The following is a 144,179-nucleotide window of genomic DNA, read 5'->3' as shown; positions in this document are numbered from 1 at the left end:
CTGTGGTCCTCAGCAGGGTCAGTGTGGGGCTTAGGAGCTGTTCAAAGGCCCCCGCCACAGTGACCCTTACCTCAATTGTGACTCTTCTCTCAACACGCCCATCCCTAATGTATCTACTCCACACACCCACCAAGTGTCTGTCTTACTCCTTTCTCGTTGGTCCTTCTACCTACCACATGACTTATAGAAGAGAGCTTCAAGCAAGACAGGATAGGCAGGCAGGGAGCAAAGCCTAACCTTGCAGCCTGCCTGGAGCTTCCACCCTATGCAACCTTCTCCCTGCAGACTCTGTTTATTCAACTGCTGGGAAGGACTAGTTAAGAGAACTCTTTTTTTCTCTCCATCTGGGTGAGATGGTGCCTGTAATCCCAGCACCCTGGAGGATTGTGAGTTCAAGGCCAGCCAAGCTACACAGTCAGAACCCATCTGCAAATAAACAACTAAACACCTTCCTCTAAGATGGTGTTTTAAAGATCGAGTGAAGTGTTGCGTGTGTAAGTTTACACAGAATACAGTATGTTTGCACTGAGTCTTGCTTATTTCTCTTTTTTGCTGCTGCCATGTGACATTTAGTCCCCAGCAGGGCTGTGACTCCTCAACCAGGTCTTCTTACCACTGACAAGTTCACCTCCTTGGAAGGCTCTGGCTATGTGGCAAAGTAAATACAGGTCCCTAGGCTGTGTGGTGATACATGCCAGGGGTGGGGGAGCAGAGTTCAAGACCAGCATAGTCTACCTGAGTTCCAGGCCAACCAGGGCTGTAGAGTGAGACCCTGTCAAATAAATAAACTAAATATAGACTTATAGAGCTCATCTTTCCTGCATAGTCAAGCTCCAGGAGGGGGACCTGAGCATCTACATTTGATTCTCAGGTGCCTCATGCAGCAGGGAGTGCTTCCTTGGGGAAGCACCGTCTCCCGGAAGCTCCTTGCTGACATGCCGTGGCTACTTTGTTTCATTACCCAGAATATCCACTGGCCATGAGGAGATGAGCTAGTCGTTTCCTTCGTCCAACAACATGGAATAAGGACTCAGTAAAGCAGGTAAGAACATGCTTTGTAAAAGCAGCAGGACCTGAGTTCAAATCCCCAAGACCCACATAGAAACTGGGCTGTGCCTGGAACCCTAGTGTTGGTGTGTGGAGACAGGCAGATCCTCAGAGCTGAATGAGGAATCCTGTACCAAACAGAAGGTAGAGATTTTTCTTCACACCCGCTGGACCAGCGAGCAGTCACCGCCTCAACAGGCAGAGCGATGCCAGCAAGCTTGTGGACCTGTGCGCACCTCAGAAGCGTTCCTCGAGCAACTGCATCATTGGTGCCAAGGACCACGAGTCCGTCCAGATGAATGTGGCCAAGGTCGACAGGGTCAGAGGCTGGCTTAATGGACAGTTTAAAACCTATGCCACCTGGGGGAGGGGACATTCACAGAATAGGTGAGTCAGATGATTCTTTCTTCTGTTTGGCTAAAGCTGATGGAATTGTCGCAGAGAACTTTTGATCAGAAGAAATCAGGAATATTTGTCACAAATAAAAGTGAGAAAGTAAAATACGGAAAACGAGGCAGAGAGAGACCGAGGGAGACACTTGACATCATCCCCTGGATCCATCCCAATGGCTGTTACCATGTTGAGCCAGACATAATGTAGACCTGTGCTGCCTGATGTGGAAGGAGCACTTAAGTGTAGACTCTGATCAGAGACAGGCTGAGAGTCTAATACGGCGCCATGTTTCAAAGACGTGGCGAGCAAACAAAGAAGTGACTTTTAATAATAGTGATACAGGAATGATACCCTGGCTTAAACGAACTACAGCGACATCATTTGTTGATCTTCGTCATTTTAAAATGTGGCTCCTAGAAAATTTACGACAACACAGTACACAACCGAAGTCACAGATAATGGTGGAAGTATATGTAAAGCTTGTCCCTAAGCTCACAAACAAGTGCCTGCCGTGGGCTAATGCCACTAAGGGAAAGGAAGAAAGAGTGGGAGTATGTCTATGTCTGTGTGTCTGTCTGCACAGACAAGTGATCTTTTACACTAAAGGATTCTAAGAAGCCTCCATCACCCAACCCCACCTCCCCAAAAAGGAGCTGGAAGATAGGGACACTTACGTACGGCTTTTTTGTCATAACCTATGAGTTCAACACAAAATCTCCACCTGACTTCATTGCAGGCATCCATAAACTGATCCCGAAATGAATGTGGAAATCTGAGGAACCCAGATCAGCCAAAGAAAAAAACAGACAGACAGACAACCAGACACCAAAAACATAGTAAAGAAACACAAGGGCCACTCGTTTCCCAAACGCAAAACTTACTAGAAGCGCTGGTCCTCGGCACCGTGGGAACTGGCCTAGGGATGGACATACCATCCACAGAGTTGGACTGGGCAGCCGGAAATCAGCCTCACAGCTGGGGTAACTGACTCTCAACAGGATGTCAGAGCTGTTCCATAGGGAGAGAAGAAGACCTTTTCAGCAAACGATCTGGGGCAAACAGAGCCACATGCTGAAGACCGAAACTCGATCTACCTCTGTACCGTATGAAAAATTAACACAGGTGATCAAAGCTTCAGAGCTGCCTCAAGAAAACCCCAGAAGAAAACACAGGCTAAGCCTGTGCTGCCGGGTGTGCGAGCCCGCACTTGGGAGGTAGGGAGGGGATGGTGGTCATTTGCAGCTACTCTGGACTACACAGCAGACGCTGCTTCAAACAAACAATGGTTTGAGATTATAAGCATGGACAACGTATTGGGCATTGTAATTAACACATATATGATTAGAGTACACAGGGGTAGGGATGTGTGTAGGTTATATGCAGATTCAACCCATTTTACACGAGAGCCTTCATTATCTGAGGCTCTGTAGGGTCCTGAAATGGTCCTCCCCAACCCTGCATCACATGCAATGTCCGAACTGGGCAGATCTAGAACTAGAGGAAGATGTGTGGCTACCAGAGCAACGAGAGTGCAGGGGTAGAGAGACTGCTGACATGTGGGTGACAGGAATGGTTTAGGACCAGGTGGTGGCTGTGCAGCCTTCTGAATGTACTAAAACCCACCAAAAGGTACACTTTTAAGAAGTAAGTTACATACAATTTGAGTTGTATCTCAGACTTTGCTGTTGAAAAGTTACATATGTGTCTCACATTTATTAAAGCCCCTATTAAATTTTTTAATTAAAAACATTTTTAATTACTTCTGTTTTTTTTTTCTTTTTTTTTTTGAAACAAGATACAGTCGTGTACCCCGGTTGACCTGGAGCTCACCATGTAGACCAGGTTGGCCTTGAATTTGCTATGATCCTGCTACTGGGATCACTGATGTGCACCACCACACCCAGCCCAAGGTCCATGGAACTGAGCAGAAGGCGCCAAGGTTCCCCACATGGCTTCTGCATGGCTTGCCACTGTCAATGTCTCAATCAGAGTGGCCATTCCTTACACCTGATGGGACTACAAGGACACACCATCACCCTCCAAAGTCTGAGGTGTAGGGAGCCGTTTGGGGCTCATGGCAGGTATTATAAAGTCTTTGTGCTTTGGTGGCGGTCAGGCGTCCACCATTGGAACATCAGGCACAGCAGTTTCCCGGCCAGAAGAACGCCCTGGGCTTCATGTATCCCTCTGCCCCCCAATCCCTGGTAACCACACTGATTCGTCTAGTGGCTCCATAACCCTGCGTTGCCCAGGAGGTGGCAGGGCTGGCCCCACTGTATGGAACCTTTTCAGCACTACGAATGTCTCCTACATGTTTTCATGGCCAAATAGCTTGTTTCTTTCAGAGCTGAGGACCATTCCATTCTCTGAACACACAGGGCTTGGTCTTCAGCTTAGTTTTCTTCCAGGTTTGTACAAAGAGGACAAAAGCTGCTATAAACACGGATGTGCACACCCAGGTGTGGATGTAAACTTTCAGTCCATTTGAGAACATACCAAGAGGTGTGATTGCTGGTCTTTCGATAAAAGAATACAACCATTATTTTTGCAAGAAAGTGCCAAGCTGGGTGTGGTGGCCGAGTTGGTGTGGTGGTGGATACCTCTCATTCCTGTCATCTCAGCATGGGGGAAACTGAGGCAGGAGGACCATGAGTTCAAATCAGCTTGGACTACACAGAGAGACTTTGTCTTTAAAGAATATAGTGATAACACTCACTGACTCTCCTCTGAGAAAACCAATGACAACATATCTGAACTGTGGGGCTCAGAAGCTCCAGTTTATAAAAAGGAGGGGAAGGACTTGGCTTGGGCACATGAATTTGCTGAGTCCAACAGTTGCTGGGGGTAAAGATTTACTTGCTTTTAACAGGTTTTTCCTGAGAGCTTCATAGATAAACACTGCATGAACATCAATCCTAAGCCCTCCCTCTTCTCCCTGAAACTCCTCCCATGTCCAGTCTAAGTTTATAACCTTTTCCTTTTTGACTGTACACACACACACACACACACACACACACACAGAGAGAGAGAGAGAGAGAGAGAGAGAGAGAGAGAACCTGCTGAGCCCATTTGTACATTGCTCACAAGCAAATGTGTCCAGGGCTGACCACTTGGGATTGGACAATTGTGGGGGAGCTGGTCGCTGAAGGAAACCATGTCAGCAGTCCCTGATGACCTCAGGCAGCGGTTTGAAGACAGACCAGCAATGTGTTCCATGCTTCTGGAGTTCTGGACCAATGTGTATAGTTGGTTGGGATTAAACATCAAACAAGAAAGATCTCTTCTTGAGATCCCAGCTGAACCTCAGACGTTCACCAGACAGTGCCCTTCAAGCCCTAAGGAAGTGTTGAGCTTTGAGCGAACAGCTCCACTTGTAAGGATTTATGTTGCGTGCACACTCACATGTTCCGTCGCTTAGATGCATGATTACTCACTTCGCCTCATCTCTAGCAGAACCCCTGGAAACAGCCCATGTCATCACTAGATGGCTACCGACGAGTAATGACACATCCATGACACACACAGAGACCGCAGGAGTAAGGAAGCGCTTTGGATACAAACAGGAAGTGACGACTAATATCCCTCCTCTAGTGAGAAAGTAAGATGCGGCCAGGCCTGCTGACACGGTTACCTGGGAGGCTGAGGCACGAGAACTGTACATGTAAGATCTGACAGCACTGTGAACCAAACTGAAAACCAGTCCAGGCAATTTGGTGAGACCCTGACTCAAGCGAAAAGGGGTGAGGTAGAACTGGGCGTAACTGCGTGGTGAACCTGCCTGGCGTGCAAGAGGCCGTGGGTTCAGTTACTGGTCCCAAAGACTCCAGGACTCTCACTGGGCCTTGATATGGGAAGTAGGAAAACAGGGTCACTCTGTGTTCCCTCTGCCCTCCCTCCCGATTTCACGTGGGCCTTCCAGGAGCAGGGGTGGGCGGGACGGTGGAGGAAGTAACACTGCGGGGCCTGACCGATGGTTGTTCCCATACGCCAGGGTTCCTCCGAGGAACGCAGCAGGGGCTCGCCCAAATGAAAAGTGGCTCCGTGGTTAAAACGTGTAAAGAAAGTCAACTCCATCAAGGCTGACCTTGAGCGCTGGCAAAGCTGAGTACACTGTGACATGTCACATAGCATGTGTCGGATCATTCATTGCCCAAATGTGATTGATTGCCCACAGAACCGCTGTGGAGAGCAATCTGTGTGGAAGAGTGATGGTGGTACACGGAGTGTACTTTGAGAAAAGCTGTGTGTCAATGTGAACATAAGGAAATCCAAAAGTGGGCTGTACCGTGAGTCTGCCACTCAACAAAAGTGGGCGGTACCGTGAGTCTGCCACTCAACAAAAGTGGGCGGTACCGTGAGTCTGCCACTCAACAAAAGTGGGCGGTACTATGAATCTGCAGCTCAGTTTTTGTTGTAAATTTGGTTTTGTGTGTGTGTGTGTGTGTGTGTGTGTGTTTATGTGTGTGTGTGTTGGTTTTTGTTTGTTTGTTTTATCATGAATCAAAACCTATTATTGAGCAGTAAAATCAATTTAATGGATGACAACTAGTTCTAAAAAATGGTTTGGACAGAATAGAAAGTAACAGGATATGCTATTTTTATGACGCACAAGCACACACATGCATGCCAGGCTGTGATAGTAACCGTGTTTCCTATGAGTACAGCATTCCAGGCCTGTAATGTCAGCATTCACAGGACCGCCTCTGACTTCAAGGCCAAGCTACAAGACCTGATTTTGTTCTTTTGAATGTTGTTGTTGTTTAAAGTAGGAGTCGCTCAATCAGTCAAGTGCCTTGAAGTTGTGCAGACTTGACTTGATGCCCCAAACTGATATAAACGGAAACCCGTGTAGTGTGCACTTACAATCCAAGTGCTAGGGAGATGGACACTGCACAGTCACAAGTCGTGGCACCCACAAGTGATCATCCCCAAGCCCACACTGGTCCCCCATTCCCTGTATAGAGTCCAGGGGTCCCTTGGAGGTATAGCCAGCCTGTGGCCAACAAACTCAATCTGCCTGTTCTTTCTCCATCCTAGACAATAGACCCATCTATCTGGAAGAACCAAGTTCTTTATTCTCACACTTCCCAGGTTCCCCTGCAGTGACCTTTATATCACGCACACACACACAAACACGTGCGCATGTGTGTACACACACACATATATATATACACACGTGCACATACATACATATACAATATTCACATATACACATACACATAAATATACATGTGCACACACATACACATGTACACACATAAATATACATGTGCACACACATACACATGTACACACATAAATATACATGTGCACACACACAGGCACACACATACACCACATGCATGTACACACATATATGCACACATACATATACATACACACATGCATGCACATATACACACATATACATATACACACATGCACACACATATATACATAAATACACACACACATATACACACACACACAGGGGCATGCCGGCAGCTTCCATCCCTAACACTGCTTAGTCGAACTCATTCCCTGGTTTCAAATACCTCAGGCTCAGTGGCTTTTCTCCTACCTGTCCATCTTCTCAGCTAGACTCCAGGTCCCTTGCAGCAGGGACTGTGTCTTGTGTCATATCTGATCTTGTCTCCCTGCAGAGCACACAGGTCAAAGCTCAGCAAAGGCCAGTGAGCAGACACAGAACAGGGAGGAAGTTTCAGCTGACTGAACACTGGGAACTTCTCAGGATCAGGGGGGGCCGAGGCCGGAAAGCTGCTCCAAGGACTGTCTCATGACTACTCACCGACTAGGTCCACACCCCTGAAATTCTACCCTCACACACTGTCCCAAACACGAGGGACTGACCAAGCAGCTTTTACTGTAACCACGAGCAGGGAGGTCTGTCGCCTTTGTCAGTGGGTCATGCTATCAAGACCCTTGTGACCTTTTCAAAAACAGTACCGGGCTGCTGCTCTACTGTGCTCTGTGTGGTCCAGGAATCTGCTTTTGAACAGGTGACTGGCATAAAGTACAAGTTCCGAACTTAAGGAGCTGGTGATAAAACCTTTACCAGCCCCACCTGCATGTTCCTGCCCTAAACTCAAACTCAGGCTCACCGGCTCACGGTTTAGCAAAAGGGGCAAATATTGGACCGAAGATCACAAGACACTGTGCGTTAGCAGCAAGGTGGGTTAGAAAAGATGGACAGGCACACCCGACCCTTACCTCAGCCTGTGCAGCTGAAACCTGGAACTTGGAAGTAGCGAGCCAAGTCTTTGGTGTTGGAACATTCAAAAACAACAAACTAAGCCTTAAGTGTTGTCCACCAGGAACTGGACCTCAAAAGAGGGCCTGAACAAAGCCCACATCTATTGAAATAGAGCACACACATACCTCCATGCTCTGTTTTGAGTCAAGATGACCACTATGAACAGCCAGACTGCGGCTTAAAACCACGGCAGCCGCCGTCACTTAGCTAGGCTCCCCGAGGCTGCTGCCTCAGTTATAGACCTACCTAATAATCATACCGACCCTATCTGGTTGTCCATAGGATTAACCTAACCAGTACATGCAAAGGACCTAGTACAGTCCTTGTATTTTGGCCAGGACAAATATTCTTAATCAATAGTAACAGCGTTAAGCATTAAAAAAAACAAACAAAAGCAGATAATTTGGAACCTGGTACCCACCTGGGCACCCACATTCACGAGGCCGATGGAGAAAGATCCTGAGTTCAAGTCAACTTGGTCTTCATGTTGAAACAAAACAACCCCCCCAACATCCCACCCCCACCACACCCAAAACTCTTAGTGATCCAAATGGAGGTTATGAAATGACATTTTCTGCCGGCCCGAGGGACTGCATGGTGGCTTGTTACGTCTAGCCTCCTTATCAGGGTCTGATGCCTCGGTCAGTTACGTCAGCGCGCTGCTGAGGACGGGGACTCTCGCCTCGCCTCTCTGGGTCTGGTAGCACAACGAGCGAAATCGAGCCCTTGTTTCAGGAAGCTTACATGAGGACTAATGGAGAGCCTGGAGAGAGGGTATAGTTGTTGGCAGTTAAGCCTCAGCGAGGGTTCAGAAACTGTCATTGTCCACGGGGTACTTGAGAGGAGTCCCGACCACTGCAGGCATTTCAGAGAGGACAGGATCTCTTTCCCCAGCACCATCTCCTAAGCAAAACCATCACCAAAGTAGCTGGAGAAACGGCCCTTTTTTTCACCCACATGGGCAAAGGAGGCGACAGGCAAGCATGGGCTCCCTCCAGACTGTGGGCCTCGGGGTGTCAGAATCTCCGAAACTCCTCCGAAGTAGAACGAGAAACTAAAAGCACACGTGTCTGTCCTCCCCCACCGGTCTGTGGCTCCTCCCAGCCCGGCTCCAGGTATCTCTGGGGCATCTGGGGCGGCTCCTAAGACAGCCCAGGTGCCTTGGAGCTTGTCAGAAGGTGCCAGAAAGTCTGACACAGTGTCTCAGGAAGGACGTGCCTAAAAATAGAATCTCAAAATCTCAGGCCACCCAGGAGTTAGGAACCCTGATAGGGCATCGGGCACACAGCCTCTCGGGCTTCTCAGACTTGCGGTACTAGGTAACCGCAGAGGCCCTCCCTGGAGGCTCGGCTCCTGCTCGAGGAGCAAGTTACAGCGTCTCTTGACTGCCCCGGGAGAATGGGGCATCGCCATTGTTTCGTAAGGGAAGAGGGAGTTAACCGTTAAGAAGGCAAACTTTGGAGCCAGATGTGGGCAGGGGCCTCGGCGCTGGTTCCCAGCTGCTTGCTCAGCCACATTCATCCAGTAACTTAATGGTCCCTCCTCTGTGATGTGGGGACAGTAATTAATTGCAGGCATCTACTTCCCAGATGGTCAGTAGGTTTAGTGATGGCAGGGTAGATAACAGTGCAGTGTGGGGCTTGACATTGTCCTCAATAAGGGCCTGCTGCCGGAATAGCTGCAAGAAGGGGACAGTTGTTCCGAGTTCTTTCGCGTTCTTTCTCGGGTTGACTGACATGTGCAGCCCTGGGATGCGTATATCCCACGGGCGGTGTTGCCTCATAGCCTTACTTCCAGCTCTCTCCCTCTCTCTCTCTCTCTCTCTCTCTCTCTCTCTCTCTCTCTCTCTCTCTCTCCCTCCCTCCCTCTATCCCTCCCCCTTCCTCTCTTTCGCCTCCCTCTCCCCCTCTCTCACATTGTGTGTGTGTGTGTGTGTGTGTGTGTGTGTGTGTGTGTGTGATGGTTTTACAGGCATCCGGAGGCAGACGTGGCACCTCCCTTTCCACCACCGTCCAACACATGCAAACACACGCATCCCATGAAGCTCCAACGACACTGGGTGGAAACTCAAGTGCGGTTCAAAAAGATAGGATACTCCCCGACCCCGAGACCACCACAGTCCCAAATTCACATCATCTCACATCTGTATCGCCACAAGGACCCCGGGAACAGAGTATCTGACCAAAGGACGAGGAGCAGGTGAGCTGGTGGCTCGCAGTAGCTCACTAGCATGAACTAGCTGTGAGAACGAGAGAGGGAAGAACAAGATGCTGAGTCACGCCACCCCGGACCTCCGTGCAGCCCGAATCAGCAGTTAGGAGGCCTTCTGCTACTGGCCCCCATCCAAGCCAGGGTCTTCTGGTGACCAGCCCAGCCTCTCTCTTTCCATCCCTGGAACACGTGCTCCACAATCGCTGGAATGGACCTTCTGTTTGCTCTGAGGAAAAGGACCCCCGGAAGTGTCCTGTTAGCCTCCTTAGGTCAAACGGGAGGGTGATGTTCTGAGTTCCCTCTCTGTGGCTACTGAGGGCTCAAAGCCTTGGAGGAGGCTGTCTTGGTGTTCTTCCGGCCTCTCTGGAGTCTCTCCAAGCCTCTGTTATCTGTGAAAAGAGAAGAAACTTTGTATCCATTTCACAGGGTTTCTGTGGTACAGCTATTGTGACAGCCCAAGGCTAAGTTTATCTATATGAGCCTAGTGGAATGGGCTGCCTTTTTTTTTTTTTTTTTGTCTTTTACTTTGTTCCCAGTGGGGACACTAGCCACAAGGCAGGAGCCTGTTTCCACAGCTGTGAAATATTTAGTCTAAGTTCTGGGAGTCAGAGCATTCCAGAAGGGCCCCATAAAGCTCACAGGCCGGCTGGGAAGACAGGAACAGACACAGAGAGGGGAAATCGTTCTGTTCCAAGGGTTGGGGAGCTGACACCAGTGTCCCTTGGCCCTGAGCAGTTGATTCTACAGCAGCACTGAAGTGGTGACCCTAACACTCTTCTTAGAGCTGCTCTTGTCACCTTTGTGATCCTGGACTCTAACTGTGCCCAAGGGAGGGGAAGGGCAGTGCCCACCGTCTACTTTCTGTACTTGACGTAGACACTCTGAAGGCCCAGGAGGCTGTCCTGGGGACAAAGGTGGGTGTGTCTTTGCAATATAAGAAGTTTTCTTGTGTCCCAGAGCCTGAAAGGGAGTCCTTTCTCTTCCTGATAGACATGTGTCAAGGATCAGAGATAGACCAGAGTCCGTTTTCCGGTATGTGGTCCTCCCAGGCTTTCCCGAGATTCCCCCGCCCCCTGCCTCCTTTCTGGATTATTCATTGTATAGCAACAGCCATCAGTGACCAAAATCATTTTTATTACACTTCATTTGTGTGCGTGTGTGCGCGAGCGTGCGTGCACGCACACCACACGGAGGTCAGAGGACACCTTGCAGTAGTTGGTTCTTTCTGTCCATCCCCTGGGTACTGGGTATTAAACTTGGGTCACCAGCCTTGGTGACAGGTACCCTTATTCGCTAAGCATCTCCTCAGCCCCCTACGACACTGTTTTAAGCAGCTAATAAAGAACACTTTTTTTTTTTTAATTCCACGGTGCACTTAGCAACTGTAAGCTTTCTAACAGACACGAGAGATAAGGAGCCCAACAACAAAACCAGGAAAACAAATCTCAGGCTGTTTTAAGCATTGGGTCTGCTCCAACTTGCACAAAGGCTTAGATCTTGTCTACAAATGGCTATTCTTTGGAAGGCTCCGGTTCTTCTTAGAGAGTAAGACACAATGACTCACCAGTGATTTCTGGGTATTTAAGAATCTTTAAGCTCCGCAGAGCCTCAGGGTGTCAAGTCAGGAGCCCAGCCTTGCTTCCACAGACAAGGAACCTGAAGGGAAGTGAGTCACCCAGAGGGCACCTGGGAGAGTCTTACCCTCTCGAGTGAGGGAGGGGAAACCCTGCCTCACGGTTCCAAGTTAGCCAGACCCACATGAAGTCATCATTACGTGATGCTGCACCCCACAGCTGAAGCTCCTGGCGGTACATTCATCTGTAGAAAATAATACCTCTCACAGGGCTTCGTGAGGATGTAATTACTGCCTGCACACTGCCTGGTAGGTCATCATTTACTTATTCCCGAGCTCGGCCCTCCTCCTCCTGCTCCCCCTCCTCCTCCTGCTCCCCCTCCTCCTCCTCCTGCTCCTCCTCCTCCTCCTCCTGCTCCTCCTCCTCCTCCTCCTGCTCCTCCTCCTCCTGCTCCTCCTCCTCCTCCTGCTGCTCCTCCTCCTCCTGCTCCCCCTCCTCCTCCTGCTGCTCCTCCTCCTCCTGCTCCCCCTCCTCCTGCTGCTCCTCCTCCTCCTGCTGCTCCTCCTCCTGCTGCTCCTCCTCCTCCTGCTGCTCCTCCTCCTCCTGCTGCTCCTCCTCCTGCTCCTCCTCCTGCTGCTCCTCCTCCTCCTGCTCCCCCTCCTCCTCCTGCTGCTCCTCCTCCTCCTGCTCCCCCTCCTCCTCCTCCTGCTGCTCCTCCTCCTGCTGCTCCTCCTGCTCCTCCTCCTCCTGCTCCTCCTCCTCCTCCTGCTTCTCCTCCTCCTCCTGCTCCTCCTCCTCCTCCTGCTTCTCCTCCTCCTGCTCCTCTAATAGTCCTTAGACACTCTTCTTCTGCCTTAATTCCCACAAAATTGACATGGCCGCCTTGGAGTTTTTCTCGTTTTATTATATCATTGAGTAAAGCCTGTGCACTCACTCACTGTGAGCACTTTGAGAGAGATGGAGCATCAGATAGGCCTCACACTTGCGTCCCTGTCCTTCCTGTCCTATCCTCTGTTCTTGTGTCTGTTGGTCTGAGTCAGTCCACACAGAACAAGGGGTCATCTATCCCGAGGCCAAAGTCCTATCTTGGCCGAGATGGCATCATAAAGTCAGTGCAAAGTCCTAGGGGAAGAACTCTGTGGATGTTTCCCCAGTGGCCCGGGGCCTAATGCACTCCCTCTTGCCTTCAATCACCCTTTTAAAACACAGGAATGACCCACATAGCTTCAAGAGGCACATAGGCAGAGAAGAGCCAGGCAGTCTTGTTGACAAACAGTCCATCAGGAAACAGGAGCAAGGGTGAGGCCCAGGAATCTGCATACTGTAGATTTCAGGCTAAAGGGAAATTTGAGGAAAGATGGTTACATTTCTGAATGTGTAATTTAAGGTATTGGATAGAGAAAGGAGCTTAAGAGGGAGAGATATACCAGTCTCCCTTACACACATACACACACACTCACTCACACACACACACTCACACACACACTCACTCACACACACACACTCACTCACACACACACTCACACACACACACTCATACACATACTCACACACACACACTCACATACTCACACTCACACAGAAACTCATATTATTTATATTTTTTAAACAGGTCCTGGAGAGATAGCTCACTTGCAAGTGTGACGACCTGAGTTTTAATCCCCAGAAACCTTAACAAAAGCTGGATGTGGGGTTCATATTTGTATTCCTAGTGATATCCAGATAGGGGAACCTCAAGGTTGTCCTCTGACACCCACATACACACATCTATATGTGTACTGACATGTGCATGTATCTCCCCCATACACACAGTCAGACGCCCTGTCTTTCTGGTGATTAATAAGCAGCTGACTTGCTGATGTAATGGAAGAGTGTGAGAAGCCCTCCTTCCTTTCAAACCTCTTTCAGCGTGCTGGCTTCCAAGTTCTGTCATAGATGCTGCTGAATGGTCTTTGGATGGGTTTAGATGGGGTCCTTAGATCGCCCCCCAGATTGCCAATTCACAAACACACACACACACACTCACACACACTCATACACACACACTCACTCACACACACTCATACACACACTCACACACACTCTCTTACACACACTCACTCACACACACACTCTCTCTCACACACACTCATACACACACTCACTCACACACACTCCTACACACACACACTCACACACATACTCTCACACACACACTCACTCACACACACACACTTACACACACTCATACACACACACTCACTCACACACACTCCTACACACACACACTCACTCACACACATACTCTCACACACACTCACTCACACTCATACACACACACACACACACACACACACCACTGGGCTGTATTCCCAGGCCTCGGTGTTCAGCATTGAAATAAACACAGCTCACTTCCACACTGGTGAGCGCTCCTGTTCTTTTCAGTTGGGAGGTTCTGGGTGCTGGGCAGCCTGAGTCTCTCTCACTGTCTTTCAGATTTTCCATCGAATGTGATCTAAAACAGTAACAATGCTTGTTACCTTCTAAAGGCTGCTTCTTTCATTTGATAAGGCGTTCCCAAGGCCAATGGTCCTGGCACGTAAGATTTACACAGGCGTAACCAAGACTCAGAAACTGCCTTGCATACCCATTTACCTGGGACTTCCATGGAGCCACTTAAACCTCATCATGAACCTTGGTATCAGGTGACATAGCAGTACATCAGCTCGGAAATGCACAGCACACTCAACCAACCCTTGTGCTGAGTGCTGGAACACTTCCCACGTCTAACGTACAGCATCACACTGTCAAACCTCTAAACAGCTTTCAAACTCTTGACCAGTTTCTCAGTGATGGCTTTCTGAGAAAACCATTTCCAGGGATCTGTTCCCTTTGGATTTCAATGTCCTAGAATGAGAGGGTCACAGTTACTGTTCCATTCACATTTCATACCCCCTGGGTCTCCTCTCAACCCCTGCTCCCACCCAGCCCACTTTGAGATGCCAGGAAGTAGTCTTGACTCTCTTGTGGTCTTCCAAGAAAAGGGCTGATGATCTTCACCAGGAAATTCCACGGTCCTGGAAAGACTTGGCTGCCAAAACCCACCATGCAAGGGATATGGGGCAGAAACAACTTAGCGTGTATAGAGGAATAACCCCTAGTGTTCAGGCTTGCTTCTGTCATTCTGGAGCACAGGGGACATGGATGATGCTCCTTGAGACTGGGTGATAAAGGCAAGGAGAGGTTCTCCCCACAAGTCCCCAAACCCCCAGGAAAAAGGTACCCAAGATCTCTGTGACATGTGCAGGTCAGAGCTGGTGTGTGTGCAGGGGACTGAGAGCATTGCGTTTTAAGCCATATCCGTTCAAGTAGCCAAACAGTAGAAGATACTGTCACAGAAACAACTGATATACTGGGAGCAGCATGGGCTTGGGGGCTCCAGAGAGCAAGCCTTTCATCCTCAGCAGGTTCCTTTGGGGTTGAACAAGGGGGATAATGCTGATACTTAGAGACCCTTTAAAGCTATAGTAAATTTAGTGATGTGATATATATGCAATCATGTGGCAAATTCAAACAAGAACACGAGATTTCTAAACTTGCCATTCAGCTTTCATCAGCTGACAGAAGAATGCCTCCTTTGTGCTTCTGAATGGAGGCCATGATGAGTGTCTCCTTGTCAGTGTCAGGTGACCCAGCTTAGCAGCGTGTGCATACATACACACACACACACATACACACATACACACACATATACACACACAACCACACACACAACACATACACACATATACACACACAACCACACACACAACACATACACACACATACACACATGCCTACACATAATACATACATGTACATACACACACAACACATACACACACATATACATACACATACACACATCCATATACACACAAACATACACACATATACACACACAACCACACACAACACATACATACATATACACACACAACCACACACACAACAAATACACACACATACACACATCCATATACACACAAACATACACACATATACATACACAACCACACACAACACATACATACATATACACACACAACCACACACACAACACATACACACATATACACACACATACACACATCCATATACACACAACACATACACACATACATACATACACATACACACATGCATACACACAACACATGCACACATATACATACACACATATACATACACATACACACATCCATATACACACAACACATACACACATACACACACACACATACATACACACGTACAGAGAGAGCGAGGGAAAGAGAGGAGGGAGAGATAGAGAGGGAGAGAGAATCCCAGTCATCATGCAAAGGGAAGAGATACGTTTGTGAGAGTCAAACTTTTTCCCATTTCCTATTTTATTCACCATTTTATGAGAGATGTTGTTGTTGTTGTTGTTGTTATTATTATTATCCTCATGGAAGAGAAATAACTTGTTAAGAATTAAATAATGTGAGGTGTGCTAGAGCTGAGATTCAAACTCTGTCTGTCTGTCTTCTGACTCTCGGGCCTGTGTTCTTGCTCTGATAACTTACTGTGTCCGCCTTTATTTGACACGGTCAGTGGGTCAGGAGTACTGGCAGCAGGTAGAAGGGAAACCACATCACTAGCCTCCTATACAGCCGCTGCTGCACAACAAGCCAGTTCAAAATGTCACACCTTAACACACCGCTCCTGCACTCAGCTCTGCATCTGCCTTTTGCTCTGGGGCTTCCTCTGGTCTGGAATAGCGCTGCGCCTGCTCCCGTGGGCATCTGCGATTAACTGTGGGTTGATTTGTTGATCTTGGCCAGTCTTTCTTACCTGTCTGGGGCCTCAGCTGAGACAAGGATTCCAAATGACTCACCTGCTCGCTTATCATCCTGCAGACTAGCCTGGGCTTGTCCTCATCGTCCAGTACAAAAGGTAAGACCTTTTGGTGCCTAAGCTCAGAATCAGCCCATTATCACCCTTGCTACCCCAAAAAAGAAGCAAGATGTCTGTTACAAGTGCTTACCCTGAACTACACGCTTTTAATCCCTCTAACACTTCTATGGAGAGAAACAACTAGAATTTCTAGCCCCATTTTACAGACAGAGAAGCTGAGTTACAGATGTCTTGGGTAAATTAATCCAAAGGGACAGAACTGCTCAGTGGCAAGGGTGTGGTTAGAACCGGAGCCCACTCCCTGAACTACGGCTCCTTTATAGTCAGGTAGTTGTGAGACAGGGCTCCCCTGGGGAAGGGCAGACAAGGGAGCTGGGCTAGGTTACACAGCGCTGAGTAACCGCCTGCCAGCCTGCATAACAGTGGCAGGTAGCCAAGTCAACCAAATTCTGTGACCTCCTTTTTGAAGAAGATCCCAAGAGAAGAGATGGGAAGGGTCCTGAAGGTTGCACGGTACAGCCTGGGACACTGGCCCCTCCTCCCTGGAAATGTTTGCTTGTTGTTTACATCTAAAGTTTCTCAGAAAGGTCTCAAGCTGGGACCTCACATGTCTGGCTCAGTGACAGAGCTGTTTGGGGAGATCTGGGAAGCCCTTAGACCTCAGAAGACCAAACTGCTTTGTCAGCTCAGCATTGCACAAAAATAGCCCTGGTCAAGGAAGGCAGGTACTCCCTCCCCGGCATTTCCCTTCCAGCCCCGCCTGGCCTCTAAAGAAAATGACACAGAGCTTACTGCACACAGGACAGGGATGTATGAGGCTGGGAAGAGGCCTTCATGGGGACTCACCAGCGACAAAGGAAGGAAATGAATATGCAGTATTAGTAATTATACAGTACACGTCCCAATTTGTATTTCAATATGTCATTTCCATAATAAAACTGCCGGAGCGAGTAGCTAATGACACGGACTCATGTCAGAGCGTTGGAGGAGGAGAGGGTGGACCCCCATCCCAATAGCAAAATTGCCTTCAGTGAGGAACTCCTTCATGGCACACTGGCTGTTTACAAGGCAGGCATATCCCAGGGGGTGAAGACACAGCCTAAAGCTTCTATGAAAAAGGAGTCAGAGATGACTGGCCAAGTGCTGCAGTGCCTGGGGTCCACAGCTGTGTGGAGTTATGTTCCAGGATGGAGGTGCAGCCTGCAGGACCCCCAGTCCAGATTAGAGCTCATCTTACATGACAAGCTGTAAATTACAGTCTTATGCATGTGGCTGTCCCCTATAAAGCTCACAAACCCATTACTTTTGCACAAACTCTTCCTGCCCTTTCACCTTTGTTAATTTGCGTGTTTAAACTTCAAATAACATCACGTTCCAGGAAGTAACCCTGAGCATACTTGTCAGCAACACGTGCTCTACTTTGGGGGAATCTGCTCTCTACAGGCCCTGGTTTGGCACCTACAATACACAATCACACCATAGGTGATTGGTAGCTCCCTTATCCCCCACGCTTTACAGGCACTGGCTAAGAATCACCTTAAAATAAACAGAGGTCCTTTAGGACCCTTTAGAGGGAGATAAGGAGAGCCACTAAGAAAATGTTCCTCACTCTCTCGGCCCCAGGACATGGTGAGACTCATCCAGCTTTATCCCACGTCCAGGCCCCAGCTTCCAACTGGAAGAGAATAGGATCCTCTGAAAAATAACAGAATCAGAGTCGGGGCATGAAAAATAAGAATAATAGTGGCCCCATAATTGTGCGGTGCTTACGGCTCTTTGTGGACACTGTCAGCTGGTTCTCTCGTTAGAGCGCGATGAAGTGAGCACATAGGTATCATCAGGCGCCTCACTTCACAGAGAAAGTGTAAGTACCCTGTGCAAGCCCAGCTCTGTGCCCGAGTTTGGAGCTGAGACTTGAACCCTGCTCTCTAGTTCCAGCTCCGGAGCTCTTTGCTGAACCAGATCGGCAGTGGCCTAAGATGTCCCTGTCGCTGGGGCTGGAGGACTTGAGTTACTTTTGGCTCTTTTTTTTTTTTTTTTCTTTTGTGAAAAGCTAATAGAAAAATATTTAAAACATTACAGACAAAAAGGACTTGTCTTTTCTGAAACCGGTGCTACATGAATGGTCATTTTCAAAGAATATCTTCTAGTGACTTTTGATATGAAAACCATAAGTGTGGGTAGAATGAAAGAAAATTCTCTAGCAGGGAGACCTGGAACACAGATATTTTCAGTTGGAGAATTGTATAATATAGTTCAATATTTTAATTCCTCAAAATCTCCTTTTCTACTCACTATTTTATCCACCTAACCAAAAATCAATTTAAGCTTTAAAAGAGATTCACATCTAATCAGGGACCAAGAGACAATAATGGGGGTAAGGAACAAAATACCATGTTTTCTCTAATATGCAAAATCTTATCTTATATACACACACATATACTTATACACATACACACATACACTGACACACATACACATATATATCACACACATACACACATACATCACACATATACACACACATACACATATACATACACATACACTCACACACACATACACACATACACACAAATACTCACACACATATGCACATATACATCACACATATACACACACATTCACTCATACACACATATACATACAAACACATATACACACACTCATACACACATATACATACACACACATACATCACACTTACACATATATACACACATATATTTATACACATACACACATACACTGACACACATACACATATACATCACACACATACACCCATATACATACACATATACTCACACACACATACACATATACCCACACACATACACACATACACACAAATACTCACACACATATGCACATATACATCACACATACACACACATTCACTCATACACACATATACATACATACACATATACACACAAACACACTCATACACATATATACATACACACACGCATACATTACACACATACATTCATACACACATATACATACGTACACATACATGTGCCAGACACGGCAACATTAAAGCAGTAGGGAACTATTTGCCAGAAGGCAGAAGACAGACAGGTGTGACTGGTGGACAATGGTTTACGTGTATAAGAATGCAATAGTGAACTTACTATTTTGTTTGCTAACTAATGACCTAAGAAAGGGGGAAAGAGCTGATTCTGATACTGTGCCTATACCAGGCACTGATCTAAGCACTCAGTAGATATTCTGCTCACTTAATTATAAAAAGAAATAGTGAGGGTTAAGGGCTATTCCAGATACCATTTCTTCAATAGAAGATTGTTAGGTTAAAAAAAAACAACCTCAGTCAACAAGCAAATAGGAGACCATTACTCACCTCCCCCTTTTTTCCTACTCCATTCCAGTTTTAGAGTTTTCTCAGAATTGGTGCATCTTGCGGCGCACACACACGAATACCAGAGTTCCATCAGCAGCACCAATAAGAACTGGGCGTGGCACACGCTTGTAATCCAGGACGGGAAGGCAGAGACAGGAAGATCTCCAGGCTTGATGTCCAGCCCCGGGTCCAAGGACAGATCCTATTTCAAAATAGAATGCAGATAACTCCTGAGGAGACAAGTTGCAGATACACACAGGCCCTCCCTCCTGCCCCTTCCACCAGGTCAACCCTGTGCACCTGGTTTTACTGTTCCTGGGATAGCCAGTCCTCACGGGGATGTGATCTCCTCCTCCAAAGCTTGCCCTCCTGTTGACCTGTATCAGTATAAAAGAGAAGAATAAGGAAGGGAGAAAAGGAGGAGATGGGGGGAGTTATGTTCAAGCCACAAACTATATTGACAAATGCACATGAGTGCACATAAAATTCTTTTCAATACTCACAGGAAACCAGGGAGCTAGAAGGTGGGTGTGAGGAGTGAGAGAGAGAGTTCTGTGTCTCCGCACTAGGGACCCATCAATGGGTAAGATGAACACAGTGTATTCTTTGCACTGTCTGGATGTTTCCACAGGTTCTTCCTGTTTCAAATTCAAAATAGCCATGTTAAAAAATGAAAGGGAGAGAAGAAAGACACAATCGCACCATTGACTATCATGTGCTTGCTCAACAGGAGAGAATGAACACAGTTAAATCTTACAGAAGAGAACGTTCAAATCATATGTATACACATCTTCAAAAATCCATATGCCTGTGTCTGCATAAATAAATACAAATGTATGAAAACTCTGGAAAGGTGTGTGTGTGTGTGAGAGAGAGAGAGAGAGAGAAAGAGAGTGAGAGAGAGTATGTGTGTGTGTGACTGTGTGTGTGAGAGAGAGAATGTGTGTGTGTAAGTGTATGTGTGTGAGTGAGAGTGTGTGTGTGAGAGAGTATGTGTGTGTGAGAGAATGTCTGTGTGTGTATGAGAGAGTGAGAGAGTATGTGTGTGTGTGTGTTTGAGAGTGTGATAGGACACACAAGAATTGCACTTTCTATTTTATATGTTTATATCATTTCAAATGATTATGTACAAGAAGAATTAGCTTACTAGATTTGAAAGGGGCCTGAGACTATAACTGTTCTCAAAGAGATGAGGACCCTTGGGCCTTCAGCCTAGATTTGGAATAGACTTCCCAAATCTTAAAACCCCAAGAACTCTATACCTGAAGATAAGGCAGGAGGCTTCAGCAAGGCTGGTGTGGGTGGAGAGCAGCGGTAACAAACCACACTGTTGATGCTGTCGCCAGGGCCAGTGCTCCGGGAAGCAACAATGAAAAGATATTGGCAACTTTGACAGGGAGGAAATTGCTTTCTTCTGTATGAAGGAGGAGTTCCATGTAGAGGACAAAAAAACCACTTGCCCTGACAAAATGCTTAATTAGAAGACAGGCAGCAGGGGGTGGGAGTGGGCATCACTTGCCGGGGATCCTAGGAACTATGTGCACGCACATTCTGTCTTCTGAGTCCTGTGATCAGGGAGAGGTGGTGTGGGCTGGGCTGTCTTGGACCCAGAAAACCCACCAAAACTGCCAGGACCCTCATTTGCTCCTGTCTAACCCGGGATAGTAAGTGCCACCTCAGGAGGGATAGAGTGAACTAGGTGAGTTCTCAGCATGGCAACCAGTAGCTGGTCCCTGCTTAGTGACCTGTGGATGAAGTCACTGTGGTTATCACACAGGTGGTTTGCACCGTGCTGTAGACATGGGCTCCTGGGTCAAATCCCACGGTTGATTTCCCCAGGCCCTCTGCTTCTTACTGTGGCCTTGGGTAGTCTCCTGAGCCCTGTGTCATGGTTTACCGTAGCTCAGTGAAATGAAGATGCTACTGCTGCCTCATCACCTTATAGACCCCTTGCTAAGATTAATTGAGGGATTCCCACTCACATGTGCCTAGACTACAGTGATCAGCGTTTGACTCATAGTAGTCAATAATGGTAATAAACATTAGAAAGCATTAAAATCCTGGAAATTTGAGCTTTTAGTCTCATCACATATTCTTGAACTATCCAAACTATCTACCTGTTTCTTTAAAAATGACAGAGAACAGGACATCTCTTCCTTCTGTACCAGGCAAGAGAAGGCAAAGAGGGAAGAGGTTGTCTTTCACAACCTTGACTATCCCCACTGCAGAGCTGAGACTTAAGATTCTCATTTTCTCAGTTTCAAGACAAACACCTTCATCTCTAGAAGGTGTTCTTAGACACGTTGGCCAGCTAGAAATATAGGCCAAATGCTCGCTTCCAGTACAAGCTTAAGTTTGCCCCACCAAATGAGGGTGGCAGCCATGGGGCTTCTTGAGGAAAATTTTAAAACAGAGATATTCTGTAGGTGCTGCTGGCTACATCCTAGAAGTCCAAAGTCTGTGTCTGTCCCTGTGGGTTGGTATCACTCAACTCAGACTGAGATATATGTAGGAAACACTCTTTCTCCCCCGGCTCAGTGCTCCTAAAAACCAGTCTCCCAGTAGTTAGGGAGCACCTAGTCACCAAGTTTGAGCAGCAGCTGTTGTGGTTATGATTTATTAAAGGAGCCATCTTGGAACTGGGGAAATGGCTCAGTTTGTAGAATGCTTCCCTGTATACACTGTGTCCTGGGTTTTATCCTCAGCACTGCATAAAGCCAAGCACCATAGCACACACCTGTAATTTCAATACGGTCAGGGTGGAAGCAAGACTATCAAAAGTTCAGCCAACCTCAGCTACATAGTGAGTTTGAGGCCAGCCTGGGCTATGTGAGACCACGTCTCACAAAGGGGTGAGGAGCACATCACCTCCATCACCTTTCTCAGACATCACATCCAAAGTGCCAGTATCCATGACAAAAGCCATCTACCTCAGCCATCTCCTCGGGGGTCAGAAAATGCTGTCAGACCTTGAAGATTTGACCAATATCACAGAAACAATGTGTATACTAGGGGGTATGGTGGGCAATGGACAGGTTTCTCCACAGCTGGTGGAAACAAATAAACCACAGGACAATTGAAAATTACTCCAGCCGCTTTATTGTGACATTGTTTGCAACAGATTGTTTTACTGTGACATTGTTTACAGCAAAAAAAAAAAAAAAAAAAAAAAAAAAAAAAAAAAAAGCTATTTGGAAACAGTTTAGATATCTGTCCTTGGGAGGTGGGCTGACTGAATGCTGTTGCAATAATACAATGGGATATTGTGTAGCCATTAGTATGTTGTATGGACACAATTGTATGGAATACTCACTGGCTTGGAAGGATGTTCAGGATTGGTTAGTGGGGTGAGGGTGGGGGTGGATAAGTCTGTACATTTTCATGAAATAAAAAAAAGTCCTACAGCACATGCCTGTATACTGTGGGCCAGGGAAGGCATTCTTTTAGGCAGAGTGCTGGTGGTGGATCTGTAATGCAGGGTCTAATACACTGGCCGTGCGTTATGACAATAAGGGTGTTTTTTTTAAGACTTTATTTTTGCTCTCCTCTTCAGACAAGATGAGCTTCACCACCCGCTCCTCCACCTTCTCCACCAAATACCGGTCCCTGGGCTCTGTGCGGACAGACTCCCAGTCAGTGGGTCCGGCCTGCCAGAGCGCAGCCAGCGTCTATGCAGGTGTTGGGGACTCCGGGTCCCGGATATCGGTGTCCTGCTCCGTCTGGGTGGCTCTGTGCGGTCCGCAGGCCTGGTGGGAATGGGTGGAATCCAGACTGAGAAGGAGACCATGGAAGACCCGAACGGCCTCCTGGTCTAGACGGTGAAGACCCTGGACACTGAGAACGGGAGACTGGGGGCCAAATCCGGGAACATCTGGAGAAGGAGGGGCCCCAGGGCGTCAGAGGCTGGGGCCACGACTTCAAGACCATCGAAGACCCGAGGGCTCAGATCTTTGCGAGTTCTGTGGACAACGCCCACTTCGTCCTGCAGATCGACAATGCGTGTCTTGCTGCGGATGACTTTAGAGTCAAGTATGAGGGAGAACTGGCCACGTGACAGTCTGTGGAGAGCGACATCCGTGGACTCCGGAAGGTGGTAGATGACACCAATATCCCAAGGCTGCCCTGACACCCGATCTCTTTAGCTTCTGCTTACAGGTACCAGGATCCAGGTGGGCCACCACATCAGGCTTAGGCAACTTTTATTTTATTATTCCTTTTTTTTCTTTTTAATTCATGATGCCTTGACAGCTTTTAAAATGCTTTTTTCGTTGTGGTGGTGATGGTGGTGGAGGTGGTTTTCTGTTTGTTTCGTTTTTGAGGACTAGTAGCAGATCCGGTTGGAAGCCACCGAGCTCCGACACCTGTAGGGAAGAGGGGAAAGCCAAGCTCCACGTGTTTCAGAATCTGGACCCCCATCTCTTTAGTGGTCCAAGTCCTAGCAAAGCCCCTGCGCTTTCCTGCGGCTTCTTTGGGCATGTGCCAAATTGCCACAAATTGCCAAGTCCTCTTTTTCTGGAGTCATGTCTCCCTGGGGGATGGAGGGGACGTGTTCTACCTTGTGTTACTGGGCAGACCATGGCTCTGATGCTTAGATACCTCTTTTTTTTTTTTTTTTTTTTTTTTTTTTTTTTTTTGAAGAGGCTATTAAGAAAAGAAGGAGGAAGAGGAGGAGGGTGGGGTGGGAAAGTGGGGGGAGGAGGAGAGAAGAGAAAAACCAAACAGTATTGCTCCAATTGCTCCAGAGAGCTGTGCGTGGGAACCAGGGTTGGTGATGCAGGGCCAATATGCAATGTGTCCATGCATCTGGACAGTTTGTAGCTAGGACTCCTCTTAAATCCCTAAACTTTATCACTGTGCAAAAAAGATACAGACTCCGAGAGTCTGTCCTCCACACAACACACACACTACACACACATACACCACACACCTCACACACATACACACTATGCACCACACACACACATACACCACACACACACTACACACATACACCACACACAAACACACTACACATCACACACACACCCCACATGTACATGCTAAATAAAAAAAATAGGTAATAAAGGGAACAGGAATTTAGCTGCTCTAATTTATTTTTTGCCTTTTGTGATGGCTGATCTTGGACAACAGGAACCACAGTTACAGAGCTGCTTCCAGCTGACCAGCCTCCAGGCCTGTGTGGCTTTTTCTTGGATGCTAATTGGTAAAGGTGTCATCCCTAGGCAGGTGGTCCTAAGAAAGCTGACTGAAGGGAACCCAGACAAGAGAAAGCCAGTAAGTCAATTCCTCCACAGCTTCTGCTCAGGAACCTATAAACTAAAGTGAACCCTCTCCTCTCCGGGTTGCTTTCAGTCAGTGTAGATTCTTTTGCTTTGTTGTTTTGTTTCTGGTTTTCTGAGACAGTATTCTAGAATGGGGTTGATAGATGAGGCTGTCTTCGAACTCAGAGATCCACCTACCTCTGTCTCCTGAGTGCTGGGATTAAAGGCCTGTGCCACCATGCCCAGCCCTAGTCAGACTGTTTTTATCACAGCAACAGAAAACTAACTAGAACGTTTTTCCATATCCATCTTAGAAAAAAAAAATGATTGTAACGTTTAAAAATCTTGCTTAGGGCCATTGCTAGGAAATGCATATCACTGTGGGAGAAATGGTGCTTGCTCATCTTCCCAGTCCATGATATGGATTTATCACAACTTATTTCTTTTGTCATGGTTCTCTTGGATTCTCCCCCCCCAACCCCCACCAGCATCTCACTAACACTATACACACCGGCTGCAGTCCCACCTCCCTGTGCCTTTTATTGGGAGTATTTAAGTAGTTGTAAATGATCTCGAATTCTCCTTTTGGTATTCCTGTAGTCATCGCTGCTGTGTGAAGCTATAATCCGGGTCTCGAGCCTCCATTTGGAGTTCTGTATCAGTGCTGGGATTTCTTGTTCATTTGAGTTTTGTACTGTTGCCATCTTTTCACTTTCTGGAAGGTTCTTTGTGACTATCTACACAATCGACCATGTTGTGTAGAGATTGGCTTCACTTTATCTTGTCCTTTCTAGACACATCCCTATTGCCCCCCCCCCCCCCATCTTACCTCACTATCGAGACTGTCTCCACACAGCCTCAAGTTTAGGATAAAAGCATTAGTGTGATGTCGTTAGGTGTGGATTCTGGGAGATGCTGTTCATCAAGTTGAAGAAGTTCTGTTTCTCTGAAAGCCTTGTTTTGTTCTCATCATAAATGGGAGGTGCATCCGCCAAATGTTTTTCTGACTGCGTTGATAGGATCATGTGGTTTCTCGCTTAGCTTATTAGCGCTGCGTATCATGAGTTTTCAACTATTGAATCAACACTGCCGCTCTGGGCAAACCGCTTGGTTAAGCTGGATGACTCACTTCGCCGTGCCCAATTTTACACACCAACACTTCATAAATGGTTCTTGCATGCATGTACATGACGGGTGTTGGTGTAAAGATTTCTTTTTACATGCTGCCTTTAATTTGGGTGTCAGTATCACCATCAAAAATGAACTGAGAAGTGTTTCTTCTGTTTCTGAGATCGTTTAGCAGTGGTGTTAATTCTTCTTCATCTTAATATATATGTAAATATAAATACACACGCATATATGTATATATACACGTGTGTGTGTGTGTGTATATATATATATGTATGGGATTTTGCTTACATGTCTTTCTATGTACTACACTAATATTTGTTGTCAACAGAAGCCAGAAGTGGCTTTCAGATTCCCTGGAACTGGAGTTACAGACGTTTGCAAGCCTCTGCGTATGTGATGGTGTGAGGACTCAAATGCTGGTCCTCTGAAAGAGCAGCAGCCACCTCTCTTACCTGGGCAGCATCTGTCTAGTCCTGCTCTTCTTTGTAAGTTTTGTAAAATTCTATAGCAAGACTTTATTTCTTAGGCATGCTTTAATTAGTTCGGTTCACAATTCAATTTGCTTAATGGTTGGTGGGATATTTAAATTATTTCATATTGAGTGGGTTGTGGTACCTCCATAAATGTCACAGGGTCCCTTTATCTTGTGGATGTCTTCAGGGCCTGAGTAATAGTCTCTGTTTCATTCCTGATGTTGATAACATGTGGGTCTCCTGCCCCCTTCATTTGTCAACCTTGCTACAGATTTGTCAATTTTATTGACCATTCAGAGAAAACGGCTCACTGTTTCACTAACATTTTTTCCTCTACATTTTTTTTTTTGTTTTGTTTTATATCTTGTTGGTTTCTGGCTTCGTTTCTCCTTTCTTCTTGCTCTGAATTTACTTTTGCCCTGCTTTTCCTGGGTTCTTGAAGAGTAAGCTTGGATTGCCGACTTGAGATTTTCCTGATTTGTTCGTGTGGGGCATCCGCTCCATTCGCTGCTGCTTTCGCCTTTCTCTACACAGTCTCACACGTTACACTTTCATTTAATCCGGCTCAACACCTTCTTAGTTTTCTTTGTATCTTCCCTGGATTGCATAGATACATGCAATGATTATTTAGTTGGTGAGTATTAGACTTTCACTGTATTTCTGTCAATGGCTTCTAGCTAGAGTCCACAATAGCTGGAGAGCAGACTGTAGCGTTTCCATATTTTATATCCATTGACTCCCCGGATATAATCTGTATTGGTGCGTTCTGTGGCCTCTCGAAAGCAGGTAGATCATGTTGGTGGGTGGTGGTTTTTCAGTTCTTCTGGAGATCCACCAGCCTAGTTGTTCAATGAGTTGCTGAGACAGGCTCATCAGAAACCACACAGTCTCCCAACCACAACGACGGGCCCGTGTGTATCTCTTCCCAGTCGGCTCCACACAGTTCCCAGGTCTGCTGTAGAGAAACATTCATGTAGAAGTGCTGTGTCTTCATCTATCGGCCCTTTTATCATTGAGTTGTTTTACTCTTTCTGTGGTGGTGGCTTCTTGTTGTTTGGCTTTTGGATTTTTTTTTCTCTTCCACCTGATGATTAAAAGCCATATCCACTTTCATTCCTTTATTAATGTTCACATAATATGTCTTCTAAAATGGTATTATCAGCCATTTATGCAAAGTGCATCTCTTGTAGACAGGAGTATGGTTATTTTTTTTTCATAATTTATTGAGGGTGTTAGAAGGGGCAGCTCCCTGGATGGAGGCTGCAATACAGCCAAAAGGCCAGTCATGTTTTTAGTTCCCAATATCTGTTAAGATTAGACCAAATATTGGTACATACTGCTTAAGTCCAGTGTTTTAAATTTTGCTTCTGTCTTCCCCTTTTCTACCTCCCCAGAGCTTACTTTAGGCGGTCCTTCCTAATCTAGTCCGGACTCTCCATGCTATCCATACTGTAAATACTGTCACACTCATTTCGGAGCATATGCCACGGCATGATTGAAGGTCAGAAGGCGGCTCGCTGGACTCAGTTCTTCCACGATGGGGTGCCAGGACCTCTCTCTCAGCTAGGTCAGTCCTGGTGGCCGGCACTCCCGCTGTCTCAACAGCTGCTCTCCGGTGTTCTGAGGGTATGCCCGTGCAGATTCTTAAGACGCTTTCAGGATTATTATATAAACATCGTCTAGTGATATAATTTTATCAGTTTATAGATCAGTGCCTATACTGTCTGTCTGTCTGTCTGTCTCTCTCATTCATAATTATCTTAACCATTTCCTTCTCTATTTAAAGCCCTGCCAGGTTGCCCACTAATACTTACTTTCAACATGAAATATAATTTGGAAAGTTCTGGAGAATGAGACCCTTGTGTGTTGATCTCCACTGTTTTCTCTTGCTGTCCTTCCTCTGGAGCTTCAAGGCTCCTTTAAGCCCTTCCCCCCAACCCCCCTTTTCACGTTTAGAAAAGTTTAAAAGCCAGTCTTGGGTGTGGTTGCGGTGACAGAGTCTTTGAAGTTTTGGTTTTGTTTTGTTTTGTTTTGTTTTTTAATCTAGAACTGTTTAGATATTTTCCTTTTATCCAGACCGATGTTTTCACTGAGGATGTAAGTCTTGGGCAACCTTTCAGTACTTGAAGAAGATGGTGTCCTTTCTCTCTGAACTTCAGCAGGTTCAGATAACAAGTAGGCTATCCCTTGGTCTATTTTCCCCCACAGGAGAGGCACCAGTGTTCGCTAGCCGCTGTTTGTATGTTTTCCTTTGTGTTTACTTTTTAGAATTTTAATTGTGGAGATGTTGCAGAAAATCTCTTTGCATTAAGCCTGTGGGGATATGCATTTGTTATTATCGCCCTGGTCATTATCAGATTTAATTAATTAATTAATTAATTAATTAATTAATTAATTAAAAAAAAAGCTACTTACAAGAGGAAAGATCTGTTTGGGCAGACGGTTTGAATGACAGATCTCGCGATAGCAGCGAAGGAATGGCGGGGGCACCGTTGGAATGGTGGAAGACTGCGGTCCATGCCTGAATGCCTGCTCACACCTCAGCTGACCAGGAAGCAGAAGATGAGGTTAGTCCAGTCTATAAACCACAAACGTACATCAAAGGATGTACTTCCAACCAGGCCTCATCTCCCAAAAGTTGTACCACTTCCTCAGACAGTACACCAGTTGGGGACGAAGTATTTAAACACATGAACCTGTTGGGGACATTTTATATCCAAAGTAGAGTAGAGTTCATTCGGCGGACACCGCTGCCTCCTCGTTCGCCTCTTCTTCAAATTTATTTTATTCGGTTAATTAAGTGTGTCTGTGTGTAAGTATGTGCACATCCGTGCAGGGACCCACAGAGTCCAGAAAAAGATGTTAGGTTCCCCTGGAGCGGAGTTACGGGCACTTGTGAGCCCTGACGCGAGGACTGAACCGGGGACCTCTGGTCAAGCAGGAAGTATTCTTAACCACTGAGCCATCTTTCCTGCCCCTCCACCTTTCTTTTTGAGAAGCCTCTCAACGAACCTGGAACTCACTGGTTTAGTAAGACTTGCTGCCGGCAGCTGGGGTTTCATAGGGGTTCTTATGCTTGTCCAACAAGCACAAGCTCACCTGGGCCCGCCCTTGTCTCTTGTCATTGTTTTGAAGCCCCGCCCCCTCTCTATCCCTGCGTTTGTGAAGCGCTGATACTGGTTTTTCAGCCATTTTCTGCCATTGCTCAGTTTAGGTAATTTCTACTGTTTCTATCCTCGGCTCACTGGTCCTGTCTCTGACCCCCACCCCACTCCACCCCATTCTGCACGTCGGCCCATCTACTCCATCCCATCTCTGTATAGCTCCCCGACCCGGCATGTCAGCCCATTCACAGCACGTTCTCCATTGGTTATAGTAACTTTCATTGCAAAAACTTCCATTTGGCTCTTTTTGTATTCTCTAATTCTTTACTGAGATTAATTTTTTCATGTGTTTCCAACAACAAGACACCTTTTTGTGGCTATTTTTCTTTTGTCTGAGGATTGACATCTGTTTTAAAACTGACAGATAAACGTTGTGTGTACAAATATGTGAACATGTATGTTCCGCTAAACGGCGAAGTCAAACAATGCACATGTCACTGACAAACTTGTCTTCTGTGGCAAGGACACAGATTCCAAGCCATTTCCAAATATGCACCACATTGTTATTAACTATAATTACTGTGTTGTACCTCAGAGCTCTTGTACTCTTCCTTTCTAACTGAAATTTTGATTATTTGACCAACATCTTCTCTAAGTCTCCCTCCTCTGTATCTGTGGTCTCCCTCCCTTGGCTCAGGATCTTCCTGACTCTTGGATAAAATGATTTTTATACTGATATTTGGGTACATTCCTGCTATATTCTAAAGTCCTGGGTCTTATTTTAATAACTCCCATTGCATATGGCCTTTTCTGATATCATTATATATGACAGAGGAGAGGGAAGGAGATGCTTTGTTTCTGCAAAGCAAAGATCAGAGTTCAGGTTCTCTTGCTGGCCTCCATTGACATCTGGAAAAGACACTCAGACTGCAAAAGGTATGGGGCAGAAGCTCTGTGTGGGAGAGAACCCCTGTGTGGAGAGAAGGCCCTGTGTGGAGAGAACCCCTGTGTGGGAGAGGACACCCTGTGTGAGAGTGAACCCCCTGTGTGGAGAGAGCCCCTGTGTGGAGAGAAGCCCCTGTGTGGGAGAGAACCCCCTGTGTGGGAGAGGACCCCCTGTGTGGGAGAGGACACCCTGTGTGGAGAGAAGCCCCTGTGTGGAGAGAAGCCCCTGGGTGGGAGAGAAGCCCCTGTGTGGGAGAGAACCCCCTATGTGGAGAGAAGCCCCTGTGTGGGAGAGAACCCCCTGTGTGGGAGAGGACCCCCTGTGTGGGAGAGGACACCCTGTGTGGAGAGAAGCCCCTGTGTGGAGAGAAGCCCCTGTGTGGGAGAGAAGCCCCTGTGTGGGAGAGAACCCCCTGTGTGGAGAGAAGCCCCTGTGTGGGAGAGGACACCCTGTGTGGAGAGAAGCCCCTGTGTGGAGAGAAGCCCCTGTGTGGAGAGAAGCCCCTGTGTGAGAGAGAAGCCACTGTGCTGGAAAGGAGCTGAGTACCTGGGCTGAAATGGACCAGAGGTGGCCACACCTTTAAATCCCCATACTCAACAGGCAGAACCTAGTGGATCTCTCTTGGAGGCCAGCCTGGTCTACAGAGCAAGTTTTAGGACTGTCACAAATGGGGGGGGGGATAGGAAGGAAGAGAGGGAGGGGAGAAGAGAAGAGAGAGGGAAGGAAGGAACAAAGGAAGGAAGGAAGAAGAAAGAGTGAGATGTCATTTGTCACTAGTTTCCTCTGTGTATGTGTGTGTGTGTGTGTGTGTGTGTGTGTGTGTGTGTGCATGTGTGCTCATAAATAGTGCAGGAATGCATGTGAAGTTCACATGACTACTTAAGATACTGGTTCTTGCCCTTTACCTTACTTTTAGACAGATCTCTTTGTCTTGTTTTTCAGCTTAGCTGCCTCTACAGGTTCCTGGTATCCTCTGGCCCCCACCTCTCTGTCTAGCTTTAGGTGAGCTCTGGGGATTTGAACTTAGGTCCCTACACTGGACCAGTGTTTTACCCATTGAGCCATTTCCCTAGCCAAAGCTTGATGTATTCTGTCTTCTCTGACGTGTTTCTAGTGTGGGTGTTGCTAGATGTTAGCAGTTGATGTGGAGAATGGGCAGGAAAGTGGTTGTCACCTCAGCGCCTTCTGTCTGGACAGCCATTCCTTTGGTCTTCTTTGGTCTGTAACTCCTGGTGTGTCTGGCGTGCTGGCTTCTTTACAGCTATGGCTAGAAACCAGGAGGTGAAAACAAAATCCAGAGAATAGTATAGTGTTGTTCTTGTCTTGAACTCCCTGACCAGGCTGCATTTCTCCTCTCCTTTCTAAGATGTCTTATGCGTGTTTTAGAGGTGACATGCAAGGTTGGAAGAACAGATAAAAGGATGTTTCTTATATTCCTGCAGATAGTTTTTTCCTCTCTGTTTTTACCTTTTAATCAAAACACCGTCACACTGGCATGTCATTTATTCCCGTTTTTAGGTCAACTCACCGATGCCCCTAGGTTCTAGAAGTCTCTTGCTGAAAGAATGTCTCCAGGAGATATTTCGAGTCAGTTTATCCAGAGGCAAAACAAGGTCTAAAGAGTTTGAGGACTCTTTCTGGGTAAGTCTGTCGTCACAGGAAAATTAACCCCATAAAATGGTATGACATTTTGATAGCTCAGGGGGAAGATAGCTTTTCCCTCACAATGGCTGCCCAGAAAACTCCAGCATACCAGCTGCCGGGGCTTCTGTCACCCGTGCCAAACCTCTAATCAGTGGCTGATGATGTGCCCTAAATTAATTATCTGCAACCTCCACTTCATCTTCTAGGTTCATCCTTGCAGAGATACAAGCTAAATTCCTATTGGGTTTCTCTGATCAAAGTTGACTCAGAAACAAACACCTGAGGAAGGGTTTCCTTGGAGCCCGAGGTTCTCAGCCCTTTCCTGTGCAGCTTCAAAGAGAGCACAGAACCACCCAGGTGGCTTTGTCTCAAGTCCTGACGGAGACAGGTTTTTTCCTCAGAAGATCCTCAGGAGGAGTGGTAGTAATCCATGTCCCCTGTTAAACAGCAATGGCATAATCCCTTCAATGGAGAGCATCCTAATCAAGTTGTCCTCTTCATCAGAGGTGGGAGGCAGCTGTTTCTCCAGCTCTGAACTCTGTTCTGGCGTGGGGGTGGGGACAGGTGACCCGAAACCCAGTGAGGACTTTTCCATTGGGTCCTAGTTTGCCCTAAGGTTCATCCTCATGTTGAACAAACATGAACAAAATGCCGCCTGTTGCGATCAGGCAAAATATGGTCTTTTATTGCACTATTACTTCAGCCCTTTGGGGATTTGGAGGAGGGTTTGGGGGGCTGGGTCATGGAGACAGATGGCCACTGCAATTATCACTAGAAAAACAGGTTTGTCCTTCAAAAAATGACAACAGCAGTGGGCTCTCAATGGCAGGTGAAATTTGAAAAAGGATTAAGAAAGGATCACTAAACAGAAAGGAGCAGGTGCGTGCAGGGTGCGAGGGCAATGGGGGAGGGGCTTCAACTTTTGAGTGACACTCTCAAGTAGCCCTTTCATACCTCAGTTCCATTTGTATCGGGGAATTTGACAATGGTCAATATTGGTGGGCCTCGGGTCGTAGACAGTTAAATAAATTAGGGCAAATGGTGGGATGAGTATGGAAGTTTCTTCTTTATTCTCTGAAGAGAAAAAGTAACCTGAAGACGGCATCTGGTACACTCTTAGCGAAACAGATGTTCGTGTATATCTGAAGAGAAGGCAGGAAACCCACAACTCTCAAAGAGCTCCACCCTGTGTGAGCCCTGCTGTTCCATCTCAGAACCCTGGGAATAGGTAGAAAATGCAGCTTAATTCTCGAGGGACGGCTGTAGAGTCAAGGCCAGAATTTCCACAGGTAAGTTGATCGCTGGCTTGTGGAAGGAGTGGCTCTTCTGGCCTGACCCTGAGAGGCACAATGACCTAGTTAAGCCACCACCAGTTATCAACAAGCTCACACCTCGAGCAGTTGGGCCTTTGCTTTATTCTGTGAGAAGCCCTGTTTGTACAGATGTGGCCTGTTCTTCTCAAAGCCCTAAAGGTAGGTCCTAAACCCGCGTCTCGTGTTCAGCAAAGGGACTTTCTATGAGGTTCTAGGATGTGGCCACACCCATAGGGAACAACAGCCTCTACCCTCCTTTTGCTATCAGGGCTGTAAGGGGCTTCCAGGAAAATTGGGCAGAAACAATAACAACCCCTTACCAAATGCTTTGTCTGTGGAGAGCCCTGTGCTAAGCATCTTATAGCTACAATCACATTGGATGTATCAGGGTCAAGAAATGTCTTGGGGATGCAGAGATGCTTCAGTGGATAAAGAACTCACTATCCAAGCACAAGGACCTGAGTTCAGATACCCAGAACTCATGGAGAGCCAGGTGAAGGGCCTCTCACCTGTAATCCCAGAACTTCTAGTCAGAAGAAAAGTGGAGACAGGATTCCAAGAAGCTTCGGGGTCTGCTAACTTGCATCAACAAAAGTCCCTGTCTCAATCAGCACGAAAGGTTAAGACAGACACCCAAAGTTGTCCTCTGACCCCCAAGTGTATACCATATGCACGGTTACACACACACATACACACACACACACACACACACACACACACACACACACACACACAGTAAATATGCACAGCACAATTTTTTTTTTAAGAAAAAGAAATGTATCTTTCTTCATTGTCCATTTCTCCATCTCTAGGGAGGTGATGTTTATAATTCATGGAGTGATTTTAAAAGTGAAACAAATTGTGGATGGAGAATGGGCCTGGAATAGTTTAAGCATTACGCGAATATCAACTTTTACAAGCGTAGGCATCTCCTTCTCCAGCCCCAGGCTTCATGTATGCTGACAACCACACCACCAGCAACCTGGATTACAGCATCTTTAAAACAACGTGGATTCCCAATACAGTTCCAGTATTGGGAAGGCAGAAAGATTAATAATTTGATGCCAGTCTGGGCCACATAATGAAAACCTATTTCAAAAACAAAACCATATAAGACCGTACAGCATTTATTCTGCACTCAAAGGTGTTCATATACAAAGGATGCAAGGTTAAAACAGTCCAAGAAGACATTTTTTTTGTACACCAGTTCAATGTTATTCAGTGTAAGATGTATTAAGTATTTAATACATCTTAGTTCTTGCAGGATGATGAAGAGAGACCCTGGAAATGGAGAAGACGGTTAATCCTAGCTTCTACCTTTGGAACTTTCTACCCAGTTTGCCTGAGGTACTGACAAAAATGAACGTCACAGGTTGGGAGCAGATTCCTGCATCTATGTGCTGGAATGATGTATGTTATTGTCATGTGCCTGCCTGTCTGGGGTGGGTGTCTTAGAGTGTAGTTATATGGGAAGAGCCTCTGATTATGCTCCTGACTTTTGCAGGTTATAATTTCTGACAGTTGTTTTGACGCGACTCTTTGGCAAGGCACACATACCTGTGAGATGTTTTGGCCTGTGTGCATGACTTTTCTTAATTTAACTGTTTTGAGGCCGAGGGTGTGGGGCATTTTCTCAGTACCGGGGCCTTTGCTTTCTCAGCATGTGAGGCCCTGAGTTCAGTCACCAGCATAGGAAAAAAAAATGTTTAGTTTTTCTGACATATCGTGCATTAGGTCTTTGCAATGCTGAGGCAGATGTGAGACGGAATGGAATGTCCCTGGCTACCACAGAGGCAAACGGTCAGTTCAAGTAAGAAGAGCAGAAGGGAAACATGGAGAAACCCTTCCTCATTCTCTCCTGTGACGGTCCCACAATGTACGAGAGAACACAGCAGCCAGTCCTCCAGATCCAACTTGGAGTTCTCATTTCAGTTGTCGGAGGGGCACCTGTCTTTACATGCCTGTGTGTGAGTCGAGTCCCGTAGGAGTGAGAAGCCTTGTCCGTCTGCTTACTGTTCCGTCCCTTCTCCTAACATGGGTCTGGCACGATGAAGACTCTTGTGTCTCTGGTGGCGCGAATTAATGTGGATGCAGAATGCATGCCGATGAGTCTGTTATCCTAGGTAAACAGTCTGACTTCAGAGCTCATTAGCTTTGTTACCCATGAGCACTGTGCTCTGAGCCAGGAAACAGAGGCTGAGAACAATTTGCACAACTTCGGGGCCTTCGGAAAAAGAAACCGGGAGACAAGGAGAGAGAAGAAGAAAAGGAGGAGGGAGGGAAAAGAGAGGGGAAGAAAAGGAAGAGAGTGAGGAGTCAACAAACTATGGTGATGGCTTATGCCTGCAATCCCAGCACTCTTGGGAAGCTGAGGCAGAAGGATTATAACAAATTTAAGGCCAGACCAGGTCAGTATGGATTACAGAGTAAGACTCTATCTCATACATTATACACATACATATACACATACACATACACATACATATACACATACACATACATATACACATACACATACATATATATACATATACACATACACATACATATACACATACATATACATATATATATACATATACACATACACATACATATACACATACACATACATATATATACACATACACATACATATATATACACATATACACATACACATACACATACATATACACATACACATACATATATATACATATACACATACACATACATATACACATACATATACACATACACATACATATACACATACACATACATACATATACATATACACATACATATACACATACACATACATATACACATACACATACATATACATATACATCATACACACACACACACTCACACATACACACACATATATATATGATGTAAGTAGAGAGTGGTGACACCTTCAATCCCAGATTTGGGAGGAAGAGGCAGGATCTCTATGAATTCGAGGCTAACCTGGTCTATGTAGTGAGTTTCAGGGCAGCTAGAGCTACATAATAGTGAGATTCTTTTCTTGAGAAAACACACACACACACACACACACCATGTAAACAGTTTGTTGGGAACTATCCACAGCAGATTCCAGGGTGAGAGGCCAGTTTTCCATAGTCCCCAGCCCCGTGACTTGTGGCCCTGGGTCTTGGGCTTCAGTAAGTATCTTGAAGACTTCTCCTCCCAACACTGTCTTTCAAGAACAAGTGGGCAGGGCCTATAACTCAGCTCTTCCAGATGCCCCAACGGGAGGCTCACAGGTCCAAGACTGGGGTGCAGAATGACTCTGAGGCCAGCCTGGGTAGCCTCAGAGTCTCTGTCAAAATAACCGAGTGAAAGAGGGTTGAGAATGCATCCGTGGGAGAGAGTGTTTCCTTAGCATGCACGATTTCTAGATTCAGTTCTCTGAAGAGAACAAAACAGAAACAAAAGAGAAACAGGCTTTTCCAGAGATAAGGCAGGTAAGATGTCAGCCGCCCTGCTTCTGTCCGAACTTTGCCCCCCTGTTCTCATCATGCTGGTCTAAAGCCTGTTGGGCAGTGACATTCCAACGTAGAAATCCCAACCCTGTAATTAACAGACATTGGGAATGTGGGGAGTAGTTGGTGAAGCCCTGTACCCCGAGTGAGGACAGAGAGACCCCAGGGGTCAACACTGTCTACAACCACACAGGGTGCCCTGGAAGAGCCCGCTTGGACCCTGGGGTAGGCTCAGACCCTGGAAGAGCTGGCCCAGACTCTGGCCTCTAACTCTTGCTTCCCCCACTTTTGTTTATATTTTTCCTAAAAGCTGTCCAGGACTCTCAACCCAATACTACCTGCCTTGTGTGTTACGGTGTCAGTTTCCACACTTCCTTACTCTCCCTTTTTACAAGGCACTCGGTGGTTCTTCCCATTCGGTAGACGAAGACACAAAGACTCTGAAAGGTTAAATGACTTTTGCAAGGTCACATAGACGATGACTAGGAACAAGACTCCATTCTACTTGCCCGATTCTGCTTCCTGATGCCTAACTAATCATTCGATCTTTGTTATTATTGGTATTTGGTATTTTCGGCCTAAGCCCCGTTTAATTGCAAAGATCTCTAGAAAAATTCATGTCCAGGCTAATGACAATCAAGTTAATGTCAATCAAGTTAATGTCAATCACTGCAAAAAAACTTAGAGTCTTCTGCAGAAGTCATCTTTATGTGTATGTCTGTGCATGTCCATGCATGTGCAGGTGGGTATGTGCATATGAGTGTGTGTGTGTGTGTGTGTGTGTGTGTGTGTGTGTGTGTGTATGTAGAGGCCAGAAGACAACTTTGACTGTCACCAAGAGATTGCTCCTTGACTTAACGCTTACCAATTAGATTAGACAAGATGGCACGTAAGGGCTCACCTGTATCTCCACCACCCCACCACTGAGACTACAAGTGCATACCAGCACCGCTGATATCTCTGTGGACGCTGGGGCCTAAGGAAGAGCCTGCCAGTATGGCTAGTCTCTCTAGACAGTTTGCTTTTCAAGCTAGAATTGCAGGTGGGCCACCATACCCACCCTGCATGATATGTGGGTACCAGGAATGTGAACGCCACTTCTGAATACATCTTTAAAATATGAAATATTAGTAGACAAGTGTATTCCTTTAATATCTCCAGTGCTCAGGAGGTAGAGGGAGGAGGACCTCTTTGAGTTTTAAGCCGGCATGGTCTAAATAGCAAGTTCAAAGACAAGCAGGACAACAAGGACTCTGCCTCAAACACCTCCCTTCAATATGCAAGTATTAAATAATTTGGGAGACACCCTAGAATGTGGAGATGTGGGAAAGGCTCCATGTGATCCCCAGTTTGCCCTAGGCCATGTCTTGATTGCCTGGTAATTAGGGAAAAAAACCAACCTCCGCCATCAGAGCATCTCATTACAGAGGAATCCCATCTTGTCTGTTATACAACAGCAGAGGCAGAGGACAGCGGAGCCCCTGTGCCTTTTGGTAAGGGAACCTCATCCATCTGGCTTCAATGGGTTGCTGGCTTCTCCACAAAGACAGCATTTAAGTCTTTAAATTTTAATGTGAGTGGCACAGGCTGTCAAATGCCTCTTCTTGCCAAATCGGAGCTGCAAAGCCATTCTGGCCGCAGGAAAGCGCATCCATTGCTTTGTGTCCTGTACTCAAGGGCAGGGGCCAGAGGATGGCCGTACCCCTCCTGCCCTTTGATGAGCTCATAGGATTCTCATGAATCCTGTAAGTGCTGGACATTGGGTAGAAGGCACTCAGAGCCTGGCAGAGCCAAGTCAGGAGAAAGGAGAGCAGATATAAAACCCATCCCAGGAACAGGTGACACCAAGTGAGCTTTCATGTAGGGCAAAAGCTAATCATCCTCTGCCCAGGTCTCTGCCCATAGCTGAGTATTTGTGTGGTGTGCAGTGAGATTCGGGAGCACGTCCCGTGAGTAGCGAATGATCAGTCAGCCCTTCTAAACCAGTCAGGATGCAGAGACTCACAGCTGTCCTCTTTCCTGCCAGGCCCGTGTCTTCCAGTCTCTAACCCTCTGTCCCATGGAGTCCTCTTGAAGTCACAGGTGAGACCGCCAAAGAGGAGGCGCTGGCTCAGCCCACCAGGTGATTCATTTTCAAAGACGAGCATACGCTGAATATGAACAGTGTGTCCGGGAAAGCTCTACGGGCGGTGACTCAGGTGACAGAATGGGGCAGGCGCCCGTGGTTATGAAGTCTGAGTACAAAGACCACGGGGCAAAGAACAGGGAGGAGACTGGACTGAGACATTCTGTCGAGGTACAAGGAAAAGCCAGGGGTGGAGTGACACAGTCTGAGGGAGAAAAGGTCAGGGGGGGTGGGGGGAGGGAAGAACGAGGGAGGAAGAACAGGGTTAAAGAGTCCAGGAAAGCCCAAGTGGTCCACGACAGAGGCAGAGCATCCGTGGCAATGCAAGATGGAGATTGTCGGGGCAGCCCTTCCGCGGCCTTCTCAGTAATTAACCGGGCTCTGCGTACATAAAGGCATAATTACAGGCAAAACAGCTCCTTTGAAGTAAGAGTATATAGAATGTCTAGGGGAAGAGGGATACATAGAGAACAATCTCACTTTAATATGTAAAGGAGGTTGATAGAAAAGAAACACCACCAAACAAATAAATAAGGCCAAAAAACAGGCTGGGAAAAATCAGCCCATTCCCTGGGCCAACCAGAGGGTCCTAGTTGGCCTCCTTAGACGTTTCTGCTTTTCTTTCCCGGTTCACACACCTTCTTCTGAGGGTGGCTGCATCTATGTCCCCTACCTGCTCTCTGCAGATATTCTCAGCAAGTTTCCAAAGAGGCCTGTTTACTTCTGGAATCAAAGCCCGAGAGAGAGGAGGGGTTCCAAAGGGCTTGAATGGTTCCTCCTGGGAAGCAAAGCTAATCGGGAATGGAGCTGAGCTTGTAACCCTGCATCCTGGATGCCTGTCCCGTGATATAGCATGAAGTACCTCTCTTTCCGTGGGGGCCAAACTTTATTAGAGAATCTGTTAATTGGGGGGTTTGAGGGGGAGGAGAGAGATTGAGAGAGCAGGGCGATGCTAATATGATTTAACACTTGATAGGCTCTGAAAAAAAATAAGGAAGGGGCTTCAGGCTTTAGCCTGACACATTCATTGTTCACATACATGCTACCAAACTGAATATCTGCAACGAAACCACGCGAGACGCTGGGGTCACAACTGCAGAGCGTGTCTGTGAAACAAAAAGGCACTTCTCTTGCCTCCACTGTGTCTCTTGTGGTGCCATTGTCTGACGCTAAGAACTCACATAATAACAAAAAACAATGCCCAGCCCATGGGGGGAAAACTTGATTTGGCACCAGCAGTGGCGTTTTCCATGGGAGTGATGGTTGGGCCATGGCTGACTGTGGGAATAGTGCAAATCAGAACTTTATGGTAGATTTTGTTCAAGCCATTGTTTATTTTGGCTTTGGTCAGATCCGTGGCCCGGCTTGAAGATTCCCAGTGGGTTTTCTAAAGCTTGCAGACCTATGAGAGATGGAATGGGGAGAGATAAATAATTACAAAACACCCTTTCCCTACCCCAACACTCATGTGTGGGGTGTGTCTGTCTCAGCAAGTGTACACACACACACACACACACACACACACACACACACACGTGGTTTGCAGTACGGTATATATCCAACCCATTCCATCCTTAAAGAATTAAAGAGAAACTCTGGGTTAGCTGTTAGCTGGTTCATTGTCTCACAACTACCTTCCATTTGGGACACAGGAGACCAGAGCTGTTTCAAAAAGTATCAGTCTGCAAAACAGCATTGAAAAGAAAAAAAAAACCTTGTTGGAAATCGTGCCTACACAAGTTATTCCTTGGATGTTTGCAGATATTTAACCATGAACAGGTCGGAGTCAAAGGGTTCTTAGAGAAACAAAGGGGTAACAGAATAAGAGCATTGAGCTCACAGCTCTTCAGAAGGTCCTGGCTTTACTTTAGCCAAAGAGTGAGTTCAACCATGTAAAATCTGTCATAAGATGAAAAAAAAAAAAAAAAAAAAAAAAACAAGCAAGGATAATGTGGACAGTTGCTATATTCTGATCCAAAATGTGAATGCGTTCATTCCTCAACTCCAGGTATTGCTTGCTCCTGTCATAGAAGCAGGCTAGTACACATTGAAGTTCCCTCACGTGTATATGTGCAGTACACACGCATTTGTTACATAGACACATGCATGCTTATTTCGTGTGTATATGCATGTGTGTTATTATTGTTGTTGGTTTGTTTGTTTGTTCTTGGCTTTTAAAGACAGGGTTTGTCTGTGTAGACAAATTGCCTACAGAACTCTCTCTGTAGACCAGGCTGGCCATAAACTCAGAGATCTGTTGCCTCTGCTTCCCAAGTGCTGACAAAAGTTGTGTGCCACCACCACCTGGCAACACCTGCGTACTTGTGCCATGGCACACTTGTGGAGATGGGGCGGCTTGTGTGAGCGGTTTCTCTCTTCCATCATGTGGATTCCAAGGATTGAAGTTAGGTGTCATCAGGTCTGGTTGTAAGCCTTTCCCCACTGAGCTGTCTCACTGACCAGAAATCTTTGTAAAAGATTTATTTCATTTTACGTCTATGTGAACGCGCACTTGGATGTATATATGCACACCACATGCGCTCAGATGCCTACAGAGGCAGTGTTGGATCCCTTGGAACTGGAGCTACCTGCAAGTGTGAGCTATCTGATGTGGATGCTAACTAAGCTGAACTTGGACCCACTGCAAGAACAGCAAATGCTCTTAGCTGCCGGGCTATCTCTCCAGTCCCTGGCCTATATTTTTGATTCATTTATGAACTTTAAAAAAATATATTTGGGTGTTCTGCCTGTATTCATGTCTGTGCAACGCATGTGCCTAGGGTCTGCAGAGGTCAGAAGAGGGACTGATCTCCTTCTTCAGTTACAGATGGTTGTGAGCTGCTGTGTGGGCGCTGGGAACTGAAGCTAGGTTCTGTGGGAGAGCAGCCAGTGCTCTTACCCTCTGAGCTACCTCTTCCCTATTTATTTATTATTTTTAGACGTGTGTATGTCTTCCTGGGATGAGCTCAGGGCTTTGTGCATGCTGGGCAGGTGAGTTGCTCCACCACTGTGCTATATCCACGGCCTAGTTTATAACATTTTTCAAAGGACACAACGCCCTTCTTGCAGGCACTGTATGTGAGGTCTGTATACACATGAGATGTAAATGGTAAAGAGCATTTTGCAAAGGAAATATTATTTGTTAGAAAAAAGTTTTCATTTTCAGTCTTTGTGACAAATGTATGTGACAAAAGTGTCTCTGGGCTTGTGAGGACATGGCACAACTCCAGGGGGCAGCACTCCCTGTATAAGTGACTCCCTGTATAAGTTCAGGTAGCCTTACAAGGTGAAAGTCTGGATGAGTTCACTTTAAAACTGTTTTCCAGTGGGGTGCAGAAAAGTCTTGTTCACCTCGTCCGTTCTGACTTAGATTCCAGTCACATCAGCAAAGGGGACCTAGGTTCCAACTGGAAAAGATCTCACCAAGGGGCTGATGGAGCCCAGTGTGAGGACACGTGCCCAGCAGGCACAAAGCTTTCATCTTCAGGAACAAAACAGAACAAAAAGTCTTAATATGTCCCAAGATGTTCTAGGTATAGTTTTGACTTAGCTCACCCAGGCACCTTAGCAGAGGTTTCCAGGATGTAGACATTTTGGTCAGGAAGGGTTAGAGGATTTGATTTGTTCAGTCTACGTGTAGTAGGCTGAGGACACTAAGCCTTCTTTACCGGGCCGGCTTCAGAACACTTCTCAGCTATACAGCTATACGGGTGTCTCCCACACTCTGGTCAGGCAGGCCTGGTGGCTCCCAGGGCAGCAGTGAAACTGTGTTTGAGGGAGTAGGAACAAAGGTCTGAGGTGTGGGAGTGGGGAGTTGGGGAGTATCTGGCTGGAAGGAGGGAAGAAGTTCCTAGGATGCCACTTCTGTTTGGGGGCCACTCTGTCACCTAAAAGGGAGGCAGTTGGAGAGACACCCCGCTGTGAGCTTTGCACAGCTGTACTGAGTGTGGAGAGGTGCTCACATCTCCTCCCTCTTCCTGAAAAATACTTTTGCATTTGAAAGGTAGCAAAGGAGTGGGTAAATCTGTAACCCAGACAGGGTAGCCTGGAGACTTCCTTGGCTTGTGTGAAGGTACACACAGGTGTGTGTGTGTGTGTGTGTGTGTGGTGTTCCCTTGCGTTTGTGTTCCTGTGTAAAATGTTTGTGTTGGGAGGAGTTTCTAATTACATGTGATGTTTCGATTCCTCCCGTCACAATTGGACTTTTATTGTTTGATTTTGAAATAAGGTCTTCATATTTGGTTCAGGCTAGCTCTAGAGAATTTGGCTTTTTTTTTTTTTTTTTTTTAAGTCTAGGAGCTATCACTTATTAGGGACCTACTATGTGCCAGGGATTGTGCCGAATTATTTTTGTGTAAAAAAATTTGTTTTTATCCTGGTCCACCTAGAGACATCCGAGTAATTTTTCTCCCCATTCGTGTTACGGCAGTGCTGTGTACGCAGCTAGGATTTGCGGGGAGGCGGGGAAGGGTGCTGGGATAGGCAGAGGGCGGGCCCTGCCTCCCTAGCCGCCACCATTTATTTTGACCGGTCAGATGGCGACAGGCTCGCACTAGGACCCAGGCGCCACAGCGCCTCCGTCTGTCCTGTAGGTTCATTCAATCTCCCATACACACAGACCCACACAGCGAGAGCGACACACACTCACACTCACAACCGCACGCAGCGAGGCTCGGCAAGTCAGGCCGGCTCCTTGCCCCGGCGCCTCCTCAGCTCCAGCAGGCCGGGTCTCCCAGGGGGCCCGCAGCTCGGCCGGCCGCGCACCCCGGGACCAGGAGCAGCTCGGCGGACCCCCGTGCCTCCATGGGCAAACGCGGGCGGCCGCGCAAGGAGGCGCGCTGCGAGGGCACGGGGCTGGTCCCCGTCGCGCCCCCGGCCATGCCCCCGGCCGCGGCCGCGCCCCAGCCCCCGGCGCAGCCCGAGGAGCCGGCGGGGGCCAAGCCCCGGTGCCCCTTCTCGGACATTTTCAACACCAGCGAGAACTCGATGGAGAAGCACATCAACACTTTTCTGCAGAACGTGCAGATTCTGCTCGAGGCAGCCAGCTACCTGGAGCAGATCGAGAAAGAAAACAAAAGTAAGTTTGGGGGCCCCGGCTGCTCGCCTGCGCCCAGCTCTTTCTTTCTCGCCCCCTTGTGCGACCCCTGTCGCCTGCTCGGCTCGCCGCCCCCCCCCCGTAACACACACACACACACACACACACACACACACACACACACACGCACCCTCGGCAGTAAAGCCGATGACACCGGAGAAAGGACACGCACGCACGCACAAAGCTGCTAAAGATGTAACAAAGACAGCGAAGGGGAGAGGGAGCCCGTCGGTGCCTTGGTCTGTCGGTCTCCAGCAGGCCCGGAGGACGGCCTGGCCGAGGAGTGGGGAGTGTTGTTGTTTGCTGACAACTGGGCTGCGGAGGCTGCGAGCTCGGCTCTCCGAGGACGCCTTTCTTCCCCTTTCCCCCTTTTCCTTTCCGGAGCCTTCCCCGGCAGACAAGTGTTTTGGTTTGTTTTGGGGATTTTTTTGTTTGTTTTTGTTTTTTTGTTGTTTTTTTTTGTTGTTGTTTTGTTTGTTTGTCGCCCGTTCCAGGGTTGGGTGGGGATTAGAAGCCGAAAGTTGGAAACCGTAAGCAGAGCTCAGGGCTTCCAGAAAGAAAACACAGACACACATTACAACAATAACAACCACCGCCACGGAGCAGCTCTCTTCGCCGTGGACTCCGGCTCTTCCTGCCTACTTCGTTTTTCCTCCCTTCCCACAGCAGGACTGGGCTCGGGCCATCGTGTCCAGAGACACAGTTCCCCTGTGCCACGGCCTCTGGTCCCCTCAAAGAAACAGGCCAGAGGAGCCAGGCAGCGCCAGCAGCACTCCGGTCCTGCGGTCCTGCGCGCGCTGGGGCGGGGGAGGGGGGGCTTGGCGAGGGGGATGTGGCTAAAAGCAAACTTTAGGATTCCGCAGAAACAATAGTTGGGGAAGAAGGTGTGGGCTGTTGTGTGCGTTTTCTTTATTTTCTGAGACTCACAGGGCGAGCAAGGCAAACGCCTTACTGGGTTCCGTCCTCCCCCCTCCCGCACCCCCCCCCCAGGTGGAGACCGATGCTAGGAACCCCACCCGGGCCTGGGCTTCCTCTCTATTTGTTTCATTTCTGTCCCTGCCCGTTGGAACCCCCAGCTCTCGCCAGGCGTTCGACTCAGCTCCCTAACGGGGGCAAGCGTGTGCTGCGTCTCCAGCACCGGCGGGATAATAGCTGTGGGGAGGAAGACCGGGCCGAGGGGGAGAAAGACTCACAGACAAGAGGAAAACGAGATGTGTAATCTGTCAGAACAAGTAGGCGATCAATGAGAGAGACCTGATCGCAACGTGTCAGATCTTGCAAGACCCTCTCCCTATCCCCCCCCCCCCCACACACACAACAGCCTTCAAAACACAAAAACACCTTCATCAAATACACCCGGGCCTATAGGGTTAAAGTAACCGAGTATCGCCAGCGCAATTGTGGGCACAGACTAAGACCAAAACAAGGATTTCTGTCGGGAGGTCTGTGATGCGATCTTTTCTTTGCTCCGAGTGCCTGCCTGGCTCGCCAGAGGCACATCGCAGTCAGGCTGTGTAGCCGAGTCGCTAAGCGATTATTCAACCGGGTGTGTGTGTGTGTGTGTTGGGGGGGGGTGCATTCGTCTGGAGAATAGTTTCTGAAAAGCCCAGGCTAGTAGGGAGCTGGGTGAAGGGGTGGTTTTGTTTGGTGTGTTTGCTTTTGTTGCAGGGGGAGGGGCGCGATTTCTTTAGTTGTCCCCCTCCCGGATCCCCTGTCTCTGGAGTCTGTCCCGTGGCGCCGACTCCGACTCGGAGGCGGGGGTGGCACCCAAAGAGGGCACCTTGGCAATGTGCAGCGAGTCTCATCCCCCACCCCCCGCAACGAAGAATATTAAGGAGGCAGCCAGAGATTCCCCAGCCTCTCGTGTCCACCCCCCCACACTTCATACCCGCAGACAATCGGAGACCTACCCCCCCACCCCACCCCCCGCGCCCTGGCCGCCTCCACCTCCTTGTTTACCCCGTGTCGGGGCTCCGGCGTGGCCACTAGTCACGTAAGCAGAGAGCCGGGCGCGCCCGACTGGGCTGCCCCGCGCGGGGCGGGCCCGTGGTGGCCGAGCCAAGGCTCCAGAGGCCGGGGCAGATGAGGGGTTTCCACTCGGACCCTCTCCCTGGGTGTTCGCTCTGCAAGCCGGCCGGCCGTGGAGAGGGGCTCGAGAGCCTCTGCACCCCAGTCAAAGTCAACTTCATGTGCGTAATCAGCCCCTCGGCCCGCAGCCCCCCCCCCCTCCGACCGGCTCCCCGCGGGAGTATTTTTAGCACTCTCGCGTCTTTTCGCCGCTGCTGTTTGGCTCGAAATGACGTGATGCCAACAGCCCCCAGATTTCCCCGAGAGCGTGGGGCGCTGCGCCGTGCCTGGCTCGGCTGCAGCGACTCGGCTCCAGGCCCTCGCTCCCTCCGCGACAGCTCACGCAATCCAGGGTGACCCTCCCGCAAACTCGAGGAGACCACCCGTCCGACCCCCAGATTATCCACCTTTGCTAACAGAAACGGCTCACTCTGGCCACTTTATTCGCCCCACGCTCCTCCTCCCCCGCGCGGACTGGGTCCCCCCAGTACGGCAAACGCGGGGCCCTGCATCTGTCTCGCTTTATTGGGGGCGCTTCTCCGCGCAGCCGGCGCTCGCCGTTGTTTTCTGCTCGCTGCACACAATGCCCGCGCGTCACGACGGTCCGCGTGTGCACAGCAATAACGCGAGTCGGGGGGCGGGTCGTGCGTGCGCCGGGCTCGGGCACTGCGGGTCGCTCCGCGCGCGCGGGGCTTGTTTTGCTCCAGAGCTCTGCTTTCCGAAACGCTTACATCATTCAGTTGTTGGGGGGGGGGGGGGAGGTAGGTTTGGGCGTTCCAATAGGATTCCAGAATTTCCCTGCCTCTCGCTTTTTGGAGGAAATAAAAACCCTCCTCACTTAGGCTTTGTAGTTATTATGAGGGGGGTGGGTGTCTAGGGGTTTGTTTTGTTTTTTTTTTTTGTTGTTGTTGTTATTTTTATTGTGCGAGTCTTTTTATTTATTTATTTTAGGTCACTGCTGCAAAGGGTACGGCTGGCTGATTCAGGTGCACAACCTCCCCGCCTTCATTTCACCGAGTTCCCCTGTAATCGCTTGATCTCAGTTTCTCCGCCTCCTCCTCCCCCTCCCAGCACTAGACACATGGTTTCCACATGGAGACAAACTTCTTTCCACCGACTGGACTTGACCTAGCTGTACCGTCCAGCCAATCGGTAGCATCCGCCTCTCGTGACGTCACGCGTTGCTGAGGCCGGAGGCTGGGGGGCGGAGCCAGGACGTGGGCCAGGAAATCACTAGGCACTGTAGTGCAGCCAGCTGGTCCAGTCTTTTCTTAAAGGGGCTCTCTTCTCTCAGACAAGTGCCTGCCCTTTCGACTCCATTTCGGGTTCGCTGAGCTGTTCTTGAGATGCGCCAGTAGCGTCTGATCACGCGTTCAACGTTTGGTTTTCAGTGTTTGTAAAGTACTCAGCTTGGCTGGAGCTTGGCTTATTTTCCACTGTAGCCAGAGCTACTTTTTATTGCCTCTTTGAGGTTTCCGTATTGGGAGTGTTCACCGAGTTTTGGCCGCAGTGATGAATTATTTCCATTAGATGGGGTGATTTTTCTTGAGGGAGGAGTTCAAATAGTTACCCAGTGTTGACCCTGTACTGCACGCAAGGGAAGAAATTCCCTAGGTGATATAGGTACAGTCTCCTGAAATGTCACCTGGTATGAATCTATGAATCTCAAAAGCTTCCAGAAATATTTAACACGTAGGCAGTGGCCCTGTTATCACAGACTCGGAAATAGCCTGCGGCATCGTCACCTCTGCGCTTGTCTCCGCAGTTAGAGTGCTCACTGCTCTTGCAGAAGACCCGACTTTCGTCCTCAATACCCATGTTGGGCATCTCGCAGCCACCTGTAAGTCAAGCTCCAAGGAGGCTCAACACCTCTTGCCTCCTCCACGGGCCTTTCCACAGATGTACGAATAACATGCACATATAAATCCTAAAAACAAGCAAGCCCCCCCAGCTCCCCGTAAGTGGAAAAAGTTACAGTGGTAGCCGAGGCCTGGAGGGGAAAGATGGCTTCCAGTGTTTGGGGCAGGTCTTTGGGGGCGGCATCGGACGGGGAGAGTGGTTAGGTGGGAATAGAAGCCACAGTTTACTTTCTGGAGTGGACTGCCTGGGTTTGAGGTAGGGTGTGTTCCCAGGGGAACGGGTAGGCCCCGAAGCAGCTTCTTCCTGTTGGTGTAGGAAGCCGGTGCTGGAAGTTGCTTTGGTGTGGTGTCATTTGGCCCCACCCTGCCTTCCTGACTTAATCTCCTCTGCCTGGCCATGAAACCTCAACTCCAGTCCAGCAGGTCCACCAGCTATCAGGCTTCACAGTCATGACCCTGTGCCTGACTCAGTGGAGGACGCCCTGACTCTCCTCCCCAGGGTTTCTGTGTCCTACCCTTCCTTCACGAAGGAGGCTGATCCCTTCCTCCTCCGTGAAGCCCATGGGCTGTGGCAGCTCACTTGGCGGTACATTTTGAGTCAGATTAGTTGTGAGAGTGTGATGCTTGGCAGCCAGTAGGATCAGAGGTCCACATTCCTACGGTTGTTTGGACACAAGTCACTCGGCCTCTCTGTGGCTGCATTATGTGAACATGATGATACTACCTCCCTTACGTCATCACAGAGCGACGGAGTCGCCGGTTTTACGCCTTTCGAGCTCCTGAAACACTGAGCGTGCTCCACGTATGGTAACTTATGGGGCTGTAGCGACGGCTCAGCAGTTACGGGCTGTGTTGCTCTTAGAGAGGATCTGAGTTTTGTCTCTGGCATACACAATGGGCAGGTCACAACTGCCTTGTCTCTAGCCCCTGGAGATAAGACACCTTCTTTTGACCTCCTTGGGTACCTATATGCATTTGGTACATGCACACACTTACACACACACAAAGAAAGAGAAAGAGAGAGAGAGACAAACAGACAGACACTCACGTGTATACATAATGGTTTAAATAGAAATTCCCCTGAGCTCTCACAATCTTCTACTTGTTCCCACGTGTTATCTGTCTTTGCAGTGAGAACAACAACATCTTGTGTGTGTGTCTCGGTGTGGGATTTACAGATACTCAGTTGCGTGTCGGGTGTGTGTGCGCACGCGTGCGCATCTCTCACGTGTTCCACGTGAAGGCCAGAGGTAGTTTTTGAGCTGGTCTCTTAATAAACTTGGAACTCAGTGATTGGCTAGAATGGCTGGCCAGTGAACTCCTGGGATTTGCCTGTCTCTGCCCCGCCCCCCCGGCACTGGGGTCTCACCGAGGGGCTACACCACATCTGGCTTGTACATGGGGTGTTGGGGACCCAGACTGAGAATGAGTGGAACGTGCTCTCCTCATGAGCCTCCTTCTCAGCCCAATTGTTTGGACCATACAGGACCAGATCACCTATAGGGGTTTCATACGTATCATCTATATAGTAGGCACTTGGTATAGATTTCTTAATGGGTTGCCTTGGCCATTTCTTGGCTATAGATGTGATCAGGTTTGGAGATGGGAGACATGACCAAAGCTGGAAATACTGGGTTCCGAGTGTTTGGGGGCAGCAGGTCCAGGACCTTCGAAAGTAGATAATGAGTCAGGCTGCCTAGCCAGCTGGATCTACAGACTGTCCACAGCTGTGACCTGAAGAATGCATAAGTCCTTGCTTGGAAAGTCCGCCCTAGAGTGACTTGTGCTGAAACGGAGGACATTAATGTTCGAACAGCTTATAGCTCTGTACAAGAGGCATCTTTGGATAAACCCACTGATTCATAATAAACACCCGGTGTCTATTCTGTGATCGCCTTTCCCCCCTGCAAACTGTGGGGTGAATCACAGTGGGGTGAAGAGGTTCGCTTTCAGCAGAGATGTGTGAAGATCATTGCTAAACTGGGCCCCCATTTTGTCCATGTTTTAAACTGAGTTTTTGGATTTGGTTTGAAATGTGGTAGATGGCAGAAGCAGAGGAAAATATTATACCTTTCAGAACTCCAGAGTATTTCCAGGTACCGGGTACCCTGCGAGAGTCACCCAGGCGCTGAAGGCCGGACTTTAGGAAATTAAAGAAGTTGAATTGAGCTGTTGTTGCTATAGAGATTCAGAGAAGGAGGCTCCATCAACTGCAAAGTGGATGCAGGAGGTACTCATGTGTGATCTGTCTCTAACTCCAGCGCTCTCCAAATGCTCACCCGGGAACGGCTCTACATTTGGAGATGGCCAGGCAAACGTCTAGAGGTGAAACCGGAAACTAGAAGGTGCCAGCATACCACAGCTGTGGTTTCCAATCATATCGCTTAGTGGTACCAGTGCTGACTCCCATTTGTTGAATCCTGACAAGGGTTAGCGTGAGGAGCAGCCAGGAGTTATCTCTTCCAGTTCACCACCCTATAGCACGAGCATTTTATTACCTCTGTTCGGCAGTAGGGGTTGAGGAACTGAGGCGCAGGGATACTGGGTAACTTCGCCAAAGGTCATGTGGTGAGTAGGTGGCAGAGCTGTTTGCCACCTGGGCCTCCAGCTCCAGAGCCCACATACACCTTCACCAGATGCTTCACCACTGACACCTTCACCAGATACACGTGTACTCATTTTACAGCCAAGGAATGAAGTCCAGGCGGGTTCGAAGTGACTTGCTTAAGATCACCCAGCAACTTGAAGCAGAGCTGGTATTTGGAACACCCTGTTGATTTTTCCAAACTCTTCCTGTATACACCTTGTGTAGAAAAGTGGGACTTAGGTCACAGTAGCCAACCAGAGAGGGTTAGTTCTCCCTCCCCCACCCCCTCCCCATTCTTAGTTATTCAACTATCCTGGCCTTAACTCAAGTTCGGGGATCCTAGGAAACACTACCCGCCTCCTGTTGCCTTATCCCAAGTCTGTCCTGTGGGCATATTAGAGGACTTGGGGCTGTTGCTATGGTACTGAGACCAACGGTAGGTTCATCAAATGCTGAGTCTTTGGCCAAAAAAAAACAAAACAAAACAAAACAACCCAGAACCAGGTCCCGAGGAAGGGAATTGGCCACAGAGATTAAGATTGGCATCAGTCTTTGTAGCTTGTACAGTTTGAGATCCCCCTGACTCCCCGCCCCACCCCCTATTCCTACCACCACTTTCTATAAATACAGTTGGATAAATATTGATTTAAACTGGGTTTCTGGAGGAGAAACACATGCTTGCCCTGGCTTGGTCTTCACTTAGATACCACCAGCATGTCAGGCCTGACACACCTAAACCTCACACAGCCCTGGCTTCCAAGTGACCCGTTTTGGGGAGGTGAGTTGTGGTTTTGTGGCTTTTCAGTTTTTTTTTTTTTTTTTTTTTTTTTTTTTCCTTCAAGGAAGAGAAGGGGGAAAAAAGAAGCTAAAGGAAGACAACTGAGTAAGAAATGAGACATTCTGCAGAACGAAGGAAACGGTTTTCAGCACGTAGAAACCCCATTCTTTTTTGCCCCCATTTTTAGTTTGGGGCGCAGGAGGTACAGCAGTGTCCTGACCACAGGGGGCCTCAGCAGCCACAGAGAGAGCATCCTCAGGACAGAGCAATGAGGTAGAGAGGCCCAGAGAGGGACAGTGGCTTGTCCACAGTAGCACAGCGGAGGCAGAACAAGGCTTTTCTGTGCCGTGTTCTCATCTGTGTGATAGGAGACTGGGTCATAGATAGACCCAGGTTTTGCTTTTGTTTTTTCAGGTCAGGTGCTCATAAACGCTGCAGCTCTCAAGCCTGGTTTACTGAGCCCAGGGCGTGTCTGCTTATTGCAAAGGTCATTGCAACATTCTTGGTAGTCTTTCAAAATGAAGCTAATTTGACTTTGCTGTACTAAGAAAAATATTTTCCCTCACAGATGAGGGGTGGCAGGGGAGGAGACAGGAGCGGGTGACGCTGCTGGCCATTCTAAGCCTAAACTAGACTCAGTCTGGGGAAGGGAGAGAAGAGAGGAGAGGGAGGGAGACAGAGAGAAAAGGAGAGCCTAGGATGGCGGGGGGGGGGGGGGCAGAAGGGGGCTACTCTCTGGATCTTTTCCAAACGTATGGCATCAACTGCCTCTCACCCCATCGTCTCTGAGTGGCCTGCTCAGAGGTCTTAAAGCCTTCAAAGTCTGGCTTTATTTCTCTGCTTCAGACCAATGGGCACCAGCCACTGTGATCCTGGGCTGGAGGCTCTCAGTCTTTGCTTCCTCATCTGGACAGGATGCTGGGCTGGGCCCCTCACTTGTGAAACATTTTGAAAGCTCAGGTGACTCTTGCTTTAAGCAACAAGTCTCCAGGGGACACATAAACAAGATCTTTTGCAAAATATTCTAGACCAGAGAAATTCCTCCTGAAGGCTTTTGCGGCAACTACTTGAATAAGATGGAGTTACACTGTGGACCAGGAGTTTCTCCCTAAATCAGCTCTGCGCACTAGCCCGTTTATCTGTTAAACTGTTATTTTCGGAGTTTATATTTACCGTAAGGTCGGCACGGTGCTAGGTTCTAGCAGTTGCTGCCTTCGTGCAGTATGTACTTGGTTTCAATGTGAGGATTAAAAATTTTAGTTACCCTTAAAAAAAAGGGTCTCATGTAGCCCAGGCTAGCCATGAAACTCACTCTGTGGCGAAAGATGACATTGGATTTGTGATTCACATTGTGCTGGGATTATAGGCTTGCACCCATATCCAGTTACGGGGTGCTGGGGAATCAAACATAAGCATCAGGCATGGTAGGCAAGTGCCCCCCAACTGAGCCACATCTTTACTCAGGAATTCAGTTGTCTCAAAGTGAGTCCCAACCAACAATGGGGTGCAGGATCTGACTTGAGATTTTTGTCTTTGGCTCTGTTCCCCATAAAGGACAGAATAAAAACACTCCCTGAGGTTCCAAAGGAGTTCCGGTGGTGTACACCTTTAATTTTAGCACTCAGGAGGCAGAGGCAGGCTGGTCTCTGAATTCTAGGCTAGCCTGGTCTACAGAGTGAGTTCTGGGACAGCCAGGCCTACACAGAGAAACCTGTGTGTGTGTGTGTGTGTGTGTGTGTGTGTGTGTGTGTGTGTGAGAGAGAGAGAGAGAGAGAGAGAGAGAGAGAGAGAGAGAGAGAGGAGTTCTTCCTGTGTATTCTCCCCTACCTTAGTCCCCAACTGAACATTTAAAATGCTTTGTGCTTTTATGTTTGCTCCACTAACTTCAATAGATCTGGTGGGCCATCTACACTTGAGGGTCCTTTTTACAAGTCACCACTACCCGTCCACTGCCCAAACAGCACACCCTTGGCCACTCAGCGCCAATGTCTCCTGAGGAACCGAAGCACAGAAAACTACAAAGATAGCCACTGTCCTGAGGGAGGGTGTGATGAGAATTTGAGTTGGCCTCTCTAGTAGCCGAAATTTTTACTTTGTATATTTATTGTTGATACAAGGACACAAGAATGAAGATCCTTTGGAGTTCCAATAGGCAATCCATTGTAATAAAGTAGAGAGCAGGCCCAGGCTATGTAACTTCTAGCCACGGGTGGCACAGGGAGCTGGTGGCCTCCTTGTTTTTATCTTTGAGGAGCCAGAGGTACAGAATGGCCCCCCAGTAACCTCCTACAGCAACCTGACGTCCCTGCCATGCCTCTTAGCCTCTTAAACTCTGAGTGCCTTGCACATAACTTTCCCTCATACTTTTTTTTTTTTTTTTTTTTAACCAACCATGGAATTTAGCGTCATGCAACAAAAAATATCTAAAACAGCCGGGAGCCGAACTCTTGAGAGTGAAGTTCTCCAGTTCAGGTGCTTGTTCTGGCTCAAGTATTAGCCAAATAGAAACCAATGGGCAGTTCTAGGCTGTCTCCTGGGAGTCTGATACCCAGTCTCCCTCCCAAGAGACAAGTGCAGGCTCCTTCCTGTTCTCCAGAGGGATGATGTCAATGCCCTCCTTTTACTGAGCATTTACTATGTGCTGCACAATGCTAAGTGCTCTGCATTAAGTCCTCACAAACATCCCAGAGGTGGGTGCTGTAATTACCTTCATTTTTATAGCTGCCCAGAGCTTCAGCTCAGCAGGGCTGGCTCACTTTCCCAAGGCCACATGCTAACAGCAATAGGGCTGGGACTTAAACCCACTGTTCTTCCTTAGGGGCTTGGCAGAGAAGCCTTAGGGAGCTCCAAGTCAACAAGAAACGGGAGTCTGGAGCGTTCGGGTTACAGGCTGAGGGCTCCAGGAAGACATCTTCTCCCTAGAGGGACTTCCTTTTCTCCCCATTCATCCTAGGGTGGAGGGAAGCAGCCAGAAGCTTGCAGGGTTTTCCCAGCATCGACACAAAAGCCATTCCCTGGAGGCTGATGGTCTGGGGTAGTTTTGCTTGCTTGCTTGAGCCACCCTTGCCAGCACCCTCTGAGAAACTCACCCGACCAGTAGGGCACCTGTGGCACTTCAGGCTGGCTGTCGGGGCTGTCGGTCCACACCCTGTTAGGCTCCAGGACTTTCTGGGACGCCCCAGCTTGTAGGGCAACTGGGCTGGCCGGTGCTTGGCGCCAAGGGCTTCTGCAGAGAAGGCAAAGGACAAAGGCAGTGTGGCTTTCTGAGATGAGCTTGAGGTACCTCCCTGTTGTTGCCGTGACAGTGTGGCCCAGATGGTTCCTGTCACAGGGCACAGGACTAGCCTCCTCCTGTCCTGAGTAGAGCACTAGAAACAAGGGTGATGCTTAATATAACTGGGCTCATGCCAGTCACTTGTTTAAAGTCGTGTTTTCTGCCTCATTTAGGATAAAACCCACACTCCCTGCCATACCTTCCATCTATGTTTTTCAGAGTATAATGATGTTCTGGGGAGGGTGTCCTGGCCTTCCCTGTGTCTTAGCTGCCCACACTCCGTCCTGCATCTGCTAAGTCAGAATCCTCCCCTTTATCACTTAAGCGTCAGTGCGCTCGCTAACATCTTTGTAAATGACACACACATTTTACATCTGTGTGTCAGATGCACGCACCCTGGGTACACAGGGAGCATTCTCATTGGCACACAGTGCTTGGCAAAAGTTCTAGGGCATGTTTGCTGAATGATAACTTTTCTGAGCTAGCTTTTAACAAGGATACCGTTGTCCAGTGGTGGTGGTTCACAGCTGTAATCCCAGCACTGGGGATGCTGAGGCAGGAGAATTTTGGATTTAAGGATAGAGTCCGATACATAGTAACTTTTAGGATACCCTTGGCTGCAGAATGAGACCTGGTCTTGAGAAAAAGCCCCCAAATAAAATGAAACAAAAGCTGAGAGCCGTTGGTGTGGTGAACAGTCTGTATTACAGGATTTGGAGCATCCTTGCTTACTGCTCACTAGAGGCTAGGGGAATCCCGTTCTAACACATCCCAATGCCGCCTAGAGGAATAGGTGAGGATATTGACTTCACCAATTTTTCCTGGCCAAATATGCTGTGTGGGGGGTGGGGTGGGGTAGTGTCCAAAGACCTGACTTTGAATCTAGTTTTTGCTCCTGAGACCTCAAGCAGATATTTTTTTTTACTCTTTCTGGGCTTCGTCTGGAAAACAAAAATCTCAGAGACTGAGTGTTAAAGAGGTGAGGTCTTATTGGAGGAAGTGTGTCACTGGGGTGTGGCGCTTGAGGCTTCAAATGTTCAAGCCAGGCCAGGTGCCACTGTGTCTTCCGGCTGCCTGCAAATTCAGATGCAGGACTCTAGGATATCCCTCCAGCACCCTGTTGGCCTATATGCCACCATGCTTCCTGACATGGTGATAAGGACCAAACCTTTGAACTGTAAGCCAGCCCCAATCAAATGTTTCCTTTTACAGAAAGTTGCCATGGTCACGGTGTCTCTTCACTGGCTAAGACACAGTGACATGGCAGCCAGCTGGTAGGTAAATGGGCTAATTTTGTTCCAGGCTCTCTGGAGACTCTAGAATCAAGGTTGGAGCTGAAAGTGAGGATGAGGCGACATCCATATCTTTGGATGAACAGGAGCCTGCATTTTTGTTGTTAACTGCTGCACATGACGCAGAAGGGGCTAGCCGTGTGACTTAGTGCCCAGGGCCTGCTGGGGCCTACTATGAACCTTCCCCAGCCTGTGCCACCAGGAAAGAGCGGTGATGTCAACAGAGGACAAGGTGCAGGACCCCTCCAGGTCACTTCCTCAAAGGGGAAAGGAGGTTGATGGGACCTGAGGCCATCTTAGCAGTGGGGTTGGCCTCTGGCAGTTTAGTTCAGTTTAGTTTGTTTTTGTTTAAGACAGGACCTTACAGTGTAGCCCTTCTGGCCTGGAGCTGCTATGTAGACCAGGCTGCCTTCAGATCTGCCTGCCTCTGCCTTCTGGAATTAATTCTGGAATTAAAGATGTGTCCCAAGACACCCAGATCCCCCGCGCCCCTCCTCTCTCTAAATGTTATTATTTTTAACAGCTTTAAAATCAAGTCATCTCCAATTGGGGTGAGGGAGTAGTCAATAGGTAGTCAGTAGGTAACTGCCTGCTGCCGCCAGCACTCACAAGGATGTCTGTGTGACTGTAACTCCAGCACTGCATGAGTGGTTGCAGTGGAGACAGGAGGATTACTGTCTTTTGAGCCCACTGTAGCTGTCAGACACACCAGAAGTGAGAGGGCATCGAATTCCATTACAGATGGTTGTGAGCCACCATGTGGTTGCTGGGAATTGAACTCAGGACCTTTGGGAGAATAATCAGTGCTCTTAACCGCTGAGCCATCTCTCTGGCCCCTTGGATTACTGTATTTGTTGGTCATTTAGCTTGGCTGAAAACCAGCTCCAGGTTCAGTGGGAGACCTTGTCTGAGCAGATGCTGCAGACGGTGATAGGCAGGTCCTCCTCTGACCTCTGAATGGGTGTGCATTCAGATGCTTGTGTGCAGGGATACACACATACACACACATAAAAAGAAGTTAATTTTAAAAAAATGGTTTTTTGCACTAGCAAAATCTGATAAACTCAACCACCAAATAGCCAAACAAAAGCAAGAAGAATGAAAATTAGCTGGGATGTTGGTGCATGCCTGCTGTCCCAGGACTTGGGGAGTTGGAGGCTGGAGGAACAGGGCATTCAAGGTCATCCTTGGCTGCATAGGGAGTTTGAGGCCAGCCTGGGCTACATTAGACTCTGTCTTAAAACAAAATGAAAATAATAATTTATTTATTTACTTCTGTGGTGTGTGGGATTGAATCCGGGATCTTGAGGAAAGCAAGGCAAGCTTTTATCGCCAAGCCACACCTCAGTCTTTTCTCGTTGATTCCTGGCCTTGAATATAGGAGAAAAATTCTAAACAAAATATAAATGTGTAGGTTGGAGCAAGGCTTTGGAAAAATACTGACTGACGGTTGGCCAGGTCCTATGCACAGGTGTTGACATCCTGAGATCTTCCAGCATTAATAACTACAAAAACAAACTACAGGGGACGATCCTGTGACACCAGCCTCGAGGTTGAGAAGAGGCCTCAGGAGGCATTCTAGGAAAGGCAGCTGTGGGGTGCTCTGACACCTGGGGGTTGGAGCCATTTCATTAGAGAGGGACCCTGAGGTTGGGTCTGAGGCATGTGGTCATAGCTGCCAGAGAAGCAGCTGACAAAGTAACCTTTCTCTGGGGAAAATGAACCTTAAACAGAAGAAGCAGATTTGGGACCCTTTAAGAATGTAACTTAATTGTAACATTTAAAGCTTTGAGGCTGGAACCCCACAAGTCTGAAAGATCAGAAAACTTAACTCCACTTGAGAGAGAGAGAGGGAGAAGGAGAGGGAGAGAGAGAGGGAGAGGGAGAGAGAGAGGGAGGGGGAGGGGGGGGAATGAATGTGTGTCTGTGTGTGTCCATTTTCCTTTCTTTTAAACATGAGTCTTTCAGAAAAAGAAAATTCGAGAGATGAGGAGGTATCATACAGCTCTAGGCCTAGGTTTCAATTCTTTCCCCACAAGTGTGCCAGCTGTGTGTAGCTCTTGGTAGGTGGACGTACTTCTCTGAGCCTGGATATTCTGAACCGAAGAACATGGCCACTTGGACTGAGAAGTCAGCTTAAGCGTAGAAGCATCCACAACACAAACTATGAAACATTCTCGGGGAGCATTCACTAGCCACCACTTTCAGTAAACCCTCTAAAGGGCTTTACCGCCCCACCAACCCCATGGTGCTCCCCACAAGCTCTGGGAATGAGGTGCGTTCTCCAGGGTGAGCAAGTCACTTAGCAGTGCACATTAACTGAGTCCTGCAATGCAGACGTCTTGGGTCCAAGTACATGCAAAAACAAAACAACAAAACCAGAGGAAGGGGACATTTGAGAGTTTAGTTCACCATTATTATCACCGAAATAATAAGCGGTAATAAGGGCCATTTAATAAAATGTAAAGAGCCCTCGGAGGCAAGGAAGAGGAGGGATGGGAGGAGGAACTGGGGGGAGCGAGCAGGAGGGGAGATAGCGACTGGAGTGTAAATAAAATAAAATTTAAAAGCCTCTTTTCTAAGGCAAGAGATGGGTCAGAATGGAAGTCAGGTGCAGCTGTTTGAGCCAGTGGTCTGATCTCACTAGAAAAACCAGAGTTAAAAACAAACTTCCAGATTCAGCGATCTGGGATTACCCACCGCCTCCTGTGCCGCTACCCCCTCCCTGTCCTCTCCCTGTCTCCCCAGCCTGGGCACCTGGGTCGCTTGGTGCGTTTCCATGTGGTTGGGAAGTCAGCCGGCAGCCCTGGCGACTGGAGCCCTGGGAGACCGCAGCCACCTCTCGGGTTTAGCATTACGTCATCCCTTTAGACCCAAATTTATCTCGGCTGCACGCAGCCCCGCTGCTCTGCTCCCGAGCTGCCGCTGACTTGAGAGCTTACGCACAAAGTTAGACAAGGCTGACTCACTGGGCAGAGCCAAGGTTTTCTGTGGCTCTTCACGTTTCTGGGCCCTGGAGGAAGAGAAGAGGCTGCTGTCTTCACGTGGGAGCAGGGCGAGGGTGGAAAAATGGGTAACTGTTATATAGTTGATTTCTAAAACCTCGGAACTGATGCTCCCTCGTGCAATCCTTGATGATCTGAAAGCCTTAAAGATTATTGCAGAAAGCTGTGCCTACTCGGTAAGCACTTTGGAGATTTAGATCCGGAACAACCCCAGTGTCCCTAACAATGACGATGGACTTGTAACTGAACTCGGCTGTGCCTCCTTTCTCCGTGTCACCTGTCTGCATGCAGCACGATACGCTAATCAGCCTCCATGCGTGCGTTTGCAGTACTTCACTTGGAAATTTCCATCTACCAAGCTGAACTAGCAGTTGAAGGGGCAGGAAGGACCCTAGGCGTAGGGAGCATGGAGAGCTCGCCTGCCTCTTGAGAGACAGATTGTCCCCATTTTCCCTCGATTGTGGCAGAGCTGGGGGACGTTTGCAGTTTTCAAATGGAGAGGGAGAGGGGGAGGGATGGAGGGACGGGAACTGGAGACTGGGACTGTCCCAGCTCTTGAATCTATAGATGAAACTCTTGCTTTCCTGTTTTCCCAACCACCTTTGTAGTGCAAATTGGCTTCAGCTGAACTAAAGCAAAGCCATGGCTGCCTCTGGGCTCCTCCTGGCTAACACAGGGCTTGGTGTGTGTGTGTGTGTGTGTGTGTGTGTGTGTATTGCAGCCTGTTCATTTGCAAATAAAAAAGGCTGGAGATTTCTGTACGTGTCGTGTATCAGCCCACTGTCACCAGTGCCGCTTGGTGACTCTTGTGGGGTCAGCGGTGACACCTATCCAGCCTTTCTTCACTGACCTTCCATTTGGCTCTATACCATGATCAACAAATCTAAAGGCATTTTCGATTCATGGTTTTACACCATTTCTCGACTGCATGCCACACAGGTTTTCCCTGTCAGTGGGTACTTTAGACTATCAGGTGCTATGGAAGTGACACATTCCCAGAGCCCTTTGGAATTTGGAGTTGAATACTTTGAGGAATTCTACTGGTGGTGAAAGTGAACTTTTAGACTCATAATCTGTCTTTTCTTCCTTCTTCCCAACCCAGACAAAGTCTCACAAAACAGCCCTGGTTGACCTGGAACTGATTCAACATGTAGACCAGGCTGATCTTGAACTCACAGAGATCTGTCTTGTCTGTCTCCCGAGAGCTCTGGGATTAACGGTACCAACACACCTGGCCTTACAGATTTTATTTGCAACTAACAGGTGTTCTGCGTGAACGATGTTAGTTTGTTTTTGTTTGGGGGACAGGATCTTTCTGTGTAATTCTGGCTGTCCTGGAACTCATAGAAAACTGACTGTATGTGCCTCCTGAATGCTGGGATTAAGGGTGTGAGCCACCACACCTGGCAGAGTGAATGATTTTTTTTTTTTTTTTTAAAGTGAGGGACATAATTTCTTCCTACCTCTACCTAGTCATGTCCTTGGCTGAGATGGGGTGGTTGTTACCAGAACATAATGGGGAACCCCATATGGCCTAGCCAACAGCTGAAAAAGCACAGTATCTTCTTCAACGTCTAGAAAAGTCCCCCACCTCCACTGTGGCCTGTGAATACTTACTTCTCCTTTTAGGTCTCCCTGAATTTGACGAACATTTCTTAAATGTTGTGCCGAGTGGAATATTAAAGGGGCTGACAGAATTTTGCTATTTGTGACAGAGCAAGAGATCCATCCAGAGATGGATTTTCTTTTCTTTGCAGTAGCCAAAAACATGACCACAGGAAGGGAACATTGTCTCCTCACCAAGGGCTCTGTCATTTTGGATGTCCACCGGCAGCAGGTAAACACAGAGAGAGACAGGTCATGGCTAGTTCCTACAGCTCCCAGCTTGCTCCTAGAGCTGGCTGCACCCCCAGCCATCTTGTGTTTCCTTCCCCCAGATAGATAGTTCTCAGTCAGCAGTGGCTTTGTGTCCCAGGGAACCTGTGGCAATATCTGGAGGCATTTTGGTTGTCACGCCCAAGGGTGGTGGTGTGCTGCTGGCATCTAGTGGGTGGAGGACGGGGTTGCTGCCAAGCAATCAGCAGTGCACAGAACAGAACCCAGCTCCAAGAAGGAACCACCCGGCCCAACGTCTCCGTAATGCCAAGGGTCAGACATCCATTAGAAGTGGGACTTAGAAAGAGGGTGACTGTTGAGCAGCAAGTGGCGGCTTGTGAGTAAGCTCTTGTTATTGTCCCTGATGTCAGTTTCACTTCAAGAGAGGAGAGCCAGGGAGGAGCAGCCATCACTCCTAGAAAGCACTGAGTGATGGGAGTATTCGTTCCATTTAGACTTCACAATGACACTACATATGTGTTTCCGGGGAACAAGGAAGGTCCATGCCTGTTTCTCTCAGTATCACATACGTAAAGCCTGATCCAGTGCCTGGCACACTCTGGGCCTCAACATTATGAATACGTGGAAGAAATAAATCTGTCTTCTTTAGGAGGAGAAAGAAGCTTGGGGTCCACTATGAATACAAGACCAAATCTTAATGTCCTTTCCTTGAATCATCAGAACAGGTTTTCTGTCTAAAGACACTAATGAGACACCAAGAAAGAATACAGCGTGTCGAACTGGAAGGACGGAATGGAGTCCTCTTGGGCTCTCATTAAATGATCTCATGTTTCTGACCTGCGATTTTTGTTCCTCTGTATCTGTGGCCCTGTCCCAGTTGTGTTACTTTCCCCTTTTAGAGGGTGAGAGAACCAAAGCACTTAAGTTCCACAAAAAAGCAATAGATAGAGAATTCTAGGCCTGAAGCATCATCTGAGAAATGAGTCTCCTTGCGAGAAGACCCAAGTCTTTTCCTCAGAAGCAAAGTCATGTAAATATTTAGTCTTTCCAGCCTTGGAACCAGGAAAGGAAAGTCAAGGAAAGACTACATCTCCCAGAGGCCATCGCGGAGTCCACCATGCGCAGGTGCACTGAGGCGGCGTGCACTGGTGGGGGGGGTGCGTAGGAGGACTACATTTCCCAGAGGGCAGCGGAAGGGGCGGGCGGGGGCGGACCTTACCGCGGCTCCGGTCCCTCCCCCGTGCTCGCGCGGAGAAGTAAACAAACCGCGCGCGGGCTGCAGGCGGCGCGGCGGGCGCGGCGGGCACGGCTAGGGCGGCGGAGAGCGCGCCGAGCCGGGGCCGAGCTGGCCCGCCCGCCCGCCGCACATGTCCGGGGTCGTCGTGGGACTGTAGCCGTCTGTGGCGCCTCCTGTCGGCTGGGGGCGGGAGCGTGGAGCCCATGGAGCGGGTGCGGATGATCAACGTGCAGCGCCTGCTGGAGGCCGCGGAGTTTTTGGAGCGCAGGGAGCGAGGTAACGGCTGGACGCCGTCGCTTCGACCGCCGCCTCGGGCTCCGCGCGGGGAGTGCGGCGCGGCTGGCGAGGGGAGGTGCGCGCGTGTGTGTGGAAGTGCGTGCACCGGTGAGGGGGAGGCGCGCGCCCGCGCGTGGCAAGAGGAGCACGCGCGCGTGGGAAGAAGTGTGCGTGCGTGTGGGGGTGCACGCGCGTGGTTGGAGAGGTGGGTGCGCCGGGAGGGAGGTTTGCTCAGGAGTGAGTTCCGGAGTGGAGGCGTGCAAGAAGCTCGCGAGCGAGGGCAGGCGTGTGTGCACGTGTGCAGGAGGTGTGAGCCGGAGCTTGGGCAGAGGAGAGGGGGCTGTAGGGGAGGACCGGTGGCTCTGGGCTGCAAGAGAAGGACTCTCCAGGGGCAGCTGCGGAGCGGACCCGAGGAGAGGGCGGAGGACGCTGGACCGAGAGCTCCTGCAACTCGAGACAGCGTTGGAGACTGAAGGGGGTGGGAGCTGGGGAGGTGTGGGTGCAGGAGGCGGGGACTGTGCGAGCCGGGGTGGGGGGGAGAAGTGGAGTGGGGGTAATGTGGGCAGAAGAGCTACGGGAGGGGCACCCTGCTATTGTGAGCATCCAAAGTGCGGTGAGATGCGATTGCTTGGAGGTGGAGATGGGTGGAGGAATTGGGAAGAGTGTTCTGCTGTCCGGAGAGAGGAGGAGGTCCTTACGGAGGCGCTGTGAGCGGGGCGAGCTGGGCAGAGTCACTGAAGAGGGGACTGTAGTTAAACTAAGGGTTTTCTGTGTGTTTTGGTTGGTTGGTTTTGGTTTTCGGGACAAGGTTTCTCCGTGTAGCCTTGACTGTCCTGAAACTTTATCTGTAGACCAGGCTGGCTTCGAACTCAGAGATCACCTGCCTTTGCCTCTGGAGCGCTGGGATCAAAGGTATACACCATTATCACCTGGCTGGCTGGGGTGGGGGGTGGCGGTTAAGGCGAGTGAATGGGTGGGTAACTGGTATTAGAAATTAGGATTTTAAAAAAAGAATTCTTGGTGCTGGAGAGATGGCTCTTGCTGCTGTTTTGGAGACCCAGGATTAGTTCTCAGCACCCATATTGGGCTGTTCTTTACAGCCTGCAACTCGACTTCCAAGAGATCCATCGTTTTTTTCTGGCTTCCCAGAAAACATGCATACATATGGTGCACATACATACTTCTGAACACTTATGAACATGTAAAAAAATTAAACCTTAAAGAATTCTTGGAGGGAAGGGTTTTGGATACAAGAGAGAGATTTAGTTTAGAAGAGTTATCAATATGCTCTCTTGGCAGTGGGCTGGGAACGTCACCAGATTAATGTCCAGACATTGAGTGGATTTTTTTCCTTAGGGCAGGGTCTTGCCGTGTAACCAAGGCTGGCCTTGGACTCTGGAGCTTCTCGTCTTGGCCTCCTGGGTGCTGGGATTAAAGGGATGTACCAGCCTGGGCCAAACAGTGGGGTTTTTATCTTCTAACCAGAGAGAGGAACATTCTACCTTTCCTACTTTAAAAAAAAATAAGTGTTACTACAAGGACTTTGGGTCTGTGGATCCGTGCGTTTGGGTGTTTATCTCCCTCTTAACCCTTTTCCTTTTTTTACTGTTTTTAGAGTGTGAACATGGCTACGCCTCGTCGTTCCCCTCCATGCCGAGCCCCCGGCTGCAGCATTCAAAGCCCCCACGGAGGTTGAGCCGGGCACAGAAACATAGCAGTGGGAGCAGCAACACCAGCACTGCCAACAGGTAACAAGATGGCAGAGGGGACGTTAGGGGACAGGAATGAGGGGCTCAGACTCCAGGGCCAATGCCACACAGTCCGTTTCCCCTCTAATACCAACTCCAGAGCACACCACCCTGGCTTTGTATCCAAAAAAGAACACAATCCCACAGAGGCGACTGAAATAGTTCTTGCTGGTTATGACGATGCCCCCGTCACCAGAGGGCAGTAAGTTGAGACTTGGTGGCTAGCCTGTGCCTGCGCTCTCATTTTTCTTTCCAAGTTTGGTAGTCCAAGAAGAATTTTTTAAAAAATTAGAAATAGCCCCGGCAAGATATAAAAGCGAATCAAGCAAGGGCTTTGTGAGAGAAGTAAAAATATCCAGCTATGTTCATGGGACTGGTCCATTTGTTGAGGAGGGGAAGGAACATGTGTAACATTGGAATCTCACCTAATGGAAAGTGGTTGGTACAGAGGTTTTAGAGCAGAAATGAAGAAGGCTCCTGTCCTTCCGGGATGGATTTTTTTTCCAGAACATGCTTGTTGAGAGGAACTGAGACATGACTGACTTCCGCTTTTGGTAGAGTCTGGCTGACTCTTTAGTATTTTGGTTCTAGAAAGCCAGTAAATTCTGAGGATCTGTGTCAATGTGCAGGTCTCAAGAAGCCTTTCTTAAGAGCAGGATATTTTACCTTGATAAGAGGAAGTTACCCGAGACCTTTCTTTCTCATCCAGTGAACATTGTCTAGAGAATAAAAAGAATGACTCATCTGGCTGGGATTGAGCAGGCTGCGGAGAGCTCCAGCTGAGTGGCTCAGGTTTAGGCAGTTGAGGACGGTATCATCCAAGCTCTCCACATGCAGGCAACCTTAGGTTCCTGTCGATAACAATTGCAAGTCATGTGTTCAGATCTTTCCACGCTTCATTTTGATGTCCCTGAGACAAACTGAATTCATTTCCCTGCCTTTGTTAACACCTTTAGAACTTCATGCCTTCTCAAGATATCCTGGTAATTTTAAAACTTGAATTCTTAAGTTATAAAAATAGCCTTTAGTCTAATATACTGAATTTATTTGTGAGCCTAGGTGATCTCTTGTGGTATGGTATGGAGTGTGTGTGTTTAAATACACACACACACACACATATAAAATGATAGACATCTTAAAACATATTTGCTTATCTAATTTTTCTGGTTATTTTGTTAGGAATTAAGATGTGTTTAAGAACTTACCTTTCAATCTATGTGTAGATTTGTGGTGGTTACTTTTCTATTCCTTGACAAACACCAAGGCTATTACAGAAGAAAGAGTGTATGAGAGCTTCCTTACTGTCTCAGAGGGTGAGTCTATGACCATCAAGGTGAGAAGCATGTCACAGGAGCCATAGCTGAGAGCTTACGTCTACTCCACGAGCACAAGGCAGAGAAAGAGAGGTCCTAACTGAGACGGTGTGGGCTTTTGCAACCTTCAAACCCACCCCCAGTGACACACCTCCTCCAACAAGGCCACACCTCCCAATCCTTCCCAAATAGTTCTACCAGTCGGGACCAAGCATTCGAATATATGTGCACATGGGGACCATGACTCATTCAAGCCACAATAAAATTTAAAGAGAAAAATAAAAGTCTTTTTTGTTGGTTTTGTTTTGTTTGGCTTTTATATGCATGGAAAGACTGCCATTAGGAAGCTGTCACATTGTCACGTTACAAGTGTTTGAATCCCTGTCTCCTGGAAGTCAGGTACATGACCTCAGTACGTTTTGCTGTTTCCGTGTGTGAAATTAGAAGCTGTGTTAAATACTCCCAGGATTCCTTCTTGCCCTGAGTGCCGTGTTGATGGCGTTAGGACCCGGTGACTGTAGGTGACTGCACATATCGCCCACCAGTGCACACGCGGCATCTGACTAACAGCTCACGGTTAGCAGACATAGTAACTCCCTAGTCAGAAGGAGTTCATTGTCTTCTCTTTTCTTTTTTCTTTTTTTCTGGTTTGTTTTGTTGGGTGTTGTTGTTTTTCCAGACAGGATGTCTGTTACTTACATTGGTTACATAAAATAGAAGGTGTGTAGACATTACAGTTTCTTTATCATCTCAAATGAGAGAACAGAAGGCACGTGTGATATCATTTCCTCCTCAGTTCTGTGTAGAAGTCGTTCCTTTTCTATATGAGACGTTCGACCTTTGCTTCTGTCCCTCTTCTCTTCAGTTTTTGACACGGGCTAACTGAGTACCCTCCTTGAGCCGTACCCCCAGCCCAGCACTGACATCTTAGGTACCACCGCTGTGGTACCTACCACACGTCATGAACAACAGTTGTTTTCTGATAGTCTGGCATCTTAAAGATACAGTGGCTAACTTTTGCCATGATGGTCACAGGTGTACTGTGATATTCCTGATACAAATGTTATCCTGCAAACTTACGTTGGAAGTTACTTGACTCTAAATTTTCTATTCTTCCCCCCACCCCCAAGTCTCAAAATCATGTTTTTCAGAAGTACAAAGGGAAAAAAAGTGAAAGATTCAATGTGGTATCATAAATATGTACTTTGGGAATGCTGGTGATCTTGTCTGACACTTGGGAGGTGGGTCCTACAATATGCAGTTATTTTTCAAATACATGCCTGGTCTAACTGTAATCTTAGTCACAGCCTTTTGGCACACTTCTGAAAATTGAACTTGCTAAGATGTCACTGCTGTTAGAGGAACTTGTTGCAGTAGATGTCTGTTTCCTGGGGAGCCGGGGAGCCAGGGAGCTCAGCATTGCTGTTTGGTCTCAACTGAAAAACAAAACAAAACTAAAAACCCTCGAGGGCTGGAGAGATGGCTCAGCTGTTAAGAGCATTGGCTGTTCTTTCAGAGGTCCTGAGTTCAGTTCCCAGCACCCACGTGACAGCTCACAACTGAAATTCCAGTTCCAGAGAAGCCAACACCCTCACACAGGCATACATGCAGGCAAAACAGCAATGCACATAAAAGGAAATCAACCTCTGTCATCTTTAAACTACTAAATGAGCCACTGATAAGCGCCACACTAATTTATTCGAGTGTCCTAGGCTCAGCCTTCATCTGAATTGAACAAGTGTGGTACCTTCCTTCCTGCTGTACTTGCGGCTGGGATCCTCATGGATTACATGGGCTGGCTCTCTCTCAACGCCTTTCACATATCGTATTTCCTTCTACTCCAGGGCCTGTGTATGCTCAGTTCCCCGTTGGCAGTCATCTTCCTCCCTCCTTGCCAAACTGTCTTGGTCTTCTAGCACTCTCCCTTCAGTGCTAACGTCCTCGGGGAAGCAGTTCTTAATCTCTGATAGTACATCAGGTCTCTGAGACAGGGTTACACATTGTGTAAGCTGGCATCAGACGTGCTTTGAAGCCAGGCTGTCCTTGAACTTGTGACCCTCCTGCCATCTACTGAGTATAGAGAATACAGGCATAGGCCAATGTGATCTGCAGTAGATCTTTACATACTCCATGAATATATGTTCACTATGGTATAGCATGCATTATACTTGCAGCAATAGTGTCATCCAACTGTTTCTAATATATGTGGCATATTTGTTAGGCTAAAAATCCCATAAGGACAAGGTTCAGGTGTCTTTTGTTTCTTTTCCTTTCTTTGTAAAGCGGGGTTTCACATGGCCTAAAGTGGCCCAGCTCTCTGACCTTCCTGCCTGCACCTTCCACATGCCGCTGAGGTTTCAGGTGTTCACTGTTTGCCTGACTTTTGCTTTAACGTTATCTCTACTATCAACATCGTTCTGCCCATAGTAGGTGTTACTCTAGAATAGAGACTGGTCAAACTCCATGCTGACAGCCTTATAAGGAAACTATGTTTTTTGTGTCATGTACTGTATCAGACCGGAAGGAAAACCATGGCTGAACGTGCCCCTCCTGCTTTGGCAAGTTCGTGTATGACACGTCAGGGATGTTAAGGGCAGTTTGTTTAGAAAGGTGAGCAGTGTGTGAAGACACTACATTTGAAACACTGTGTTCTCCTAAACAAGAACATGGCAGCAGACTACAGTTATGTCACATTCATTTCACTCACTGTCAGCCTACATCATGGGAAAATGCTACCAAAAGAACCATCAGTTTTGGCAAAAACCTTGGTGTGAACCTGTGACAAACGGGCCGTTCCTTACGTTGTTAGGCTGAACTGGAAAGAAGTCACTGACCAGGCCCCGCGTGGACTTGAGTTGTTGTCGAGTAGATATTCAGGAATGCCAGAACACCAGCAGAATCCCAGTTCCAGCTGCTAACATAACAGAAATTAAACAACAACAGATTTTTTTTTTTGTGCTTTATAGGGAGGGTTTGGTTTAACATTCTTCAAACACGAAGATTTTTTTTTCATCTTAATATAGAAGGAATAAGTGTGTTTTCTATCTTCAGCTTTATCTCCCTTCTGAGTGTATTCAAAGTGTGTAGTTTTTGAGAGAGTAGGAGGATGGTTTGTTATTTCCCCTGGGAGATAGGGTCTCATTAAGTAGCCCTGGCTAACCCGAAACTGTGTAGATCACAGTGGTCTCCAAACCGCGATGATGACCTGCCTCTGCCTCCTGAGTCCTGGGATTGAAGGTGTGTGGCATGATGCCCAGTGTGTTTAAACTTTTTTTTTAATATATATTTTTTAATGCAGATATTTTGCCTGTATGCACATTCGTGTGCCGCATGTCTCAATGTCCACAGAGGCCAGATGAGGGTGTTGGATACCCTGGAACTAGAGCCACCAATGGGGGCCAGCACTTATTTCTAAAGGATAGTTACAGAGGACTTTTCTCAGCGATAGTAACTTGTGTGTTTTATTTTTAAGAATGTTCCTGATGTTTAAAGAGTTGTGTAGAGACTTGTTTTGTGAAATTCCCAGTTTTTAGATTTTAAAAATAGTTTCTGGGTCTCTGTGCTGTAGAAACTCAACAAGTTTTGGGGCACACATGTAGATTGTTCGCAGGTAAATTCTTAGTGCTATCATTCTCCTTCAGTGCTTTCAGTGACAAACAGATCCTCCGAGACGTGCTTTGTGTGTCTCACAGTAAACGAGCTGGGTTTCCAATCGGTGCTTCCTCATGTTTGCTCTGGAGTTTCGAAGACTTAAAAGATTATTTCTTGTAGGTCAGTAGACAACAACTTCTCCCTATTTAAAGAGATAACTTGGGCTGGAGAGATGGCTCAGTGGTTAAGAGCACTGACTGCTCTTTCAGAAGTCCTGAGTTTAATTCCCAGCAACCACATGGTGGCTCACAACCGTCTGTGATGGAATCTGATGCCCTCTTCTGGTGTGTCTGAAGACAGCTACAGTGCATTCATATACATAAAATAAGTAAATAAAATCTTTAAAAAAAGCAAGAGATAACTTTTTTTTTTGGCCCAAATAGTAAACATGTGACACAGAAGATTACATGCTAGAAAGGTAATTCTAGATCTCCAATACAGTTCTCTGCTTTAAACTGCATGTGGCCAAGAGAGCTGTAAGTGATTTGCTTAAGACTTAGCTGTACCACGGGTAGTGATTAGCTCTAATAATGGGGAACAGGGCCTCTCCTAGACATTGTATGCTGCTCAGTAAAAAGCTAGGCATAGGCTTCTTCTTTCTGAGCTGTTGGTCAGCGAGGTCCATAGATCTCCAGCATTACAAACTGTTGTCTTTGCTCTCAGTCACCCTCTAAAACTTGACCCTATTGCTGAAGATACCATAGACCTGAGACATAAGACATGAAATAATCAAGTTGATATTGACCTAAAAGCATCTTCTCTACTGGCTAGCTTTCTAGAGCCACAAGGCTAAACAAATTCTGCCAGGAGAGAAAAGTTACCAGCAGTCTTACTGAACTGAGAACCTTGTGAGCTACAGAAATGACTGGCCTAATACCACACACACACACACACACACACACACACACACACACACACACTGACACATGTGTCATGGAAATAACCAACCACTTATTCATTGGATTTACAGCCCAGTCCACAGATAGATGCTTCTTTTTACAGTCAATGGTGATTAACACAGAGACCCACACCTGGTTTGTATACAGAGAATAAGAGACTGGAGCACTCAGTAGGACATCTGTGTCATACCCCTGAGGTTTGGTAACTATCTCAGAAAGGATGGGCAGAAAAACTGTAAAAGCCAGAGGTAGTAGACATCCACAGCTAACATGTAAAACGTGTGTTGGCTGTAACTGCATGAATGAGACCTGCAGAGGATCGGGCTGACCAGAATCTCAACAGGTCGGATGGAGGAAGGGATCCGAAGCCCCACTCCTCTGAGGAGCTATCATCCCTGCTAGGGGAAGAAGTCCATTTAACGGGAGGCTGAGTTTGAGGTGGATGTCCGTCAGCAACCTGGAAAAGGGGACTGTGATTGGAAGAAAACTTTTTCGTCTTGATTTCAAGGAGATGAGGCAGCGTTGTCTCCCTCCTTCTTGATACACTTTTTCATTATTTTCTTCTGGTGAAGATAGTTTTCCAAATACTAATCTCATGAAAGAGATTCATTTGATTGTGTGGTTGACAAACTGTATTTCCAGATACTGTCTTTAGCTTGTTACAGACCCAGTGTAATTTAAGCATGCAGTATAGAACCTCTCTTCTGTCTCTGTGTTTTATGTTCTGATTTTCTGTTGTCCTGATTTGCTTTCTGTTGCTGTGACAAACACCATGACAGAAGCAACATGGAGAGCAAAGAGTTTAACAAGTTACAGTCAGGGGCCGTCGAGACAGGAGACTGAGGCAGGACCGAGTCTGAGACCCTGGAGGAGGGCTGCTTCCCGATTGCTCAGTTCACTTCCTGTATAACCCAGGATGACCTGTTCAACGTTCACACTACTTCCACATCAGTCACTGGTCAAGAAAACTCCCCAGTGACTTTACAGACCAGTCTGACAGGAGGCATCTCAATTGAGGTTCCTCTTCCCAGGTGAACCCAGTTTGTGTCAAGTTGGCAGAAACAAAGTAACCGGCCAGTCAGCCAGCTAGCTAGCACATCTCTATTTAAAAATGTTGGCACATTTACCCTCTTTGGAAAATTTGTGTTTTTACATAGATATGTTGTATTTCTAGTCTCATGAAACTAATGAGAGAAATAAGCATGAGAATTTGTTATTTCAAAACATGATGAGCTTCATAACAGGAAAACAGCATCCAGAGAGGTATATAACAGGGCCTGATGATTGATCCCTAAGGGACAGCGTCATGGTTCTGAACCTATTATAACCTTACTCTTAAAGTTTTCACACAAGGACGGGTTGAATGCTGAGTTCCCTCCCCATCCCTGCTTACCTTCCCTTTCTTTGCTTTCCCTCCCTCTCTGGTTAGTACCCTTTGTTTCCTAGACAGGGTCACTTCTAATGGTGCTATATACGAGAGAGAGAGAGAGAGAGAGAGAGAGAGAGAGAGAGAGAGAGAGAGAGAGAGAGAGAGAGAGAGAGAGAGAGAGAGAGAGAGAGAGAGAGAGAATATCTGGCTTAGTTCAATTAATGTGATATCTGCAGTTGTATCTGTTTTCCTATAAAAGTTCCATTTTTCTTTATGGCCCAAGACATTCTATTGCTTAAACATTTTTTGTCTGTCTGTGACACGTTATTGTAAGATGTTATGCTCTGCATATTCAGAAGTTTATGAAGCCCGTTGTCTTGATGACACTCACATAGTCTGCGGTGTCTTTTGTCATTCCTGTCAGAGCTCAATTCTGCTGTACCTTTGTTATTTCATGTTTCTCATAAACATGAAGACTTAAGATTGTGTCGGAGGGTGCATTCAAATGGGTACAGAGGTGTGTGTCTGCAGTACCAGCACTGGGAAGGCTGAGACAGGGGGATTGTGAATTTTAGGCCAGCTTTGGCTACATAGTTAGACCCATAGCTCAGAAAGAAAAGGAGGGGGAAGGAGGTAGACCCTGGCTTAGGAAAATAGCAGTATTTAACATTTGCATGTGATAGGATAGCTGTGCATTTATAAAGGCTGTAGAACACGCATCTTATTTTTATTTCAGCAAATTGTATGAAGTGGATTCTTTTTCTTTCTTTCTTTCTTCTTCTTTTTCTTTTTTTTTTTTTTTAAAGAAATTAGACTTATAGTTCAGCCATTCCTGGGTAAAAAGTAGAGGATGAATGAAAGACCTAAGATGTGTTTCTCTAGAATTAGCAAAGACTTTTTAGTAGTAATTTACCTGAAAATTAAGACCCAAAGCCCAAACTTGGATTTTGCAGTCGGTGTTCTGCCTTTCTGTCCTTTGATGCCTGAATCCTGTAGTCCAGGGCTGACGTCATGGCACCGCCCACCAATGCTGTTTTAACCCTTTATAGTTTTTCTTTTTCAAACTGCTGTCTTGCCTGTAGTGAGTCAAAGTTTGATAAAGCTATGGATTATCTTGCATTGTGAGCTTAATTAAAGATCCAATCTAGTAAATCTTTGAAGAGACTCTAATAAAAGAAATTTGAAGGTCATATGCAATATGTTTGCCTTGATTTTAAGAAGAAAAGTGGATTTTCAGGTGTTTGACTTCGACCCCCTGCCATTGTCCTGCCAACACATAGAATTTAGAGATCTTCGGACTTTCCAAAAGCTGACCAGTGTGTTCCCATCCTCTGCATGTGCTAAGATTAGTCTCTGTAATGTTTGGTCTTACTCTGGCCCAGACTGTTCTTGAACTTGAAGTGATCCCCCTGCCTCAGCGCCCACATGCTGGGATGACAGGTCTGTGTCACCTCACTGTCAGCAGTGTTTTCTCTTTAACATCTGCATGTCCCCATTAGTTGTCCTCTGAACGCTGTGTCTCCTCGGTTCTGTTTTGTTGCTGGGATGAAATACTCAGCAGAGTCAGCTTAGGAGAAGGACTAGTTAGCCTGACTCACCGTCCTGGGTGACAGTTGGTGTATAAGGCGGCATGGCAGAGGCCTGGGCAGCCGAGCCGGTAGTATCCAGTCAGGAAGTGAGGGATGATCACGTGGGTGTGCACGAATGCTCAGCTCAATTCCAGCAGTGCAGAATCACCTTTCCAGGCCATGATGCCTTTCCGCATTCAGGGTGGCTCCCCTGCCTCAGTTAGCACAATTAGTAAAAGCCTTCACAGGTGTGCCCATAGGCCAGCCTAATCTAGACAGCTCCTCATTGAGACGCCTCCCTTCCCAGATGACTGCTTTAAGTGAAGTTGACATTCAGAACCGGCTTCACAGGGAGACTATGTTCCTGAAGATAAAGAAAAATAGTCGAATCTCATTTTTCTGTAGAGTTGTTGTCATCGATTGGGGATACTAACCAAAAGCTTCAATCAGATATTTTTTGTCAAAGTCATCATCATAACAAATCTGGGATTCTTTACAGAAACCAAGATTTATCTATGTAAAATAGAAATATTTTATAATCTAACTCAACAATGTAAGTAAGTGTATAGGGTATGTGGTTAGTTTCCTTTTTGAAAGACTTGTGTATTACTGTGTTTTAACAGAAGGTCTTACTGTGTAGCTCTTGACTGACCTGGAACTCTCTATGAGGACCGAGCCGATGTAGAACTCAGAGATATGCTTGCCTCTGCTTCCGAGTGCTGGGATTAAAGGCGTTCACCACCACAGTTGGCTTAATGTATGAGCATTTCCCTGCGTGCATGTGTGTGTGTGTGTGTGTGCATGTGCGCGCGCGCGCGCGCGCGTATGTTTATACTGTATGTACCTGATGCCTTGGGATAACAGAGATATCTAATTCCCCCTGGAGAGCTCACAGAGGGTTGTGAACTTTCACGTGGGTGCTGAGAACTGAGCTCAGGCCCTCTGCAAGAACTCCAAGTGCTCCAATCACTGGATCATCTCTCCAGACCCCGCAGTTTCTTTTCCTTCCTTCCTTTTTCTTTTTCTCTGATTGGCCTGGTAATGAGTCCTGCCTTATTTCCTTCTATGCCTCCGTCAGTGAGAAATAAGCTCGGTCATGGAAGGACTTTGTCATTTTAGAGGATTTGTGTTCCTAGTGTGGATACTCAGTAAACACTGAGTATTGTTGTGTATACACCCGAGCTCACAGAAATCAGATTTTTAGTGAGACATTGACACTTCGTGGAGAAATTTGGGCTTAGGTGATCGCTTTCTGTGAAAGAAATTTAGAAATGTTTAAAAGTCTTGATTCTAATTCTTATTTCATTTTTAGCATGTGTACTCATTGGAGATAGTTTTCTTCCTTTTTTAAACATTTGAAATCTGAGGCAGAGACAGGAAGATTCTAGTCAGTGATAGACCTTGTCTCAAAGAATGGAAGTTGAAAAGTGATTGAAGAAGGAACCCTGTGTCAGCCTCGGGTCTTCATGTGCACATGAATACACACACAGACAGACAGCTTGTAGTCTGAGACTTATGTTCCCAGAATTAGTGGGGTGCATTACTTCCCTCATCTCTGTGACAAAATACCCAAGACAAAGCGACTTTGAAGGAGGAAGACATTATTTTGGTTCACGGTTTGAGGTGCAGTTCATCAAGGTGGGAAAATGTGGTAGAGGAGCTGAGCCGTGAGTTATGTGTCTGCAGGTACAAAAGAGAGAGAGTAGGGGTGCTTATCTTGTCCTCAGTGCTGGTGAAGACCCCACCCCATGTATTGGGACCACACATACTTAGGATGGTCTGACTCAATAATGTCTCTGGGTGATCCCTCATAGACATGCCTGGAAATTTATCTCCAAGGTGGTTCTAAAGTCTGTCATTTGACAGTTAATAGAGACCACCACATTGAGTGACATGTTCTCTTTACTCTTTCTACATAACATTTACCTACCAAATACCAGTGTGTGCCTCACTGTGACCACGTTCATAAACATAAGACCTAGGTGTTAGTGTGAGTGTAAGAAGACAGGTGCAGTCCTTGCTCACTCACTTACATATGAACGGTCATGGCCTGTTACTCAAAGTCACTAAAAAGCTGGAAGCAGTCAGCATGTCAACCAGCCAGTCAGTGGGTTAAGTCGGGGACAGTTATGCAGTGTGGCTGTCATTGCTGTCTGGGTTGTGGGTTTTGATATTATGGAAAAACATACGAGACCTTTCCCCTCCAAAAGTTTACAAATTTCAAAATTCATCATCTTTAATGTCTTTTACTCCCTTTTTCTTAAAATACTATATTAGATACATATTTGGTAAAAACATAGACAGAAAATACCTTTAAAAAAGTAAAAGCTAGGTATGGTACATTAAAAAAAAAACAATAAAGAGTAATAATATAATAAGTATACTTTGAAGTTCTGCTTCAGTGACTCCCATAGTTTTCCTTGTCATCCCTTTTTGAATATAGACTTCAGAGACCCTTCCCCTCACTCTACTATTATATATGTTTTATAATACATATAATATATAAAATATTGTATATCATATTTTTATATATTATATTTCATATATGATGGATTATATTGTTTCAAGTTAGATACTTCTCTGGCTTTGTAGATTACGCTCACTTCATTGCAGGAGAGCAACATCGTTTGGTCCTTGCAGGTTTGGAAAGCAAATGAAAGGAAAACGTAAGTAGATGAAGATTGACTTATTAGGTAACCAGGATCTCTTCCCCAGTTCGGGAACCAAGGCTTCTGCTCTCCTTTCTTGGCAGTGATCCTTCTGAGTCAAATGTAACCATTTTATGCAGGTTTGATTCTCCTGTCCGACCTTTAAGTGCACCCTAAACATACGTGTTAGAATTATGTTGTAGTCAGAAAACACAGGGGTCTAGAGCATCTGAACCTTGTGGAAAACTTGTAATTAACACTTTGTGACACGTTGGAAGGGCTTGGTTGTACACACAGGTCATCAAAGGGTTGTTGGGGATTGTGTTGGTGTGCAGTGGATTCATGACTCATTAAGTATTAGCATCATTTGAACCACGGTATCTCTGTGTACACATCCGGGAATCTCTCTATCTCATACTGTTGAACCTTGGACCGACTGCGTGGTTGGCTAAATGACCAAGAGGCTTTAGTCACTTGTCTTTTGGTTTCTTTTTTCCTTGTTAAAATTATTTATCTATTTCCAGGTGAATTTTACAGGTTACTGAATGCCTGCCAAATTGTCTTGTGTAGTATATTTAACAGTGTTTAGAGTAGTATATTTTTAGTTTTTTTTTTAAATGAAATTATTGGAGCTGTAGAGATGGTTCAGAGGTTGAGTGTTTGCTGTTCTTCTAGAACTCCAGGGTTCAAGTTCTAGCAGCCAGGTGGCAGAAGGTGGTGGCTCACGACTCTGTAATTTCAGTTCCTGGAGATCCAATGCCCCTTTCCAGCCTCCGAGGGCACTAGGCACACAGGTGTTATTCAGACATACATTCAGGCAAAGCACCCGTACACATAAAATTAAAAAAAAATAAACAAAAATCTAGACAGGGTAGTACAGCCTGTGATTCTAGCATTTGGGAGGCTGAGGAGCTGATCAGGAGTGTCAGGCCAGGCTGACATAGTGAGACCTCAGAACAATTAGGACCTAATATTTACTGACTACTATGTGCCGGGTGCTTTTGCATTTTTCCCCTCACGGTCTCACTATAACCTAGCAAGGCATGATGATGCTTTACAGATTAGGAAACTGAACCAGGTTAAGTAATCTGTCCTGAACCTAGACAGCTGGTGTGAGTGAGTCAGTACCGAGCACAGGCTTTTGCTCTCTGACACTGTGGGTCTGTGTGACTTCTGTGCATCACCGTCCCTTGGTGTTGCTTGGGACCTCACAGCTCGGCTTGCTCACCCATTCCTTCCAGTCAAAATAACCTTTTAGTCAGTGCCAGAGCTCACCGAAACCAAGCATGCCTATTATTTCAGCCCCGAATCAAAGCTGCCTCGCCCCCAGATATCCTCAGTAGCCCCAGTTGGAAGTAACCCCCGTGATCTCTGCACTCTGAGACAGTTTGATTTTTCTGTACAAAGTTATTTTACCTTTCGTTATAATGAGTCGTGTGCATGTGACTTTGCCAGTCACACACTCTTCCACTCCTTGTGGTCTAAGTCAGCGCTAACACCAAGCATTCCGTATTTGCGGACTTAATAGTATGCGTAAAGGCTAAACAAAATAGGAGTTAGTGTGTTTGTGATCGTTTCGTTTCTTGTTATTTGGAATCTTGTTAAAATCTGTGGTGGTGTAAGTGGATGCGTGTCACGCATTTTCTACGTCAGTGAAAGGTTCAGAGCCTCAGCTTTTTTTTTTTTTTTTTTTTTTTTTAATAAGACAAATAATAAGTGTGCTCAGGAGAAGCAGGAGGGACCTGCTGTTTTAATTTTGCTCACAGTGGTGGGTCCGATTATGCTCTTTTGGCCCCAGCCTCTCATAATAGGTTCGGTGTGACGTTGGAATTCCACTGCTGGTTATCGCTGAATGTATTGTCCTTTGCGTTTATGGCCATCGGCGGGATCACCAGCTAGTTTAGAACTGGTTTGTGGAGAACTAGCATCTACTTTTCTGTAAACGTATCACTGCCGTTGGTCGTGTACTGTGCATTCCACAGAGACCTTCCTCGTGTTTTACCTGCCGGCAGCCTTGTTTTCAGAGAAAGGTGCCTAAGCCCAAACCTGCTTGCCAGGAGGGCACAGGAAAGCTCACCCTTCATTTTGAAGGATTTTTTTTTTTAAGTTAAATTTCCAAAATGCTCCCTTTGGGAGCTTCTGAGATGGCCTCTGCTGTGTAGGCCTGGTGACGGGACTTCCGCCCCCAGGACTGCACTCAAGGAGAACGGAGAAACTTCCTCCGTCGAGTAGGTCTCTGACCTCCTTGTGCACCATGCCACGTGTGCTCACACATGGGCACACGTATAAATACTACTAGTGAGTAAGTAACCAAGTGTGCCATTGTCCTTTCTAACTTTTCTGCTTGAGCGTTTCACGTAAACAAAAACAATCCGAACTTCCAGTAAGCAGACAGTAGAAGGTTCGCTGTAATGTACTGCACTGTAAGCTCTGAGTCGCTGGGCTACCGCGTACACATTTTATAGTTTCTTCCGCCTGAATTGTGCGCACATTTGCTGCTCATTCGGTTGAATTCTTGAGACACCATGAGACTTTTTCCTTGTTTTCAAGGGAGAAGTGCTTTTATTAAGATAACTTTATGAAATTGCCAATAAAGCAAATGGCAGGCAGGCAGGCAGGCAGGCAGCCGGACAAGACAGACAGACAGACACTCAGCCCTCTGGCTGTTGAGCTCAAGACAGGAGGGAAATTCCCACAAATTGTGCAGCTCATAAAAATACTTCCTTGTTAAGGTTTGGGAATTTCACATTTACTACCTGTGGGTTGAGGGATGAAATTACAGCGCCCAGTAATATAATATTTGGAGAGCATTTGGCATTGACGATGATATGTAAAATGATACCTGGGGGTTGTATCTCCACTGGGGAGCGTTTGCCCAGCATGCATGAGATGGTGGGTTCAGTTCCAGCAGCACATAAATCCGCTTAGCGATCGTGTCTATAAGCCCAGCACTTGGGAGGTAGAGTCAGGAAAAGCAGTTTAAAGTTCTTCTCGGCTACATAGTGAGTTTGAGGGTTCCTGGACTCCATAAGTACATGGGTGTGCACATGCCGTAAATAATGAAAGTTGTAGTTCTAATAATAGAAACTCAAATTGTGCCTTCTTAGGCTGGAGAGATGGCTCAGTGGTTAAGAGCACTGACTACTCTTCCAGAGGTCCTGAGTTCAAATCCCAGCAACCACATGGTGGCTCACATCCATCTGTCATGGGATCTGTTGCCCTCTTTTGGTGTTTCTGAAGACAGCTGCAGTGTACTTATTTATAATCAATAAGTCTTTAAAAATTTTTTCCTTATCATATTCATGCTTTTTAAATTCTGGATTACAATAGTAGTGCATTTACTAAAAGGAACTGGTGTAACAGTTTTGGTACTCGACAAATAGCTGATTGTATTTTGCTGTTTAGTATAATTTTGTTAGCCACTGTAACAGTGATTTGCAGCAAGTATAACTTTACTCAGGTGAATGAGGTTGTAGGAGTCTGTATATTGAATTGTTGAATCCACTTGCTGTGACATACTCCTGATAAAGCTGATGTGCCTTTCTTATTTACAAGCCTGGCTAATGCTCTTTTCTCCTCCTCCTTCTAGATCTACACACAATGAGCTGGAAAAGAACCGGTGAGTCCATAATGGAGTGCAGCTTTCCTTTGTTTGAAAGCAAACTCCCCATTCTGCCTGAGAAATTAAAGTGATTGCTAGTGAATATGTAATTGTCATCTTATTTTTAAGATACATAGCTTATGATTGTGATACATTGTATTTTTCTGGGAAAAAAAGACATAAACATGTTACTGAGCTCATTTGAATTTGAGTTAAAGACGGCTTCCTTTCTGTCTTTAAGAACGGATTATCTTTGATAATGGCTTAAAAACATGGATTTACTGAAAGGTTAGGTTTCCAGATTAGGTAATAAACGTCACAAACTTGAGTGAATTGGATTTTTGCAGTTTGCTCATTCATTCGTTCATTCATTCATTCAGAAATGCTTATCAATTATGAACTATAATATCTCATTGCCAGATATACTGAGTAGTTTGCACAGAAAATACAAGACTGTTTAAGGTCATGTTTGTCCTTAAGGAACTTGAGTTTTCTGGGTGAGAAAGTGCTGGGTGTGGTGATGGAGAAGCAGGGGTGCTGATGAACGGGTTATTTCAGAAGACTGTAGAGGACAGCGAGTGAGCGCCGTATCCTTAGAAAACGGTGGGAGGTCCAATATGACATAGCATGCACGAGGCATAGGCTTCTGCCACTAGCAAAGCAATGGAATAAATAAAATAAAACCCTAGGGCACCGAGTGCCAGGTACTGAAGATCCCGCCTTGGGAATCTGAGATACAAGAGGGTTCACGGTTAACCTGGACTACATAAGTTCAAGACCAGCCCAGCCCATTGCAAAGACAAAACGAGATTAGAGAGACACAGCAGTCAACAGTGCTTGCGGCTCTCAGGGAACCTGAAATCTTCCTCTGGCCTCCCTGAGTCAGGCACATACATGGTGCATAACACAAAACCACTCAAACACTAAAATAAAACAAGACCAACAAAGCAACAAGAAAATTAGAATATATCTGGGGGGCACCTGGGTTAAATACTGATAAATGTGGATTTTATAATTACTTCATCTGTACAAATATGGCTCTTGGTAGACCCTCCATTAGAAACCTGGCCCAAAAAACAAAAACAAAAGAACAACTTTTAATACAATTAAAAAGGCTGGTTAGTACTGTGGGTAAGAACTTTTAAAGTCTCCAAGAAAATTGTATTTATGAATGTACCTTACCTCTGATTCAATCACAGCATAAAGATCTGAAGGTGGTGTTTATCCCTCCTGTATACTTTGCTACGCCCTGTGAGTTGTTTGATCTACTGTCCCACTGTGACGGAGGCATAGGACAGCAGAAGTCATTCCCAGGGCCCTCCTTAAGGCGTTGTCCACAGTCATCTGCAGACAGTAGTCAGGTCTTTTTCTCAGATTACTTTCCTTCCTCGTTGTTTGTCTGCTTGTTTTTCCCTTTTCCTCTGTGGCCTGAGCTGTCACTGAAAGGTGATACCATAACCTTTCCACCACATTCTTCAAAAGCATTTCTGTCATCAGCAATAAAATGCTCCTTTAGCGGCATGTGTAAGAGAGCCAGTGGGTAAAGGAGTCAGGTTCGGTGGCCTGTGCCCTCCCTTTGGAGAGCTTTCAGCCTGTGGTCTAGCAAGACCCGGGGAGATTTCTTCCAGAAGGGGACGTTAGCAGGAAGGCAGCACAAGGGTGTTTAACAGTTTATCCTCCATGGTTACTGTAGTGGCAGTTAACCGTTGTTACGCTCAAGGCAGGTTCTTACCTACACTGTGCTCAGCTGGATTTTGCATCTTACAGTAAGTAGAATCTGGCTTTGGTTCCCATCATCTTTAGAACCTTAAATGAGGGAATTTATTCTGTATCAAAGCAGCAGTTCAGTTTGTCTTTGTCCTGAAAAGGTGTTCTCGGAGTAATTTGTATTCTTGAAATGTTGCCATTATTCATATACTTGTGTGTGTGTGTGTGTGTGTGTGTGTGTGTGTGTGTGTGTGTGTGTGTGTGTTTCATGTCAGAAGGGACGTTTTCTCTTTAGTCTAAAATCTTTACATCAAGCTTTTTAAGTTAGTGGGGTTTTCACTGAGGCAAGTGCAGTAAGAGTCACAGTAGGTGGTGTACAATGTTAGTGAACGGTAGAGAAATTCTAGATGGTTCTCTTAAAGCCCTGAGATTGCTGAAGGACTGGGTTCTGGCCCTGAAGAGACAATGGCTAACAGATGTTAAGGTTTGTACTCTTAGATCTCAAAGCCTAACCGTGGAGATTTGTCTAAATCTCCATTATCCAGATGCCTGCAGCTCTCACTAAGGACCTTTCAGTAGTTTCCAACATGTGTTGGGGGGGGGGTCTCTGGAGCTGGGCTCCTCCGAGCTGTGTTGGGCATGTGAGTGAGTGACGAGCGTGTGTTACTTGTATGCTGTCATCCCCACACAGGCCCTGTCAGGGGAAGCAGAGCATGCTCTGAGGCTCTGCGTCCCTCAGGAACCTGTGCCAATTACCTCATGGTAAACTTAACGAGTCTTTGAACTGTAGGTATTAGGATTTACTTTGTCCTCGGCTTATGGGTCCAGTCCTTTGACAGAAAAGAAACTATTCAGTAGAGATTTGGGGCCACTTCATTGGTTTTCCATTTTCTTAATTTAAATTACTGGTGATGTTTTCAACAGTCAACAACTTTAAAGGCTTTAATGGTCAACAACTTGGTACTAACTTGCAGGAGAGACCATTCCGCTTTGGTAGCTACCATCAACGCCTGGCTGAGCCTTGGTACCGCTTTGCCATCACAGGGAGATGGCTGTGATAAAAAGAGAATCACATCCTGTGGGCAGTAGTTGGTGTCCCAGGCCTTACCCTGTATTCTTAAGGTTAAAGCCATCATGGTTTGGGCCTCTCTTAGTGATGTTATCTAACGTAGTGACCAGCTAATGTCTAGAAACGGGTAGGAATAGAGAAAGCAGAAAACTATTAGTCGTGTGTGATTTAGTGAGCCATTGCAAAAAGAAGATAGAACAGGAAACATCAGAGCACGTTTCATGAAATAAATGTTGTTATAAAAACTGCTTAACCCCAGTGTTGATGTTAAAATGCTGCTCGTTGTACAAGACACTGCTGTGTCACCGAGAAGATCGTGTACTGAACTGTGAGACGTTAGGAGATGGTCAGTGCAAATGAAAGCACGGAAGCAGGAAGTTGGTGTAATGAGCTACGTCTGGACCAGCAAGATGGCTCAGTGGTTAGAAATGCTTCCCCCATGCGAACTTGCATTCAAGCCCTGGACCCCACAGTAGAAGGACAGAACTTCTCTTCCGGAACAATCCTCTGACCTTCACCTGTGCCCACACTCTCTCACATCATACACACAAAATAATAATGCATTTTAAAAGAAAGTTAGGTCCAGAAAAGAACAGATGGGAGCCTAAGTGGTTAGAGCACTGACTGCTCTTCCAGAGGTCCTGAGTTCAATTCCCAGCAACCACATGGTGGCTCACAACCATCTGTAACGGGATCTGATGCCCTCTTCTGGTGTGTCTGGAGACAGCTACAGTGTATTTATATACATTAAATAAATAAATAAATCTTAAAGAAAGACAAGAACAGACCGTGTTGATGGTGGAATAGCAGAATCTGTCAAATTAGTACCGGGCAGTAAGACCAGAGACAGGCTCAGACTTAGATTGCAGAATGGTATTTTGGACTTTATTTTGTTGGCAGAGATCCTTGACGTTTCTGTGTGTTTTCATAGTATTGGGAGTTGAACCCGAGGGCCTCAGACTAGGTAAGCGTGCCACTGAAGTGATTACCCAGCCCAGAGGATTTGAGGTTTTGTAGGGAAGGAAATGTTGTATAGTCAGAGCATCGGTAGAGGAGGGGCCCGATTGGCTGGTGGTGTGTGCTTAAAACCCCCGTACTTAGAAGACAGAGGCAGAAGGTTGAGGACTTAGAGGTCAGCCTATGCTACATAGCCAGCCTTTGGTACATGAGACCAACTAGGAATGAATGACAAATGTAACTATAGAAGACGGAGCCAGTTAGGGTGCTCTTGAGGTGGTCCGTGAGACAGAGGAAGAGCGAGCCAGCGCTCAGGTGCCCTGGGGAGAGCTGTGGAGACGATTCTATTTGTCCACTGCTCCTCCTCAGCCTTTTCACAGTGCAGCGACTGTGAGCTTCCCAGTGGACCTCAGACCGCCCCTGACATGTCTCTGCACGCAGTCCTTCCACGGCTTCCCAGCTCAGTCACAGAACCCTGCGAGGCCCACCACTCCGTCCCCAGCTCACAGGACTCCCGCACTTGCTGTTGCTTCTGTGCCTTTCTTTAGTTGGTGACCTTTCTGTTCTTCTCAGGCCATCTCCTCGGTGTCAGTGCAAGGCCCTGATTCAGACGCACACTGTCTGTCTACCCGGCCAGTACAGCAGGTATATCTAACGGTGAGGACGGAGGAATGTGTAAAATACTCTGGAAATCTCAGCAGGAGTAGTAATTCCACAGAGGAAGGGGAAATCTAATGGATTGTCAAAATGTAAACAAATTACGTGAGAAAAGTTTATCCGTGGTGACTTTTTAAGGGTTGTTACCTGGCGGAGAACAAGCCCCTTCTCTGGACGTTAGTGCTCTTTTTAATACAGTACAAAATGAGACCCACCAAGGCAGAGGAGCCTATGGTACAGAACACACTCTGGGACCTTGCTCACTTTTATTCCATTGTTTGTGACTTTTTTATGAAGAAAATTTGCGCTAGAGTTAAAATCCCAGAAATAATTTTAACTTTTGTCTGAAATGTTTGTTTTTCGTTGTTAATGCTTTAGGACAGGGTCTCACCACACACCCCTAGTTGGCACAGAACTCCAGAGAGTCACTTGCCTCTGCCTCTTTCTTCCTGCCGAGATGAAAGGCACCTCAGAATTTTGGATGTTACATTTATCACATGCCTGGCCGTGAAAATAAGGTTCTGGGGTTTTTTGTTTGTTTGGTTGGTTCTTTATTTTTTCTGGCCTCTTCTCATGTCCCTGTGGACGCTGAGGTGAACTTGACTTTTCTCTTGGCACTGGCCCTCTTTACACATGCTGCTAAATTAGAATTTTGTTTCTAGAGGCCATGGACACCGCCATTTCAACGAAGTGAGTGGGTCTGCCTCCATCTTCTGACTGTTCAGAGGTCCTCGGTGGGAGAAGCATTTCCTGCTTGTTTTTAGCTGCAGGTTCTGTGTGCTTGTTATGTGCAGCAGACATTGGGGGGTGGGGGGACATTTGTGTCCTTAGGAGGCCATGGAGAACCATCAGTAAAGGTGTCTCAAGCACAGTGGATTTCTGTAACCATCTCGTTTGCCTCACAAAGCACAATTATTTTCATGTATGTAGATGTGTGAGGAAGGCAGTGCAGGAGAGCAGGCAGGCACTCCTGGTAGTAAGACAGTGAGAGGGAGGGGAGGGTACCATGGCCTCTGCTGTGTTCAGAGTCCTTGTAGCAAACCTAAAGTCCCTTTCTCTTGACTCTGTGCCCCGCCAAGCTGGTCAAGGCCTGAGCTCTGGCGGAAGCCTAGATCCCCTGATCCCCAGCTGAGCGTCCCAGACACATAGAACACACGTGCTTTTCACAGAGCCTTTCTCTAAACTCTCGGGAGCTCCCTCCGTGCCAGCTGTAGGACTTGTAGGCTGCCTACCTTGTATCTTTAGAGAGCAGATGTACTTCTAGAGGGACACACAGCACAAGAGCCCAGGCTGCTGTATCTGGCACACAGAGCCTTGCCTTCAGTTTTCAGATACCACGACTAACAGGTACCCAGGGAATTAATAACTTTCTGTGGCAGGTTATGTCTTTCGTTAGATTAAGAGAAAGCCAAATGCTGAGTCAGATTTAGCTGTACCTCCTCCTGCTCTTCTGTTCCTGCTCCTCCTCTTCGTGAATCCTGCCACTTCAAGATAGAAAATATTTTAGGAAGACACAAAGCGAGACATTTGCAACCCTGAAAACATCTTCCCCTTCCAAGGAAAATAGTTTTGTTCTCTATCCCTGCTTCAGAGAGAACACTCTGTCCCCATAGGATATTCTAGGTAATTTGACCCACTTAGGAAGTATGTGGTTGACTGTGTTTCATAATGGGACCTCTACTAAAGCGTGCGTATCATGGGACAGCGCCTCTAGAGTGGGGTGGTTTTACAGATGCTATGGTACATTTCTTTCAAGTTTCAATTGCTAGAGCTAACTGATTACCCAGTTATAATTTGACTTTTACTAATAAATGCCATAAAAACCAAGGCTCCTCTTTTTTTTTTATATGAAAAAAATTGCACATACACACCTACTCACATCATTGTGTTCCTTTATGTAGCCTAGGCTATCCTTGGGTCATTAGTCGGTCTGACAGCAATGAAGAGTTTGACTCATTTAAAAATTGATAGACCAGTTTGCTTCAGGTGAATCGATGGGCTGGGGAGATGGCTCGGTGGCTAAGATCCCGAACTGTTCTTCCAGGGAGAGGTCCTGAGTTCTGTTCCCCAAACAAAAATCAGGTGACTCACAATTGTCTGTCACTCCAGCTTTAGAGGGATCAACTGCTTCTGGTCACTCGGCACCAGCACGCCTGTGCATGTATTATCACACACACACACACACACACACACACACACACATAAAATATTTTCTTTTTTAAAAATGAATTGGCATTTACCTATCTTTAAAATGTTGTTAAAGTTGACCATTTTTTGTTTTTTTTTTTTTTATAATTTGTTGAATATTTTTTGTGTGCATTGGTGTGAGGGTGTCAGATCCCCTGGAACTGAAGTTACAGTTGTGAGCTGCCACATGGGTGCTAGAAATTGAACTTGGATCATGTGGAAGAGCAGCCAGTGCTCTTAACTGCTAAGCCATCTCTCCAGCCCCTGGTTTTTACATTTTTAGTTGGATGCTGGAGAGGTGGCTCTGCACGCACCAAGCCTGACAGCCTGGGTTTAGTCCCCAGGATCGGCATGGTGGAGAGAGAGAGCTAGCTTCCCCAAACATGACTGTGACATACATGATGTGGCACACGTGTACTCCACATACGTGTAATAAACATCCATCTTAACTTGGCCTTTGAATTTATCATACTAAAGTAACAAAATTCCTTTTGTTTAAAAATTGTCAGGGAAGTGGGTGGCAAGATGGCTCAGCAGCTGAAAGCACTTGCTGGATCTAAACTCAGGTCTTCATGGTGGCGCAGCAAGAGCTGCTACCCGAGCCATCTGTGTGTGTGCACACTCATGCCAATGAGCTTCAGGTATCCACTTGTCTGTCTCTGCCCACCTCTTCCTGCAAGGTGGGGGGTGCAGGCATCTGCCACCGTGGCCGGCTCTAACTTGGGTTTTGGGATCTGAATTCAGTGCCTTGTGTTTGAGCAATAGGTATTTAAGCCATCTCCCAGCCACCCTGATGTTTACAACGTGTGTGTGTGTGTGTGTGTGTGTGTGTGTGTGTGTGTGTATGTACATATGGAGACAACTTTCAGGAGTGGGTTTTCTACTTCCACGATGGATGCTGGAGATCAAATTAAGGTCATCAAAGGAATAACGCAGAAAAAGATAGAGGACACCTGATATCCTCCCCAGCCTTTACATGTGCACGTGGCACAATACACACGCACGCACACACACACGCACACATCGTACTTTATTTCATAATATTCAAGTGAAGTAGAAGTGTTTTTTAAACATTAGCTTTGAGAACAGAGCCACTTATCACTTCAGTTGTAAATGATGTTTGTCAAAGGATGGTGCTTTGCAGGAGAAACTTTTAGATATGGCATGAAGAGCCGCATTCTACTTCTGCCTAGGACTGTTTAGTTTGGATTGGGAAATCTGGATTGTAAACGTGCCTGAACTTCACTTTGTGAACGTGAAGCCATTCAGGGGTTTCTCGATGCTCTTAACAGAGCTCAGGGAGTTGGGTGTTCCTATGGGCCCTTGGTGAGTAGCAATAAAACAGCAACTTCACTACTCCCAGTAAAATAAGTAGGAAATAGTAAAAATGTGGGTCTTGGTTTCTTTTGAAGTACCTGTGAACACAGTCTGGGGTGTCAGTAATGGGCAGTGGTCAGGTGTCTGTGCTAGTGTGTCCTGTACACCATTAACCTCAAAATAATGTTCTCTGACCTGAGGTCTTTGGTAAGAACAGGAGTTTATTTGAAATGACTTAGTTCCTGGTGCTGGCAGACTGCTCAAGACAATTACAAACCGACCCCAACAAGCACTTACCAGGCACAGGCCTCTGCTGGTCACTAGAGAGACCAGAAGTCCTGGCTGCAGCTCCCGATTATACTAACTAGGTAGAAGACAAAGATGTTACCATGGAGCCCCCGAAAGAATATAATTATGTGCTGGGCCGTGCATGCAGAAGACGGAGTTATAGTAAATTGATTGTGGGGGGTGGGGTGTGGGGGTGAAAGCTGGTATAAACAGCCTAGTTGTACATTTTTATTTCTGTGATCTGCATGTACTCCGGGGTTTTTCCAAAACTAGCTTCCATTTCAGTACGTTTGTTTGAATTCAAGTCCAGTTTGCCACTTGCTCTGAGTTAAAGTCAAACCATCCAGCATGGATAAGACAGAAAAGTGCCTGAGTATTTTTAGAGAATGTGATACAACCTTTATTTTCCTTTAATTTACAGTTGCTTTCCAGCTGTGTCTGTAACAGCTAAAATACAGCCTTTGTTTTTTAGATAGGGTCTGACTGTGTAGCCAACGGTGGCTTTGAACTTGTCTTCCTCATGCCTCAGTTTCCCAGTTTCTGGGATGATAGTTTATTTATTTTTACTTTTATATATGCATTGGTATTTTGGCTGCATGTATGTCTGTGAGAGGGCCGCATACCCTGGAACTAGAGCCACAGACAGTTTTGTGAGCTGTCATGGGGGTGCTGGATTTGAACACAGAGTCCTCTGGAAGAGCAGCCAGTGCTCTTAAGCACTGAGTCATCTCTCCAGCCTCCCAAGTTCTGGAATTAAAGATGCTGTCATCACACCAAGTTTGTATTTTTTTTTAATTGAAAATGCTTGATTTTCATATAATATATTCTGGTCCTGGTTTGCCCTCCCTCATCTTATCCCAGGTCCTCCTCACCCTTCCAACTCTATACCTTCCTTCTCTCTCTCTCTCTCTCTCTCTCTCTCTCTCTCTCTCTCTCTCTCTCTCTCTCTCTCTCTCTCTCAAGAAAACAGGCAACCAAATAAAGACAGGGATAAAACAAAACAAAGAAAAAAAGAAATAGCACAGAAATGTATCAGTAGACTCACACACATACACAAACACATACACTCACACACATACTCACATACACACAGAGATAAACACTCACACACACACTCACACATAAGCACACACTTGATCCTGAAGTGATTAGACCAAGTCTGGCTTATTTAAAAGATACTAAAACTACATGAGGAAGATTCAGATTTCCTAATCTGGAAATGCAAAGGCTAAATTAAAATATGTGCATAATTTGTAAATTGTAAAAGAACACAGATTTTTCACCCCACCAAACCCATGACTAAAATTCAGGAAACTTTAGAACCTAAAGGAGAAATTTCAGTTTTTGTTTTTTAAAAGGACAGCCCTACCTAATTCAATGTATGTTAACTATAAAGGGCCTTATTACCACAAGTTAAAAACAGATTTAAATTCATTCTTAAAAAGATTATTTATATGAGTACACTGTCGCTGTCTTCAGACACACCAGAAGAGGGCATCAGACTCCATTACAGATGGTTGTGAACCACCATGTGGTTGCTGGGATTTGAACTCGGGACTTCTTGAAGAGCAGTCATTGGTCTCAACGACTGAGCCATCTCTCCCTGAGGAGTCCAACTAAGATCCAGACAGATGTAAACAGAAGCAAGTCAAACACAGTGTTATGACAGTGTGGTTTGTTACTTTATATACGGATATGTTATATACGATGGTGTGCTTTGAATACCATTTGGCTCAAATCTTTAGGTCACTGAATACCTTCCTCCTTTCAGAAAAAGTTTTAAGTTCTTTGGATTGTGTGTGTGTGTGTTTCTTTTATTTTTTTGACACAAGATCTCTCTGTGCATTCTTGGTTGTCCTGGGACTCACTCTGAAGACCAGGCCAACCTTGAAATCAAGAGATCCACTTGCCTCTGCCTCCTGAGTGCTATGATCAGAGGCGTGCACCAGCCACGCCTGGTTTACCAGAGGAGTGCTCCGGACTGCTGCCCGGTGTTCTGCAACGCTAGGCTGCCCTCAAAAGAAATTCAGAAAGAACTTTTCATTTGGGCTCTCCGTGGACAGGGGACACATACTGCAGGAACACAGGACAAAGATAAAACTCACACAGTTAAGTAATTTAGAAAAGAGACAGTACATCAGAACTTCAGTTCTATGTCATTACCAAGACTGTAGCATGTCTTAACATTCTGTGAATGTTATTTTTCCAGAGATTCTAAATGGAAGGTTAATGCTTTTTAAGTGTGCGAAGCAAACACACTGGCCAACGTTTGTTTTGTGTTGTCTTTTTTTCCCTCCCCACATTCATCACCCTTCTCTCCCCAGACAAAACCTCACATTTTGATTTGGGGAAAAATACAATAAAATGGATCTTTAAAAACGATCCCTAGCTATCGTGACTGAACTGGCTGGGGTCCAGCAGTGTTGGAGCATTTGCCATCTGCTGAGGAACAGGCATGGCTCCCACTGTTGGTCTGCGCTGCTCTCTCTCTTTCTCTCCCTCCCTTTCTCCCTCCCGCCCTCCCTTTCCCTCAGTACAGACTGAACATTCACATTTCCAGGATACATTAATTCCTTGGCTTGCTTTTGTTCATTTAATAAAACATGGGCCTCCTCCTGCGTTTATACACCCCTCAAAATGAGTGGTTACACCAAGACATCTGAGAAGTGGGGCTGTTCTTAAGTATACAGGTTTCCGTTTTCATTTCTGGCTTCTAAACAGTTAAATTATAAAGCAGTCTTCAAGGCTGTTTGTGCTGTGTAGGGTCGCCACTTTATTGGGATCAATAAGTTTCATTTCTCTGTCATCCTAATAGCAACTTGAAACAGTAAAACACTTGCACCTGACCCTAGATTGGAGGATTCAGGAGAGTCCCACTGAAACTCATGTGAAGAGATTTAATTGTTTACATGTTGTGCATAAGAAGAGGACTCGCCACACAGCAGCTTATCACCGTGTCTCCCATCTGACTTGCCAGCACGTAGGAAGTCTGTTTTGGTTTCAAAATGTACTTTACCCCATGGTTGCTGGCAGGGTACAATACTATTGACATCACTGTGTTTCAAATAGAAAATTAACAAGCAGCTACTGTTGTGATTGCAGATTGCGTTCCCAGCCCTTGTGAGAGAATGCTTTTTCCTTTGGACAGTAATACTTCTCAGGCCGTGGTACCATTAAACCAGCCAACGAGGGCTGCCAGAAAAGGGATGAACACCAACAAAAAAAGGCTAAAGAATAGAAAACTGTTAATAAGGCAGAAATCTTTAATCTGTTTCCAAACTGATGTGAAAGATAATTAAAAAAATTCTCTCCCACCCACAGCTAAGTTTTGACAGTAGTCCAGGCCCCAAGCCTGATCTCTCCAGAGAGGACTGTCCTTTCCCTCCACCCAAACCCCTGGAGAGTTGCCAGAAGAAAATAAGCTATTTTGTATTTAGAACAAATTGCTACTGTTCTCTCCAGCGATGTAGCCCCATTTCCCAGACCTTGTAACCTGGAGCACAGAAAGTTCTTGTGTGACTGGAGAAATATTCTGAATGAGTGATGAAGCTAGTTTTTGTTTTTGTTTAAAGAAAAGAAGGAAAGGGAAAAAAAAAAACCCAGCAACAACCCCAAATCCTTACAGATAAGAGGGGATTCGTGCACAGAAACTAGATTTAGCTCAGAATGCACGAGAGTGGCACTGACTGTGAGGTCACTCAAAATGCACGAGAGTGGGCATTGACTGTGAGGTCACTCTGGAGGTTCCTGGCTGGGGATCCAGTGAAGAGCATTTGCTTCTAGAACAAGATCTTTTTTTTTTTTTTTTTTAAAGATTTATTTATTATATGTAAGTACACTGTATCTGTCTTCAGACACACCAGAAGAGGGCATCAGATCCCATTACAGACGGTTGTGAGCCACCATGTGGTTGCTGGGAATTGAACTCTGGATCTCTGGAAGAGCGGCCAGTGCCCTTAACCACTGAGCCATCTCTCCAGCCGTAGAACAAGATCTTCATGATTTTGTTTTCAAATGAGTCAGGCTGTCTAAAGTGAGGCCTTTGCAGGCATGGCAGCTCACGTGAGTAAGCCGAGCTTCTGCGTGACGATGCAGATGGTAAGTTTCAGACCAGCTCTGGCTTCAGGAGATGCCCCATTTAAAAAAAAAAAATTCCCTTTAAAGATGTATGCAGAACATTAGAAAGGACAATCGTTTGTGTTCTCCCTGTGAACCCACCTAAAGATAAGATTATCTGGGCACAGTGACGCACGCCCACAGGCAGATGGATCTCTGAGTTCGAGGCCAGCCTGCTCTGCATAGTGAATTCCAAGACAGCCAGGGCCATGTAGAGAGTCCCTGTCTCAAACAAAAAACAAGAGATGGAAGATGAGATTAAAGCTATTGGGTTTTCCTCCTCTGCATCACTAAGTAGGAAGTTCCAGGCTTTCCTCTTATGCCTGGGTTTCTGAGCTGTTTGTTTTCTGTTTTCTCCTTCGTGGTGGCCTTGCTGCCGCTATAATTGTTCCTACGGACTTGAAACTGTTTTAAAACGTGTTTGTTTTCGTCTCCCTGGTATGAGTGTTTTACCTGCATGTGTGTCTGTGCCCTGCACAAGTGCCTGGGGCCCGTGGATCAAGTGCTCCTGACGGTTGAGCCATCTCTCCAGCCCTTGAACTTAACATTTTAAAGTTAAAAATTAATTTTCTACTTTCTGAAAGAAAAAAAGTCATAAAGTTGAAATTGACCAAAAATGAACTTTAACAAACTTTAATTTCTAAATTTTATTTGACAGTGTTGTGCTAACCCGTTGTTATCATGAACGATTTGTTCGTTGGTACAGTTTTTAAACTGTGTGTGTGTGTGTGTGTGTGTGTGTGTGTGAAGGTAGGTAAGGGAGAATGATTATGAATTGGGGGTGCCTGTGGCAGTCAGAGGGGAGCATTGGATTCCCCTTGGAGCTGAGGTTAAGGGCATTTATTCATGAACTGCCCTGTGCAGGTGCTGGGATCCTAAGTTGTCCTAACTGCTGAACATACCTCCAGCCCATCAGGAGAACCGTTCTTTTGTTGTCTTTTCTTTTGGAGACAGTGTTTCTCTGCATAACAGCCTTGGTTGTCCTGGACTCATTCTGTAGACGGGACTCACAGATCTGTCTGCTCTGTCTCCTAAGTTCTGGAACCAAAGGTGTACCCCACAGCACCCGGCTTTACTAAATTAAACCCTCCGCTTCACTATTTAAAAGTTGGAGATTGTCAGTTTCTCCGTTTTTGGTAGGTCACACTATAATATATGCCTGTGATTATGATTGCAGTAGATTCAGAGTGTCACAGTGTTCAGTGGCACTCAGGCAGGCCTCACAAATATCATCCTAACATATTACTGTTTAGAGACTCTAGAATTGATTATCAGGTCAACTTTGGCAAGCCAGAGAGCTCCAGATGCTTGTACAAATAATTCTATTTCTTCTTTCTTCTGTGAGCCCATTCTGTTGAATATTGGGACAATTGAAATAATAAAGAGTACAAATTTAATCTCAACTAGAATATTATATGACTGGGGCTGGAAAGATGGCTTAGTGGCTAAGAGAACTTGCTGATCTTGCAGAGGACTCGGTTTTGATTTCCAGCATCCTTGTGGTCTACATCAGGATGGTCTGTAACTCCAGACCCAGGAAACGTAGTGCCATCTTCTGGCCTCTGTGGGCATTGCACACACATGGTGGTGCACTTACAGGCAGCATGCACACAGGGTGTCCTTTAAAAGATACAACATGATTAATGTAAATAGTATCAATCATCTGACAGCATATGTAAAGGAAGGTCACATGAGAGACACATTAGTTGGGCCAGGCTAAAATGATAACGGTTGGCTAGGTGTGGTGGCACACTCCTAAAATCCCAGTATTCAGGAGTGGATTGAGAGGGGCTGACCTGGTTTATGTAGCAAGATTCCAAAGACAGACTGGAGTCAAGTGCTCGGTGTTCAATGGAGATGAGTGTTCCCTGGAAAGGGCACAGCAGAAGCATGTCTGCCTGTGGATGATCTGTATGAGGCTGTAAATCATGGGATAGATGGCTAGAGAGGCAGAATTCCATCCTCAAGGGGGCAAAGATCACTCCTGGCAGCTTCACAGATCTTTCTAGAACGTAGCTCAGAGCTATGACAGGATGGGCAGCTGTTTACTGGGGGCCATTGTTTCTAGCTAGCACTTGGTGTTCTTCCTGAGAGTTGTAACATTCTAGCCTACTGAAGTCCTTGAAAAAGAATACAAGTTTGTTACAACTTGTTGAGAACTCAGATATCACTTCCATTACACACAGGCACATGTACACATGCACACTCACATGCATACACACACATACACACACACACTCATACACACTCTCACAATATGTATACGCACAGTCTCTCACACACACACTCTCTCTTACTCATACACACTCTCACAATACATATACTCACATACACTGTCTCTCTCTCTTTCTCTCTCACACACACACACATACACTCTTACTCATATGCACACTCACACACACCCTTTACCCTGTCTCTCTTATCCTCTTGACCTGCTCCCCTGTCCACATGAGTCAGAAGCGGCTCCTAAGTCCAGAACTCTACATTAGCAGCTTCAACTGCTAGTGGTTTTCTGTAGCACATTTCTGGAGGTCTGGGGATATTTGGATGCTTGACTTACTTTATTTTTCATTTGTTAAAAACTATCTTAATTGTATGTGCTCATGGATGTGGATTCCATGTAGCTCAGAAGTCAGCATTAGATCCCCTGGAGCTCATGTTACACGTGGTGGCGAACAAGGTGACACAGGCGCTCCTAGCCATCTCTCTAGTCCCACTTATTTTGTTTTATAAGTGCATTTTGTATATCTGTTTATTTGCATTTTGCTCATTTGTATGTAAAATAATATTTTCACAGATTCTTTTTGAAGGAGAGTATGACTTGTGACGGACGCCATACTTAACCTTAGGCCTTCACATTCCCTCCAGGGCGTGCACATCCTCCCCTCTGAACGTTAGTGCGGCGATGTGGGTGGGCGAGCTGAGGGCTCACAAATTTGAGGCTAGCTTGGCTCCATTGTGGGTTCCAGCATCGGTAGATGAGCGTTTTCCCGCCACAGATGACAGAATGTCAGGTGCATTTGCTTACAGCTCCATTATGCCATGTTGATGCTTTCACTGAGAAGAATATGAAGTAAACGTCTGAGGAGGGTCCCAGCTCTTCTGTGTTTATTTCTGTTGTCATTGAGCCCCATGGCTACCATAGTCAAGTCTCACAGTAGGAAAATTCCACTTGCCAGGTTACAGCCTGGAGGGAAGCAGTAACCAGACACTGGTTTCTAGGAGCAGCTTGTCTGGCTTCCTTGTTTGATAAACAGAATAAGGTGAACAGGATATGATCATATATGTTTTCATAAATAAAATTCATGAGCAGAAAGCAGTGTGCTTGATTTATCTGGATCCGTTTTTTAATGCCATTTTTTAAAGTAAGCAGACAGATTTTTGTCTATCTTTAGAGGTTCTCAATACATTAAATTGCAGAGGAACTTGAGTGTATGGAATATGTAGGATAGAGCTCACTGCTGTCATGTGCAGGAGCACGGAGTGAGACTGGCAGCTCGCCAGCCGAGCTTGACGAATGTGGCTCATGGGAGAGCTCCCAGCCTCTTGCGTAACATTCAGCAGAGCGGAGAGTACAGGCTTGTCCCATCTCTTTACTTTTCCATTTTGATTTAGTTGCTTGGCAAAGTCCTGGTGTCCCGGAGCAGAAGAATGAGTCCTCCAAGGGTATCAGCCGGTGCTGTCTGTGGGGCCAGGCGGGGATAGACGGCTCACTGTTGGGAAGGGGGATTGGTTTCCAGAGAAAAACTCTGTCGTGTGAAGTTTGGTTTTGTTTTTACACTGTTTTTCTGAAGGAATTCTTTCCACAACTGTATGTATCTTATGATAAACCTACCCTTACAGTGCCCTGGCTCTGCCTTCCCTGTTTTGTGATATGTTTGTCAGTGGAGGTCAGAAGGTTCCTTCAGGGAAAATGATCCCATCAGACCAAAATAAAGGCATTTGGGTACCACCTCCTCTTTCCCGGCAAGGGGCTTGCCCATTTTGAAGATGTGGGCAGTTTTGATAGGACCAATTTCCAATAGTTGTTGGCTAGGAATTACTACTTGAAAAAAAATCTCCTTTTAAAACAGACTTCAAAGTGTCTTTGAAAATAAGAGTACATGTATGTCTCTCTGTCCCTTAGCCCTCCATCTTAGCAAGCAGATGGGGTTTTCTTAACACCAGCTTCTTGATGCAGGATTTGTTCCTAACCCTGTAGCACTGTTTGCTGCTGACCTACAGGAGCGTGAACCAAGTGTTACAGTATCGTGTGGAATAAGTTAAGTAAACTGGAACCAAGATTAACATTTACATTTTTTTTCATCAAGTCTGATTTCATGACTTTAAAATCTGACGTGCAGGACTGTACCTTTTGCAAAACCTTATTCTGGATGTCAGTTCTTTTGAGAATCTTTGAAAAACATCATTATGTATTTTCGATTTGTTTTTCCTCAGCATGGATTTCAGATCAAACTAGATGGATCTTTTGTGTCTCTTGTGACCGTGATTGGGCAACCCCCTAACAAGAGGTTTGTGAGCCACCAGTCACCAGAATGGAGGCAGGAAAAGACCAGGTGGCATCAAAGGCCAGGCCAGACCAGGTCATCGTGGCTAAGGCTGCAGTGTGGTTACCAGCAGACACGGGGTTGGGGGTACAGAGGAGATGCCGCAGCCTTTCAGCTCTTCTGGGCATTTACTGTAGAGGGAAAAGTGAGAGGAAGTGACGCACCTGACATTTATAGGCGGGGTGCACCCGCTGCTCTTAGCGTGCACGTGGGGTTTGGGACAGCTCAGCCCTCACTTGGTCGGCTGTCAGCTGCCACCAGACCTTTGCTGTGTTTCACTTTGATGTGCAGAAACTGTAGGAAATGACTTTAGCTTCCACAGAGACGCCTTACTAAGGAGCACGATTCACTGCTCATCCTTCATACAGAGTTCCATTGGAGGACCCAGTTTACCAGGTGTCCCTGGCCTGTCGCCATGGGCACGCCCTCTCGGTGCGTACTGTACCTTGGAGCCTATTTGTGATCACCTGTCTGAAGAAATGCTTGTAGTGGCTGAGAAAAAACTTTTCCACAATGTAATTTGCCTTCCCTATCCGTTTTGAGCATTAAACCTTTGACTCAGTTTATTAATTAATTAAAATAATGTATTAAGACCCCAAAACTGAACATGGTGCTTTTTTATAGAATGACCTCAGCTGTTTTCCCATGTGGAGGAAACAGAGGCACTGTTTTGTTTTGTGTGGGTGGTTGTTGTTTAGGTGTTTTTAGCCCTGGGGATTGCGCCAGGGCCTGTGCATGGTGGTCATCTACCACTGTCCCCAGCTGTGTCCCGAGCTGTAACCTCAGCCTGCGTGTTTAGATTCTTTTTTCCTCTTTTAATTACCTGGACAATTCTTGCTTTATCATAGACAGGGTCAAGACCCTTAAGTTTCCAAACCAAGTTTCAACTACTTTTAAAGTTCCACTGCCTCCTCCGGCCGAATGTCCCACACCCAATTGCTTGCTTGGTATGTGCATGTCTCCTTGAATGTCACCAAGTAGGACCCTCTGGATTCAGCACTCTAAGCTTTTAAAGTTTTGATTTTTTTAAAAAAATATTTACTATTTATCTTTTGCTTTCCCAACCAAAGCAATGTCTGAAATAGTTTGAGTATATAAAAGAAACATGGAAAATACACAATTGAATAATTTGGAAAGGAGGAGGGACATGTTAATATTATCCTGTTTCCTATTTTGCCCTTCTCATTTTGATGTGCTGAGGCTGACACGGACCGAGTTAATCACTCACTGCTGAGTTACATACTCACGTTTGTTATTCCAGTAAAGGTTTTAGCATGACAAGACAGAAATGTGACTTAGCCTAGTAGAAAACTAGTTTTAAAACCTAAAATGTTAAAATATAATTTGCTACATGGATGAGCTTTTGGAATTGAGTAATTTGGACAGAGTCGACAGTGTCTTTGCCACACTTCCTTAACTTCTCTGGTCGCTTTCTCTACTGTTGGCTGAATTCAGAGCAGAGTCTAATTATTAGGAAGATGGCCAGCCTGTGTCTCGCCCTGTAGCCGACTAACTCTTCTGAGAGTTGTTCTCTGACCTCTCTAGCCTTAATCACCTTGTCAGTGACGAGACTGGCCACTTCCCACCTTTCCTGCCCCTCTCTCAAGCTGGAAATTGTCACTTGCCATTATTAATGTGTATTTAGACCCAGTGAGCTAATGAGACTCTTTCAGTCCGTTCTGAGAGAAGGTGAGGGCTGATCCAGTTGGGACTGTTGTAGAAAGTTCAGTTACAGCCCTAGGAGCCCACACGCGCTGCCACTGAGCTGCTAACGCGCCGTACGGCACAGACCGGAGCAGGAGAGAGCAGCGTGTTTCAGCTCCCTGGAAGCATTTCCAGGAAAAATTCCCTGCGATTTTCCCAGAGAATTCAGGACTCTGAGCAAGTAATTCTGTCACCAGTTGTCCTTGTGTAGAAAACGTAGGGTAGGCCGTGAGAACGGAAGGGGAAGGAAGAATGAGCTGCAGCCGCTTAGCACAAGGGGAGGCCCCGTGTTGTGTGAAACCCACTCGCCGCAGCCACACTTCTGTTGCTCCTGTTGTGCTGGATCCCATGAAACTGTTTTTAAAGTCCTGAGATGTTTGAAGATCAGGAAGTGTTCATGTCCTTCTGCCTACTAAATAACTTCCGTCCCCGTGGGACGGCTACAGTTACTGAGCAGTGTGCGTGCAATTAGAAGGTGGAAGAGGGGAACCTTAGGGCCCCTATCTCTTGAGGTGCCATACCTGAAAGCCCTACCCCGGCCTGTGTTGTAGGCATTCAGAAATCAAGCTCAATTGCTTTGGTACCTTTTTTGACTTTAACAGCACAGTAGGGAGCCAGGGAGGGACCTAAAGAAGCCGGTCTGTGACAGAGTTCCATGGGGGATAGTGCTCCTGAGTGACTGTGTCTGTGGGGCACAAAGTGGTGGGGCACCACCACGCTTGCAGGCACTTTGAAGACTTGGGAAGGAAATAGGGTTGTTGGCTAGTAGCTCAAAGTTGCCTGTTGGATTGTCTGTCTGGTGGATACCCAGGCCGTGCTGATTGGATGATGTCCTCCTTAGGCGAGCTCACCTGCGCCTGTGTTTAGAACGCTTAAAAGTTCTGATCCCGCTGGGCCCAGACTGCACCAGGCATACAACACTTGGTTTGCTCAACAAAGCCAAAGCACACATCAAGGTAAGAATCTTCCCTTTCATATTTGCAACAATTTCTATGTGTGTTTGTACAGCTCCCTAGACCTCCAGAGAAACCTTTGTAAAATATTGCCAGCCAATCCAATGGGGCAGCGTAATGTGAAGAGATGAAAATGTATTCTTGCCGGTGTGGCCATTTAGACCTGAGAATGCTAGGGAAACAGTGACCTTCCTGATACCCAGACGGAAGGCAGTTACGCCCTCTCGTGGAGATGCTGTTATTCGGCTTTATTTCAGTAATTTTCCATGGAATACCACACTGCAGGAGGTTTCTCTTTGTGGAGGTTAGCTCAGACTTTTATAGTTCATCTTGTTCAAGTAATGTAGCATTCATACACAGAGTGAACTGTTTTTATATTTAAAACGTAAGTGCTTGTCTGTATTTATGTCCAAGAGTACATACATACCCACATACATGCGTGTATTATGTGTGGGTCCTTCATACTTTCTTTGCCAAAGAAAAATGCTAGGCAGAAGTTAGTTTCTGTTTTAGACTGGACTACAGATGTAAATAAAATTTCTCCATTTTAGAAACTTGAAGAAGCTGAAAGGAAGAGCCAGCACCAGCTTGAGAACTTGGAACGAGAACAGAGATTTTTAAAACGGCGACTGGAACAGCTGCAGGGTCCTCAGGAGATGGAGCGGATACGGATGGACAGCACTGGTTCAACAATCTCCTCAGACCGCTCGGATTCAGAGCGAGGTAGGCGGCGGCCCTCAGGAACTACAGAGTGACTCTTGAAAGGGGTGGGGGGACAGCAGACACTGCCTCTGCTCTCTGAGCCAGTGCTTAGGGTTCTAGGTTCTGTTGCTTTGGTACGAGAGAGCAAAGCCAGCGTGTAGCATGGACTCTGTCTGGCACACTCCCAGCTCCCAGATGTGTGTTTTTGCACACTTAAATTCTCTGACAGTCTCTTTGTGAGCCACATATTTTTCATACATGTACATACATATTTTCTATTTAGAAACAGTTTTAGACTTACAGAAAAGTTTTGTTTAGAAAATGCCAAGCTCTTGGGGAATGGAGAAGAGCACTGACTGCTCTTCCAGAGGTCCTGAGTTCAAATCCCAGCAACCACATGGTGGCTCACAACCATCTGTAATGGGATCCGATGCCCTCTTCTGGTATGTCTGAAGACAGCGACAGTGTACTCATATATAATTTTAAACAAATCTAAGAAGAAAGAGAGAAAATGCAGAGTTCTTACCAGGAGAGAGAGAGAGAGACAGAGAGAGATGGCTTGAAGCTATATTTGATACAAGAAAATCAAAAGCAAACCTCTTAAACCTACTTAATGGCTAACTTATTTTACTTACTATTCAGAATTTGTTGATGAACCATAGAAATCTATAGATCTTTTTATGATCTATGATATAGAGTGAAAGCACCAAGAATTGGGGTGCATAAGCATAAATTTTCTATCTTTAATTTCACTTCTCCGCGACCCCCGGCTCCTCTTTAAAGCAGCCCTGATTAATGAACAGCAGGAGGGACCAGCTTTTGGTTTAATGTAAAACAGATGTCGTTAAACCACTTGAGTGGGGATCTTTTAATATTAAGTACTAATTCCCAAATAGGCCAAGTGCTTTTAGTGGGAGGTCTAGACGGACTGGCGTCAAAGGGTTTTAGTAAACTTGCTGCCTAAATTAAGACCACCACTGTGTACCAGACTGCCCTCTGCAGAAGAGTCCCCGATTCCCATCGATCACTGATAACCTCATGCAATAACCCTAACTTTTGAAAGTGCACATACAGATTATTTATGTTCCTTTCTGTTCTTTTCCGTTTTTCCCTTGGCAGAGGAGATTGAAGTGGATGTTGAAAGCACAGAGTTCTCCCATGGAGAAGTGGACAATATTAGTACCACCAGCATCAGTGACATTGACGACCACAGCAGCCTGCAGAGTATTGGGAGTGACGAGGGTTACTCCAGTGCCAGTGTCAAACTCTCCTTCACGTCCTAGAGCCCAGCGTGACGTGACAGTGCAGGGCGAAGTGCTCACTGGGCCAGTTCAATACCGTCTCTCAAATTGGGTTCATGATGCAGTCTCCTCTTTAAAGCTAAAACTATACTTGAACAAAAGGGTCACAAGACCTGTATTTAAGCAAATACTTAACAAAAAGTGGGGTAGAACCTCCCTGGTAGAACAAATATCCCTATATTTGGGAAGAATACAGTTTCTAACAGCAGCAGAAAACGTGAGTGATTATCTTGAGTTGACTTGGTTGACTTAAGAGACAATGGAGACGCCATTCTGTTGTGGTCTGCTCAGTCTATGCTGAGCAGACATTTAAGGATAGGGTTATGAACCCTTCCTGAGCTTCTTGGCCCTCTAAACAAAATCAAACTTCAGAGTAAGGAAAAGACAGGATAATCAGGCATTAATTTTGGGTAGCTAAAGAGCTATTAAAAACTCAGCCTCTGTTTATCATGAAGCCTGTGGATGATCAATTCTTTTAAAAATGAATTTTTAAAAATCTCATACCGTGCTCTACAAAAGGAGAGACTCCCATGAAGCCTTTTGCAAGAGATCATCATGCAGCTCAGCTTTCTGTTGGATTCCATGCTAAGCCAGCTAACCTTACCTGCATTGTTAGCACTAGAGCAGGCGAGGACCTGCCCACCACCCTGCGGCAACGCAGGGGCCACCCATGCATGACCGCCTGCATCACAGGAGGAAAAGCTCCGTGTGCCTCGGCGTCTGCGCGGATCTGAGTTGTGCACGCAGTATAGCAGGCCAAGGTCTGAGCCACCGCAGCATTTTTATTTGAGATTTTGATAACTGTTTGTATGTGTTGAAAACCAAAATGACATCTTTTTAAAGCTTGTCCATAAGTAAACATAGATGTCTTTTATAGTGGAATAAAAAACGTGGGGAAATCATCTATTTTGATGCAGCATTTGATAATGATAAACACCTCACGCCTCACTCTTTTCAGTGCGCAGGATGGACGAGGTCTGGGCTGGGTAGACGGAGGTCAATGCTGTTTTTGTTTTCTTTAGGACCATTCCCTTTTACCAGCTTTTAACCACCTGATATCCATAGGCACACTACCCTAGTTAACATAGTTACGTTCAGCACTTGTCTCCTTTAATGTAAAGGTTTGCATTTGCTACAGGCAGTTCCCTCCCTCACAATCCCACTGTGCAGGTGCTATTGTCGCTCTTACGAATATCTGCAGAAATGTTATCTTCTAAGTGAAATATCCAGCCTGCACTCTGATGTCATGTGTTCCCTGTGTCTTTCGAACTAGAAGGATTCCCCCCCTGGGCCACTGCTTTGCCCTGGAGGCCTTTCTGGAGACATTACCCCAAGCTGTTTGGACTTTGTATTCTTTAAATAATTTAACTACCCTTAATTACTTAAAAAAAAAAGCTTTATGATTTTCATAACTTATTGCTGATTTTAATGGGTTGTTAATTTCAGTCCTGTAGTTTTATTTTATGTTTAGATAGGGCTGGGCAAGGAAAAAGAAAATAAAAACAACCATATTTAGCAGTGCAGTCGAGTTGTGTGTTAATGTCAGAGCTATCTTCATGAATACCACGTCTCCATCCAAGAAACATACCGTCTTGGTCATGCATGATCCCAGCACACACTACCCAGTGTTCTTTCTGTGCCTGCAAAAGTACTTTGTGCTGCTTGAGTGAAAAGTTCTTTGAAGTAGTTGTTTGTGAAACACCACATGCCTCCAGACACTTTGGCTGTAACCTGTTGTACTTCAGGTGCTGAGGACGTGATGGGAAAACCCTCTGGCTTCCCTTAGTCTCTCCCGGCCAGGTAAGCTGTGCGGTCTCTTGAGCTTAAAGTGTGTCCTTACCACTAAGTGGCTTCATTATTCTTTTTTTTTGGGGGGGGGGGGTGAGTCAGGGTTTCTCTCTAGCCCTAGCAGCCCTCAAACTCGATTTGTAGATTTGTAGACCAGGCTGGCTTTGAACTCCACTGTCTCGAAGGTCCACTTGTCTCCTAAGTGTTAGAACTAAAGGTATGGGCCACCACTGTCCAACTACAGCTTTGTCCTTCTGTTCCCATGGTGCTGACTGGCATCATCTTGGCACAGGATTGAAATTCAGAACATCATTCAGGCAAACTCTATATGCTGTCGTTTTGTGTTTACACAGGATACACATTACAAACCTGCACGTACATCAACTGGATGTTCCAACACTACTCCTTCCCGTTTGCTCTTGGGGAAGGAGGCCATTGGGTAGATCATGTGATTAAATATTAACTCTTAAAAGACAAGTTGGCTTGAAAACTAGTTATGCAAGAAATAAAAATCAGGTAAAGGATACCTGCTCAGTAAATTTCTAGGGTGCCCATTCCTTTAGGTAACTACCTTTAAGTATATCTTGCTTTTATATCAGAAATTAGAGGAACAGTATGAATTTCAACTACCATTCCTACTGTAAAATGTAAATATGTACCTCAGTTCCACACAACCTAACTGTACTGTTTCCGTGTTGACAACTGATAACTGCTTTCAAGCATCACAAAGATATCCTTTTGGGGATCTCTTCAGCCACTATATGTAGTGAAGCCCACCTGTTCTCACTGCCTTATTTAGGATATTCTAATACCTGTATTTTTGTTAAGTCTAGCTGGCCTCAGATTTAGAGAAATGCCTGCCTCTACCTATACTCTTGTGTGAAGAGGTACAGGTAAAGGAGCCTGACAAAGTCTTTGATTCCGTTTCTGCTCAGCAGAGGTAAATGGCTACAGAGGGAAGAAAGGGTAGTTTGTTTTTCCAAGTCTTTATGACAGTTGTCTTTTGAATTACAAAAACTTTTAAAAGCTAAGAATGGAGGCAGAGCCCTTCACCCAGGGCCATAAGGTTTCCTGGCTCATATATCCTGAGGAATGATTGAGCCTAAAATAGTCAACTTCCCCCCTTTCCTTTGAAAGCCACTTTCTTTCCCTTTTACCATCCCACCTTTAGGGGAAAAAAATTCTGAGATAAAACCAGAATAAAACTTCCATTTTAACCTCAGTCCTAACATGTGATAGACCCTGGGGCAAATGACCTATTTCTCCATGGAGCCTGTTTTCTGCTACAGAGTTACTAATTTACTATCTCAGTCTTGAAATATCACAGTTTAAACAGATACATGGAAAATTACTTTCATGACCTTAAAAAGCTTAAGCAAGAGGTAATGTGTGCCCATGTGTGCAGGTGTGTGCACTTGTTTGTAAGCCTAACCACACTGGGCACTATTCTTTAGCACATCTATCTTTAAGACTGGGCCTCTCATTGGCCTGGAACTTACCAAACAGACAAGGCTCATTAGCTAGAGGGCCCTAGGGATCCTCCAGTCTTAAGTCCTTGGTGCTGGGACTACAAATGCCCACCCACACTTGTATTTATTTTACTTATGCATTTCTTTGCATGTGTATCTGCATACATATACCTGATGCCCAGAGGCCAGAAAAGGGCATTAGATTATGTGGAATCAGTTACAGTTACAGGCCATTTTGAACCACCATGAGGATGCTGGGACTTGAACTCATCCTCTAGAAGAACATCCAATGTTCCTAACAGCTGAACCATCTTCTCCAACCTACTGGCTTCTTAGTTTATTTTTATTAATATCCATTTGAGGTAGGGCCTCATTGGCTGTTCTGGAATTTGCTATCTACCAGGCTGGCCCACAATTCCTCCACCTGCCTCAGCCTCCCCGAGGCAGATTAAAGATATACCACCATGTCCGACTCACTGGCTTTGTAAACATGGAGTTTAAAGTTGAACTTGGGTCTCAATGGTTGCAAGGGGAAAATGAACCATCTTTCAAGCCCTGACTATCCCCCCCCCCTTTTTTTTAAACAAACTCCATCACTACTTATTTTCTTCATCTCTTAATTTCAAATCTTATTTCGAAATTCCATTTCTCAAATACTGGCTCATACACATAAAACTTGAACTTGTATTTAGCTCAAATGATCCACCTCAACCTCCAAATAGATGACTATATCTGGCTTGCTTAACTTTTTAAAGGAAAGGCTACTGGAGATAAGTTACTATGTTTTGGTGATTACCTATTGTTTTTTAAAACCTAGCCCAGTGATAATGGCCACTGCCTAGTTAATATTTAGAGATATGTTCAACAATAAAACTGTCTTCTTGGCCTATGCACCAGATCTAACTGCCTTTCTTTTTTGTCTTGTGATGCTAGGGGCTGAAGCTAAGACTTTTACATAAGCTTCGTAAATGTTCTTTGCACCAGTACACCAGAGTAGTTGTGCAGTTACAAGGATACTCACTACCAGACCATTTTACTTGGTTGTTCTACCCTTTTCAGCCATAGCTTACCAACAATGCATAAGCAAAACACTGCTTTTACAAGCACTGCCAACTGGAATGGGAAAATGCTTGCCCAGCAAGTATACATTGCTGGGCTTTATCCTTAGCATCCCGTAAACTGGGTAGGATGATGCAGGCCTGAAATCACTGCTCTTGAGAGGAGGTGTGGGAAGAACAGTCATTTCCTGCGATACAGTGAGCCTGAGTCCAGCCTGGACTACATGGCACCTTGCTTTAACAAAGATCCCAACCAACAAACTCCACTTTGGAAGTTTTTTCTTTACCACGGAGAGTGCTTAAAAATGACACTGCTTGAGGCAGTAACTGGCATATTTAGCTGTTCATCAGGTACAAAAAAGGCATTGTTTTAAAATGTAGCATAAGCCATAGGTTTCTAAGACATATTAGAAACAGCTGTGAGGTTGTAAATGAATAGTGTCATCACACCTTGTAAGTCAGGTCAAACAATCCTAACTGCTTTTGGAGGAAAAGTGCCAGGCCAAGACAAAGGGATGTGGTATTCCTTCCTCCAACCTCCCATCCCCACTGCAGGTTCTGTGTAGCCCTGGCTGTCCTTGAACAGAGGTCTGCTTTCCAAGTGCTGGCTGGGATGAAAGGTGTCCACTACCATGTCAGCCTTCCTGTTACTTCTGACAACAACAACAAAAAACAACAACAACAAAAAAAAAATGAACAATTACATCTATAAAAGACTAGACTAGCTGCAAATTTTGGGGTTCAACTGTAGATTTCCAGGATGAGTTAATGTTTCCTCCAAATCTGAGTTCTTTTTCTTGGGTCAGAAATCCACTGCATTTAAAGAATTTCACAGACACAGCCTGAAAGGGGCAGGTAGGAGAACACATCAACTTTGCCAAGAAAGGGGAACTGAACCAGCAGAATGATAATGGTGACTTTGGGCCCTAAGCTGGAAAAGCAGCTTTCAAAACACCTAATGCATTTAACCATAGCTCATTTAGCTCTGTTCTTAAAAGACTAATTTAGGCAACATTTTATAAACTAAATATTCCAGTAACTTACACTGGGTTCATAGAATTAACTGTTAAGATGCATATAAAGTGGAAGCTAGCTACTAATGTCTATTATGGGAACTAAATGACTAAGATTTGGTATTAGCTAATTTTAAGATGTCAACCACTACAGATCTGCTATTCTCAGAATTGAGCCACAAAAGAACCACTTTCATAAATACATAAGCTGAGAAGCCAACTGGAAAACCTCAGATGATTAACTTTGTCTTTATTGAACACTGACTACACCAAATTTCTATGTCCCATGTGTCAGTTTCAGAACCACTTCTGCCTACACATAAGTGAGCATGTGTGCTTTAAAAATGACAGGAGAGGGCTAGAGAGATGGCTCAATGGTTAGGAGCACTGACTGCTCTTCCAGAGGTCCTGAGTTCAAATCCTAGCAACCACATGGTGGCTCACAACCATCTGTACTTGAGATCTGATGTCTTCTGTTGTGTCTGAAGTCAGCTACAGTGTACTTATATATAATAAAGAAATAAATCTTAAAAAAAAATAAAGAAGACAGGAGAGGGGTTTCTTGTTAAAACTACTGAATTCCCTGTTGTGCTTTCCCTCCCCACTGCAGTAAAAATCTCAGTTTAATTTGCAACTAAAAACCCATAGATATAAAGAATGTTTATATTTACTGCTAGATTTATAAATTACTACTTACTGACTTGCTGAACCTTGATAAAAGCTTTCAACAAATATAAAATCTTGTTAGTTTAAGCATGCTTTTTAGTATTTTTCCTATCCTAGCTAGGCAAAAAGCCAAATCAAACTTTGAGTAAAATTTTTAGCTAATCTACAACATATTCATCATCTCTGAAAAGTCTGGTTGTAAATTATAAAATCTAACTTATTGACAAGTCAAAGAAAGTCGTGTCCTTTATCTACTGAGTATTTCTAAAGAGAAATAAGCTGAGCACTCAACACTGAAATCCCACCACACTGAACACAGATGAGCAAACACATACAAGTACATTTAATATCCAAGTTAAAAGTAATCTGCTGCCTTTGGTTTGGTGCTTAACCTTCTAGATTAATAGAACTACCACTAAATACTTTTTCCCCTAGAAATCAAAGCTATCTTATCTTCACTCTACAGCATAATTCTCAGCTAAGGATACATACATACCAGAATCACCTGCAGTTTTTCTAACACTTACCAAGGTCTGGGTGTGTCTGGGATAAGACCCAGACAGGAAGTCCTTAGTTTTTATTATAAGTTTCACCAGTTCCCACTAAGTATGTTCTAGTGTAAAAATGAGACCCCAGGGATTACTTGATGACATTTCAGTAGCAGTATTTCCTTTAAGAAAAGGAAATCAGACACTCATTCTAGAGTAAATGGCAGAAATCCCTCAAATCACTCATATGTCAGATACTGTCCCTCTTAGAACATGCTAGCTCGTTCTTGAAGAAAATGAAGTTACACACAGCTCGTAAATGGTAAGTCAGGAGACAGTGAGCCGTCTGGTTCTAGAGTCTCTGTTCCTCTAGTTGTTTCAATTAAGAAGAAACCAACATTGTCAATTTAACTCTAGGATACCCCAAATTCTGGCGCAGAGCTGCTGCACTTATTTCAGAACAAATGTAAGATCACTTCTGTTCCTTTACTATGAAATAGCCTTAAGGAAAATACACAGAGGAGGCAGAGTGATCTCAGTCACAACAAAACTGCCAACATAAGTACTAAGTACTGTTCTAACATATCAGGACAGTATCGGCCTGTATTTGGGGGCCACACAACCACACCAAGTGACTTGCTACAATATTTCCATCTAAGGATTTCCTTGCACTGTTGTCATCAGGCTACTTGTCTGTCATAACAGCAAGATGAATTGGACTTTCATTTAGGAGGTCTCAGGCTTTAATATCCTCCATCCCAAAAGCCTTAAGCAAACAGCTTTCCTCAGCAGCCAAGTGGTCCTTTTTTCTACATAACCTGTGCCTTTCTTTTTTGCCCTACATATTTATAAAGGAAACCCTGAAGGAAGAGTTTACCTTACTACTATCCTAAAAATTTCAGTTTACCAAGACAAAGTTGACAAAATAATGTAACTTACAAATACTCATACACGCCCAATAATTAATCCTTTACAACTCCATTCCTTATACCCAATGAAGGAATTCCTAAGGGTTTATGAACCATTAACCAGACTCCGCATTCTGTCCCACGGCAGTTCTGTGTACAAGTCTAAGGCTTGCTACATCAAAGCTGGCAGCTACAAACTCCACCCCTTTGTTAACACACTGGAGATTTAAAAAACACTTTATTTATTAAAGTTAAGCATACAAAACTGAAATTAACACACACTCTAAAAATTATCTTCTTCCAATTAACAGGAAGACCCTTTTTCCCTGCCCTTGTTTTGGCTTAAACTCAACTTGAGATAACTATGGTGCTTTACTTATGCCAACAAATGTTGGCAACTTGATCTTGTTAATAAAAATTACAAACTCAGCTACATGAACATAATATACAAGGAAATTATGGTCAGATTAATGCACAAGAAATACAGAAAAATTTAATCATGAAACATTCAGTACTCTTGTTCATTAATTTAGTCTTGGGGTTTGTTTTGTTTTCTTTTTTTACAAAAATAGTATCTACACTGTATACAGGGCTATACATCAGCTTTTTGTTTTCCCATATAAACATTACACATCCCAAAAATGGTACCACTGCCACAAGTGAAAAGTCAACAAAGGAAAAAAAAAAAAACAATACAAAACACTAAATAAACACAAGAGAAGGGGAGCACATCCTAAACATGGTTTGTTTGGTTTTTTAATATAAAATTCAAACTCAATGACAAAAAATACAAGGTGAGTCGATTGTAGAGGTGACCTAACAGGCCCAGGAAACAAGTAAGTCAAGGGAAAAAAACCTCAAAATAAACTTTGCTGTTTATAAATTAACCTATACTTGGGCTTGTCTGGACAATGGCCAGGTTGTAAAACTGAAGCTCTCCTTAGTGGGCTGGCGTTTTTGCCTTGATGTTCCAATGAACGTTGGAATATGTCAAGTGCAAAGCATCTGAAAATTCCAAGTTAAGACTTATAAACTACACAACATCAGTTAAATGGACCTGAAGTTCATAAGTCATCTAAGTGCTGATTTAAGCAGCATTTACCTAGGAAAGTTGCCTTGTTCAACATACTGAGGAAGCTGTGGTAAGTAGTAATGAAAAGTGATAGCAGTTATCAAATGTCTTCAAGTTTCATTCTACCAAAGCCAAACAATGACAACAACGCATCTTCCTTACTCATCTAACAAATAATTTACCTTTAGAAAAATATAAGGATAAAAAGGTAAATGTGAAGCCCTGCAGAGATGAAATCCGACAGTTTTCTGATTACTGAGGCATCAAATGCCTGACATTGTATTTAGATGTGTCCTGATACTGTGTCATGGGCTTGTCAGCAATTCCACAAGTTCCGACTCCAACTTTGCCCGTTACACTTTCTGGTGAAGCAAAAATACTCCTCTTTACCTGGGAACAAAGTCAAAACCATTTCTGGTCAGTTTCCAAAAACAAATCTCTAACATATAATCTAACAAAACTTTATTGTCAACATATATTCACATTTCAATGCTTATAAAAATATTCTGTACAAAATACCACTGCATATTACTAATAGAAAGCTTACTTGTCATTTAAAGTGTGAGCTATCTATTTGGCATAAAGAAAACTCTGGCTGTAAGGAAGTTTATGGTAAGACCTGCTGTGGTACAAAGTGACGAAAAAAAGCATTACTCTTCAGCAACCATGTCCAGTGAGGTGGTACTCCAACAGCAATCAACAGTTAAGACTATAGGTGAGTGTCATGTCATCTGTTGAGTATATGAATTCTACATTTATTTTCTACCCAACAAAGCACATCAAGGACTTAAAAGCTTTTTTAAAAAGATGCCCAGAATAAAAGTATGTTATAAAAGCAGAGCTGATGGGGCTGGAGAGATGGCTCAGTGGTTAAGAGTACCAACTGTTCTTCCTGAGGTCCTGAGTTCGATTCCCAGAAGCCACATGGTGGCTCACAACCATCTGTAATGAGATCCAATGCCCTCTTCTAGTGTGTCTGAAGACAGCGACAGTGTACTCACATACAATAAATAAATAATTTAAAAAAGAGCTCAGTATATTTTCTGAGAGGCCTGAAGGCAAGGTACCAAACAGTCTTACAATTCCTTATATAAAGCTGTTTTATTGCAAAAAGTACCTAATGACTACTGACAAGGATTATCAAAAATTGTTTAAATAATGTCCTTCAGAAAATCTACACCTCCTTTTTAAATTCTGAAGTATTTTAACGGCAGCTGCACTGAGGGATGTACCAACCTGGCCCTTCTTGTTTTTCGAGTAGGCCCTGTTGTTGAACTGCTGCCACTTCACCTTCTGGTCCTCTCGCTCCTGCTCAAGCTCTTTTATCCTTTGTGCTTTTTTCAAAGCCTTTTTCTTTTTATATTCACGCTGCTGGGCAATCATTTCTTTTCTATGTGGAAAACACAGACATAGATGTTAACTATTAAGATTTACAAGATGACTTCCCTGTAATGGTGCAAAAACCAAAACTTATATATACTAATTTATTAACGAGAGCACAACTTTTCATCAAAATCTAGGTGTGGTCTATGATCCTAAATGGAACAGGAGGATCAGAAGTTCAAAGTCCTCCTTGCCAGGCTTTTTTTTTAGATACAACTTTTGCTGGTTGTACTTTAACAATATTAATATTCAATACATGTGATGGTACACACCTATAGGTGGAGGCAGGTTTATCAGGAATTTAAGTTATGCTTCTGCTATATAGAGTTCAAGGCCAGCATAAGCTATAAACTCAGTCTTTAAAAAAAAAAAAAAAACAACCAACTTTAATGGCTGGCAAAACTTTTACCAATTTCTAAAAGTACAGCTAGCAGTATAAATGTGCACAGCACTTGGAGAAACTGTATGAAGTGATTTAATGCATGAGAAACAGTTTCATCAATACTGGAGGAAGCAGCAACCAAGGCCAGAGGAATGAACGGCATGACCAATAAATAAATACTCTCAAGACCAACAGCAAAAACCTGGATTTTCATAAAGAGGATTCTAAGTACAACCAGGGCCTAAGCTACCAATAATCCTGCTTACAAACAGCAACCGATGAGATGGAAGGCTTTTAAGAGAACAAATCCTGATCCCCTGCACTGAATAACCAGCCTGTAGCCTGAGTGTGTGGGTTTTTTCTTTTGGTTTTTAAACAAAGAAAGCAAGAGTGAAACAAGAAATTAGATTAAACAAAGTTTTACAATGTGATTTTCTTAATCAGGATGTTTAAATGCTATTTTAACAAGTGGTATTTTTCCAAATTCAAATATATTTATGTACCAACTTACATTTTGGAAAAATTTCCAAAATCAGAAACACATTTATCAGTCAGCCTTGAAACACACACACACACACACACACCCCAGACTCAGAACTTTGTCTTCTGTTATCGCTCTTATCCACCTGTGGTCCCAAATTCTTACCGAAAAGTTTTGTTACTTCTAAAATCCTAAGTTCCTCCATGCTCTTTAAAAGGAGACATTTACTAAACACTGAGATTTGTTATACACTTTACTTCACAGATGAGGCAGATGTGAATTAAGTTTGTTCCACATCAATTAGAGAAGGGCCAGGCAAAAATGTGTGTCTAATCAATGGCTAACTCTTGTTTCAATCATTAGTTTAGATGTCATTTTCCTAAGTAAATTTTCCTAGTAACTATGGTCCCTCTTTTTGTAGTACTAAAGAATTTATACTTGCTAGGCAAGGCTCCACACCTAAGCTACGTTCTTAGCCCAGAACACCTCAATTATGTGTTCTTTTCTGAATATAGATTCAGCAGGAGCAAGTCTCAAGATGGCCTTCACTATCATTTAGTCTTACAAAAACATAGTAGATGCTCTTAATACTAGCACCCTCTTTACTGAATGCATTAGTTCAGTCTCAGTTTCATCTAGGCAAACACACTGATCTGATGTTGCAATTGTTCAAGACAATGTTATGCAGTATTATAAATTTGTTCAATGCCACCTGCATGGATTATCTTTGCAGATTACTTCAAGTACCCAAATGAGTAGGGGTGCTCTAAGTTAAGTTAAAAGTCAGTTAGTACTTTAGCCAGATGTAGTGAGTGGCCCTTGCTTATAATCCGAGTACTCAAAAGAACAAGGTAAGAATGAGAAGTCTAATCTGCCCATCTTGGGAAAGTCACTTACTTTGACATGGGTTTGTTGCCACTGTCCTCTTTTGCTTTCCTTCCTTCTTCTACAGGCTTGAGGTTCAACAAAGGAGTCACTTCAGCATTGCCATAAACAGCAAAGGTGATTGCAGCGGTGCCATTTTCTTCATCTATCTCCTCAATCTCCGCTTCATAACACCTGTAAAGATATCATGGCTGTAAGCAGGTGAGTAAAGATTTAGTACTCAGCCTACAAGACTTATACTTCAGTGACACAATTATGTTTCTAAAATAAATTTCCAAAACCAAATTGCCCTTTTGGCAAAATTAACATGAGAGGTTTAAAGTTAGGCACCTTGTATCAAAAGTCCTAATTTAAATTTTACCAGAAAAATTCTTACACATCTACTCACTATGTTAAGTCTCTGAGAAAAGCTACTTCCTGAATGATTCATTTCAATGTTTAAACTTGAATGCAATGAGAATACCAGCCATTTACTTCTTATTTTGAGGGGAAAACAATTCACATTATTTTAGAAACCAGTCATTCATTTTTCTTTCCTTTAGGAGCCAAGCACGCTTCTCCCCAACTTAAACTAAACCTAACATTAAGCTGTGTGAATGGCAACCACTCAAGAATTACACTAGATTGTATAAATCACCTTACCTACACAGATGATTATGGTGGAATAGTTCAAACTGAATAGAAACATCTTACCATTGCATCTCATTAACTCATGTTATACTAGAGGGTGTTTCTCACACTTACTGTCCGTCTTCACTCCAGACGGCCATGCACTTGTCCCCTACTTTCCACGCATGAGTGGGCTGAGTAGAAGCAAAACTGTCTGAACTTGCAAGAGCTTCTGAAGGCTGAGTTGACAGAAGGTCTTTGGTCAATTCTATAACTTCCTAAAAATGAAAACAAAAGCTGTAACATTTGTAGTGTAATACTATCAACTACATTCTCTTGGTTTTCAATGATAGTTCTTAGATCACAAAGCAGTTATGGTGTTACATATACATTTCTTAGTGATATTGAGACTAATGTTTCTATGCCCATATAGAGACTAGGAACATTATATACTAAATGATTTAAACCTACATAGGCATTAAATACTATTGGAAATAAAAGTAGACAAGTTTAGCCACATCTAACTTCTAAATACCTTTTGTAACTGAATAGACTTCTCTACTTATGATAAATAAAACTGAATTTGATTCAAGGTCACTTTTACAACTACCGTGTATATTTCATGCAACTAAAATTTTATAGGGCATTACTTGGCCTAAATATTCAACCGTGTAGCCAATATACCTCTTCTACAAAGACTTCAGACACTGGAAACAGTCTCATTATATACATTTTTGCCAAAATACTCTATAGCATAAATAAACTGGTAATGTTTCATCTCATTTAAGTGAGAAGCATCAAGTTATATTTAAAATGGCCTACCCTACTTATCAGGCATAGTAGCACAGCTTCATTTTAAAGGGAAAAAAAAAGTAACTCGCACAGGCCAGCAGTGCCTCTGTGTGTGGCCATTATTCTCCTAATTCAGGCTTCTGTGTATTTGACTCAATGGTGTATTAGGAATAGTTTAGAGCTTGACAATAATAGAAACAGGTGCTTAACTATGCATCTGCTATATTCTTATGCTAATGGACACTGACCATTATCTAATTTTCAAAGAACCTGCCTGCTAGTTTCCCACAATATTGCATTTAAAACATTATATTCTATGGGAACAAATATAACAAAATTAAACTCTTATTTAGTTTCTCAGGCACACACTGAGGTTTTGTAATGGTTGCTTTGGTTCAGTAGCCAAGAAAAGTTAAATATTACCTCTCCCAAAGATTCTAAATCTTCCTGACTACTTTTGAACAACTGCTATTTATACCTTTTAAAAACAATTGAATACCTGAAGGGTCAGCTTTGTGAATCAAAACAAACAAGTTAGACTTGAGTTGAAAATCTAATTATTTAAAAACAAAATAAAACAAAACTCTAAGTTTCGCCAAGTAGATACCTTTCCCCTTGTCTAAGTCATAGGAGATGATGCATAGATCTATCTCATTAGTGCTGCAGCACTGAAGCCTGGACCTAGGGTCTTATGCAAACCAGCAAGTGCCCAACACTGTCAAACCTAGAGCCCTCAACATTTTAATTAAACATTTCTGTAAATAAAGCAGAAGAGTTTCCAACAATATAGTAATTTAACCAATTTTTTTCTGTTAACTACCTTCAGAGCCAGGAATCCAAGCTGTTAGGCCTGGCTCAGGAGCCCACAGTCTTTATCCCGAAATAGGGATTATATATTTTAATTGTTAAGTATACGGTGGTAAGAAGTCTCAGATTTAGAACCTTTTCTTAAATGACAGAATATTTCCCCACCACATTCATAACAAAACACATTCAAAGAAAGAGTCCTGAAAAGCTGTGCATCATTTTCAAAGCCCTGTGCCAAGATGGCCCTCTTTGTTAACAGCAAAATCCAGAGCATTTTCTCCTGATGTCCTGTAACTCTGTCATCTTACATGTCTGTCCCTCAGTAATTTATGAGAATCTTCTCAATTTTTGTCTTCACATGTGTATATGGAGCAAAGTATTAGAAAAACTATTTATGTATGAGGGGGTTCTTGAAAGTACATACCATTAATTACTTTTCCTCCCCCAAGTCTGAGTTCTGAAACTGCTCCTTCATTGACAGATGGGCAGCAGTTACAGTAATCGGCAATTCCAGGAAGCATCAGATGTTGTGATCTACATATCAGCAGGTCAAAGGGGGTGCACTCAAGCACTCTGCTTACTGAAGGAAGGCGTTTCGGGGATGCAGAGAGCCACTGTAATATATGAGACAAGTGACTTGACCCCTGCCTCCTTTAGAACCAGTTTATTCAGCAATACAGCCTAATAAATTACTTTTTGTGATTACTATAGACTGCCCAGGGAACTGCTAGCCTGATTTTACTATATCTACTTTCTTTTCTAAGTTTAAAAAAAAAAAAAGTAGTTAGGACTTCAAAAGAGTAATTTGTTGCCTGAATTTATTTGAAAGACAGAAACATAGAAACCTTACTGGAAAAACACATAGGGTATCAGAAGTCTTTATGATGATGTCCCCCTTTTAATGCAGAAGCTACAAGCTGAATAATCAATCTAATTAGGAAGAATTTAAACTACAGTGGTACAATACATACATATACATATGTGTATGTTCCCCAGAAGAGCAAGCAGGTGGGTGGAGGTGAGACACACACCAAAACAGAAGTCACTCTCTAGTCTCAATGCAAACAACTAGATCAGAAACATATTTTTAAATACTTTTTGTAATTTTACCTTAAGAAATGATTTCCAATTCTTGGTATCTAGAAATCATTATGTTTATCTTTACACACCAAGAAAACTTTGACTATTTTTATGTTACATTTTGTTTTACATGTACTTTATGCTCATTGTAACTAGTAAGATTTCAATGCATACTATCAAACCTTTAAAAAAAATTAAGTACTGACAAAAATATACACATATAGTTTTATGCAAAAAAATGCTTTTAAAATCTGTACACTCATCTGTTTTTTAAAATAAAGTAGTTTAATTTAAAAAAATGATTTCCATCTTCCAATAGTTTTAAGTTCAAACTATTCCTAGTAATCAAAACCAAACTTCTCATAATAGAGTAAGAGAAAAAAATAATGAAGATTGGTCAAATAAAGTATTCTATACTGTTACTACTTATGGTATTGTAGTACCTAAGCTTGTAAATCTGCACCAATATTTAATCAACTATAGTTATTTAAAACAAAAAATTAAGATTAGCTCCTCAGTTACCATAGCCTTATTTTAATATCCAGTGGCTACTTGTACCTAGCGGCTGAGGCATGAATAGCAGCCACAGACCAAGTTCACCATCACAGAAGCAAGCTCTAGCACACACTGCTATTCTAACTGGCTATAGAAAAGAAGACACTTTTGTGAACAAATGACTTCAAAGTCATTACTTCTTTAAGTTACGTTTCAGTGCCACTTTGGCTGGTCTGCAACTCTATGTGGCCCAGGTTGGCCTCAAACACACAGAGATCTGCCTACTAACTGTCTGATTTGCTTTTTCTGTTTTGTTGACTTTATTTTTCAGTGCTGGAAATTGAACCATAGGGCCTTGTGTATTCTAAGTGGCTGTATCTCCAGCCTCCAGATCTTTATTAACTGAGGCCTAGGTGAGCCTTTTATGTAAAAACTGTGTCTACCATACGGGTTTCTTCCTGGCGTGCTTTCCATTATAGATATCAAGACATCTTTAAGGATGTAAGGTAGCTGACTCCATACTCCAAACATAACTTACCCTAGAAACATTTAGAAACACTTGGTAGCAATATTGTTTAAAACTCAGCTCCCAACTCACCCTTTACCATTTCTACAGAGACCTCTCCTCCCACTGCCCAGAAAGTACAGACAAGTGCTTTTTTTCTTCAAAGAAAACAAAGGACTACTTTTAAGTCAGCAGAGGTAGATGAGGCAGGTTGGTTTGTTTCTGTCACTTCACCTTCATGCATACTCTTAGCACAGGTGAGCAAATCAAATGAGCAGGCAAGAAACAACACTGGGTTATTGCTTATACTTTACAGAAGATCTGGGAATGGGAGAAATAGTTTCCTAAACACCTCTAATGAATGGCCCATGCACTCCATAGTCCTGGCTTCTAAATACTAAAGGACAGTATTATTCAAAGTAAAATTATCCTGCAATTAAAAACAAAATAACATACTTTATTGTAAATCTAGAACCTGGGTTTGAAAATATCCAACTCATTTTAAATTACAGGTGAGATCTTTCAGGATCCCAAATGTATCAAGCCTATTCAAGTAAGGGGGACCTGTCCTTTTTGAAAGAGAGACTTACTATATAGCCCTAGAAGGCCTGGAACTCCAAAGAGCTCTGCCTACCTCTGCTTCCTGAGTGCTGGAATTATAGGCATGCAAACACACTCAGAATTTAATGATCCTAATTGTCATTAAGAAGGTAAGGAGAATGACTGCTATATCGAGTCATAGAGTAAGAAGGAAATCATCAAAACACCCTAAAAACTTCTTAAGTATCAGGTTCAGGATTTTAAGGACATTCTTATGACCAAAATTTTTATATACAATATTTATAAATTATGTATGGTATTTTTCTTAACCTGGTGTTCTGAAAATCAACAGATACTTAAATTTGTCCTGAAACCCCAGTTCATGTTTTGTTTTTCCTGAACTTTTCATGAAATGTTAATCTCTTTTTCAAACTACTTCAGCTTTGACAAGTACTCAGTAACTACAAAGCCTAGTTCAAATACCTACATAACATCCGTACAGATAGAATGCTATCAGTTAACACATTTTAATGATGTATTTTTAATAAAAGGTATGTCCCATTAGCTTTGAAAAATAAGGCTGCATTTCATTTTCAGTTAACTTTGTGTCATTAAAAAAGGATCTTAGTCTGACTGTATATTCCTCCTTTAATAGTGCTGCCCTTCTGAACTAAGCTTCCTTGTCAAGTCTTTTAAAATAAAAGCATATTCCCTAACAAGGTTTCTTCTCATGAAATCCTATAAGCACACACAAAATATCAAAACCATGAGTGTTTCGGGCATTCTGATATACACCAAATGGAAGAAATAATGTTAGAAGCTTCAGTACCTGTATATTTTATATATGTATATGTGTACATATATATATACATATATGCATGCACACATACACACAGGCACATATATACAAGTGGGAGCACCTTCCTCAGGGATGCTTTGAGTGCCTATGGATTTTGAATACCTAATTTGAAAAAGACAAATATTCTTTTCAAATAACATTAACTACAACTGTCCACCTATACTTACTTGCAAATCCTTCTTCAGTTTCAGCAGATCTTCATTTTCTCCATTTCCCGACAGAGCAGCTTCTACTTGCTGGAGTTGAGCTTTGTAGCTAGCCAACTGTTTTGCTAGATCCTCTGACATCTGAGGAAAATGAAGGCCCATAAAGAGAGTCAAATATGAAACTACAAAAGTCTGACCCGCCCAATTCAATCACTTTTGCTATAAAATCAAAGTTCTATTCATTATCATTTTTACTTTATTCAGATTTAAATAGTCCACAAACTTCAAGGCAATAAATTCTGAAGACTGCAAACATGTCTCAAATTCTACACAAAAAAGGTCTCCCCAAAAGCATGCTGTTTTTTTAAAAGGCTGCTTTTCCTTTAACTATTATAGGAAGGCAGTGTAGGGTTCGACAATAAAGGCTGCGACATACTTCTTAAAAGTTAAGAAGGTCAGAATCAGAAAAACTAGCACAGACGGATACTCCCGAAGTCAGATAAAACGTTTTCCGTTAACTACACAAATTCCTTTCTCTACTATCCAAATAACATGTACGTAGTTCCTCAGAACACAAGCTCTACACACAAAGTCATCTCAGAAACCTGCCTTTCGCCAAATACAGCTCAGCGTCCTCGAGAGTTGCGGCGTCCCTTACAGCGCACGCAAACAAAACATACGGGTCCTCCGAGGACCACCTCCGGAACATTCCGGACCACCGGAAGCCTGGAATCCCGGCAGACCCTTCCAGGCTCAGGGGTTAAGCAAGCTAGCCCTTCTCGCAGTCAGCCTGCACTCCAGAGCCCGCCATAACCCCAGCCATCACTTCGGACCAGGAAACTCAAAACCTCAGCTTCCATGGAAACCGCGGAGCCCCTCACCCTCACAGAGGACGTCGTCGGAACGGCGCGGGCGTCTCCCCCACCCGACGGGTTCCCCAGGACGGCTACGTTCGCCGCCCCGGCCCGGAAGCCGCCACGCAGGCCAGGACCACCCACTGGGGGTGGGGGAGCCGCTGGCTCCTCACACTACCCCGGCCGGGCCCCGCTCTGAGGCCGCCTCGGCTTCGGGCCTCCGCCTCAACTCCATCCAGCCCGAGGCCCGACAAGGCCTTACCCTCCCTCAGAGGCTCGTTACCTTGGGTGGGACTGGGGACGGGACGGCGGGCAGGGGTCGGGGAAGCGAGCTGAGCTGCAGCAGGAAGTGGAACAGCAGGAAAATTTTCCACCACGACGAGATTCGGTCGGAAAAGGGAAAACTCCGCCGGCGAGGGGGGGGAGGGGAGAAAAGCCGGGCTCAGGCAGGAAGAAAAGACAAGGCGAGAGAGATCTCGCGAGAGCACAAAGTCTCGCGAAATGGCGCCCGGGTCACGTGATGCCCGCCGTCCTCTAAGCAGCCGGAGATTGCGGCCTCAGAAGACGGAGTGGGTGTGGTCTAATGGACAGGAAGTGACGTATAAGGGCTGCGCAGGGGCAGAGGGCAGGTTCTTCTTACATCAGTTCCGCCTCGTGGTGGGAGCGGCGGGTGACTCTGTTGTGGGTGTTCCCAGGGGCGTAAACTCGCGAGCCTTTCTGGCTAACCCTGATGAGAGAGACCTTCTACAGCGAATGGATTGGGAGTGATGGCGCATGCGTTGTAGATACAAGGTGAGGCAGAGGCAGTCAGATCTGAGACTGAGGCCGCATAGTGAATTCCAGGCCGACTAAGGCTTCATAGCGGGACCCTAAAGTCAAGGGAAGTTTTATTTTGTTGTGTAGAAAATAAATATAGCCAATAAGTATAGATTGAGTGATAGAATGGGAACAGTGACCATTTGAGGTGCTTAGGTATCACCCATGGTAGCTAAAAGCAGTGTGCTGAAAGAAAATAGAGAAAGGGAGGTTGTTTAGAGTCGAGGTGTCAAGTATGAAGCACAGAGGATAAACAATTACAACGAAAAGGTGGCAAACACTTATCCTGTGATCAACCTAAGCATCACTAATTGTGAAACAACCTTTATGTAAGACCTCTTGACTGAGCGACTGTCAACATGAAGTAACTTGTCACCTATAAGTATAATGAAGCCTTCCACTTTAAAGGAAATATAATCATAATCTGTTGAATGACTGAGAAAAGAACTGCCCATCCAGAATGTGCGATGTTCTTTTGACTTAACTTACTCAAAAAGTAATGTAATTTGAATGAGAAATGTCTCCCTTCGTCTTGGCCATTTGAAGACTCCCAGTGCTGTTTGGAGTGGTTTAGAGGTACTCCCTGACTGGAGAAGTATGCTTGCTGACGAGCACGAGGTCCTAGCACCAACCCCAACACAGATACACACAGAGAAATTGGAACATAGACAATATTAGATGAAGCTAGGATTTGATATTATATGATGCTAAGTTGCTAGTTTTATTAGGTGTATTTTATAGTTGCTTTGGGGAAAGGCCAATGCTTAATTATTTAGGGATACCTTCAAGTGGTGTGGTCAAAATTTTATATGGCATAGCTGAGTGTGGTGGCACATATCTATAATCCCAACACTTGGAGTTAGGAGGATAAGGAAATACAGGCCAGCCTCAGGTATGTGGTAAGTTCAAAGTTAGCTTAGGCTACCTGAGACTCTCAAACAACAAAGATTATGTAAAATATTTACATAACTCATATGTATAGACATGCATAGACATACATATATGAATGTTCACATGAAATTTAAAAAGCAAACTGCTTAGATATTGAATTTAATGGAGAACATGTAACAGCTCATAGAACTAACCTCTTTGTTTTTAAGATTTATTTATTTATTATATATGAGCACACTGTAGTTGTCTTCAGACACACCAGAAGAGGGCATCAGATCTTATTACAGATGGTTGTGAGCCAACATGTGGTTGCTGAGAATTGAACTCAGGACCTCTGGAAGAGCAGTCAGTGTGTTCTTAACTGCTGAGCCATCTCTCCAGCCCTAACCTTTTTTTTTTTTTTTTTTTTTTAATAGTACAGAATAGAGTTTATTCAGGTCATGGGGAAGTTAAGAGGGTAGTAGAGGCAAAGAGAGGAGTAGAGGGGTAGAGGTCGGCATGAGCACGTGGAGAGAGAGGTGGGAAGGGAAGGAGAAGAGGAGGGACAAGGGGGGAGAGCAAGAGAGAAAGGAGGGCAAGAGAGGAGCCTCATTAGTGCAGTAGGTAGCCCGTCAGTCTCATAACCTCTTTTATCTTATTTTTTTAAGGATTTGTTCTATGTGTATGAGTACACTGTAACTGTCTTCAGATACATCAGAAAAGGGCATCAGATCCCATGACAGATGTTTGTGGTTGCTGGGAATTGAACTCAGGAACTCTGGAAGAGCAGTCTGTGCTCTTAACTACTGAACCATCGCTCTAGCCCAGTACTAACCTCTTAATTTCATGTATATTTGACCATTTTCAAAATGAAAATATTGGGAAATTTTTCATAGCCTGACAGAATAGATTTTGAATGGTTTCATGCGTGTGTGCGTGCGTATATGCATATGTGTGTGTGTGTGTGCATGTGTTGCGCCTTGTTCGCAAACCTCAAAAGACCACCAAGAAGCCGACTCCAGTGAAATGCACTAGGGTCTCTCATTCAAGCTCAAACTCCAGCTCACTCACTGCAGCTGTTGGGATTCTGTAAACTCTACCCCTCAGTTACCTTGCAAAAGCCAGGTATGCTCTGCCCCAGTTATCTGATACTATAAAAGGGGCTGCTTGCCCCCTTCCTCTTTCTCTCTTGTGTTTCTGCTCTTTGCTCTCCTGCTCTTGTGTTTCCCACATTACCCCTTCTCTCCCCCATTCCCTTCACCCTTCTCTATGTGCTCATGGTTCATGGCCGGGCTCTGCTTCTCTACTCCTCTCTCTCTGCCTCTACCACCCTCTAAACTCCTCTCCCCATGCCCTGAATAAACTCTGTTCTGTACTATACCATTGTGTAGCTGGTTTCTCATGGGGAAGGGATTCCCAACACGGCGCCTCCCAGAGGCATCTCCCTGCCCCTACATGCCTTTCCCCACCTCTATGGGCTATATCGCCTCCACTCTCTTCATCTCTTAATTAACATTGGTGCCAAAACCTTGGACACCATCTTTTCTTTTTTATATACATATCAGCGGACCCTGGCACAGCAGGACAAGAGAGGGTAAAGCAACCTGGAGCCCTCAGTGGGACAAGGTCTAATAGGAAATGTTAAGCAAGTGAGAGGGTGTCCAGCCTGGCAAGCATCTACTGGAATGACTATTGTAAGCCAACAGGTGGGTGCTCTGAAGCAAAACCATGAACAATCACAAAAGGTCTGAAAGTACATCTGAAACAATCAGGCTAATCTTGATTGGCTGTTGCTGGAAAGTATGGGCCAAGGACAAGCCATGGGGTCCTTTGGTGTAGCTTGGATTCAGCTGCAAGTCAAGTCCTCAGGCTCTGTTCTTTTAAGATGGAGTAGGTTTGGCCTCTCACGTGTGTGTGTGTGTGTGTGTGTGTGTGTGTGTGTGTGTGTGTGTGTTGGCAATGATAATGGAAGGAGGATGGAGGAAATCTCTGGGAGTCACTTGGTAAGTACAGATGGAAAAAGATTCCAAATATGTTCGTGGTCCTCAGAAACAAAGGATAGCAGAAAGGGTGGGTCAAACAGCAGGTCAAACACTTGGCAGTAAAGGCAGTGGGCACTCGGAGCTCTTTGAAGGCTAGGTAACAAAGTGTGAGTACTTGGTAGCAGGAGTTATTTAAGATGGTCTCTGACTTTTTTAGCCTTCATTCTTTGAGGTCAAGTCTGTCTACAGGGCAAGTTTCAGGACAGGCAAGCTTAGGCTGTGAAGGAGTTGGAAAACAAAGATGGTGATAATGTAATAGAACAATTGAGTTACGTTCCCTCACAGCAAGCAGTAGAACTAGGCAACCACAGCTATGTAGCTATGTCCATGGAGTCAAGGGGATAAGGTTTTAAAATGTTGATTCACAGGATAATCAGAAGGGAACCTGGGGTAAGAGATTGAATTGATATGCAATTCCTAAAGTAGTTTATGCAAAATAAAAGACTGGGCTTTAATGTGCAAGAGAGCTATCCGGAGAGAATCAGCTTACATCCATCACAGACTCCAAGTCATTTCTTCACAGCTCCCAAACACCCCTTCTTCAGGACCCTCTACCCAGGCTGAGGCTGGTCCTTGGTATACATCGTGGGGCGGGGGAGGGGGGGATCACCACAAGAAGAACTGTATTAAAGGTTCACTGCATTATAAAGGTTGAGGACCACTGTACTAAGCAATCTTTCAAGATAATAGCATAGCAACTCCTATTTTTACAAAAAACAAAATAAGCTTCAGAGCTCACACTTTCAAGACCAGTAGCCCTTAATTTAATATGGCCTTATGTAGCCATTTTACTGGAAACAATTACTAGATACATTAATACTCAAAAATTCCACTAGGTGGCAGTCAGGATCCAGGCCTCATACGATAACTGATTTTTTTTTTTTTTTTTTTTTTTTTTTTTTTTTTTAAGGTGATGGCCTCACATTATAGAAACTTTACCAAAGGGAAGTTTGGGGGTGGGGGAGATGGAGGAAGGATAAAATAAATAAGCACAACCACGGCTAGTACTAGTAAAAAGTGAATAACCAAATAAATGAAGGCTTACACACATCTGCACTCAGTCCTGTCTGCAGTTTATTACAGATTATTATGTTTGCTGTGATCCTTTAATGCACTTTATGAATTCTTTCATTAAACCATTGTGGTGGGTTGAGCATGCCTAGCCCAGAGAATGGCACTGTTTGGAGGTGTAGCCTTGTTTAAGTAAGTTTGACACTGGGTGTGGGCTTTAAGACCCTCAATTTAGCTGCCTGGAAGGGAGTCTCCTCACAGCAACCTTCAGATGAAGATGTAGAACTCTCAGCTCTGGCTGGAGAGATGGCTCAGAGGTTAGGAGCACTAACTGCTCTTCCAGGGGTCCTGAGTTCAATTCCCAGCAACCACATGGTGCCTCCATTTGTAATGAGATCCGATGCCCTCTTCTGGTGTGTCTGAAGAGAGCGACAGTGTACTCACATATATAAAATAAATAAATCTTTAATAAAACAAAAAAACTCTCAGCTCCTTCTGCACCATGCCTGCCTGGACACTGCCATGCTCCCACCTTGATAATACTGGACTGAATCTCTAGACCTGTAAAGCCAGCACCAACTAAATGTTTTTATAAGACTTGTCTTGGTCATAGTATCTGTTCACAGCAACAAAACCCTAACTAAGGCAACCATCAGGGCAGGTTACAGACGGGCACTGAGCAACTCTGTGCCTCGAAGAGGAAAATCAACTAAACATGGGCAAAGGAGATCCTAAAAAGCCAAGAAGCACCCAGATGCTTCTGTCAACTTCTCAGAGTTTTCCAAGAAGTGGTCAGAGAGGTGGAAGACCATGTCTGCTAAAGAAAAGGGGAAATTTGAAGATAGAGCAAAGGCTGACAGTGCTCATAAAAGAGAAATGAAAATCTACATGCCCCCCCAAGGGGAGACAAAAAAGTTCAAGGACCCCAATGCACCCAAGAGGCCTCCTTCAGCCTTCTTGTTCTGTTCTGAGTACCACCCCAAAATCAAAAGCAAGCATCCTGGCTTATCCATTGGTGATGTTGCAAAGAATCTAGGAGAGACATGGGACAACACTGCCATGGATGACAAGCAGCCCTATGAGAAGAAGGCCGCCAAGCTGAAGGAGAAGTACGAGAAGGATATTGCTGCCTACAGAGCTAAAGGGAAAACCCGATGCAGCGAAAAAGGGGTGGTCAAGGCAGAAAAGAGCAAGAAAAAGAAGGAAGAGGATGAAGAAGAAGATGATGATGAATAAGTTGGTTCTAGCACAGTTTTTTTTCTTGTCTATAAAGCATTTACACCCCGGCCCCCCGTACACAACTCCTTTTAAATAAATAAATTAAAATGTAATGCTGTGTAAGATTTGTTTCTAAACTGTACAGTGTCTTTTTTTTTTTCTTTTTCTTTTTCTTTTTTTTTTTTTTTTTGTATAGTTAACACACTACCGAATGTGTTTTTAGATAGCCCTGTCCTGGTGGTGTTTTCAATAGCCACTAAACTTGCCTGGTACAGTCTGGGGGTTGTAAATTGGCATGGAAATTTAAAGCAGGTTCTTGTTGGTGCACAGCACAAATTATATATAACCACAAATTAGTTATATATGGGGACAGTAGTTTGATTGTTTTGTTTTACTTTTTTCCATTTTTTAATTTTGGTTTTATTTTGGGTTTTTTTTTTTTCATCCTCACTTGTCTCTGATGCAGCTTATACAAATATAATTGGTGTTCTGTTAACTAAATACCACTCTGTAATTGAAAAAAAAGTTTTTAAAAAAATACGGCTGTTTTGTTGACATTCTGAATGCTTCTAAGTAAATACAATTTTTTAAATAAAAAAAAAAAACAAAAAAAAACCCTTCAGACCACCATATATGGTTCACAGCTTTGTGTTGTTAAAATGTACATAGGACACGTGGCTCACTTTGAAACCCTAATACATTTAACAGATATTTCATAGTACCCTTCTCATCGTCTGTAGCCACTGCTCCTGAGAGGCTCTCTGTGGTCCTAATGGGCTTTTCACTCAGAGAGTGAGCTCTGGAGGTCAGAGGTGGCGGTTGCTCCGGGAACCCAAAGGACTCTAGCGCTGGGGTAGCCTTCACCCACCCCTAATCCTTCAACCAGTTAATGGACTGCTCGGGTGAAGAGCCAGCGCTCCAGCTGCTGGGAAACTCAAGCTATTTACTCTGAAGGAGCACGTGTGCAGTAGACCAGAGTGAAAGCCACAGGAGGCAAGACTGCCTCTGGCTTAAGTTTTGTCACATTAGAAAATGAAAGCTTGGACTGGAGATGGCGCAGCAGTCAAGCAATCCCCCTTGAAGAGGACCGGAGTTCAGTTCCCCTGCACCCTAGTTGGGCATTTCAGGAGCATCTATTACTCCCTGCTGCTCTCTTAGGACCTACTCTGCACCTGCACCTGTGGGCACACGCCCCCATCCATATGATTAAAGAAACGAATCTTTCTTTAAAAGAAGTTGTGAGAGGCGCCCCCCTGTCGCCATGTTTTCCTTGGGATAAAGCTAAAGGGAATGCAACCCAGACAGGAAGGTGTATGTGATGTAAGCTTTTGGGTTGGTTCATGGGACAACATTATCTGCTGCCAAGTCACTTCTTCGTGTCCCACATGATGGAAGAATATGAAAACGTCACACTCTCCTGTCCTCTCATGAGACAAGCTGGTGCAAATGTACTAACCGCTGTTAGCACGTGCAAAAGCGGTTGTGTATATAAACAGCCATGGACTTCTTGTTACTGATGATCTTTTTTTTTTTTTTAATTTTCTGTGTTGTTCTTAGCTATCTCTCTTGTTATTTTAAATATTATTAATAATAGTCAAGACATCATATGTGATAAAATGTACTAATTTTCTTTAATTAATAAATCCCGATGGTGGGTTTGCTACCTGCTTCAGTGGTTTATCTTCCTGAATGAAAGACACAGACACACAGCCTTTCTGTTTTAATATTCTTAAAACAACACAACAGCTGGGCCATAACCTAACTTCCACTACCTCCCACCCATAATTCCGAGCTCCTTCACACCTGCTCCACCTCTCTGTCCTCCTCTCTCCGCAGGCGTGGCATCCCTCCTCTCCTCCACTCTCTTCAGCATGTCGGATCTTCCTTCTTCCTCCTCCTCCGCCAGGTCCCAAACTGGAGAATCCTAAAATCCTTCATCTGTCCCCTGTTGGCTGGTGGCAAGTTCATCAGAACCAACTGGGGACAGGTTTCCAGAAGCTACACAACAGACATTTTTGTGCAAACAATTTGGGGGGGGGCATAATTAGCATTAGAATACGAGCAGCTACAATATAGCATTACAAATAATATAAAATAGTACTTTAAGACAGTCTTATTGTGTAGACCAAACTAGTCTTGTATTTTGGTCCTCAGTCTCCCCAGTGCCAGGCTTACAGGCATGGAACCACATATGACACCCAGATCTCTATTCTATCATCCAGCACACATGTGGAGTCTTTAGTCCTAGCAGAGATTCTTCCTCTCCATGAGCTTGTATTCCCTCAGTAATGTCCATCCCTAAGACTGCGATTCTTTTTTTTTTTTAAAGATTTATTTATTTTATATATATGAGTACACTGTAGCTGTCTTCAGACACACCAGAACAGGGCATCAGACCCCATTACAGATGATTGTGAGCCACTATGTGGTTGCTGGGAATTGAACTCAGGACCTCTGGAAGAGCAGCCAGTGCTCTTAACCGCTGAGCCATCTCTCCAGCCCCAAGACTGCGATTCTTAAGTTTACAGAAAAGCCTTGTGTCTTCTCAGGTGGATCCAGTCCACAGACAATTACTCATCTCGGAAGCCACCACAGGGCCTGCCAGTAAGATGGGAATTCCACACGTGGAATCCTATCGCACCCCTCCCCCACCTCACACTGACCCCTGTCTGCTCCCAGGTATCTGATGTGGAACTGGATGCTCAGAACTCTGGCTGTCTCTGACACACTGGTCCTTTCTTCTTGCTTTACACTGAGAAGGTGGTCACTGTACAGAGAGTTCTGGTAGCTGCTCTTCCTCTCTGGCACACATCTAAAGTTGTGCCGATTCATCCTAGGAAAATCTTTAAAAAGATATAACTGATGTGTTTTGAATGCCTCCACCAAAACTTATGGTGAACTCTAATTTCCATTGGAAGTTGTAAGGAGTTGGGCCAGATGAACCTTAGCAGGCGATTAGGCCATGAGGTTTCTCCCCTCATGAACTAATTAAGTCATGAATTATCACTCCACTTGGTCTGTAGAAGCCAGTTTGGCCCTCTCTGTGGATGGGCCCTTCTCATTAGGTGATGTCCTGTTTCATATCAGGATTCTGCAGAATCCCATCAACAAAAAGACCAGCATCTAACTCAGGCCCTTGAAATTGAACTTTGTTATCCTCCAGAATCATAAGTTTAATAAACCATCACCCTTTGTAAACTACACAGACCTTATTAATGAGTTAATTAGCAGCAAAAAACAAAAAACAAAAAACAAAACCAGACTGAGATGACTACATTGAATCTCATTAACATGTACAACCAAGGATGTCATAAAAAGTTTTTAAAGAGGATAGAGAGGTGGCTCAGAGGTTAAGAGCACTGACTGCTCTTCCAGAAGTCCTGAGTTCAACTCCCAGCAACCACATGGTGGCTCACAACCATCTGTAATGTAATGCCCTTTTCTGGTGTGTCTGAAGACAGCAGCAGTGTACTCATATACATAAAATAAATAAATCTTCATTTTAAAAAAAGAAGAAAAGGAGGAAGAGGAGGAGGAAGAAGAGGAAGAGGAGAAGGAGAATATGCAGACACTCCCCTGCCAGAGGTATACCTTATTACTATATTAGAAAACCATGTCTCTTCTCCAGGGCTTGTGAGTTGGAGAACAGACAGTTTCTGTTGGTCCAGAGCTGGCCTGTAGGACAGACAAAACCAGCCATATGTAGCAGCCCTGACTGTGCATGAAACCGAAGGCTGAGCCTTCCTCTCTCCTTCATTGCCTCTCAGAACCAAAAACTGAGCTCTTCCTCTGAGACGATCACTTCCACTCTGGACTCTCCTTAGTCTGTTCCTGTGGCTTCAGCCTGACTTCCCTCTTGCCCTTTCCTCCAGCCCATCTTTGTCGGCTGCTTGCGTCATATCCTGCTGTGGTCTGGTGTCTTCTGCAACATCACCAAAATAAATGTCATAGCCAAAGTCACCAAATCACTAACTCTCCAAGGCCACTACTTTGTCCTCTTCAGCCAGTCTTCTGAGTTTTTCTTTTACATTTTCCCTATACATTCTAGCTTTTGTGACATTAATTTCCCCTAGACCTTTGGCTGTGTGGCTTCTGGCCATATTATAAGACCTTGTTCCTATATATAATAAATAAATAAATCTTAAAAAAAAAAAAAAAAAAGGAGGACTGGAGAGATGGCTCAGTGGATAAGAGCACTGACTGCTCTTCCAGAGGTCCTGAGTTCAAATCCCAGCAACCACATGGTGGCTCACAACCATCTGTAATGAGATCTAATAATATCCTCTTCTGGTGTGTCTGAAGACAGCTACAGTGTACTTATATATAATAAATAAATAAATCTTTAAAAAAAAAGACCTTGTTCCATCTTCACCAGGATATTCTCTCTCTCTCTCTCTCTCTCTCTCTCTCTCTCTGTGTGTGTGTGTGTGTGTGTGTGTGTGTGTGTGTGTGTGTAGCTTGCTATATAGACCAGGGTGGCCTAGAAATTCATAGAGCTCTGCCTTGAGGTGCTGACATTAACGGTGTACACCACCTTTCCCAGCTCTTCTTCTTAAATCAATCAGTTTCAATGATCATTCAATTAAAAACAAAGTTTACTGAACACTTACTCCAAGCTCTGCTCTTTTCTCAGGACTGGGGCACAACATTGAAAAGGCCATGTCTCACAGAGTGTACACTTCAGGAGGGGAGAAACTAAAAGCGGATCTGTAACTGATAGCAAATCGGTGTGATAGAAAAAAGGGAGAGTAAAGAGAAAGGTTATGGAAAAGGAGACAAGAAATTATATTCACTTTGGAGCAGACAGTCAGGGAAGTTCCATCCAAAAAATGACCAAGGATAAAGCCTGGGTAAGAATTACAAGGCAGGTGGATGCTGGTGAAGAACGACCAGTCAAGTGCAGACCCAGGAGGTAAAACTGCTGGTTTCTGATATGTCAGGTTAGAAAGGCCTGTATGCAAATAGAAATGTCAAGACACATGGGGAAGATGATTGACAGGCATACATAGGTAGCTATAGACAGACAGACAAACAGACAGACAGATGCTTGAAGAAGAGCAGATTTGCTAGAAGCAGGAAAGAGACAATCTAAGGCTCAGCTCAATCTACACACAATGTTAAGTGCATAGAAACCACTAGAGGCCAATTAGAAATATGAAGTATGTACTTGAATTTATTCAATAAATATTTATTTGAGAACCTGGAGTCGCATGCTTGTTAACAGCAGAGTAGCCCATATTGATTTAACTTTTCACTGATGACACTGATGAACTCTGTAGGACAGAATAATCTAAAGAAATCAGATAGTAAGCTGACAAGACACAGTGAGATGACACTTGAGGTGAAAGGTCAAACCAGGTCTGGAGCATAAATGACTGCTGAGGTCAGGACAGGCAGACAGGTGGACAGGCAAGCAGATGAACGGCCATGTCAACAGCAGGAGACTGAGCTGAGCCAGAGCATCAGAAAGAGTCCGGGGGTCCTTGGTCCTTGATGCACACACTAGTTGTGTGATAGGTTTGAGTAGAGTCTGCCACTGTAGCATGCAGTGTCTCTCTGTCACTCTGTGGGGCCCAGCTGAGAGAGTTACATCTTTCCTGGGTCTGTTATGTTCATTACGTTTCCTAATACGATTTTAGATGCTCATCTGGTGGCTCCCTTTCTCTTCCCAAGAACGAGCTTTCCAGCATCCACAAGGATATAACGGAAACTGAAGTCTATATAGTAGTCACTGTGGAGATCATGGAGACCATAATCCTAAATTTCTGGACAGTCAGAGACAAAACTGCAACCCAGACACATCAAGAGAAAAGGAAGCCAATGGAGACTTTAGATGATATGCAAGGGGAAATTAGAATGATCTTAAAATGACCACAGTAACTCTGCTGCTCAAGAACATAAATTATCCTCAGGACTGAACAAGAGAAGCTCAGAAACTTTTTTTTTTTTAAGTCACAGAGTGAGACAGTTTGTTTTTTTTTAAAGTTTAGTTTGATTTGATGTGCTTCTGTGTTTTGCCTGTGTATATATCTGTGGAAGGGTATCAGATCTCAGAGTTATTGACAGTTGTGAGCCGCCATCTGAGTACTGGGAATAGAACCCGGGTCCTCTGGAAGAGCAGCCAGTGCTCTTAACCACTGAGCCTGAAGATCGGAAACAGAAGGAGGAGAAGAAGAGAACAAAAATAAGCTTTAAAAAGTCTTTTTCTCACTTTTCTCAGCTCAGGTGACAGACCATTCATCTTTGCATTGTAAAGTTTTTATGTTTGAGATTATAATTACAATATGTGTCCCTTCCCTCCCTCCAAACATCCCCTTATGTGCACCCATAGCCCCTGCCAGCTCTCCTTCAAGCTCCCGGCCTCCTTTTATTGCCTTACCCTTTGCATTTTACAGCATTTTCTGTTGAATAGTGTTCGTGCCTACAATCTAGTTTCTGGGTCCTTGTTTCTAATTTTACTACTTAAGTATCAGAAATAAGGAGACTTGGTGTGCTTCCAAGAAGACTGAGGCTGGCAAGCAAAACAGTTGGCAAACTTGAAAAACTCATTGAGGGAGGCTGAAGAGATGGCTCAGTGGTTAAGAACACTGACTGCTCTTCCATAGGTCCTGAGTTCAATTCCCAGTAAGCCGCAGCAAGTGGCTCACAACCATTCATAATGAGATTGTTTGCCCTCTCTGGCATTCAGGCATGCAAGCCGACAGAGTGCTCATATGCATAAAATGCATAAATCATAAATAAAAAAAGTCTTTGAAAACACATCAGTGATCAGAACTGAAGATAAGAGAGAATTTGACTTTAAAAAATGATAGAACTTCCCTGGTCACTGAATAAGTACCAAACCATTGTTTGTTTGTTTGTTTTAAGATTTATTTACTTATTTAATAAATATTCTATCTGCACATACAGCTGCATGTCAGAAGAGGGCATCAGATCCCATTACAGATGGTTGTGAGCCACCATGTGGTTGCTGAGAATTTAGGACCTCTGGAAGAGCATCCAGTGAGTGCTCTTAACCGCTGAGCCATCTCATCAGCCCAAATATCAAAATCTTAAACATGTGTTCTTGTAATCCACAACTAAGAGAAGATAATAGGTTTGGGGGGTTTGTTTCTTTGCTTACAAACGATAAAACCTGAAAAATGTCCCAACTTGGTTAAAGGCATAGAGTTAGACTCTGGAATCTTAATAAATGCTAAGCAGGAACTGGACACATTTTGCTCAGCAAAGGTGCTGTCTTTCACAGCCTCCTGTCGGGGGCACCTGGAACACCTCTGGCCTCATCCTTCTTTCCATTCCTCCTCAGTGGATGCAGCGCCATGGAGGAGCCCCTCCATCTTTCCTTTAACAGATGCTGTGAAATTCACCCCCTTATTATTTGCGGTTTGGGAGCCTCTTAATTCGTCCCCCCCCCACCCCCATCTTCGTCCACTGTCAGATTGGCTATTTTGAGCTCCAATTCTGATCCTGTCACTTATTAACCTTGTTTAGTGGTCTCCTGCCCCCATCCCTGACGGTGGTCCCTCACTCAGCCCACGGCACTGCTTTCGGTTGAGCTGACGTGGCGCCCTCTAGGAATTTGTTGATGTTCATCAGTTTTGTGGGTGGGTTGGTTGGTTGGTTGGTTAGTTGATTGTAGGGTTTTTTTTTTGTTTTGTTTTGTTTTTTTGTTTTGTTTTTTTTTTTTTTTGTTTGTTTTATTCTCTTGCTTTCCTGACTAATTTGTACTCACCTCTCAACCCTCATTTTAAGAATCATGTCATTCGGGCAATACCCCTGATGTGCCGACCGGAACAAGATGTCCTCCCTGCCCCTGGTGACATACCCGTGCTTGCTCACTCGTGTTGTGTCTGGTGTTCTGTTGTCCTCTCCCTCTGACTGTCCTTTAGGGTCAGGTCACATTCATCTGTAGAACTTCCAGATATGGCATAAAGAAGGTGATGGAGTGTGTTGACTTCGTTAATGCCCGTAGGACAGAGCTGGAACTGATGGTTCATATCTAATTCTTAGGCTCTAAGTTCTGCTACAATAATCCTTCCCGGATACAATTATCCAGGTAAGAAAATTAGATACAATCTGAGCCTGCACACTGTTAAGAGGAGGCTTGCAGTGTGCTTAGAAATTTCTTTGTTTTTCCCCTTTCTTTCTCACTGTCCTCCTAGATGACCTCTTCCAGAGGTTATGTCTTGACTCTTACTTAAAAGATATGCACATGGTTTCTTTTTGTTTCGGGAGCTAGTTATCACCCTAGAACGCTGCAGTTTTCTTTTGAGTGGCACAGAGTTCTTACTTCATAGATAACAGGAACAAGGATCTTGAAACCGGGGAGAGGCATTTGGTCCCCAGAGCGTGGTTCTCAACCTTCCTAATGCTGAGACCTTTTAATACAGTTCCTCAATGCTGAGGGTGTTCGCCAACCATACACTTACTTTCACTGCTACGTTATAACTGTAATTTTGCTACTGTTATGAATTATAAAGTAAAATCTGTTTTATGATAGTCTTAGGCAACTCATCTGATGTCTTCCAAGGGTGGCGACCCACAGGTTGAGAAATGCTACCCTAGAATCCACCTCATGCCACACGTGATACGTCTATTGCCAACTCTTTTCTTGTTTAGTTGCAGGAAGACCCCTTCAGGGTTCGCTAACCTGCAATTTGTTAGCAGCAGCAACAGCATCATCAAAGCTGAGCCAAAGAAGCAAGTCAGTTGCCAAGGACAGGGAGCAATGGTGGAGCTCAGAAAATCAATATCTGTTCACATATTTCTATGAATGGGATACATCTGTCATAGGGAGTGGATGACGTTTGTCCCAACCTGGCTCACTGGGCCAGGACTGGATGAATCACTTTCTGGGTCATCACCAGGCTTGTTTCTGCCTGGTGGTTGGTATGCTCAACTCACTGAAGGAATCTGAACTGTGAATCCTAAAATGCAATCCAGTGGCCAGCCCATGTACCAACATATCCTTGGGCTGTTCCTCGCATCCTTCCAAATCACTTCTGTAGCCTTCTGGTTTTGACTCTTTATCTTCATTGGCTTTGAGGACAACTAGCCATGCCGTCTTGTCTGAGAAGATGATTGGGTGGCAGGCTGGGGTGATGTCACAGGGTTTTCCCATTCAGTGGACGGGATTTTAGAAACACCCGTGTGTGAAAGCCCCGTTGTTAGCTTTTAAAATCCCCTTGTGCTCAAAGGGGAAGCTTAGCGAACAGTTCGGCAAAGCGTCCGGGATCTCAGAGAGTGTCTGAATCACTGGGCTCTGGAAATGAACCTCAGTTTCTCCAATTGCTGGTTCAAGATGAGCAAACTTCCCTTTCCTACAAACAGATATGCCAATGAGCCGGAGATCAGCTTGTCCTCTGTCAAAGATGACACAAATGTGACAAATGCTCCCTCTCTTCCCTCCCCACTCATGCTGTGCCCTTCTGGCTACACAGTCGTCTTCTAAAGTCTTACTCATCATCTGAGGCCCCGCTGTCTCCCAAGCTCCTTTCCCCCATATTTGCCTAGTGGGGAGCTTCTCTTCTGCACTCCTTGGACATCTGTCAGAATCTCTTCTCTGACATTTCCTATAGATCTTGCAGGGCCAATGCAACTCTCACTTCAACACCCATCAGATGTGCATTAGCTGACAGCTAGCTGTGCAGTGCTGGCTGGACAGCCAAATCTGCAGCGTGGCTCTTCATGCGTACACATGCCCGGGGATCATCACTCTGCAGAAATGCTTGAGCCACTCTGTAGGTGATTTGGGATACCTACTGAGAGGGGAACCACCGCTTTACCATAACTAAAGGGTCAAGCGAGCTAACCTACGGACGTTCCAAACAAAATGAACCTGGGTCCAAAATGGTGGGTAGAGCAAACACCTGTGAGTTTGGCTGTTTTTTTGTAGGTAACCATGCCTAGATGATTAATCTAGTCTGTTACTTGTAGCCAAAGTATCCTGGCTACCTTGTTCCTTATTCCTCTTATTTCAGGTGTCACCTGACAGTGTTCTGCTTAGAAAAGACATTCATTAATTTGTTAATTTTATTAAGTCATTGAAAGTGTGTTAGTATGCTGAAGACTGAGGTTATAGTACTGAAAAGTTCCTGTCCTCAGGGATTCTACGTTCTTGTGGGAATAAAACTTCCCTGTAGGTCAGATTAACAGCTTCTTTAGATAAACAAGCTTTATGTTTCTACGGTTACAAGTAGGCCCCCACCAATATGAGAGGTTAGACTAGAAACTCTTGGGCCACAGGCTCACTGTTCAGGAATTCACCTGACTCCCAGGATAACTTTCCATAGCTACAGAAAGGAAGTGACAGCTAAGGTCTTGAAGAAAACATTGTCCCTTGAGTTTATGACTCAGAGGAAAAGCTACAGTGCTCCTGATCTGACATCTCAGCCCCCGGACATAAGACAGGGAACTGTGGAACAGGGCCCTGGCCACAAAGTGAAAGAGTTAGAAAAAAATTGTTTCTTTTTACTTCCTTTTAGTCTAGTGTTTTGAGACAGGGTCATTTAGAACAAGTTGGCCTTTAGCCCATTATATAACCAAGGCTGGTCTTGAACTCCCAACTATCTTGCCTCTGTTTCTTAAGTGCTAGGATTAATGGCTTAGGCTAATACTCCCACACACAGCTCTGGAAACCCTCAGATTTAATAAATAAGTGATATTGGGAAACTAATGGTCTGCTCGGTGTTGAGTCCATGTGAAGTGATAAGGAGAGGTAGGCCCAACTCATGCCTAGGTCTTCTGTCTGCAGTAAAGCAGTCAGCATGAGGGTGCCTGCTGATTAAAGACCACTCAGTGCCCCCTTAAATTGAGTGACAATGTCCCTTAGGAAGAGCTTTGCCCAGGACTATCACTTAAGATCACTCGAACACTGACCACTTGCCTAAGCAATGGATGAATCCTTCTGTACCGTCTCCAGGGAAGAGCAGCTAGGACTCCCATCCATCGCTGGGGGGAAGGGTCATCTAGAAAGTGAATAACAAAGGGAAGGCAGGTCTGGCCTGGCAGAGAGCAGACTCCCAGGAGCAGGCCAGGAAGGGGAGGTCAACAATGGTGCTAGGCACTGGCCAGGGTCCCCAGTCTGGGGAAGGTTCAAGAACTGTGAAACCTAGGCACTGGAGAGGCCACCAGGAAGGCCTTTGACTTGGCCTTGATAACTCCTGTCATAAAACTCGGCATCAGCTGACAGAAAGGAGCCTGATAAAGGTGACCTCTACAAAGGTTGGAGGTATCTGATAAGCCTTGTGTAATAAACCACACAGATGTTAGTTGTTAAGGTCCAGCTTGTCACCCTTACAGTGCTTTCTGCTACAAGGTGCTGGTCTGGGCAGTGCTGAGAGACCAGGAAGGAAGGTCCCTACCTCAAGGAATTTATATGTCAGCAGGAGGAGACTGTCATTCACAAGTCAGCCATAAAGCCATAGGGAAGATTTAAATCTGAAAATGAACTGTCAAGATCAAACAGGGTGGGTGAGAGGCCTGGAGAGATGGCTCAGTGGTTAGGAGAGGAGCACTTGCTGTTTCTAGAGGATCTGGGTTCAATTCCCAGCACCCACATGCTAGCTCGCAACCGCCTGTAACTCTAGTTCTAAGAGATCTGATGCCCTCTTCTGGCCTCTAGGGCACAGAAATATAATATATCCAGGCAAAACAGTCATATACATATAATAGAAATAAATAGGGCTTGTTTTGTTTTGTCTTTAAAAGATTAAACAGGAAACAGCTATCAAAGCAGGGAGGCTTCTCTCTTTGGAGATGAGTTTGAGCTGGGGGCCATATCCATATGATGAGAAGCAACAGGCAGTGCCTGGTTCAAAGACTAGGGCAGAACACCCCAATAGAAGGAAGACTCTGCCACTCAAGGAGGAGCAAGAGCAGCCTGTGCTAGGGACACAAAGAAGGTTCTGTGGCTGCAGCACTGTGAATGGAGATAAGGACAGGAGCCAGGCTAGAGGGAGGCTCGGAGGTGGTGACCTAGATCTTGTGAGTTTAGACTTCATTCTGAAACGGGGTAGGTGCTCACAACATGTTGATAAGACCTGACTTACCTTTGGGAAACGTGAGTCTGTCTAAAGGGTGATGGTCACTTTCAAAGAAGAGGAGTGGGGAGTAGGAAGAGATTGGGAGAGAATAAAGCACGGTGGACCAGAGCTGGAAGGGCAGAAGTGGAAGCAGAGAGAATGTTCAGGACACACTGGGGGTCGAGGAAACAGGAGGGGCTATGGGTTAGCAGTGAGGTACGAGGGGAGGGATGACTCAAGCGTGACTCAACTTTAGCCTCAGCAGCTGAATGAATGCTGGTGTCATTTACAAAAACGAGAAGGCCCTCTCTGAGGTGGGAGGGAATTCATATTATCTGTCTCAGCTGTGTGAGACATCGAAGCAGAGATGACAAATGGCCATAAGACAAGGGGAGCATGCCTGGATTTAGGGCTGATGTTTAGTCTAGAAATGCTTACCCGTAAGTCATAGACATACAGATAGGGTGGGATGGGATGAGGTCACCTAGTTAAAGGACAAAGTGGATATAGTTACAAATATCTCCAAATGTTGAGGATGAAAAGGAGGAGGGACCTGTGAAAAAGAAGGACAAACAGACCAATATGGTGTCACAGAAGCCTAGACACGTCTCAGGAGCGAGGTACTTGCTACCTGTAGGAATGGTGGTCACCCGTTGCCCAAGATGACGACAGAAACCTAATCATGAGCTTTTGTAAGACACCCCTGTGCAAGAAAAGAGCCAGAGGAAGGTACTCTGTGGGTCTCAGAAGACTTCCTGGTCAGGCTCTGGGGAGTCCATAAATGGACTGATGGACCCTGACAGAAAGAAGCCATCATTTCCCAAGAGTTGGATATTGTTTAGTTTATTTGTTTGTTTAGTTTAGTTTAGTTTTGTTTTTGAGACAGGGTTTCACTGTGTAGCCCTGGCTGACCTAGAACTAGCTCTGTAGACCAGGCTGGCCTTCAAGTCACAGAGATCCTCCTGCCTCTGCCTCCTCAGTACTGGGATTAAAAAGGCGTGTGCCACCACCACCCGTCAGATTATTTTTTTAGTTCAAATTTACAAACGACACGTCTTAAGTGAAGAGGTTGTCTGTGAATCGAAATGAAATTTATAGAACACAGAATTAATCATTTACAAGTAAACAGTTGGTTATGACTGGCACTGTCACAGCTCGGCAGTCACTGCGACCATTCATTCAAAAGTATTTCTATCTTCCTGGAAGGAAGGCCTTCCTCCTTAGCAGGCATAGGGCTGTGAGGACACCTTTTTGTGTGACTTTATTGACTGACTTATTTTGTATCGAACGCTAGAGATTGGATTTATCAACATTGTAGACTAATGCTATACTCCTGAGCTGTCCCCACGCCAACACGCTCAGTGCCCCGCCCACCCCAACATGCTCAGTGTCCCGCCCACCCCAACATGCTCAGTGCCCCGCCCACCCCAACATGCTCAGTGCCCCGCCCACCCCCGCCCACCCCAACATGCTCAGTGCCCCGCCCACCCCAACATGCTCTTAGTATCCACTTCAATAGGTTTCATGAAAACAGTTTGTTTTTCATTTTATTTTTTTAGTACACCTTAGTGCGTGTGTCCTTGTGCCATGGTGCACGTGTAGAGGTCAGAGGATAACTACCAGGAGTGGCTTCTCTCTTTGTACTATGTGGGTCCTGGGGATCAAACTCAGGTTGCCAGGCTGAGCAGTGGGCTCTTTTTACCTGATGAGCCATCTCACTAGCCTAAAGTTCGTTGTTCAGGTCTGAATAGCAGTGAAGCCGATGGACGGGCCGTTTGTGGGAAGCACAGGAACAAGCTAAACGAACCTGTGGCCCCGGGACAGTGGTTTCCTGGGAGGAGCGCTCACGGAAGAGGGGAAGGGAGCACCAGAGGCCGCGTGGGGTGCTGCAGATCCCTTGACCTGGCTTAGAGTACCGGCGTGTGCTCATGTAAAGATAATTCTTTGTCCATATGCCTCTGGTGTGAACACTTTTCTTTGTGCATGCTTCAGCTGAAAACAGAGAATTATTAAGGAACCAGAAGGCCTGACGGTGACTAGCTGTTTAATCCTCACTCAGCAAGTTACTCAGCACCGCCAGCCCCTAATCAGCTCCACAGTGGTCTCTCCTGTGTGTACCGCTGAAGTCCAGCTGGTATTTACTGACCTTGGCAGAGTCCGAGTCCAGCCTCTTCCCTGACTCTTCTCTCAGGAACGGACATTTCTGTGGCCCCGCTTGTCACCAAGGCAGCTGTGAAGTTAATGATGGGGAGAAGGGAAAGCTGGTGATAATTAGGCACTTGGATGTTCCTGCATTGTTGTTATTCTGGGGAAAAAAATCAATTAGCTGAATAAGAATGTGCCGTTGAGACGAACATTTCATTTTCTCCCAGCACAGCTCCAGCTGCTGAGGTCCAGAAGGTGGAAAGGTGTTCCCGGTGTAATAATCTGGGAGAACATGGGGGGTTTTGAGGGAGTTTGCTTTGTTTTTTGTTTTTAATTTTAATTTTTTTTATTACACTTTAGTGTGTGTGTCCTTTTGCCGTGGGTTGGGATGCATCTTGGCTGGTAGATTGCTTGCCTGGCAGGTTGAAAGCCCTGGATTCCATCTCCAGCACTTATAAATCAAGCAATGGTGCATAATCCCTGCAGCCCCAGCTTTTGAGAGATGGAGGGTCAGAAGATGGTGATCATCGTTGACCATATAAGGAGTTTGAGGGCAGTGTGACCTACAGACCCTTGGGGTTTGTTTGTTTTTATTTTGTTTGTTTGTTTTGTTTTGGGGAGGTGTCGAAACAGGGTTTCTCTGTGTAGCCTTGGCTGTCCTGGAATTCACTCTGTAGACCAGGCTGACTTCAAACTCAGAGCTCCATCTGCCTCTGCCTCCTGAGTGCTGGGATTAATGACATATACTGTGGTCTCCCAGCACAGACCCCGTTTTACAAAAGAAAATATCAAAATAAAAACAAGTTTCTGTATGTGTTGGGGTTACATTCACCCACTGGCTATACGTGGAGGTCAGAGAATTACACTGGAATAGCCAATTCAATACCTTCTCCCTTTATTTTTTGATACAGGATCTCATTGAACCTGGAGCTTCGATGCTTTGGTTAGACTGTCTTGTTGGCTTCCCCAGGGATGTGCCTGCCTCTGCCCACTCCCAACACAGGAGTTACAGAGCTCTCAGATTTTATGTGGAAGCCCGGGATCCAAACTCAGGTCCTCATGTTAATAGCAAACACTTTCCCTGTGGAACCATTTTCCCCACATCTGAGTTTCCCGGGGATGGGAAGGGGTGTGTGCACGAAGGGCAGGCATTTATTATCTGCACTTTCTGTCATCTTGCTAACAGTGACTGCAAACTCCCTCCTTGTTGTCAGTCACAAAAACACTTTGAGGAAGCCTGGTCTCATCTGTCAGGAGTACCATCTCTGGAATGAAACCTTGAAGCAACAGCTTTCGCTTGATCACTATTCAAACACCTGGATTTAACCAAGCAGACATTCTCATGAGGCTGTACACCCATGTTGTTGTTGTTGTGTGTGTGGATAACATATAACAACACGGGAAATGTTCCACCCAGTGCCTGGCATGTAACAGGAATTGAATAAATATTAGCTATATCTAGTTGGGTGGAAGAGGAAGTCCCTACAGCTATGAGAAGGAGCCAGGCCAGGTGAGGCAGCAGACTGTAGGTCTAACTGTGTCTCTTCTGGGGGTCCTTGGGACCTCCTGCAGATAAGGACTCTTGATCGTTCTGGCTCCTCAAGATTGTCAGGAGGTCTTTTAGCCTTCTCTGTGCTTGTGGGGTTTCTATCCTTGCCTGGCCTCTCAGAATCCTAAATAGCCTTCGTACAGGGAGTCGAGGGTTCTGAATCTGCCTGAGTTAATAGATGGTCACCACACCCCCTGCCACCACAGCTGGTGACAAGGCCTTCAGCATAATGGAAGGCATTTGGGGATCTATTTTTCTCTCCAGGCAGAGAGCATTACTCACCTAGTGCTGTGTGTCACAAGGAAAGAGAGCAGAAAGCACAATAAAGCCCTAAGGATGAGTCAAATTTCAACAGAGGCTCAGTTCCAAGACAGGAGGCGGGCTGTTTCTTCTGCATTCCTGAGATTCAGAGCCCAAGGAGTCCTGAACTCCCCACTCCCTTTCCACAGGAAGAACGCAAATGGAACTGTGCTCCACTGTGCTATTTCTAGGTTAGAGAAAAGGGAAAGATTCCTCTAGTCCTTTAAAGTCCCAGAGGTTGGATGGGGTCCACAGGGAGGCCAGGCCTTGCCTCCCCCCCCCCCCCCCCGCCCCCAGCTCTTTGTCCTTTGTCTTTATCCTTCTCTTTCTGTGGTGCCTGTTGTTTTTCAGAGAGTGGGAAACTGCCCTGTTCTCCAGCAGCTTGCTGCTTAAGGCACTCTGGTGAGCAAACAGGTTATACTTGTTACCAGGGTGGCAGGTCCCTTCTTCAGGGTCTGAAGCTACCACTGGGCTCTAGGCGACCTGAAAAGCTCTCTTCTTTAGGTAGCATGAGAGTTCCCCCAGAAGGTGCCAAGAAACAATTTTATGACAACTTTGCGTCTAATTTTACATGTTCACATCCTTGCTTTTTTTCAGTAAAAGGACCAAGAGGCAAGGAGAGATGGATCTCTGTGTATTCCAGGACGGGCTGATCTACAGAGCAAGCTACAATCCACCCAGGGTTACAGAGTGAGATCCTGTCTCCACCACCACACCAGAACAGAAAGATCTAACGGAGGTTGGGGATAAGTTCAGGGTAGACAGACACCGTTTAGTTCTTCCGAGATTAAGTTCTGAGACAGACAACACACTCCATCACTGAATTAGCCGCTCTCTGTCTTCTGTGAGGCATATTTTGAGCATCTTGACAGGCCACTGGGACAAATGCCACAGAATCCACACATTTTGACAGAATTGGCTTACCTAAGGTCAGGGGTCCCCAAATCTGCCAGGACACAACAGGCACAGGGAGCTTGGGATAATGAGTTCTTTCTGCATTCTAAGGAATTTCTAGGTTCCTAGGTATTACATGGAAATCTCCCCAAGAGGTTCTGATGACCGCTGGCTTTGGAACCATGGGGTAGGGCTATGGTTTGAAAGAAAGAGGTCACATGGCAGCTACTACTTACTGGGCACTCATTAATTCATTTTAAAAACGTTTGTTTAAGAGCCTGTCTCACAAAAACAAAACAAAGGCTGCTAAATTTATGGTCTAGAGGCTCCTTGGTTAAGTATGTGCTACTCTTGCTGAGGACCCGAGGTTAGCTCACAGCAGCCTGTGACTCCAGGCCAAGGAATCTCTCTCTCTGTCTGTCTGTCTGTCTGTCTCTCTCTCTCTCTCTCTCTCTCTCTCTCTCTCTCTCTCTCTCTCTCTCACACACACACACACACACACACACACACACCAGAGAGAGAGAGAGAGAGAGACAGACAGACAGACAGACAGACAGACAGACTTGGAAAATCTTTAAAAACTTGGAAACTCTGTTACATTTACTTGTTTACTTGTGTGGGGGCCGCGGCAGGCAAGCCTTGACTCACATTTGCAGATCAAAGGGCACTTGTGTGGGAGTTGCTTCCCTCCCTCTACCACGTGGGTCCCAAGGACTGAACTCAGGCTTGGTGGCAAGAGTCTTTATCCACTGAGTCATGATGATGGACCCTAAGTAGTTTTATTTTTAACTTAGAAGGGACTGGGCTTTGTGCAACCCTGAAGAAAGACAGAGCTGGGAGCAGTAGTGAGAGCAGCCCTGACGGCCTCTGCTTTGACCAGTTAGTAAAAAACAGAATGTAACTAAGTAAGTCTCTCAACTAAGTAATGCTCAGTCTTTCCCCCAAATCCACACAGGTGTTATCCACACATACACATACTCCATAGTCAGTGACACACACACACACATACACTCACACCCAGATATTTAATACACAGTCAAAAAACAATCAATACATAGCCCCTCGATACACCCACACACACACACACACACACACATACATGGTCACCCTTACTTAGCACACACTGATAATACATGACAGATAATACACGTGCAGTAGGCACGTTCAATGCATACGCTCTGCCCACACAGCGTTTATCCAGGTAGTCACATAGTCTCGGTATCTGGGATGCTGGGATGACTTTGACCTCATGGCCTAGCAATCAGAAAGAGTCAGACCAACATCTGAAGGTCCAGGTAGAAGTACCTGCCTTCTACCATGTTGGTCTCCTGCCTTATCTGCCCAGAGACCTAAGGAAAGGAGATAGGACAAGAAAGCAACTCAACAAAAAGTTATCATGCACTATGACTTTTAAAGGAAAAATGGGTCCTTCTGAATTACCTCCCACAGAGCTACACTGTTAAGTTTAGAGACTATTCCAGAAGCTGCCTGACCATTTGGACAAATTAGTTGATGTCAGGTATTATAAACTCAAAACGTCAATGAAGAATACCATTAGCAAGTGGAATCAATAATCTTATCATATCTAAAATTAATTTGTTTTTGTATCCAAGCTCTGACGTTAGCAGCATTCTTCAAAAAGGAAATAAGAAAGCCACAGAGCACTCTGGGTAATGGCATGCAAATGAGGAAGATCACAGTGTTCCGTATTCGATCCTGGCTGGCACAAGGTGCTGGACCATCTCTTATGGCAAGAAATGCACTCAGTGGAAAGCATCCTTCCTTAGTCGGGCTCTGCTTCGTGAGGACTTCTTGTCCTTACCGTGTTCCTCTTCACGGTGGCTGCCAGCTCAATTTCTTTTCTTTCAGTTCCATTTCCCCGTTCCAGGCCTGTGGGATAGATATTTTGATCCTCTCCCTTCTAGACTCTAAAGCATCTGTTGCGTATGCAAATGTGTCTGAGGCTCAGGTGCTTTGCTGCAAGAAAACCCAAGAAAAGTCACTGGAAGGCACTGATGATTTCCATGAAAATGTAGTACTTTTTGTTGCTTTTTAGTTTTTACATTTTTTTCTATTTTTTTAAAAGGATTTATTTATTTTATGTATGTGAGTACACAGAGGCTGTCTCAGACACACCAGAAGAGGGATTCCACTACAGATGGTTGTGAGCCACCATGTGGTTGCTGGGAATTGAACTCAGGACCTCTGGAAG

The 144,179-nt window shown here is 45.2% G+C and overlaps 2 protein-coding genes across 4 annotated transcripts; one reads left to right on the top strand and one right to left on the bottom strand.

Annotated features, from left to right (window-relative positions):
* Window positions 1-43,844: 43,844 nt before the first annotated feature.
* Window positions 43,845-102,342, top strand: MXI1 (MAX interactor 1, dimerization protein). Of its 2 annotated transcripts, none has more exons than XM_080911236.1 (6): window positions 43,845-44,288; window positions 64,133-64,265; window positions 79,303-79,332; window positions 98,705-98,819; window positions 99,368-99,539; window positions 100,638-102,342. In XM_080911236.1, exons 1-6 carry the CDS (start codon window positions 44,015-44,017, stop codon window positions 100,799-100,801), a joined length of 888 nt encoding a protein of 295 aa, XP_080767362.1. In that variant the 5' UTR covers window positions 43,845-44,014; the 3' UTR covers window positions 100,802-102,342. The 2 variants fall into 2 exon arrangements, with proteins under 2 accessions (XP_080767362.1, XP_080767363.1); XM_080911237.1 differs by lacking the exon at window positions 43,845-44,288 and adding an exon at window positions 62,269-62,517.
* Window positions 102,343-108,947: 6,605 nt separating this feature from the next.
* On the bottom strand, window positions 108,948-119,539 carry SMNDC1 (survival motor neuron domain containing 1). 2 transcript variants are annotated; one of them, XM_080911413.1, is made up of 6 exons: window positions 119,383-119,539; window positions 118,267-118,386; window positions 113,157-113,299; window positions 112,425-112,586; window positions 110,518-110,671; window positions 108,948-109,671 (listed from the first exon to the last, which is right to left on the bottom strand). In XM_080911413.1, exons 2-6 carry the CDS (start codon window positions 118,384-118,386, stop codon window positions 109,534-109,536), a joined length of 717 nt encoding a protein of 238 aa, XP_080767539.1. In that variant the 5' UTR covers window positions 119,383-119,539; the 3' UTR covers window positions 108,948-109,533. The 2 variants fall into 2 exon arrangements, with proteins under 2 accessions (XP_080767539.1, XP_080767540.1); XM_080911414.1 differs by lacking the exon at window positions 119,383-119,539 and adding an exon at window positions 119,127-119,195.
* Between the last annotated feature and the right edge of the window lie 24,640 nt (window positions 119,540-144,179).

Source organism: Micromys minutus (assembly GCF_963924665.1).
Source record: "Micromys minutus genome assembly, chromosome: 2".
Taxonomy (NCBI): Eukaryota; Metazoa; Chordata; class Mammalia; order Rodentia; family Muridae; genus Micromys; species Micromys minutus.
The sequence above is the reverse complement of the archived record's forward strand: the minus strand, read 5'-3'. Positions and strand labels throughout refer to the sequence as shown.

Bases quoted from the DNA above. Each gene is read 5' to 3' on its own strand.
- MXI1 (XM_080911236.1), top strand. From the start codon at position 44,015: ATGGGCAAACGCGGGCGGCCGCGCAAGGAGGCGCGCTGCGAGGGCACG. The intron at 98,820-99,367 runs GTAAGAATCTTC...TCTCCATTTTAG, and splicing joins AAGCCAAAGCACACATCAAG to AAACTTGAAGAAGCTGAAAG. The intron at 99,540-100,637 runs GTAGGCGGCGGC...TTCCCTTGGCAG, and splicing joins CCGCTCGGATTCAGAGCGAG to AGGAGATTGAAGTGGATGTT.
- SMNDC1 (XM_080911413.1), bottom strand. From the start codon at position 118,386: ATGTCAGAGGATCTAGCAAAACAGTTGGCTAGCTACAAAGCTCAACTC. The intron at 113,300-118,266 runs GTAAGTATAGGT...TTTCATTTTTAG, and splicing joins AACTGAAGAAGGATTTGCAA to GAAGTTATAGAATTGACCAA. The intron at 112,587-113,156 runs GTAAGTGTGAGA...ATATCTTTACAG, and splicing joins GTCTGGAGTGAAGACGGACA to GTGTTATGAAGCGGAGATTG.